The following is a 144,179-nucleotide window of genomic DNA, read 5'->3' as shown; positions in this document are numbered from 1 at the left end:
GGGCCCCGCGTCAGGCTCTGTGCTGACAGCTCAGAGCCTGGAGCTTGTTTCAGATTTTGTGTCTCCCTCTCTCTCTGACCTTCCCCCATTCATGCTCTGTCTCTCTCTGTCTCAAAAAATGAATAAATGTTAAAAAATAATAATAATAAAAAAATAAAAAAGAGATTAGTAGGATCATATTTACATTTTTAAAATAATTCTGTCTTTAATATAAAAAATAGAACAAAATAAACGTTCAGTGACAGGAGGGTATTGTGATGACCCGGGTGAGATACAGTGGTGGCTTAGGCCAGGGTAGTGGCAGTTACAATGGAGACAATGGACAGTATCCATATATACTAATGGACTAAATCAGCAAGGCTTATTCACTGATTATATGTAGGAATTGAGGGAGAGGATCAAGCCTAGGTTTCTTCCATTCTTTATCCACACTGTATTTAAGCCTCCCTCATAGAATGAACACTATGCTATAACAAAACAAACAAACAAAACAAAAGGTCAGATGAATTGTGCAGATATATTTTTTTAAAAAGTCTTTTTTGTGTATTGTTACTTTGTTGTAATGATTCAAATGACCATATTATAATTACTGCTGGATACTTAGCCCCACTGATACTCTTAAAGTATATATGATAGGGACCTAGGCTTTTGTATGTTGGAGGTGACAAGATAGAAAAAATTCACCTTTAGGAGTCCTTGCCTACTTTGTTAATCTAATCAGTAATGTTATTAATGCTGTTACCCTGCCTGGTACTTAAGGTCTTTCTATAATTTGATCATAATGTTTTGAATTCAAAGTCAGTGTGACCTATAACTTCTAAGATTTCTTTTAAATTTGCGGAGGGGGGCTGGGGTGCCTCATGGTCATGAGATCGAGACCTGTGTTGTGCTCTGTGCTGGGCACGGAGCCTGCTTAGAGTTTATTCTCTGTCTGTCTCTCTGTCACTTTCTTTCTCTCTCTTAAAAAAAAAAAAAAAAAAGGGTCGGGGGAGGGGGGAGGCTCTAGCACCCTTACAGCATGAAACACATTTCAAAGCTAACTGTAAGACTACCCTAAACCTAAAGGTTATGTAAAATAGTCTTCCTCTCATGTCCAAAATACAAACATATTCTGTTTCGTCTTATCACAGCATCATCTCATTATCAAAATATTCTGTATCCCAAGTAAGCTATGGACCCTTGTCAAGATGGGTGCAAGCTCTGGTGGCTCCACTTTCTTCATTACATATGATGTTCTTACATTCTTGTGAACTCTCGACATCTTATAATGTATAACACCTACCAGTTGGCACTAGTATCATCTCCATATGGAGCTAGGAATTCCTCTTTTAATCCATATGTGCTTTCACCAGTGACCAGCATCCCCACATTAAAATATCAAAGTTACAGGGAGGATATCTACCACACAGAGGAATGGAGAAGGATCCATGCCCTGAGGGTAAAACTGTGTTAAATCAGGAAAAGCTAGGTGCTAAACCATCTATAATCTGACATAGACACATTATATTGAGGAACAGAAGTGAGCTGAGTGCAGGCAAACCACTGGGGCAAGCTTAAGAAATAAACAGTAACAAAGAAATGTGTAACATTACAGAATTTTAAAAATCAGTTTCTAGAACAAATCAAGAGAAGCATTGGTCAAGACCCATTTATAGACATCCCTTAAACTAGGGGTTCAGCCTATCTACCCCCTTTCTTGTAAGCTTCCTCAGTTTTAAGCCTACCTTTATGTCACTTACTACCTGCTGGCCAAAGGCAGGGAGGCGTGGACATCTTGTTGAGGTTCATAATTGAGTAGTTGCAGGGAGGAAGTGGGGATTATCTTTGTACCAAATGCTAATTGAGTTGTAAAGCCAGCACAACCTGTCAGTGGTGGTGGGCCCTGCTGGACCTGTGTATTCTTATGCTGAAGTATGTATTTTTCTTGAATGGCATTTTTTTTCTTTTTTTTTTTTTAATTTTTTTTTTTAACGTTTATTTATTTTGAGACAGAGAGAGACAGAGCATGAACCGGAGAGGGTCAGAGAGAGAGGGAGACACAGAATCTGAAACAGGCTCCAGGCTCCGAGCAGTCAGCACAGAGCCCGATGCGGGGCTCGAACTCACAGACTGCGAGATCATGACCTGAGCCGAAGTCGGCCGCTTAACCGACTGAGCCACCCAGGCACCCCTTGAATGGCATTTTTTAAATGTTTCTTTTTATTTATTTTTGAGAGAGAGAGAGACAGCATAGGGAAGGGCAGAGAGAGGGAGACAGGGAATTCCAAGGAGGCCCCATGCTGTCACTGCAGAGCCCCATGCAAGAACCAACCCAGGAACCTTGAAATTATGACCTGAGCCAAAATCAAGAGCTGGATGCTCAACTGAGTGAGCCACCCAGGTGCCTCTTGAAAGGCTTTTGCAGGTCATACTGAAGGTGTTCCTCTGCCTTCAGGGAGAAATAAGATTTTTAATTTCTTTCAGATTCTGAGTGAAAAGTTTCCTGAGTTCAGACATAGTACAAATGGTAAACTTTTAATTGTGGAATTCTAATTAGATTACTATTAAATTTTTATTTATTTTTTTTCCAACGTTTATTTATTTTTGGGACAGAGAGAGACAGAGCATGAACGGGGGAGGGGCAGAGAGAGAGGGAGACACAGAATCGGAAACAGGCTCCAGGCTCGGAGCCATCAGCCCAGAGCCTGACGAGGGGCTTGAACTCCTGGACCGCGAGATCGTGACCTGGCTGAAGTCGGATGCTTAACCGACTGTGCCACCCAGGCGCCCCGCTATTAAATTTTTAAAATATCATGTTACTGGTTTAGATATATATGTATGATTATCTTCTCATTACTTCTGCAATGGATTTTATGCAATTAGTGTCTGTTTAAATCCTATCTCCTAGTCCCACTAAGAGGCCACCTAGGGTGCAGTATGCTTCCAAGCAACTTTACATGTGAGGACTTCTATAGCTCCATCATAGGGACTTCGCATTTAACTTGGAGGGCCTGATGGAATGGGAGAAACCGTATGGTGTGGCACAGTCCTACTTTTTGGCGTGGTATCATCAAAAGCAAGAATTCCCTCTGCTGCTGAAGGTCCTTCTAGCTAGACTAAGAATCACGTTGACATGAGACAGACTAACAAGAGAAAACAAAATTTAATTTTGTACATACAGGGAATCCATACAGATACGGAAATTCCAAAGACAGACAAAATGAGGTATATATGTCATCCTGAATTAAGGAGAAGGGTGTAGGGGTCTGGGACATCAAAGGGAAGGAATGTAATTTACAGGAAGATGAAAAGAGTAAATGTGTAGTAAACAAAGCTTTGCAGGGCCGCTCAAACAGTGAGCCAGAGAGGACTTTGATCTAACAGGCCTTGGGAGGTTCCTCCCTGCCTACCATGCCTAGTTCATACCATAATGTAGATATCTATGGTGATAGCTCTCTTTCCAGAGCAGTCTTCTATATCAATGATATTCAGGCAGTCAAGGAGGAAGTAAAGGGCTTTTCCTGAATCTTATGTGTTTTCATTACTTTTTTAATTCAAAGTAATCTTCATGCTATACCAGCCTGCCCTTGCTTGGCTCCTACAGTTTCATTTCAAATGTTGTTAATGAAAGACATGAAAATTGAGTGCTAGTCTCATGTGTAGTGTATTTACTGTTTTAGATGCTTAATGTGAAAAAAAAAGATCAATAACATACATAGGACTTTTCCCATAGGTTATCAAATGCATGGTTATTATAATACTGTCAGAAGAACAGATTTTTTTAGTATAAAACATATAGATAAAATGAAATTGTTTATCCTCTCTGTTGCTTCATCTTGCAAAATACAGCTACATAGATTTTTTTTGTTTTGTTTTTACCAGGTTTAGAGACTATGTCCAAGGTGGTCTTCCTTATAATATAAACCAGGGCATACACTGAATTCACTTTGGGAGATTCTGGGTTGTGGAGGTGAGCAAGGGATCTTACAGAGATACAGACAAACTACTTCTTGTCCCTTCCTATAGCTCGCTAAAATATGAGCAACCACAGGGATGTGTTATTTTGGCAATAGCTAACATTCTTCCCAGTGTCTTATCCGAAGTAGTCTTTTTAATTAAGCTACTCTTCCTTCTTTGGCAGTCAATTTATATATCTCACAGCCGTTTTCTTCCCTAATTAGGTCATATCCATTATACCAAATTTTGTGAAAATAATTCTGGGACTCAGGAGATATTTCACACTAATTATAAACAGCATTTGGCCATTTGGCCTTTTCAAAGAGCTCCTTGTTCAAATCATAATTATTGAGTGTCTACCGTGTGCCAGGTCCTCTGCTGGGTACCAGACCCAAGATGTGTTTAGAGGATTCAGAATTTTCAATAAACATGGTGAGTGACATAATAGTGATCTTCCTCGAGCATGTATCTTCATTACAAACTCCTAAAAGATGGCTCTGGCCCCATCTCCAAAGTCGTGCATGGTCACAGAAAGTTAAATAAAACATGTTTAGCTTCTGGGAAAGGCATTCACATTTCAAGATCTTTCCAGGACATGGTTAGCAGTCCTTGTTTTCTCATGCCTCGGTCCACCAACACTGAGGCTCCTAGTTGAGAGTGTACAAATGACCCTGTAATGGCAAGGGGTTTTTGAGGCTAGTAGCACACTGCATTTTCAGCCTAGAAGCTGGTGCTTTTAAAATGCCATTTTCCAGAAACAAAAGGGTTTCTTGAGTGTTGAAAATGTGTCAAAATGTGACTGATATTAAACATTGAATTGGAAAAATATTAAAGTTTTGCCAAAGGTGACAGTTGTAGGAAACTGATGTTTAATGAGTACTTACTGTGTGTTAATTGCTGCCATAAATACAATCTGTGAATGATTTCTTTTAAGATTCACTGTGACCCAAAGATGTTGGTATGCTGAAAGCAAGTTATACTGCAGTGCCATAGCCTGATTCACCCACACACCCATCTTTGTCATTATCAGAACAAAGGAACCTTTGCTTCTTGTCAGGTATTGCCACTAATGCTCCTGGTAATGACCAGGGATCTTTTCCACTGAGGTGTCTGCAGCAGTATGTCAAGGAAATGAGTCCTTTCATTCTAGAAGAAAATGTGCTGTATAAATTGCCTCTTACATTCCTATCTCTTAGGCGACAAAGTCTTAGAACTAGTCTTCGAATTCATGTGGAGGCAGAACCCAGGCCCCTTGAACACTGCAGCTAGGAGAACTAGGAGAAAGATAAAAAGCATGGATTTGGAGGTCTGACAACCAGGTTTAAATCTTACTTCTACCCCTTGCTAACTCCGTGACCTTGGACAAGTTACTTAGCCTCTCTTGGCATTACTTATCCCTGCCATGGAGTAGAAATAGTGATAGCAGTTAACTCATGAGGTTGTGATAAGAATTAAAAGCATGTAAAGCATACAAAGCACTTAGTCCAATGCCTGGTGCATGGTAAGGGCTCAATAAACTGTTTATGTGGCCTGATGTTATAAAATGTTCACTATCATTTAAGATGTGATGTTCTTGTTATTGTTCACACAAATAAGGAAAGAAGCTGCTTGGTCTTGGATAATGAAAACTGTCTTTGAGTTTTTTTTAGGTTTGATCTGAACCCCATGCTAAGGACTCTATTTCTGTGGTCATTGCTCAATTGCATTCTATATGGTTTTCAACCCTGAGAGAACGTGGACTTGAGATGTCCCAGGGCTTCATCCACACACCCCAAGGTGGAGTGTTGGGTGGGACAGAAGCCACAACTGGACCGAATCCTGACTACTATGGTGTTTGTAAAGATAGAAGAACTTGGTTCTAAAATTTGGCTTTTATCAAGGTACCCTGATGATAAACGCCAGAATCTAAAGGGCATAGCTGTCCCAGCCAGGGTCTAAATGTGCATCCTAGATGCAGGTCTTGTGTGTTGTCTATAACATATCTGAATTTCAGGAGTCGTCACTACATACAGACATGTAGGTAAGTAGATAGGTAGATAGACATGTTCATATGTATATTTATTTACAAGAACACTTTTTGGAGGCAATTTACTGATACGGTAGGCTTTTATTCAGCAGTTCATGAATTGGGGAGCATCCAATCTAGCTGACAGAAAGGAGGGTAGAAGAGCTATACAAGGTGAGAAATTTTTTTAGACAAAAGCATGAAGGAACAAGGAAGTCATACTAGGCACCTGCTGATTGGTTACAGCAGACTACTTCATGGAGCAAAGGAAGGTCTTGGAGCTAGGTTAGGTGCTAAGCAACTGATTTGTGAGAATAGGCATTTCTCTTCTAGGAAAACCAACACAGAAACTAAGCTTTGCTGATGTGGGACATGGCATTCTGGACAGTTGACTAATATATATAATAGATAAGTTATATATATATATATATATATATATATATATATATATCGATAATATATATTTATATATTAATATTAATGGTTGGGAATGCTGTAGTCAAAGGGTTTCTCCCACTAGTGTTAAAGGCTTTTCCTTGCTAGCTATGTCAGAAAGTGGGGCCTGTTGAAGGCTAGCAGCTATGGCTGGTGGCTGGCCACTCATGTCACAGATCTGGAAACATGAAACAGTGAGCTGCTCTTTCAGCTGTGATTATCTCAGGAACTAGGTGAGGGCTCTCTGTGTCCTTGGCTCAAAGCTGCTGGCAATGGCATGGGGGTGGGTGGGGGGCAAGAGAATAGAGATACATGTTGGATACTCTTGGTATATTTCTGCATCTCAGTGCTGAACACTCCATAAAAGGATCTATTCTATGGTTAACTCAAGAAGACAACAAAAGAAAAAAAGAAAAAAAAAAAAAAAAAAAACACCCAGATGGGATCAAGATTGCATGAAGAGTGGAAGAAGCTTACTCTTATTGATAGACAACCTTTCAAACATAGGAAACTCAAGAGAAAAATAATTTCCCCATGGATATGATACACTTATATTTCTACCTAGAAGTGCTTCTTTTTTGTCCTGCAAATGAAATATTCATAAAAATGATGGTTAGGACAAATACTAGTAAAACACAATGTTTTAAAAGTGCCATGTGTTCTTACTGTACAATTTGTGTCTTGTTGCAATAAGACACAAGTAACAACCTCCAAACTAAGGGGTTTAATGGGACCCCTGGGTGGCTTAGTCGGTTAAGCATCAGGCTCTAGGTTTCTCCTCAGGTCTTGATCTCAACATTGTGAGTTCAAGCCCCATATTGTGCTCTGTGCTGGGTGTGAAGCCTACTTTAAAACAAAATTTAAAAGGTAAAACAACCACTAGCTATTGTTTGTGATACCTGAATGACTTGGCCCTCTTGTTCTCTGGTTCTCCAGAAGGCTGGCCTGGACCTGTCCTTGTGGCAGAGGTACAGGAGAGTGAGCACAAGCTTGCAAGGTCATGTAAGACCTGAGCTTGAAACTGGCACATTGTCACTTGACTACACTGTAGTTGCTAAAGCAAGTCATGAGGCCAGCCCCAATCCACAGGTTGGGAAAATTCATTCTTTTAATGAAAGGAACTTCAAAGTTATGTTGTAAGTGTTATAGATACAGGGAGAGAAAGAATTAGAGCCATTTTTGCAGTCAACCTAGCATATTGGCTATTTAAATTTTCCCTGTACTGAAGGGAACTTCAGTAAAATTATAGATTTGAGGTAAATGGTAGAGAAACTGATGAAGTGATTCCACTAAAGTCTTACAAGCATGTGACCAAGTTGGAACTCAGGTTTTTGCTCTCTCAGTCAGCCAGGGTTCACTGCATTGTTCATGATACCATCTGAGCTGTGTTTTTTTCTTAGAAAATGACCACTAAGCTCACTTTTGACATATGTAAACTCACAGTGTATAGCTTCGAGATAAAGTATGCCTGAGCTAGCTTTAAGATCTCCTTACCTTTTCTTAGGCAGGAGAAATGAGATTAGGACCTCGTGGAGCTCAGCTTGGATGTATTGGAGTGTATTCTTTGCTTCCAATGAGGGAAAATAACAGAGGTGTTTGGGAAGGAAAACTGCATTTTAAAGTTAGTAATACTGGCTGCCTATCTTATAAAAACTGTATCTAGAGAGTCCAGGTTTTAAGGGGAGAGCAACAGAATGTGGGCTGTTTCTATTCTTCCTAGTCTACTTTTCTCCTTTTTGAGTGTGAACCAGCATTATCTTTTCACTCTGAAAACAGTGCAGCATTTCTCAACAGGGTTTTTCGGGTTTTGGGGGCTTTTTTGTTGTTGTTTTGTTTTTTTGGATTCATTTGTTTTGGGGTTTTGTTTGTTTGTTTTTTCCAGCTCAGAAACATTTGTGCACACACGGATGTTTTATTATTTCAAATATTTATTTTCCAGATAAAGTAATATATGATTGTGCTGTGACATAAAAGGTTTTCAGTGGAAAGTTAGTTTGCTTCGTGCTTCTGTCCCCCAGCTCCTTCTAAGTGGGAGATACTCCTCTGGAGTTGTCCCATGTAAATATAAGTGATGTAAGTATTTGTATAAATCTGTTTATTTCTCTTAATATAAATATGAACACACTACACACACACACTGTTTTTTACTTGTGTTAAAAAACAAAATTCAACAAGAGCGTTTGAAGATCCCATTGGCTTTATTAAATGATTCATGAATTGGGCAGCCTTCCATCTAGCAAGCAGAGGGGAACTCTGCTGTGCCACATATAAGAACATTTTTTTAAATTGTTTTTCATGTTTATTTTTGTGAGAGAGACAGAGACAGAGCTCAAGGAGGGGAGGGGCAGAGAGAGAGGGAGACACAGAATCCGAAGCAGGCCCCAGGCTCTAAGCTGTCAGCACAGAGCAGGATGGCAGAGCTCCAACTCAGAAACCTTGAGATCATGCCATGAGCCAAAGTCAGACACCCAGGTGTCCGACTGAACCACCCAGGTGCCCAAAAGGTAGGTTTTTAAAAACAAAGAGAGGGCATTAAAAAAAAGAAGAAAGGAATAGTATTAGCAAGGAATGCATTGCTAAGGCAAAGAGAGGACATTTAAAAAAGAAGAAAAGAATAGTATATTAGCAAGGAATGCATTGCTCCTCAGGGCAGCAAAAGGGGTCTATCAGGAAATTTCCATCAGAATTGACCAAGAAATGCCATGTTGACTGGTCAAGCTCCTGTGGTGGTACATCTGCAGTTAGGTATTAAGTCTTTGTTCACTGCCTTAATCTAAGTGATGCCATTTTGGGCCTGTGGTTTTCTTTATGACATTTGGTTTACTTAATAATTTACCTTTAGAGATTTCCTTATCTCTGTACATAGAGAGCTGCCTCAGTTTACTTACAAACACATAACTTTCCTTAAGTATCATGCTGCTTGGTAAAATACTTCCCAGGTGCCCCTTAAATTGTTTCTCTTTGCCAGTTGACCACATGTTATTCTTGCGGACTTCCTTTCCCATATTGGCGACTTTATGTGTCCCAGATGAGTCCTGCTACCTTGATCACTCTCATGAGCTAACCAGGTATCCATCCTTTTTTTTCATGTTTCACTTTCTGGGATAGCTGGAATGTTGTCCGTGACACAGGGCTGCTCTGGCTCAGCTTTACCAATCAGGTGTAAGACTGACCATCACTAGTTCTAATAATAATACACAGAATAGTCACCTTGGACAATGTCACTTCTCAGCTTCTAACTCAGTAGGATTTTTTTGTTTTTGTTTTTTGATACATCAGAAATACATTTCCTCAATGCTAAACAATTAATCTTACTCTGCTGGTGTTTTCAGTTAAAAACCAGACTATGACAGCTGTAGTGTCTCTGAGGCCCTCAGAAAAGATACTAAGATGTAAGAACCATTAAAGATTGATACCTTACCTTGTCCGTTCTTGTGTATCCCAAAGGTATGGAAGGTGCTTGGGATGGGTCATTTTGAAGGTACCCATTTCTCCTACAGTTTTCATGGTCTGGGAGTTACAGATAAAACAAGATTTCTCAGGCTGGGACTGTTACATCTCACTGAAGTCAAATTTATGACTGATAAGCATTTTATATACTATAACATTTAATTGTAAATTATGGTATAATGTTTCTGACTGTAACTTAAGGATCAGCTAGACTCTGTGAACTGGGACAAGTTATTTGACCTGTCTGTGAATCTTTATCAGTAAAATAAAAATAATGCTTTAGAGCTATAAGTGTATTTTGAAATTTAAATTAAAATACTGTGTGTAAAATTCCCACAAAGTGTCTGATACAGTAGTCAGTGGCAGCTATAACCTTAAACCAAAGCCCCATGTACCTGCTCCTACAAAAGATTTTCTCATACATTCACCCTCCAGGGCCCCTCAGCTGTTTCAAAGCTTTCCCAACCACTGGCTTTCTGTATTCCCAGGGGAATTATTTATACAGACTCTCTAGCCCATGAATCTCCATAATGCCCAGTAGTGCTCGATATAGTACCTATTAAGGGCAAGTCAATGTCTTTGGTATTCACAACTAATCAAAAGTGTTTCATTTTTTTTGAACTTTTGATTTTGTTTTTTTGAGGTAAGATGGCAGTATATAGATGAACAGGATTTGTCACCAGAGGGTTTGGTTTCTAGCTCTTTCATCTATTCTGTAACATTAGGCAAAATGAGTCTTCATTTCCTCATGTTTTACATGAGAATAAGAAGACCTCCTTCGTAAGTTTTTAACACGGTATCTTAATAAATTTGAGGAATTAGCTATGATAATATTAATAAGTACCTGACACATACCGTGTGCCTGTAAACTAATAATTTATTTCCTTAACTTCAGCCCGTGTGCTTGACACCTATTTAGTTATTTCCTTGGGATGGACATAGATTGTGTTTTATTGCAAACATTTTACTTCTCTTCTTCCATCTTGAATTGTTATATGACCTCAAAGTATGTAATAGATGCTAAGTAAATGATACTTTTAAATTCTGTTTGAAAGCCAAAAAAATACAGAGTTTAATTAAAATGATTCTGATACCAACAAAGGTTGTCCTTTTTAGGGAAAACTTAATATCCCAAGCCAGACTAAAACAAATTCTTTAAGACTCTACGCTGTGAGGGCTGTGAGTAGAGCCACTTCCTTTTCTGCCCTTGCTTTTCAGAATGTACCGATTCTGTTTTAATTAATAATTCATCAGATTATGCTCTAAGGTCCAAGAGGGCCTAGGAAGATAGGCATAATACAGTAAAATGACAGCATAATCATTGTTAGTTAATTAAAAAATGGATCCTAATCTTGAAGTGACATACAATGTACAATTACTTGGATATGAATTTCTCAACACATGTGTCCTCTTAACTTTTCTTTATTCCTTCCCCACTTTGACTTCTAGGTCAGTTCCAGGTTTTGCTGTTATTACAGTTAACACTTTTCAATAAAAATTGATCACTATTGATTAATTAATATATCTGATCACCTTCTCAGGATTAGACATTCATTAGATTTGTTATGCATGTTCTTAATGTAGCATCAGTATCCAAAGTTGAGGAAGAGTGAGAATACACCTTAAATTGATTACATACTTACTCTGTGCCAGGCATTGTGTCTGGCATTTCACATGTGACATTTTATTTAATCTTCATAGTTTATCCTGAAACTATAAAGAGAAGGGGACTCCAGGAAACAAAATTCCTGGCTTTTGCTTTGTAATACAAAGGAAATTTTAGAATGCGATGCATTTATGCCAATTCAATAACCAACAGTCAGGGATGATCAATCTTTAGGGAAGAGGAAGTGGCATATTTTTCTTGTAATCTAACCCCTTAGAACAAAAGCATCTTATGGAAGTAGGTTCTAAATACCATCCAGTGGCTCAGCCATATAAGATTTATCACTCCTTGGAGAACCAGACTTATTCTACAGAGTCAAAAGGGGCCAAGGCTAAAGATTACAGAGTTCCACTTGGCTATCCTGGAGCAAGTGTTCAGACTTCCTGTCTACAGGGACATCAGTGCTTGCTAAAAGCATCCCCTGTTTGGGAATCTTGTTCACAGAAGATGTTTAGCAAAGCATGTGGGTTTCAGAATACAATTCTACTCTTTTTTTTAAATGTTTATTCATTTTTTGATAGAGACAGAGCATGAGTGGGGGAGGAGCAGAGAGTGAGGGAGACACAGAATCTGAAACAAGCTCTAGGCTCTGAACTGACAGCACAGGACTGGACGCAGGGCTCGAACTCACAGAGTGTGAGATCATGACCTGAGCTGAAGTCGGACGCTTAACCAACTGAGCCACCCAGGCATCCCAGGTATAATCCTATTCTTGAAAGAAGGCATTGAAAACTGGAAGGTGCTTTCAATGTACTGGGGAAGCCAGCAAGGAAGGAGAAAGATAAAATGTCACAGGTAAGAACTAAGACAGAGCTTAAGCAGCTCTTCCGCTCAGGTCATGATCTCGCGGTTTGAGCACCCTGTCTTGCTCTGTGTTGACAGCTCAGAACCTGCAGCCTGCTTGGGATTCTGTTTTGTCCTCTCTCTCTGCCCCTCCCCCGCTGGCTCACACTGTGTGTGTGTGTGTGTGTGTGTGTGTGTCATAAGTAAATAAAAATTTTTAAAAAGGAGGGAGTGGGGGGCACCTGGGTGGCTGGTTAAGCGTCTGCCTTCAGCTCAGGTCATGATTTCACAGTCTGTGAGTTCAAGCCCTGTGTCTGGCTCTGTGATGGCAGATCAGAGCCTGGAGCCTCCTTTGGATTCTCTGTCTCCCTTTCTCCCTGACCCTCTCCTGCTCAAGCTCTGCTTCTCTCTCTCTCTCTCTCTCTCTCTCTCTCTCTCTCTCTCTCTCTCTCTCTCATATTAATAAACGTTAAAAAAATTTTTTTAAGATAAAATAAAGAAGTTAATAAAACTGAGATTAGAGACACCGAATAAGACAGGCTTCAAAAGCCCAAGTTTAGGTTTGCAAAGCGTGTTATTTGCCTATTTATCTACCGCCATTTTCAAAATGTATTTTTACAAAGCTCTACCCCAATGCCATGCCCATGGTTTATAGTAAGAGGCCATCCTCCCAGCTTTGTAAGAATGAAAATGTTTTATTAAGATGGGACTCATTTCCATGCCAAGATAGACCTAGAGGTTTGCCCCTAAATCACACAATCAACAGGATTTTTTTTCTAATCTGACACTTTGTAATTGTATTGAAAGTTTTGTGTTCAGTTTGGGTGCAGACTGGTTATTAGAATCTTGCTGAGATGATGTAACTTTCCATTACCAATTTGAGATGAGGTCTTTCAAAATCAGCAATTAAAGGTCATGGCCCTAAAGTTTCATCTCTTTTAATAAAGTTTCAAAGGATGATTTTCTATTTCGTTCACCTTTGATGTGCTTCAAAGCCCAAGGTGACATAGGAGCACCCCCACCTGCTTCTGGAAGGAAGGCATACCTCAACAAAATGAAATTATTGAATCAGAAGTTGAGAGTGTGATAGCACATGTCAAGCATAAAGATCAGATTTAATTAAGAAGGTTTCTATGATCAAGAAGTCCAATGTGTAATCAGAAAGCAGTACCTTAATTGATACTTGACTCCTGTCAAATTCTATTTGCATGGAAATAATAGACATTCCCTCAGCGTTTTCACTGTATATTGATTCTGTACCATTGTATACATTTGCATTAGCTACTTTTGTGTGATATGAAAAGAAAAACGTGCTTTGATTAAAAAAAAATGCCTTCATTCAAAAAGAATCTATTCTGCATTACACACTCATCCAGGCCATTCTCATGCATTACTTGATTTAATCTTTACGATACCTCTCAAAAAAAACCCAAAAAAACAGATTGCATTTCCCATTGTACAGAGGAGGAAACTGATGTTCAGCTTCACTGAGTAAGTCATCCAAGGTCACACAGCTAGTAAATAGTGAGTTGCAGAGCTGAGATTCAAAACAGCTCTCTTTATTTGTATAGCCCATTCTCCACTCAGAATGCCATAAAACTTCTGAGTGTTGTATTTGAAGTTGCCATGAATTATAATGGAACAGAACACTCTTCTTTTAAAATTCTGTTAAGTTTCTCAAGATCTACATTTGAGTGAAACATATGATACCTGTCCTTTTCTGACTGGCTTATTTCACTCAGTATAATCCCTTCCAGTTCCATCCACATTGCTGCAAATGGTGTGATTTCATTCTTTCTCATTGCCAAGTAGTATTCCATTGTATATATAAACCACATCTTCTTTATCCATTCATCAGTTGGTGGACATTTAGGCTCTTTCCATAATTTGGCTGCTGTTGAAAGTACTGCTATAAACATTGGGGTACATATGCCCCTATACATCAGCACTCCTGTATCCCTTGGGTAAATTCCTAGTAGTGCTATTTCTGGGTTGTAGGGTAGTTCTATTTTTTTTTTAATTTTTTTTGAGGAACCTCCACACTGTTTTCCAGAGTGGCTATACCAGTTTGTATTCCCACCAATAGTGCAAGAGGGTTCCCCTTTCTCCACATCCTCGCCAGTATCTGTAGTTTCCTCATTTGTTCATTTTAGCCACTCTTGAGGTGGTATTTCAGTGTGGTTTTGATTTGTATTTCCCTGATGATGAGTGATGTTGACTGCTGATAATAGGGGTACATGTACCCCAATGTTTATAGCAGCACTTTCAAAAGCAGCCAAATTATGGGAAGAGCCTAAATGTCCATCAACTGACGAATGGATAAAGAAATTGTGGTTTATATACACAATGGAATACTAGTTGGCAATGAGAAAGAATGAAATCATGCCATTTGCAGGAACATGGATGGAACTGGAAGGTATTATGTTAAGTGAAATAAGTCAGTGATAGGGAGACAGATACTATATGTTTTTACTCATATTTGGATCTTGATAAACTTAACAGAAGACCATGAGGGAAGGGGAAAAAATAGTTACAAACAGAGAGTGAGGGAAGCAACCATAAGAGACTCTTAAATACAGCAATCAAACTGAAGATGGTTGGGGAGAGGGGAAAATGAGTGATGGGAATTGAGGAGGGCACATGTTAGGATGAGCACTGGGTGTTGTATATAAGCGATGAACCATGGGAATCTACCCCCAAAACCAAGAGCATGCTTTATACACTCTATGTTAGCCAATTTGACAATAAATTACATTAAAAACAAAACAAAGCAATAGCCCCCACCCACTGCCTCATTATAGATGGTCTCTCCTTTGCTGTCCTGCGATGTGTTCAATAAACTTCTATCTGCTTTGAAAAACCAAATAAATAAAAAATAAAATAAAATTCTGAATGTTACCATTGGGCCCAAAGAAACATTGCCATTATATATCCTCATAAAAGCCACAGCCAACTCTAAAATTAAGGCATTTTGCCCCCTATTTTATTCCCTTTTTTGAGGATTTTGCAATGGTTCACCCTAATAGGTGATTTCTTCCAAATAATTTTGTGTAAAAACTAGATAAAAAGGCCAGTGTCAAAAAAAATTTTACTGTAGTTAATCTCAACCAAAGGTGATTTGCCTCACCTCCTCTCTGAGGATATTTGATGGTGACAAGTGGAAAAATGCAATTGTATCTGGTGAACAAAGGCCAGGGATGCAGCTAAATATTCTCCAATGCCTAGAACAGCCCATACAACAAAGAATTGTTTCACCCAAGATGTCAGTAGTGTTGATGTTGAAAACCCTGGTTTATAGTGTTACGCCCCATTAGTGAATCCTCCAGAAAGGAAGTTCTGGACTCAAACCAATGAAAATGCAATTTGTCTTGTGTTCCAGGTGGCCCTCCCTCCCCCCATAAATTTTTTTCCACTTGCTGTTGTCCAATCACTGATGACATTTCCATTTCAGAGGTCCAAAGATGTTCTCCTTGTGGCCTCCTCCCATCCAAGCTAAAAGTATCTGCTCTAAGTTGTTTTTCTTGATTAACACTACACTTTTGATGAAATTTAAGTACCCATACTTTAAACCTTTCTTCACTTATTCCAAGATCCATGCATTCAACAAACATTTATTGACTACTATGCACCATGCTCTGTTCTAGGTTTTAAGCAGTTACAGATAGGATCCCATTACTGCATATGCTCTTGTGAAAGGGAGATAAGCAGTAAAGAAATAGACAAGATAATTGTCATACAGTGGTGCTTGCTTTGAAGACAATCAAATAGGATGTTCTGATAGTAACTGGGGGAGGTAAAAGGAGTTGTCATTTAAGAGGTAACATTTAAACTAAGATGCAAGTGACAGGAAGAAAACCATTTAAAAGTCTGGAAGCAAAGAATTTCAGACAAGGGAAGTAGAAAAATCCAATCAGGTGTTCAAATGAATAGAAGAAAGCCATCATGCTTTGATTCTAGTGAATAAGTGAGCATAAGCGGAAAAAGGACTGGAAAAATTATACCAGACCAGATCAGGTAGGGTTCATATGCTATGGTAGAAATTCAGATAACTTTTTATTGGAATAAAATGCCATTAGAGGATTTTAACAAGGACATGAGAAAATCTGGTGTGTGCTTTGGAAGATGACTTTGGCTATTTGAAGAACGTCCTATGGGAGGCACAAGTGGAATTGGGAGTCCCAAGGATGCTTTTGGAAATGGTGGGAAATGTTGTGGGTAGCAATGGAGATGGACATAATTGGTTGTTATCAGGAGTTACTTTAAAGATAGGGCTGATAGACTTGATGATGAGCAGGGTGTAAGGGGAAGATAGATCAAAGGTGATACGTAAATTTTTTGACTTGGGCAACTGGATGGAGAATGATGCTATTCACTGTGATGTAGCACACTAACAACTGAACATATGAGAAAGAAATGTTTCATGGTCTGTTTGAAACTGTTATGTTTGTGACATTTAAGTAAAGTTGTCAACAATTTGAGATAGGTGATTCTGGAGATAGCAAGGAGATCAGAGATGGAGGTGTAAATTTGGGTGTTGGCGTCATGCAAATTGCATTTTAAACCTTCAAAGTGAAGGAGATAGTCTGAGAAGTGTATACATTTTGACATCTATCCTTGATAAAAAGAATTGCAAGTATCAACATGTATACAAGAGGTACCACATGGAGCAGAGGCCATCTGAAACATTATGCCCACTTAGTGTGCTCTAAACCAAACTGTGTGTGTGTGTGTGTGTGTGTGTGTAGAATGTAAAAGAAGGTGTGGGGGGAGAGAAAGAACAAGTTGTAAAATCATGATGTAGTATAATAAATGTAAGGTAACATGATTAGTTCTTTTAAAGTAACTTACAAGAGTATCAGAAGCCTATACTATCTATAACCTACACTATACTGAAATAAAAAGAAAAGGTTTAGAATGCCTCTGGAAAGGTTAACTTATGCTCATCAAGTACTTTCCAGAATCTTTTTGATGTAGGCAGTAGAGTCCTTGCTTTTTATCATCACCTTCTTATATTGAATACACTCTTCTAAAACCCTAGTGTTTTTAACCTGCCAAGTTGTCAAATTTTGTTCGGTAAGTCATGTTTACATCCAAATGTTAGACTCTCTTTCTAGGCTATTGAGACTGTTTCAAAACTTGATTCTGCTATAAAATGTAATAATTGTCTTTCTAGTTTTTTGTTACCTCTAAGTTTAATTAAAATGTTGGTCAGATGAAAACCAAGGACCTGAAAGGGTTCCCCATTTCACCAAAGGTCTCCATCTTGTTAGACAATACAGTTCACTTTGGGTAATAACAATTAGTCATGCACTAGATATTAAACACTTATTTTCATCTTTGCCTCCATTTTTTAAATACAAACTATCTAACTGAAATGTGTTCCCACTCTAAGAAGTCACTAGCAAAAGAGTCTAGAGATGTTACCCTCAAATCAGTTAAAGTCAGTATGATAGAAGTTGTTGATAGAGAAAATACGGGACCTCCCAGGATTGCCATTTCTTTTTTAATTGCTCACAAATGTATTTTTAATGTAGTCTATTTTAAAATAATATTTAGAAATGTCTTTAAGGTCACTAAGGTGTTTGGAAAATAAACTGTTCTAAGAAGTCTTTTAGTGCCTGTTCTGCTCTAGATGTGCCTCAAATGTTGCTGACAGCACTTGTACAATCTTATCTTCAGTTGCATCTGGGAAGGAGACACATGCTTCCTGAGAGTTATGCCACCAGAGTGGGCTTCAGTATCTTCTCACTAGTGTGTGTCCCTCTCGGACTAGCTTGATCATCCTTCTCACTGGCAGAGACAATGGACTCAAAGTAGAAGTAAAGGAGTTTGTTTTTTCTGTCGATAAATACTTCACCAGCATATTTTTAGGCAAGAGCTGTATTTATTGTGCTTTGAGTTTCAAAAAAACATGTATTTTCAGAGCCTGGGTGGCTCAGTTTGTTAAACATCTGACTCTTGGTTTCAGATCAGTTCATGATCTCACAGTTCATGGGATCAAGCCCCGCATTGGGCTCTGCACTGACAGTGCAGAGCCTGCTTGGGATTCTCTCTCTCTCTCTCTCTCTCTCTCTCTGTCTCTGTAAATAAATAAACTTTTTTTTAAAATGTATTGTTTACCACTGCTTAACAATAACATACGTGGCAGATAAATTATAAGCCCATCCTTCTCTAGACCGCAAGCCTAATCATCAAATCAGGCCTGCCCTTTTCCTTCAAAGGAGCAGTAGGCTAGATTCCTTTGACAAAGGGAAGTAGCTGTAAGGTGAACATGACTTGAGGATGCTTTCTTCCATTTTTAAATTTTTTATTTTTTTTCGGTCCTTTCTTCTTTGTTTTTGGCATCAAAGAAAAAGTAGAGATGTCTAAGGATCTCTAGGTAACATTGGAGTGACCATTGGTTATTAGTTTTTGCAACTGTTTGATTCAATTTAGTTGGCATTTCAATGAAAATATTCTTCCCCAGTGGTGATGAAATAGCACCCTCGTGATGTGATTCCTTCATAGCCTAAGAGTTTTTGCTTACTTTCTCTGTGAAAAAAATAAGCCTTTGGTTTTGACTCATTTAATTGATAAAAATATGGGTGAGTATAGAAGACCTTAAACAGTATTTTTCAGTAAATGAATTCATTCATGAATGAGTAAATATAGCTAATAAAATATGACAAATAAATGTCATACTTATATGTAAATTCATAAGTTGTCAAATTCCTATCACTTACTATAGGATAGTAAGTAAAATATGACCACATTTTAGTAAGGCTCACTTGAGTAGATGAAAATATATTTCATATGTGATTTTTGGAAATGAATTAATCATAGTCACTGAACTCCATCCTTTTGTTCTTAACTCTTACTCCCTTTTGAACATTTTGATTTATTAAATTGTGGGCTGAATACTCTCTCATTTATTCTACAAACAAGTAGTAAGTGTATAACATGTAGTAGGAATATATCTTGGTGTCCCATTGACTGTCAGTACTCTTGTGGTTTCAGAATTTTTTCTGGCCTTTTGTCAACATTGCCAAAGTGTTTCTCTCTTAGAATAGCTTACTGTGGTTCTGTATGAGGTAGAAACCTCTGAGCTGTAAAGTCAAACTTTATTCAGACATGTAAAAAATGTTAGTGAAAAGCATCCTTAAGTGCTACTGTCGCTATATACTTCAGTGTCTTGTGTTGAAGACCAAAACAAAGGATGAAAGAACAGACTTTAGAATTTCAATGAACTCCTTGGTTTAGCTCTTAAAAGCAGCCAGAGGAAAAAGATGGCTCACCTACAAAGAATCAGCAATGAGTTTTTACAGGTAACTTTTCAACAGCAATTGTGGAATCCAGAAGACAATTGTGGAATTAATCTGGAATGTGCCACAAAAGATAGCTGTCAATCTAAAATTTTAAACCCAATGGAATGCTGTTTTCAAGACCCAGGGTGAAATAAATCCAATCATAAAAAATTTTAATAACTGAAGTTTGCTAACAAAAGATCTTCACTTATGAAGAATAATTTCAGAGAGAAATAAGTGATACTGGAGAAAAATTGGAGATGAGAAAAGAAAAGTGAGCAAAGAAAATAAAAAATGTTGGTAGATTTAAGCAGTATCCTTTGAAAACAAACGTAATAGTGTGTAATTTACAGAAGTAAAAATGAGAGAGGGGGGAAAAAAGCTGTTTAAAAGCAATATAAAGTAAGCCAGGAGGAGGTCAGTATGAAAACATCTAAGATCCTTTTACTGTTTGAGAGGTGGTTAAAGATACTGATTAACTTTAGACTACATTGATTTGGCATGTTGACACTTTTAATGGTATCCCCTAACAGAATGGAATTATTGTGTATACATATCAAACCAGTAGGGGAAAATATTGAGAAAAAAATTCAGTCAATCAAATGCATTTCCAGTTAAAACCCTAATATAATTTTAAGATGTATACAGAAAAGCAAAGGATCAGGGAAAGCTAATTCATGAAGAAGAACAGGTAGTTCTAGTACCAGAAATCAAAAACTGATTAAGAAACAATTGTAATTAAGTGATGCCTGTCTGGCTCAGTTGGTGGAGAATGTGACTCTTGATCTCAGTGTTGTGAGTTTGAGCCCCACATTGGGTGTGGAGCCTACTTAATTATTTTTCTTTTAAGACATGACACAGTAGAAAGAATAGAAAAATAGACCAAAGAATAATATGACAGACAAAATACTGAAAATAAATGAGGGAAAGATGAGCCACTCAGGAGATACTCCTGAAACAATTGTTAATCCATATGAAGAAAAAAATAACTGAATATTTCCCTCTAACATATGACACAAAAAGCAGAAATAATAAAGGAAAAATTAACAAATTTGACTACTTAAAATGGCAAACTATTCATCAAAAGATATGAAAAAATGAGAAGAGCAGCCACAAAATAGAAGGTATTTCAAGCATATAAAACCAAAAAGGAATTTGTATCCATAATATATAAAGAACTTCTTCACTAAGAAAAAGACAAGCTTCTTAAAAAACATAAAGGCAGAAGAATAAACAGGCATTTCATAGAGGGGAAAACTCAACACAGCAATAAATACATGACAACATAATTAGTCTCATTTTTAACCAAGGAAATGCAAATTAATATCACAATATGCCACTGTTATATCCACTAAGTTGGAAAAAAATTTTAAGCAGAACAAGCAGTTTTGGTGAGGCTATGAAGAAAGAACTTTCATATATTTCTAGTATCTGTGTAAATTATCCAGGAGAATTGCTGATGTGCACATTTAATGAACTAGCAATTCTTTTCATATATATATATATATATATATATATATATATATATGCTAGAAACAGTCATATATGTACAACAGAATAAATGTACAGCATTGATTATAATAATAAAAACTGGACATAACACAAATATCCAACAGGAGAATGAAGAGATAAATTTTGGTTCAGTGTTAACTAAACATCAGTGAAGTAAATGAAACAGCCACTTATATCAACATGAATCTCATAAATGTAATGTTGAACAGAAAAGAAGTCAGGAGAATAATACATTTGCTTGGATTCTCCTTATATAAAATTCAAAAATATGCAAAACTAAATATTTCAGGCTCCATACATATGTATTATAACTACAAAGAAATGCCAGGGAATAGGTTCTGAATGCTGATGACCTATAAGGGGAGGGGAGGGAATGGCTACATAAGAGGATGCAATGATACATGAAATACTCTGTTTCTTAATGTAGGTTTTCTTTTAGCCCTTTTCATGCATCTTCTATAGAATACATTAAATATGATTTCATAAGTATAAAATACTCTATAATTTAAAAATTAAATTCCATAATTTAAGGGGCGCCTGGGTGGCACAGTCGGTTAAGCGTCCGACTTCAGCCAGGTCACGATCTCGCGGTCCGTGAGATTGAGCCCCGCGTCGGGCTCTGGGCTGATGGCTCAGAGCCTGGAGGCTGTTTCGGATTCTGTGTCTCCCTCTCTCTCTGCCCCTCCCCCGTTCATGCTCTGTCTCTCTGCCCCCAATAAATAAATAAATAAATAAATAAATAAATAAATAAATAAACGTTGAAATTCCATAATTTAAGAAAATAAAAAGTTAAATGACCATTCACCAGTGTTATTATTTATCCTCATATAAAATAAAACCATCAAAATAGCATGAGTGCATGACAAATCTTCTTTTATTTTTTTTATTTTTTTTTTCCAACGTTTATTTATTTTTGGGACAGAGAGAGACAGAGCATGAACGGGGGAGGGGCAGAGAGAAAGGGAGACACAGAATTGGAAACAGGCTCCAGGCTCTGAGCCATCAGCCCAGAGCCTGACGCGGGGCTCGAACTCACAGACCGCGAGATCGTGACCTGGCTGAAGTCGGACGCTTAACCGACTGCGCCACCCAGGCGCCCCACAAATCTTCTTTTAAAGTATATTAGAGTCATAGTGTTAATCTTTTTTCACCTGATAGATTCCTAAATTTTTCCAGAAAAAAAAAATCAAAACACAGTACATACAACTGTCATTAATTAGCCCATGTATCTGGCACTTCTTATCTCCAAGCCTTAGTTTCTTTATCTGTCAACTGAGGTGATTGGATCAACAGACTTGGTAGTTTTTCCTGCAGTAAGTTTCCATTGTACTAGTCTGCTATACAGTTTGAATTACAAAATGTGGTGTTCTGCAGGCAGCTATGTCTTTTATCACTTGTACCTGCAATGCCTAGGTAAAGTACCTGGAATATGCTAGATGGTCAGATAAAGATCAGTGGAATAAAGGATTCTGGCATTATATGCTAGTGAATGTTGGGCATGCTAGCATCTCATCATATCCTGGAAATCATTATAAAACAAAATGGATGGCATTATACCACCATTGCAGGGATCATGAGTAATAAAGTTTCAAAAAGATGAACCTTTCATCAGTTTTAAGATAGACACTTTTCACATTTTGTCTTCTCTGAAGTCAAGTTAGGTCTTAAAGTAGATGAGACCTTTTCAACTGTTGTCAGGCAGACAGCAGTTGGGATGCAGTTGTCATTGCCTGACTATAAACAAACTAAGCAATTATTCTGGATGGTATGATAAACAACAGAATTCCCTTGATGCTTCAGTCAACAAATCATATAAGGAAAGAATGAATCCTCCTTGTCCTCTCTGAAAAGTCTCCATTGATATATTCTCAAAATCAAGAAAATCCAACTTTAAAAATAGTAAAATGGATATCCTGATATTTCAGAAGAAAATCTTGGAGATACTGTAGATAACTCTTCCAAGAAAATCTCCATCAGGGGCACCTGGCTGGCTCAGTTGGTATAGCATATGAGTCTTGATCTTAGGGTTTTAAGTGTAAGCCCTACATTGGGTGTAGAAACTACTTTAAAATAAAATCTTTTAAGAAAGAGAGAGAAAGAAAGGGGGGCGGGGAGGGAGAAAAGAAAGAAGGATGGAAGGAAGGAAGAAAATCTCCATAAAAAAATGTTCTTGATGGCACAGAAATAAAGATTGATTTGAAAAACACAGAGCTAAAGAAATCAGAGTTGAAAAATAAGTCCGAAGGGTTGGATGCTAAATGTAAATAGACTTGAGGAAAACCTTACCCAATATATATGGCTTATACTTTTTATATATAAACAAGATATATTTTTTAAAAGTTTTTCCTATCACTGGTTTAGTTACTGATGCTATCAAGACTTAAAGGGCCAATTCCCACCCAAATTTAAATTGATTTAAAAGGGCTAAATTAATTATAGAAACTTGGAGCCAGGGAGGGGCAGCAGAGAACTAACCTAAAAAGAGGTTTGTCTTCTATATGAATGATTCATATATATGAACTTACGGCATCCCCACAATAAAACTAGGGCAGGCCAGGCCATTTATTTCTATCCTTATTCAACATACCAGGAAAGAGAAAGACAGGAGAAAGTTTGAGGTAGCCCAGCTAAGGGGTGGCCTTTGACTTGAGCTAAGAAGGCGGGTTGGGCTTGTATTCATTCTTTTCCTTCAAATGCTGGTAAAACCTGTGAGAAGTCTGGTGGGTGATCAGGAAGAGAATTCGAGATTGGATCTGTTGAGATCCAGATCAGCTAAGCCCAGGACTAGGATATGTGGTGAAGATGTCATGAATCAGGATGAATATATGAGCTAGGAAGTCAAACCAAAGACCAAGGGAGCTTAAGTAAATACCCATCCAACATGTGATCAATGATGAACAGGAGACCAATCTGAACCGAATTCAGATATGTGCCAATGATGATATCCCAGAAGCCATGTCGTTCTATGAGTGGCCTAAAAAGCACCAAATGTACTGGTAGGGTCTCATTCCCTAGCCTTGAATATATGTTTTTAAAAAGGAGAAAAAAAAAAAGAAAAGCTCCTGATACCTCAGCAATATTTGAGTGAGACAATTTGATATTGGTGAAGATAGAGATGAAATAATCAAAAGATATTTGCTGTGTTTCTACCTTACTTCCTAGCAATTAAAAAAAAAAAACCCAAAGGGGTAGTTTCTCCTTCATTTACCAAGTGGTTATAGTTTAAAAGCTCAAGTCAGGAAATGGAATATTTCAAAGCCCTAGTGGGAAGGCATATATGATTCTTCACTCCAAAGAAATTGCACTAGACCTTTTGGCCTGATAGGTGTAGTCTAGGTGAAGTATTACTTTGTGTTGTCAAGATTCATTTCTTGACAGAGCAGTCACTTCACAAAGTGAGCTCTGTGGTTGGGATTTTGAAGGCTTTTGCTTCTGCTGAAACTCAGAGGTGGGGAATGTTCTGAGGCAAACGAGTACAAACTCTACTTAATATTCTCCTGCACGGCCGCCTCTTGGGAACATCTCTGAAGAGGAAGGTCAAAAGGTGTGCCTATACCTGTGTTTTCTTAGGGAAGGTGGCTCTTAAAATGTAGAATAGAGAAGTCAAGCTTCCAGATCTGTCCACAGTGCATGCAAGATATCAACAGCAAATGTCAATAAATAAAAATGTTAAAATAACGCTCTCCCAGAAATCACAAGAGAAGGAAAATAAAAGGATTTAGCCTTCTTTATTACTCATTAAGTAAATCCTGCTTCATACTAGGTGACACAAGAGAGGGTATTTGTGAGTAAGCACTTAGGTGTAGAAGGATGAAGATAAGATTGGCCTTTCTTGTTCCAACGAGCCTATGTTTCACCTAGACAATTACACATATGCTTTCTGAGGACTTAGGCAGCATATACTAGGATACAAATACATCGGCAGCTGAATGTTTGAAACTCATAAAGTCATTTCATGAACGATCTGTCTTGGACTCTTTTTGTTTTCACTCTGGGGTAACAAATACAATTCCAGAGTACATTTTTATATCTATATTCATATCTGCATTTGTATTTATTCTCAGAATGAAGAGAATGCATTGCAGACAGGACTTAAACTTTAGAATTAATTGGATATGGATATATAATATAAATCCAGTTTTATCATTCATTTATTGATTGATTCTGTGGAAGGTACACAATATCTTTGAGGCTTGATCTCCTTATCTATCAGGGAGAGTATTATAATGTATTTAAGGGAACTAAGTAACTAATCTCTGTTTGGTCTTTAGGTTAAAGGCAGTAGGTTGCCTATCTGTTCGTCCCATGGTAGCTCCCACAGACACACCTTGAGCTTTATCTCCCCTCCTTCAGGATGGCATTTATAGTATTTCTATGTTTAGAATTATCCTTTGCTAGCTCAGTCAACATTGAGCACTTAATGTATGACAATAACTGTGTTCTAGGCACTTAATAAAAGAGACAAAACCCCTTTCCTCTGGGAACTGACAGTCTAGTGGACCTGCTAGACTCTCTTTATTTTCCTTGCTTGCACCTCCATTCCACCTCTCCTCCAGACTTCACTTCAAGAGTTTCCCCTTAGGTGAAAGTTTTTCTGTGTTTTATTTATCACACACAATCTGTGTGTCCTCTGAAGTTCTGTACCATTTTCCTGCTTTTGCTGCTAGGTGGCTTTTTATTGTTAGCTTCCCTGTAGAGTTGTTTTCTTTTGTTTGTTTGTTTTGTTTTGTTTTGTTTTTATGTGTCTTTCCTAACTGCTTGTTGCTGGATGGTGAAAGGTCTGGAAATATGCTTTCAGAAGGGAAGCACGATTCAGTGTGTTTTATTCACCATGTGTCCCCAATAACTGTAGTGGACACATAGCACGTTCTCTATAACTATTTTGCATGAGTGGATACCTTTGTATCCGCACATTACTTTGCTTTGATATAGAGAAAGAATTGGATTTGCACTCAAAATTCCTGGATTTAAAACTAAGCTCGAGGGCCACCTGGGTGGCTCAGTCAGTTAAGCGTCCAACTTTGGCTCAGGTCATGATGTCGTGGTTCATCAGTTCAAGCCCCGTGTCGCGCTCTGTGCTGACAGCTCAGAGCCTGGAGCCTGCTTCAGATTCTGTGTCTCCTTCTCTCTCTGCCCTCCCCTGCTGATGCTGTGTCTCTCCCTGCCTCTCAAACCTGAACAAATGTTTAAAAAAAAATTTTTTTTTAAAGCTCAAAACTGATTTTCCTTCTGAGACTCAGCTTCCTCTATAAGATGGTAATAATATTTTTGCTTTACTCACATAACAGAATTGTTTTTGAAGATCTAATAGTGTGATATCTCTGGAAAAGAACTTGTTTGTTCACTAGTAAATGAGTACAGGTTATTACACCTAAGCCCATAATGATTACTGTTGAATGAATGAATATATTATAGACCAAATGTGTGTATTATAGACTAAATGTATGTATTGTATAATGTATGTGCTCCCACTAAAATTCATATGTTGAAACTCTAATTCCCAACATGATGGGATTTAGAGATGGGGTCTTTGGAAGAGAATTCGGGTTAGATGAGGTTATGAGGGTGGAGCTTTCCTGATGGGGTTTATCCTTTATAAAAAAAAGACATGAGAAATAGCTCCTCCCTCCCCCATGTCACCTCATGCGGGGCACAAACAAGACACATGAGCACATAGGGAGACAGCAGCCACCAGCAAGGTAAGAGAAAAGGGCTCAGGATAAAATCTACCTTACCAGCCCCTTGAGCTTAGGCCTCTCAGTCTCCAAAACTGTGATAAATTTCTGGTGTTTAAGCCACCCAATCTGTAGTATTCTGTATGGCAGTCTGAGATAAAGCATGAATGCGTAAGAAGGAAAAGATAGGTTTTTGTGAAGTCTGGGCAATTTAGGGATTCAATCAAAAGGTAAATAAAGGCACTCCGGAGGTGACACAGGCTTCAGCCATTTCAAAGAATTAGTTGATGCTTAAAAGTGTTGTGCTATAACTTTACTGAGTGTATTTCCTGAGATCAGCTTTCTCCTACATTCAGGGCAAAATGGAAAGAATTAAACTGTGTATTAAGAGACTGAAATCTCAGCAGGTACCTTTGGGCAAGTCACTTTAACTCTCTCACTGTCTACTGTCTTATCTATAAAATGAAGATTAAAATGCCCAACATGTCTGCCTCCTGGCATGGTGGTGATGACCAAGAAAGTTTACGTGTTGATGAATGACTTATAAACTATTGTCAATAAAATGTGAGGTATTATTAGTAATAGCTTGCCATTAAAGACTCATGGTTTGTGCCACATCCTTTGTTTCTCAAAATTAACGTTCTTACCCAAGATTTACTTAGGATCTAGAAATTGCTAGCATCCTAGAATTTAATGAGGCATTAATTTCTCAGACCACACAACAATCCTGTGGGCCATGTTTGGCAGGGAAAAACTGTTCCACAGAGGCAAAGGAAATCGTCCAGGGCCACACAGCTTGCTGATAGCACAACTAGGTTTCCAACACACATCTAATAACTGCAGATAGGGAGCTCTTTGCATTAAAGCCCAAAGATCTGAGCCCTCTTGTTTTCAAATACCATAGGTTTTATTGTCAGTGAGACCTAGTTTCTCTTATTATCACATTCAATGCAGTAATGATAATATCTGAGATTTTATGAAATCTTCTACCCTTTAATATAAATTTTGGTAAACGTACAGTATTCTTATTGGTGACTTATTTTACAGGTGCAATTAACAATGGGTCCCTGGAGATCAGATTGGCAGGGTACCTGTGTTGCTGATGGATAATTTTTCACACGGATTTTTAAATGGCCCATTACTACAAAATGTTTTATGCTTTTAAATCATAAAAAAAAAAGGTGTGTGATCCTGCATCTTTGGAATTTTCAGTGCTGGCATAGAATAAGAGGACTGAGGTGCATATTCCTTATCTGTACATACTAGTTATTAAGTGAGTAAGTTATTAAAAAAACAATATAGGTAGGGAGGTCTAGATTGCATTTAAGTTTCTAGAGGAAGGATGGTGATGAGGTATAGAATTTTAAAATAGGCTTTTGAATGTAGTCTATAGAAGGCACATGGTAGAAGTTAAGAAGAAATTACTTCACTAAGCACCATTCTTTTGTAGAATAGTAACAATAGCAAGAAAGACATTGATGACCTCAGAGAAACATGAATAACACATGATGGCTCAGATTATATTGACAGCCTAACCTGACTCCCAGGAATTTAGAGCAAATTTGGTATGCAGAAGCCAGATGGGTTTCTTTAAGACCCCTTCTATTTTTTAAAGATCTTGTTAAGTCAGACTTGGAGGAAGAACAGAAGATACTTTTTTTCATGGAGTGGAATACATTTCCCTCCCTGTAAATCTTGTCATTCAATGGCAGTTCAATAAGAGGAGACTAAGCTCGGGACTTTAAGTGTAGTGTGGAAAGGGACCTGGCTCAGTCCTCAGGAGCATTCCTATTCTCCTAGCTAAGGTTTCCATCTAGGAAGCCCCAAAGGGGCTGACTGAGGTCATGATACAATTTTAGGACCACAAGGAGCAAAGAGCCCAACTGAGAAGCTTTTCCTTTAAGCATAAGATCATGACTTCTTACTGTGATAGCTAGCCATGGTGCCACAGCATAGATCTAAATAATTGTGATTAACAAACAAATAAAAGCCAGGATTGTTGGTATTCCTTTGCCCAAGTGAAATATAAGCCAACTAGTTATATTTCTCAGACTTTGTTCTCTCCTCCTGATGACAAACATATTGAGAATCTGATATGTGCTTAGCTGATCTGATAATCAAAATTATGAAGAAAATTGAGGCTGTCCTTTGGTATCCAGCCAGTAAGTTTCATTTGCTTAAAGATTAGGTAAAATAATGTCACAGGGTGCCGGTTCTGCCACAATGAATGTCAACAGAGGCTTTGAACAAATCTGGCTGCTGCATCCTGGTACAGGACACACCTCTCCAATACACTGTTCTGGGTATAGAAGAAGCCACAAAAGAACCTCTTTGGCTACTTTTATTCTGGGTAAACATACCCAAGATCTCTATCCAGAACATTACTGCACGGAAGTGTGTGTGCACATGTGTATAACTGAATCAAAGTTCTTTCCTGTACCTGTGAACAATTGAGTATGGCTCTGCTTAATTTTTGAGCTGCTGTCATAATTTTCTTATTCATCAGAATTAAAAGTTTATCATTATAATCACTATTGTAATCATCATCATCACCACTAACAATTATGAGTCCTTTACGTGAAGATAAAGGTGAGTAGTATTACTCTCATAGGTAAGGTAACTTTGGTTTAGAGACATAAAAGATGTTTACATAGGAGAATTTTGGCAAAGTCCCTGTTCAAAGTTAGGGTCTGTGGATCCAAATGGGTTTCATTTTACCATCACATCATACTGCATCCAACACATGCCGGCCCCTGGAAGACTTAAAACCTGAGGATTAATGGAAGAGTTTTGCTTCAGTTAGGAACCACCATCTTTTTTTTTTTAATTTTTTTAATGTTTATTCATTTTGAGAGACAGAACAGAGCATGAATGGGGGAGGGGCAGAGAGAGAGGGAGACAGAATCCAGAACAGGCTCCAGGCTCTGAGCTGTCAGCACAGAGCCCAATGTGGGGCTCGAACTCACTGACTGTGAGATCATGACCTGAGCTGAAGTGGGACACTCAACTGACTGAGCCACCCAGGTGCCCCCCCTTTTTAAAAATAGTAACCACCATCTTTAATCTGACCACCTTGGACTCTTAGAAGATGTATAATTTGAAAATAAGGAGATACTTTAGATCATACATGTATGTAAAGGTAATAAAAACCCTACCACATCAAATATAAATCATTGCCCTTTCTGTCACTCAGTTCTTAAACAACTTGTGTTTTTGGGTGATTGCTGCCCACCCACCATCTCATTCACAGTAACCCCTTCTTAAGCCATTCATACCCTTATTCAACAAATATTTTAGAAAGCACCTGCTGTATATCAGGCACTGCTCTAGGGGCTAAAGAAATGGCAGTGAAAGAACAAATACAAAGTCTCATCAGAATTCAGAATAAAAATGTGATGATTAAAATTGATTTTCAAACAGTGATTAGTTTATCTTACTGAGAGTCCAGAAAAAACACTAGTTTTTTTCTTTCCCAATATCACTCTGAATCAAACCACACCCACAACTGAGTCTGTGCATGTCCTGCATGTAGGGCATTATGCTAGGTTCTATGGAACTATCAGAAAAAAAGAAGTCTTGCTCTCAAGTAGCAAGAGTATGAATGCAATGTTTCCAAGAATTGGGATTTTTCTAAGACTCTTTCCAGGATTCATTCTTTATAATATATCCATTAATGCCTTAGCAAATCACTGCTTGATAAATTCATGAAGCCCTGTGTGTCTTACACGTGTTCCATGGTGTAAGTCTTTAGGGATTAGGCATTTCCACCTGCCAGTGCCGTGCCTAGCAAGATCTGATGCAAAAACTATTTCCCTAGCATGCCAATTGGCAAAGGCATGACATTAGGTTTTGTTCTGGCAAACAGATTAGCCCTCTAAGGGTTAATTAGGAAGACAGCCCCTTTCAGGGCCTAGTATTGTTTACTTCAGTCGTTTTCATGCAAACTACCATGTTTCACTTGGGTACTAATTGTGCCTGATGGACCCATTATTTTGTAATCAGAGCAGTTCCTTAGCTAGCTCTCTGGGGGTTAATTAAATGGATGAGGTAGTGCCCCGGATATTACTAGCAGACAGGACCACTTGAATTTCTCACCAACCGCCTTGGAAAAAGTCCTGTTACTATGAACAGTCGGGTTTCGCAGAACCAGTGGTGCCTTCCACAGTTGGAGTTTATTAGGTTACTGTACCAAGACAAGCCCAGCTGATCCATCACTACAGGCCTACCTGGCTTAGCCCTGTTTTGCCTCAGAGGACTTGTGCCAATGGATTCTGGAAACCCAGCCTGCATATAGGCAGCCTGTTGACTGCAGAAGATGATTCCAGCCCCAGGTTAAATATGTACACCTCATGGAAATGTCAGTGTCTTCAAGCTGAAGGCACTTAAAAGCTAGAAGAGCAGCAGTCTACCCTGAGACACTGTATTAGACACAGCAAGAGACCACAATGATTGGTAAGGTGATTAGACATTGCTCTGATGTTGTTATGCCACTGCTGTGGCCAATGGGGGCTGACCTTGTAATCTGCCAGTTCTCTTCCCCTTCTGTTTTTTTTCCCCCTACTGAATTCCTAGCTTAAGAATCTTTGTGTAAAATGATCACACATTAGTTTTTGTCTCATTCTTTTTTTTTTTTTTGCAACAAACCCACTGGGATTTAATAACTAGTAGAGAATATTGTGTACTGAGGTGTGGATGAGGAAATGGTGAATTCTAGAGCTCAAATATCTAAGCCTTTCTGTGTTTGGGACCATTGGAGAAGACAGCAGACCAGAAAAGGGATTTTCTTTTTCTTTTTCTTTTTCTTTTTCTTTTTTTTTTTTTTTTACATAAGGCTTTATGCCCAGACCCACAATAGCACTTAAAATGAAATCTTTCTGTTGCATGTAGAAATATCCGAACTATAATCATAGGTAACTTAGGAAAATGGTCTTTTCCTAAAGTTGTCTATGGAGTTAGCTCTTACACAGTCTTTATGTCAGGACTATGGTGGTTTGCTTGTAGAGAATGTAATGTGGTGGGAAGTGCACATGATAGAGTGTGAAGACCTAAATTCAGTTCTTATTTCTTCCTTGTATTTGTTGCATGATTGGAGCATTTACTTTACTTCTAGTCTCAATTTCCTTACTTTAAAATGTGGATAATTATACTGACCTACTTTCTGCCATAGGATTATTGTAAAAATCACACAAAGCAACTGCCATATATTACATGGCCCAATTAATACTATGTAAATGAAAGACTGGCAGGATTAAAAAATATGCATAGTCCAGAAAAAAAATGTTCCAAATGTATTAAGCATTAACAATCAAGTGTAATGTGTAAGCCTTAAAAACAAAACAATCTGTAATGATGGATGACATTTTATTATATTCCTCCATTTCTATACATACAAACAAAAAAGTATGAATTGTTCCTAGCTGTATTTAGCAATTTCTATATTTTTCCAGAAACTAACCTGATACTGAGGCTTTTTGCCTTGCCTCTATGATACCTTTCTATCAGAGCAAGAAAAATGTCAGAGAAAGTTATGTCCATCTGATGTGGGTAGAAATCAATTGTAGCATTAGGAGTAAAGGTAATACTGGAAATATATTAGGCATGTGAAATGTCCAGAACAGGCAAATCTGTAGAGACAGAAAGTAGATGACTGGTTGCCAGAGTGACTGCTAATGAGTACAGGACTTTTTGGGGAATTGATGAAAGTGTGGTGATGATTGCACAACCCTATGAACACCCTAAAAACCATTGAATTGTACATTTAAAATAGGTGCATTGTATTATATGTAAATTATGTCAATAAAGCTGTTATTCAAAAAAGTACATTTAGAAATTTTATATATATGTATATATAATTATATATGTATAATGCATGTATGTGTGTAAGTACATATATGTATTATGATATATATTAGGACACATGGTGCTAGAACTGGATATTGATGAACGTATGGCCCTGAAATGGAATATACTGATTCCTCAATGAAATCTTTGAATAGAAAAAGAGGAAGAGCAGAAGGTAGTTATCAATCCTGTAGCAATACAGAGTAATACTAAGGACTGCATTCCATGGGAATCTGGCAAGCTGTATCAGCTTCACATCTGAATCTGATATCTGACCTCTCTCTTCCAGTATAGGTTTTTTTTTTTTTTATCTGTGTCTGTAATGTTTAAACATCTGAACACTATCAAGCCTGTCCCTCTGGGAAGTTCCAACAAAGCATTGGTCTTAAGACTTTCTGGCAGTGATACAGAATACCTTTATGCCCTTTCATGCCCCAACTCATCCCACTTACTCCCAGTGCTTAAGAAATAAACTATATATAAAACTCATAATTACACATATCATATACTAACAATATATATTAAAATATAGTAAATATATATAACTATTATATATGTATATATAACTATTATACATGTATATATATACATATATATGTGTGTATGTGTGTGTGTGTATATATATATATATAACATACCTAGGAAAATGTAAATGTTTAATAGTAGATTACATTACATTGAATAAGGTGTATTTTTTAATGTCTTAGGAATTGCAGTGTCTTCATCTCATCAGCTAATCTCAGCCAATCTATTACATTTTAAAAAGTAGGTTTAAGTCCATATTTTAAAATTCCTTGATAAATTTGGATTTTTTTTTCCTAATTAGACTTACTGTGTTGACCTTGACCTTGTAAATTGGCTGGAAGGCTATATTAGAAATTACAGGAAGTCTATTTTGCAGTTTGCCTATAGTTCATCTGTGTTTGTATAATTTTTATTTCTGCTGTATCTTCAAACTGTGGTTTGCTGGCAGAGTGTTTTTAAAAGCCATTTATCTATTTTGTGACATGTAGTTTAAGCCCAGGAATAGAAACTTTGAACTTAAATTAAGCAACTAAAGTATGTTGAAAAACCAGGATTGAATTAGGTCATCACTTTTATACCTATGTATGGTAGCACTTCCTCTCTTGCCTTAAACTACCTTGAGTACCTTTTGCAATATAGACTGTGTATGGAAGACAATGAGTATTTTAGATAGCTGTAAAGTTTTTCTTAATTAGAAAAAAATATATGAATATAAATTCTATTTTCTTTTGGCATGGTAGTGATTGTATTGCACACCTTCACTCCCACCGTTAGTGAGAGCAACCAATGTTGGAGTCTACTGGAATGGAATAGATTTTAGTGATGAAAGCATCAAATATTTTGACCTATTAAGGCTTTTAATATCAACTAGCAGCTGGAGCTCTTCATTAGCAAACATAAACAGTTAAGAGGGATGATTTTTGAATTGGTAGAGCTGTTTATTGAGAACTGCCTAAATGTCAGGAATTATGCTTATCTCCAGAGATATAAAAATGACCAAATCATTTTTTTTGCTTTAAGATAGTTCAAAGCATAATGGGGGTCAAGATGCAGTGTGGTATGTCTTATGATATAACAGTACATAGGAACAGAGAGGGCATTAGGGAAGGTTGGCAATGATTGAGCTTTCTCTTGAAGAATAAGGAATTAACTTCAGGTAAAAGTAGGAAAAGAAGAGCCTGGGAAGAGAGAAGATTCTATTTGTTGTTCACAGAAAATATCTATTGACCACAGTCTCAATGAGCAGTTAGTAAGTGGGAGATCTGGTGTTCACACCCTCTTATTCTGGATTCTCAACCCTACTGCTTTATAAATTTCGTAAAGAAGAGAGATCTCCTTTTCACTTGGACACTTCTCTTAATATGCCTTGTTAACTGGCAAGCACTGTGTACAAGGCCCATTTTAACAATATGGACTGGAATTTCCCAAAGTGTATCTTGTAGAACACTAGTCTCTGACAATGCTTAGTGACAAATGATTCCATGGTTAAATAATATTAAGAAAGGCTGAATACTGTCTCCTTTTTGTAGATTGACAGTATCCATTAACATAGAGTTTTGAGAAGTCCTGCAAATAACAAGTAAGAAAAGTTTAACCTTGCTTAGCTTGATGATTCTGAAATGAGTTAGGTATGGAATGTATTTCCTTGGGAATATATTTCCTCTGAACAAAGACTTTGGAAAAAATTAGTGTATCCAATACCTTATCAGGATAGACAAGAACAAGTTGGTTTAATGTAGACTTTTTTGGTAATGAATTATCAATTACCCCATTTGTAAGTATAACACTTGTAACTTCAAAAGTAGAATAGCAAACATTATATCAACCTGTAGATTTTAATTGTATTTCATAGTGCTCTGCAGTCATTTTATATAGGGTTCTCTATGGAAAGTGCTTCTAAGATTAACCTAAATTAAGACAGTCTCTTAACATCTAATATAACATAGTATTTTTGTAAAAACAATGTAGCATTTTAATCTAAGGTCATATCCATTCCTGTCATTCTATAAAAAAATAATGGGCTGAGTGTAAAGATGCTAAAGATAGTATGACACTTCACTGCAAAAGAAATGCCAGCATATCAACTTTCTGTATAAATCTTTGGAGTTGCAAGTGACAAAAATACAACTCAAATAAGCTTAACCATGGGCTCTGGTTCTTCTCCATACACCAACAGAATGGCTGGTGTCAGCTTCAAGATCATTCTTAGAGCAGCAGATCCCAAAATATATTTTCCTTGATAGATCCTGCCATTGACTGATTGGCTTAGGCTGATCACTTTGCCAGGAACAGAGTTGTCCAGTTAGGTCTGGGTTATATGCAAATCACTGGAGCATCACTGGATGGGAAGGAGATTAGATGAACCACATGAACTCTGCATATTTATCAAAGGATGTGGGAAGGGTAATTTTCCCATGGAAAGAGTGCTTAGGATGAAAACATAAACTCTTCACAGTTGCCATATCCTACTCTGAAACCAATATAGGTTGTGACCACATAGATGAAGCAAGATTTACTCAAATTATGACCAAAGGCTTCAAATAGGACTAAAGAAAGCTATTTAAAATTTTAAAAGATACTGAATTTTCAGAATATATCTCTTAAAAAAAGATAAATTTTTAAAGTAACATAGCAGATGGTTAACAAAGAAGAATTCAGTTTTTTCTTCCATGAAAACCTAACTTAAAAGCAAGCCTAGTTTTTTTTTTATGCAAGTCCATGATAGTAATGAAAAATGATGAGAAAATGTATTGAAGCCCTTAATGTTCCAGTGAAGAGTCCAATTCAGTGTGGAAGCCACAAAAGTACTTCACCCTTGATTACAGTTGGGCCTTCTTCCTTTTCTAAGTTCTTATGCTTTATGCATATAGACTTGACATAAAAGTCTTGAGACCCAACAGAGATGCAATATTGAGCATGAAAGAAATGGGAAAGGCGTACGATCCATTCAGAGTCCACGTCTGGGACTTATTCCTCTGAGCAGCCCTTCTCCACCACCTATGCCTTCCTTCTCTATCAGGATGCTATCAAGCCACTTAAAAACAGAGGAGAAGACCATGTGACTACAGGGAAAAGGAAGAGAATTTGAGATCTTCTCTGTCATAAGGAATTAAACCTGCAAGAATGTAAGAAATAAAGCCAATTCATACAGGAGGATAAATCATAAGGAAAAGAAGAAAAGAGTTTTCAGCATTTTTCTTTGAAATGCATTCTGTAAGTAAAGCATACTATGATTTCTAGAAATTCTTGATTAAAATCTACCTTCCCTCTGGGAGGCTACGCATTTTATTGTTAAGGTTTATTTCAGGGAGGTGGAGGGAAGGTTTGTTTTCATCAGAAAGCAAATTAAGTTTTAGTAAAGCCTATGTGAAAGGTGTTGACATTTTAGAAAAATAGAAAGGAATCTCTCATTTATATAATATTGTAACCTTAGGCAGGTGGGAAAGACTGAAGAATGTGTGAAAGTAATGTTCAGATAGTTGAAAGGCTATATTTATAAAATAACAGTATTAAAAAACAAAGACTTAGGTGTAAGTGTAAAAACTTAACACTTAAAAAACCTTGGAAATCATAATTTATAATATAATCATCTCTATTTATGATTTGATACCCATGGATAATATCAATATGATTTTTTGGTTTTTACTTATAAATCTATTTACTATAATTTTCTATTTATTAGGAGAGTCACTGTTCACCAAAAGAAAGACAAACTCAAATCATTGCTACTCCTTCTTTACTTTAGAGGTAGGAATAAAAAGAAGCACTGATAAGAATTTTAAGTTTCCTGTTTCTAAAACTTGATAAATATTGGCTATAGAACTTCAAACTTCATCCAATAAATATAACATATATTAATTCTCTAAAATTCATAACATATTGCACGTCAGTTAAGGTATAGACAGGAAGAAGTCGGTGTATATGCATGTGGGTGTGGCAGTAACACAGGGAGACCAAGGCAGGTCTTACCAAATGTCTGTCTTCTGATCAATTACTAATGACCTTTTGACACCTTCTGGTGCCTCTAAGTAAAAATGCTAAAAACAGCCAAACCAGCAAAAATGCAAAGTCACAAGGAAAGACTAAGATGCAACCACAGTTCCTCTAGCTCAACTGAGAGGAAAAGAAGGTGAGAGAAGATCCTAGATTCTCCATGAATTTGTCTCTCATTCTTCTCTTGTGGTCAGCATTTCTCTTACCAACCTGATAAGTACATGAAAGGAAAAGGTCACCAGTGCATCTCGGAACATGGGCACCTTGAGTTCTATTACAGTCTCCTCCCTTCTCCCATCAGGGCCCCGCCCCCACATCACACTTAGGTACAGCTCTGTAACATTATCAATTCTATTCTCTGGATTGTGTTTTCTACCTGCTGGTCCACCACTTGTTTCTGCTCTTCAGGGAATGCTGGGTCAATGGCACAAGGTGGGCTAAGGTTGCCCTGTATAAAAGGTGTCTGTAATAAGTTTACATTTTTAAGTAATAGCATTGGCTGGTGGAGGGGGATAAAATTTTCACCGAAGTTACAAATAGATCAGACATCTCCCCTAGTTCTGAAAGGCAAGATATCTATGAAGGTTGTTGTCCATAGAGTACCTTTGGACAAATCTCGTAAGCATGGTACATTGGAAAAGAGTTTGCTTTTTTTGGTGTGATGAGCTTTATCTTGAATCACATAATTATGTGACCCCAGATAAGGAATTTCAAGCTTCATTTTCTTCTTTTTCTTATCTACAGTAGATATTAGCTTGCTCATTCAGTATGTATTTATTATAGCAAACACTTTGTGACATATTCTATACAAATTACTAGAGATACAGAAGTGCATATAGTGGACCCTCAACAACCTGTAACTGATAGTAAGCACTGACTATATAGTACTTGGCCTTCCTTCCCTCCCCTGACCATGACTATTGTTAATTAATAGTTGTTTGTATTTTATTGAATATCTTTCCTGGGGATAGCTATTGTAAATAATACTGCTATTATTATTACTGATAATAATAAATCAGGAGCCATAATCCCATTTGCAAGCAACTTATGGTCCATCTGGGAAGACATAATCAGCTTTGAGAATCAAAAGTAGCTGAGAATATTCCCTTCCTTTAGCATTTATATCCCTGATTTTTAAAAAATACCAGTATCCAATATAGACCTATTATATCAGAATCTTGTCTGAAGTCTGGACATGACTTTATTTTAAAATTGTCCAGGTGATCCTAACTCACAGCGAGAGTTGAGAACCTCTAGACTAGAGGTTTAGTTTGCAACCCCTGACACTGGCCATAATGCCTTGATTGTAAACACTACCTGAACCTGCAACAAACTATGGTATTCCAGAAAAGGACTCAGAACCAAATTTGAGTGCAGATTTTTATTTATGCATATATACAATAAGTGAACTAAGTATGAATTATCTAGTGTCTGCAAGCTCAAATAACTTTCACATAAAATTTCCAAATAATTGGTATTTTCCTGTGAGGACACACTTTCATGCCAAATTTATTGCATTTGAGAACTAATAGACATCCCGTCTCTCCCACTTACCTTTGATCTCCTTGGGGCTTTAATTCATCATCTGTCATTGTGAGACCCTTTATGTCTGAAAGCTTAAGAGTGAATAGCAGAGGTTCTTTCTTGCTGTGAGAGCTAGGATTGCTCAGTCCCATCCTTGAGGACCTGTGCCACAAGTTCACATGAAAAATCCATGCTATAAAATTAGGTGTCGAGTGCTGGTGATGAAGGACCTCCTGGCTGCATTGTGTCCTCCCTGGCAGATGGTGCTAGAGCCAGTCCTGGCCTGTCTGTGTGAAATGATGCACTCAATAGTAACAACCAACAGTCCCAGAACTATGCTCTTTGACTTGGTGGAAGCCCCCAAATCCCTACAGTGGATACTGCCTCCTATGCATGAGGTGTGAGCAGTGTGCTTTGTGTTGAAGCGGAAATAATGTTCAAATGATAGCCTAATAAACTAGTCATTACTTCTAATTGCTGGTATTAGTACTTTAAATTTCTATTCTTGAGGATTATTGTTGTATTCATTATTAAGCAGTTCTCAAACTTGAAGCACTTTCCTACTTTGTCAAAGATCAAGTTGCCATAGGAATATATTTGGGCTTTTTCAGAATTTATAATTTTGTTGTTCAATTCACTGCAGAGAACTGCGTGCTTCTTTAATGAATTAAAATTTAAATTTGGAACACTGGCTGGGCCCAATTCACCCACTGCTGATTCAGAGCTCCTTAGCATATCAAAGTGATGAGACCACAGTGCAAGAGACAACCCAAACTGTATAATGAGAGACAGGACACATGGAATTGGAGGCAATGCCTACAGTGCCCAGGGCAATTGTGACTTTGAATATTCTATACTCAGTTTTATTGTTAAATGCAAGAATTTCAACATTTCACTGTGCAAACTCTGCATCCCAGACTCTTAAATATTCTTAACCTATGTATCCTTTTTTTGGGGGGGTGGGAGGAGGTGGGCAGAGGATGGCATGGTTCTATGACAGGCACACCTTTATTCTCGATCATAACTCTGTTTAAAACACTACATCACCTTGCAAATTTCCTCAAGTTCCAGTGATGCTGTTTTATTGGAAAGAAGGAGGCTGCTACAGAAGAAAAATGGTACTTTGGAATTTGAAAGGGTATGATTGGAATGCAACTGTTATACTAGGCAAGGTTTGAAATCTTACTGAGACTCCCTTTGGGGTTTACTGTGAAAATTAAAGATCAAAAATGAGGTTTGAGTGAGATCATCAGGATATAATCAGATCTAAGAGGTAGAGATTTATATCTGTTTTTCCCTGCTTTATCACCAATGCCTAGAACAGTGCCTGGTATGTAATATTCATTTAATAAATACATTTTTGGATAAGTGAATATCACATATGCAAATAGCCAAAAGACCTGTTGCATATGGGTATTCAACAAATGGAAGTTGCTAGGCTTGTTTCCAGAATTAATGAGAGATATGAAAAATAATGTATACTCAGTAGACCAGATGTAAGAACGTAGAATGCTGTAGAGAGATACTTTGAAAATAGATGAACTTTTCTGCAGGAGACTGAGGATTTGTCATGTTTGTTACGAACTTGTTCCAATAATGTCTGAGTGTATCCTTTCTTATGGGCTTGGTCTTTCCATTGGAGTAAACAAAATTTATACTGGCTGAGAATGCTGGAGTTAGGATGATGTCTGTTTTTCTGATACCATGAAATGTGCCTCACCTAGCTGTCACAGCCAGAAGTCCTCCTGAAATGATGGTTGTCACACAGCATTATATATAGGTAAATAAAAGCATGGAGAATATCTTGCAGAAAGGGGTTAGCTAAAAACAGAACTGTGTTTCATCCTTTCTTCAATTTCTTCTGATAGGATAGCATACAAATGTTCAAATTTGGTGATTTTACTTGAAGGAAGAAGGTAACAAAGTGAACATACAATATGCTTCATCTAAAATCACCAAATTTGAACATTTTCCCACATGCACACAAGTGCTCTCTCAATATATATTCACAGACCTATATAATAAATACATAAACATTTTAATGGCATAAATATTTGTAAATAAATTACAAACGATGGCATATTGTTCCGACTATTTACCTATTTCAGCATGTATGTGTGAGTACCTACAATTCTCTTCTACATAACCATGAAAACATTAGTACATATAAGGCATTTGACAGTGGTAGGACAACATTATTTATGATCCATACTCAAATGTCCCCAATTATCATAGTGATATCCTTTTAACTGTTATCCCAGAGTGGGGAGTATTAGTATTAAGGGGTGCCTGGGTAGCTTAGTCACTTGAGCGTCCAACTCTTGTTTTGGGCCCAGGTCATGATCTCCTAGTTCGTGGGACTGAGTCCTGTGTCAGGTTCTACACTGACAGCACAAAGCCTGCTTGGGGTTCTCTCTCTCTTTCTCTCTCTCTCTCTCTCTGTCTCTCTCTCTCTCTCTCTCTCTCTCAAAAAAATAATTACAAAAAAAAATTTGCTAGGTGAATGCATGGATGATGATAATGCCACAAAACGCTTGATGCTGCCATGTTGCACATTGCTAATGTGCATAAGGATTTTATATACATTTATCACATTTTCAGACACAAATTTTCAGTTAAGAGATAACTAAATCCATGACAGAATGAGAATTCAAAATTATTTTTAATTTATAATGGGAACAGTTTAAAATTTTTAAATAATGTTTACTAATAATTTAAGGAATACTAAATTAGTTTAATAAAAACATAATCCTCCTCTATTAGCACCTCCGCATTTTCCATTTTACATACACATGCATTTACCTTTTTACAGTCAGAATAGCTTATACCCTAAAGATAAAAATGCAAAAGTACATGTATGTTGCTTTTTTCATTGATTATGTTGTTTTAAACATTTCTATGTATTCATAACTATTTTAATTACTGCATAATATTTCAGTGAGTTGATTTTATTGAATCTCTTCCTCTAAGACATTTATGCTTTTTTTTAGTCTTTTGGAATCATACATAGCTGTTCTGTGCATACACTTTTGTTTCTGTTGAATTATGTCGTTAGAAGAAATTCTAGAGACTAAAATGACTGGATAGGAATATATTCATCTTTTTTATTCTTCAATTTTGCTTTCCAAAAGTAGTATGTCAAATTAAATGGTCACTCTAAATAAATGAAAATAACAGATTGCCTACACTTTGACCAGCAATAAGAACAATGTTTCTAACTTTTTAGCTACTTTAATAGGCAATGAACGGTAAATTATCTCATCAAGGATGGTCTTCATCAGGGATGGTCTTCTCCCCTGTGTTTCTTTATTATTGATATTTCACTATGTATTTTTGTATTCATATCATGGCTTGTTTTGTTTATAGGTGTTTTTTTGAATTTAGTGAGTGTCTCCTCCTTTGAGGTATTTGAGCAGAGACCAAGTTTACAGGAAAAGATTGCTAAATTACAAAGGAAGTTGATCTAGATTAGCGATTTCTATTTTATTTATTTATTTATTTATTTATTTATTTATTTATTTAATTTACTTGTTTGTTTATTTGAGAGAGTGAGTGGGGGAGGGGTAAAGAGAGGGGAAGAGAGAGAGAATCTTAAATGGGGCTCAATCTCATGACTGTCTGTGAGATCATGACCTGACCCAAAATCAAGAATTGGACACTTAACTAACTGAGCCACCCAGGTGCTCCTTTTTAAAATTTATTTATTTATTTATTTATTTATTTATTTATTTATGAATGAGAGAGAGAGAGAGAGAGAGAGAGAGAGAGAGAGAGTGTAGATGAGTGATTTCAAAGTGTAGGTTGAGGACCACTAACATCAGCCGGAAACCACAGTTGTTAGGCATGCAAATGAGTGGAGCCCACCCCAGAAGTCAATCAGGTAGCAATCTATGTTTGTTTGTTTTTTTAAGTTGACTATTTATTTTTGAGAGAGAGAGAGAGAGAAAGAATCCCAAGCAGACTGCGCACTGTCAGCGTGAAGCCCAATATGGGGCTCAAATTCACAAACTGCAAGATAATGACCTGAGCTGAAATCAAAAGTCGGATGTCCAACCAACTGAGCCATACAGGCACCCGATAGATAGTCTGTTTTAACAAGACCCCCAGGTGATATGATGGATGCTCAAGTTTGAAAACTACTAACCTAGATGAACTCTAATGTCCTTTACAACTCTAAAGTTTGACTCTTAATTGTTTATCACACAAAAGTAAACTATATTTGTGAATAGATGAGTTGTGTACTGCATCTAAAGCAAGTTAATTTTTGAAATAACAGACCTCATTTTTAAGTGGTGCATCCAATAGATGGCTTCATGATGTCATCCCTAAGAAAGTGTTTCAGTTGAACCTCAAGTATCCCAATAAATGCATGAAAGTCTCCAATACATAAATATCAAGTTTTGTCCATTAGTGAAGGCATAGAGCACCCTCATTCTATACCTATTTTTTTTTAAAGCACAGATGTGTAAATGAAGGAAACATTGAGGAATGATCCTCATTTTCCTCTTTCTTTTTCCTCATCAAACTGAATTGAAGTCCTCTGAGGGTGGGTAGAATTAGATGGCAAAATTCAATTTCTTGTAGCTAGGGCACAGTAGATGTTGAATTCCCCTTGCCACTTACCCATTTGTTTCTCCCACCATGCTGTGAATTCCTTTGGCATTGGGACAATGTCTCATCTATCTTTGTATCTACCATGGTGCTTAGTGCAGTGCTTGTGAAACATCAGTGCTCAATCATTGTTTATTAAATGTAATGTGTTCCATGTGGTAAATTCCCCAGGTTTAAAAATATGTTTTCCATATCAAATGAAAGTATTATGATTAAATAAAACAGGGAAGCATAGAACCCTCGGATCCCAAAACTAAAGACAACCATTATTTACATTTTATAGTGATTATTCTTGATCTTTTTTCCATTTTCTAAAGCTTTGTTCTACATGGCTATATAATCTAACTTGGCATTAAATTTTAAATTCTTTTTTCCCTTTATCATTGTGTATTAAGGAATCAAATTACATGATACAACTACATGTGCCAAGAGAATACAGATTTTTAAATTGCTAGAGCTGATTTAATTTTCTCATCAACCTGGTAAGTAGTTGGAACACTTAAACTTGACGATTGATGTCTTAGCCTTTTCTAGCTTAAACAGCCTGTGTCTGTGAAAGAGTCAGTAAAGTTCAACCCTCTTCCTTCCACAGGATTGGGTTAAATCTAAGCATATTTCAGATTTCCTTCCCTCCCTCTGCCTCTTTACAAGATAGCATCTGGGAGGATTTTGTTTGTTTGTTTGTTTGTTTGTTTGTTGGGAGCAGGGAGGTGAGGTGGACAGGTAAATGGCTTATGTGAGATCATGGTATTGGGGAAGAGTTTTCAGGTTTTTCTTTTCTTCCAAAGCCTACTTCTGCCAGCTCACTGGCCACCTCAGAACCCTCATATCCACCTTCCTGAGCTTACTGAGACAGTGAGAATCCAGAATGGAATATGCATGAAGGATTTGGAGGGAGTCGGGGGAACTGTTTTTATGCTCATCTATTGAGCCATCTTTATTAACCAGTTTTACACCATCTCTCCTACATTACTTTGGATGTCATCTTGAGTTGAAGGTGAGGTTCTTCCAAATGGACAAAAGGTAACAGCCCTGTGCCTTCAGCTTTCTCTTCAACATTGGGAAGAGTCTCCCCACACTTGAAAACATCTGCTTCATAGGAAAAGTCAAGACACATGAGCTTCTCACCTACCTCTCCTAATTCTCCCTTCTTTCTGGACTCTCCCTTGTGTCAGCATGGGTTAAATTGTTCCCTCATCTTGCCTGGTTAGAACTACCATATTGTTGATTCTACGTTTTCTGTGTACTTAAAAAAATGAAACCAAACAAATCTCAAAACATTTTCATGAGGCTAAACTCTTTTTTCTCCCAGTGCTTATCAAAATAAGTGTACTGTTAATACCCTTTACCTTTTTACCCATCCCCCCACCCTTCTCCCCTCTGTTAATGATCTGTTTTCTATAGGTAAGAGTCTGGTTTGGTGTTTGTCATTCTTTTAAATGGCTGAATAATATTCTGTTGTGTATGCCGCATCTTCTTTATCCACTAATCTATCATTGGACACTTGGGCTGCTTCCATAATTTGGCTATTGTAAATAGTGCTGCAATAAACATACGAGTGCATATATCCTTTTGAATTAGTGCTTCCATATTTGAGTAAGTACTTAATATCGAGGTTACTAGATGGTAGGGAAGTCCTATTTTTAATTTTTAGAGGAAACTCAATACTGTCTTCTGCAGTAACTGCACCAATTTGCATTCCCACCAACAGTGCACAAGGGTTTATTTTTCTCCACATCCTCACCAATACTTGTTATTTCTTGAGTTTTGATTTTTAGCCATTCTGACAGGTGTGAGGTGATATCTCATTGGTTTTGATTTGTATTTTCCTGATAATGAGTGAAGTTGAGCATCTTTTCATGTGTCTGGTGGCCATCTGTGTCTTCTTTGGAAAAGTATCTGTTCTGTCTTCTGCCCATTTTTAAATTGGTTTATTTCTTTTTTTGGTTCTGAGTTACAGAAGTTCTTTATTTTGGGTACTCTTTATCAGATATGTCATTTGCAAATATATTTTCCCATTCTGTAGATGATCTTTTAGTTTTGTTGGTTATTTCCTTTGCTGTGAAGAAGGTTTTTTTTTTTCTTTTTTGATATAGTCCCAAGAGTTTTTTGCTTTTGTTTCTCTTGCCTCAAGAGACATATCTAGAAAAAAATCTTGCTATGGCTGATGTCAGAGAAATTACTGATTGTGCTGTCTTCTATGGTGTTTATGGTTCCTGGTCTCAAATTTAGGTTCTAACCCATTTTGAGTTTACTTTTGTGTATGATGTAAGAAAGCAGTCCAGTTTCATTCTTTGGCATGCACCTGTCCAGTTTTCCCAACACCAATTGTTGAAGAGACTGTCTTTTCCCCATTACATGTTCTTGTCTCTTTTGTTGAATATTAATTGACCATTTAACTGTGGGTTTGTTTCTGGGCTTTCTATTCTGTTCCATTGATCTATGTATCTGTTTTTATGCCAGTACCATACTGTTTTGATTACTATAGTTTTGTACTATAACTTGAAGTCTGGAATTGTGATACCTCCAAATTTATTTTTCTTTTTCAAGATTGCTTTAGCTCTTCAAGGTCTTTTGTGGTTCCATACAATTTTAGGATTGATTGTTCTCATCCTCTGCAAAATACTGTTTGTATTTTGATGGGGATTGCATTGAATATGTAAGTTGCTTTGGGTAGTATAGACGTTTTGACAATATTTGTTTTTACAATCCATGACCATGTGATGTCTTTCCACATGTTTGTGTACCTTCAATTTCTTTCATCAGTGTTTTATTGTTTTCAGAGAAGAGGTCTTTTATCCCCTTGCTTAAGCTTATTCTGAGGTATTTTATTATTTTTGATGCAATTGTAAGTGGGAGTATTTTCTTAATTCCTCTTTCTGCTGCTTCATTATTAGTGTATAGAAATGCAACAGATTTCTGTAGATTAATTTTGTATCCTGTGACTTTGCTGAACTCATTTTTCAGCTATAGTGGTTTTTGGTGGAGTCTTTCAGGTTTTCTGTATATAGTATCAGGTCATCTGCAAATAGTGAAAGTGTTATCTCTTCTTTACCAAATAGGATGCTTTTTATTTCTTGTCAGGTTGGTGTGGCTAGGACTTCCAGTACTATGTTGAATAAAAATGGTAAGAGTGGACATCCTTGCCTTGTTGCTGACCTTAAGGAAGAACTCTGGTTTTCACCATCGAGTATGATGTTAGATGTGGTTTTTTCATCTATGGCCTTTATTATGTAGAGGTATGTTTCTGCTAAACCTGTTTTGTTCAGGGTTTTTCATCATGAATGTATGTTGTACTTGGTCAAATGTTTTTTCTTGCATCTATTGAAATGATCATATAGTTTTTATACTTTCTCTTATTGATGTGATGTAGCATATTGACTGATTTGTGAATATTAAATCAACCTTGCATCCCAGGAATAAATCCCACTTGATCATGGTGAATGATTTTTTAATGTATTGTTGGATTCTGTTTATGAGTATTTTGTTGAGGATTTTTGCATCTATGCTGATCAGAGATACTGGCCTGTAGTTCCCTTTGTTAGTGCTGTCTTTATTTGGTTTTGGTATCAGGGTAATCTTGGCCTCATAGAATGAATCTGGAAGTTTTCCTTCCTCTTCTATTTCTTTGGAATAGTTTGAGAAGATTAGGTATTAACTCTTCTTTAAATGTTTGAAGAATTCACTTGGGACTTTTGTTTCTTGGAAGTTTTTTGATTACTGATTCAATTTTATTGCTGATAATCAGTTTGTTAAACCTTTCTCTTTCTCTCTGATTTAGTTTTGGTAGGTTATATGTTTTTAGGAATTTATCCATTTCTTCTAGGTTGTTCAACATGTTAGGATGTAATTTTTCATAATATTCTCTTAAAATCCTTTGTATTTTTGTAGTGTTGTCTGTTCTCCTATATTTCTGATTTTGCTTAAATCCTCTTCTTTTTTTGAGTCAGCCTAAAGTTGTGTCAGTTTTGTTGATTTTTTTTCAAAGAACGAGTTTCTGATTTCATTGATCTGTTCTTTTTTGTTTGTTTGTTTCTGTATCATTTATTTCTGCTCCAATCTTTATTATTTCCTTCCTTTTGGCACTTTTAGGTTTTGTTTATTCTTTTTCTAGCTCCTTTATGTATAAGGTTATATTGTTTATTTGAGATTGGTCTTGCTTCTTGAGATACACCTGCATTGCTATATACTTCCCTCTTAGAACTGCTTTTACTGCATCCCAAAAGTTTTGAACTGTTGTGTTTTCATTTTCATTTGTTTCCATGTATTTATTGATTTCTCCTTTGATTTCCTGCTTGACCTATTTATTGTTTAGTAGCATATTATTTAATCTCCATGTATTTGTGGTCTTTCCAGATTTTTTTCTTGTGGTTGACTTCTAGTTTCATAGTGCTGTGGTAAGAAAAGATGCATGGTATGACTTCAGTCTTTTTGAATTTGTTGAGAATTGTTTTGTAGCCTAGTAAGTGATCCATGCAGAAAGTATTCTATGTGTACTTTAAAAGAATGTATATTCTGTTGTAGGGTTGAGTATTCTGAATATATCTGTTAAATCCATCTGTTCTAATGTGTCGTTCATAGTCACTGTTTGCTTGTTGATTCTATGTTTGGATGATCTGTCCATTGATGTAAGTGGGGTATTAAAAGCACCCTACTATTTTCATATTATAATTGATTATTTTTTGTTAATTATTTATTGCTTTATGTATTTGGGTGCATAAAAATTAACATTTTTTGTTAATTATTTATTGCTTTATGTATTGGGGTGCATAAAAATTAATAATTTTCATATTATAATTGATTATTTTTTGTTAATTATTTATTGCTTTATGTATTTGGGTGCATAAAAAATAATAATTCTTATGTATTTGGGTGCATAAAAAGACTCTCGTTAGTCTTCCCTTAATGATTATATAGTGCCTTTGTTTATCTCTTGTTACAGTGTTAAAGTTTTTTTCAAATATAAGTATTGCTATCCTAGCTTTCTTTCAACAGCCATTTGACTGATAAATATTTTTCCATCCCTTCACTTTCAATCTGCAGGTGTCTTTAAATCTGAAATGGGTCTCTTCTAGGCAGAGATGGGTCTTATTATTCTTTTTATTTATTCAGTTACCCTATGTCTTTTGATTACAATATTTAGTATATTTACATTGAAAGTGATTATTCATAAGTATGTATTTATTGCCATTTTTTACTTGTTTTATTGTTGTTTTTGTAGTTTATTTCCATTGCTTTCTTCTCTTACTTTTTTCTCTCACCATAAGTTGACTTTCTCTAGTGATATGCTTGGATTCATTTCTCTTTATTTTTATATATTTGTTGCTGGGTTTTGATCTGTGATTACCATTAGGTTTGTATATAGCATCCTCTGCATATAGCAATCTGTATTAAGTTGATGGTGGCTTATGGTTAAACCCACTCTTTACTCCTCCTCTTCCTATGTTTTAGGTATATGGTACTATACTTTACATCCTTTTATTTTGTGAGTCCCTTGACTGATTTTTACTTATTTTTACTGCTTTTATGCTTCCTACTTTTCTTATTCTTACTTATGGTCTTTCCTTTCCACTCAGAGAGTCTCCTTTAACATTTCTTGTAGGGTTGGTTTAGTAGTCATGAATTCCTTTAACTTTTGTTTGTCTGAGAAACTCTTTATCTCTTCCTCTATTCTGAATGATCTAGCCTTGCTGGATAGATCTGAAGATTTTTGGCTGAAAAATCTGAAGATATTATTTTCAGCTCTTTGAATGCATCATGGCACTCCCTTCAGGCCTGCAAACTTTCTGCTGTAAAATCTGCTTATAGCTTTATGGAGTTTCCCTAGTATGTAGCTGTCTTCTTTTTTCTTGATGCTTTTAAAATTCTCTTTAACTACTATATGTTTTGGTGTGAACCTTATAATGCCAAACTATTCATGTGAAAAAAAGGGCAACTTTGAAATTTGGAAATTCCTGCTGTTACTTCACAGATGTGACTTTCAGATAGTCTCCTAGGAAACCAATGATATCTGAGGCAGTGTCCATTTCTTGTTCCCTGGGATAGTAACCTCATTGCTCAGCTACAACTTAGCATTTTTAATTGAGAGGGAAATATAGAGTGTCCATTTAAAATGTCTGAGTATTAAATATGTTAAAATTATATCAAAAACATCCCAGCATGTCATGATGTTATGCACTGATCACTGTGATAGATGCATGTATATCAATTTATTTAGTCTTTGAGTTTAATTTATTCCTTTATTCTCATTTTACAAATGATACAATGAAGTTCAAAAATAACTTCCCCTAGGTTCCCCAGAGAGGGCATTCTTTCAACTATATTTAACCAAAAGCACACACCACTGTTTATTTAACTACTTCTCCATATTTGGACATTTATGTTGGCTCAAGTTGTTTTAAAGGCAGATTTACAATCTCTAGTACAAGGAACAGGAGTTTAGAATTCAAAGGTTACTTGAAACCCTGTGATTAAAAACTTAGATTGAGGGGCGCCTGGGTGGCGCAGTCGGTTGAGCATCCGACTTCAGCCAGGTCACGATCTCGCGGTCCGGGAGTTCGAGCCCCGCGTCAGGCTCTGGGCTGATGGCTCGGAGCCTGGAGCCTATTTCCGATTCTGTATCTCCCTCTCTCTCGGCCCTTCCCCCGTTCATGCTCTGTCTCTCTCTGTCCCAAAAATAAATAAAAAACGTTGGAAAAAAATAAAAAAAAAAAACTTAGATTGAAAGATAAGTAAAAGATATATCACCTATCAATTGCAATTTGATGACCTTAGTTGAGACTTGATCCAAACACAATGTAAAAAATAGAATTTTTTAAAAAATGGAATTAATTGGGGAAAGTGAACATTGATTAAATGGATATTTGATGATAATAAGGAAGTTTTGAGTTTCTAGCTTTCACTGACTTTTAAAGAGTTTTTAGAGATATATACTGAATTATTAAAAATGTAATCAGGTCAGGATTGTTTCAGTCTAATACAAGGGTGGAGGATTGGGTGGAGATGAGGAGGGCAGATGAAAAAAAATTGGCCGTAATTTAATCATTGCTGAAGTTTGGTGATGGGTACATGGGAATTCATTATCTCATTCTTTTGTATATGCTTGAAACTTTTCATAAATATTTTTAAAAATAGAGCAACAGCTACAATAGCATTTCCTATGCTTTTTAAGCTTTGAACAAGGAAGTGTTCTTTTTTTAATATTATTAAGCAGATAGGCATTTGCATGATTTTGGTTCCCATCTCCAATTCTCTGACTCCTCACCCTCAACCACATTTCTTTTACATACTGTATATCACTCAACAGATTACTTTTGGGTGAGCTTTCTCAAATGAAAGTTCTTCCTCCATATGAGATATAAATAGTAGTCAATGCTCTTAAGTGATGTGTATATGTATGTGTTGAGGACACATGATCAACACACTTGGTAAGCAAGCTGGTTCTCTGAAATAGGACTTGCCAGAGCCTTATTATTCCACTCTTACTACAATTTTAACATGTGTCTGAGGAAGTGTTTCCCCTGCCAGGCAGCAAGGAAATTTGAAAAGTGCCAGCTTCAAATGCCCAAGAGGTACACACTGACATCTTCTACTTGTCTGGTCAGTGCAGCCAGACTGTCCCACAGAGTGTCTCATTAGCACCAGGGGTTAGATCAGGCAGGGTGCCCCTATTTTTGCATGGGTGCTTCTGGGAACTGTTTTTATTTGATTCATGAAATGTACTAAAATTATATTACATTACATTAGACCAGAATGTACTTGTTTTCTGTGGAAATGTTTACACTATTTCTGCTCCTCACCCCTCCCCCATGCTACTGCACCAGGCATCTGGCAATTCTAGATCCATAAGAGAAGGCAACATTAATTACTTTTCTCCGATATTATTAAGAATTGTCACTTATATAATTATTAATAGTTGTTAAAGGGAAGAAGGAGGAAAGCAGTCAAACGTAACATACAAGGAGGAGAAGGGGAGGGAGAGTAAAGAATGTAAGGTATTGTTCCTTGCAGAACAGGAAGGAAGCAAGCACATTATCATCTTGAGATTCTAGTGGGATTTTGAAATGGATACAAAACACTGAAAAATAGATTAAAGGTGTGAATTTTTCCATAAGGCACACAATGAAATTTAATGTGTAGAAAAAAATTCCTTTAAGCTTTATAGTTCCCTTTCATATCCTGTAAAAGCTAATACCAGCATTCAGGATGAAAAATGATGGCCTTTGGTTAAGTAACCTTCTTTGCTATAACATCTATACAAAATTCAAGGAAACCAGAGTATGTCATTAAAAATATTCACATGACAGTCAAAGACCTATCTCATCATCAAACTCCCAATGTATACCAGTGACTTTTTCATATCTTTTCCTCCCTGAACCCTCTTGTTGGCCTTGACAGTTTTATATAAGTTGACAGTTTGACTTGGAACACACTGATTTCTGCAGAGTAGAGCAAGAAGGGCCAAATGGTAGGTGATGATTATGGTGGATTAATAGGTATTAATGGGGTGAATTTTCTATTCTCAGTCTTTCAAAAACAGCTATTCCCACAACAAGAAGATGTTTCCTGATGCAGCAGGACAGAATATCAACAAGGCAAGGCAATGGTGACAAGACAGATGTTTTACAGGCAATAAATGTAGCAAAGATTTAGCAACAAAATGGTAGCTGTTGGGTTCTTGTGGGCCAATGACATCCTGGCTTTTGACCATTTCTCATTCTTGAGGGATAGGGGTAATGTCAGCTGTAGATACTTCCTGATGAAAGAGGGCATAGATAAGGATTTAAAGAATGACACTGCCGTGGACCCAGTTGCAGACATTCCATAGCACTAAGTTGAGCCTCCATCCTTCACAGAGCCATTATTTTAGAACCCTCATGTATAGTCTTAGCATCTTACTCCACGTATCATAACAAAGTAAATCAGGTCAGTTAATAATGAAGTAAATTAGGTCACTTATCTTATTTCAAGAGGTGGTCCTACAGTCAGCCTTTCAAAGTCAGGAAGTTAGAGTTTTAAATGGAAAGCAAATGTGGAAGAAAAGGAAGTATGACCTATGTAGACCCTAACTCATTTGTATCCACCATTTTCACCAGACTTGGACAGTAACTAATATTTGTACCAGTATTAAACTGGGTGCTTAATATACTTTATTTAATTAAATCTTCAGAAGCATGTAGCGAGGTAAATTTTATTCTCCCCACTTCAGATAATTTCTGTAACTTAGCCAAAATCATACAGCTATGAAAGTCAAAGTCATAGGGCTAAACTTATAAACCAGCTCTGTCTGAATCTAACACTGTTTTATTTCTACCATACCTCATTGGCTTAGTTACTGCAAAGGAGGTGGTGCTAGAATAGTTGGTGGGTTTTGAAAGAAGAAATCTTTTTACTTGGGGTTGACACCTATGTCTGCACTCCTCACTCCAAATTGAACAAGTTGTAAAAATTTCCAAATTGCAATAATCACAACTACAAACTTGTATGTTGTAAGGTAAAGTGCCATGAAGAAGGAAAAAAATACATAAATTATAATCTGTCACTACATACGCAGCCCTGAGAGAATGTGTAAGTTCTCTGGGTCCAAATCATCTCTGTCAAATATGAAGTGATTTGATTAGATCAAGTTCAAATTATCCTTTTCTTCTGTAACTCTCTTTTTTTGTTGTTGATAGACTGTAAGCCTTGGTAAATCAGAACCGAGATTTTAAAAAATCAGAAAGTTCATTTTGATTGGATTTTAAAAATCCCCTTCTTAAAATGACCTTCTGTTTTAGCCAATATTTGCCATGCTGTCTTGCATACTCTCTCTCACGCATACACCCACATATGTGCACAAAAACACGCAGCACACCTTATACCCTACACAATTGGTATTACTATTTTTACTCAAGGGAAATTCAGAGTAGATTTTATACGCAAAGCACACACATAAGAAGTGGTTTCCGGAAGTTCAGTTATTCAGCACAGTTTGAATATTAAGACAACAGCCTAAGTGTCCATTCCACTGTTCTCTACCATTCCTTATGAACTCATGGAGGGTTGTTGATCTGGACCTAAGGCTAGACTTTGGCTTCTTTGCTATGAGTCTCTTCTACCTCCAAATTCTGGGAAAACAGTTAACAAAGTGTTATATGAAGAGATAGGTGTTAGATTTAGACAAAGCAAGTCTTGGCTATCTTTTGAAAGGACATTTTTTCAGCTTCCACAGTGGTAACTTTCTGGTATTTCACTGTATTTAGACCCTGGGCTCTATGGAGGAAATGTTAGCAGCAGTCCTCTGATATGATTATACCTAGCCAGAGAATGAGACTCCGCTTGATGAAGCCTTCCTACCATAGATACTGTCAGCAAGTGACTGTCTTTCCTTCCACATTGAAAACTTCTCAAGGGCAGAACATATACTGTAAACATCCCTTTATTGTTGTAGCACCCAGCTCAGTGCCCGATATGTAGTGGGCAGTACATCAAGAAAATAGTGTGTATTTTTGTAGTAGGGAAAAAAAACATTAATTTTGGAACCAATCATCCCCAGGTTCAAAGTTGTGGTTCTACTAATTAGTCTGTGTGTTATGGGAGATGGTGGTTAAATTGTCTGAGCCTCAGGTGGTTTGTCAGTAAATTAGGATTAATAAAAAACTTCCTTGGAATGTTGTTTAAGGTTTGGAGGCAGCTTGGGCAAAGTAGCTCTTGAGTAGTAGGAGCTCAAGGGGTGATAGCCAACAGCAGCAGTCCTTAAGGTAGACAGCCCTAAGTCAATGTTGGAACAATAGAATCATTATAAAAAGTTGGGTTATAAACCAATGTGTCATAATAGAGCAACTGTCATGAATCTATCAAGAAGAAATTTCTCATTTAAAATGCAAAGAAAAGTATTTTAACAATTGAGTGATCTGTCTTATGCTTGGGAAAAAAAAAAAGACTTCAAGCACTCTTTGTTTGAATAACCACTTAAAGTTGAGAATAAAGTCACACTAGACCATTGCTAGAAAATTGCCAATTCAACAGGTTTTGAAATCTGGGTTCATTTTTGGTAGTGAAACCTTCCCAAACACCAAGCCACATTGTTCTGTTTTGCTACCATCAACAAAAAAATAATAAGGCAAAGTGTAGTGTGTAAGGAGGCAATGATAATCATTCAATATTTGATTTATACTCTGAATGGAGCAAATGTAGCAAAATGGTTTTGAAAATTTTGCTAGGACCAAAATAAAATAGCTTACCTTATCTAATGCTGATTAGCATATGGGCTCAAGCTTGGCATGTGTTTTAATAAAGTTTCCATTTTGGGGGAGTGTGGCAAATGTGTGAGGAGGAGTAAATTCAGCCCTGTGTGACCCCATGGAGGAGTGGGTCAGAGAGGGAAACTTTCCTAGACAAAATCTAACAGAAATTGACATTCTTGTGAGCCCCAACACCAAATAAGTGGGGCACTGGTATTTGTATCTATTAAGGAACAAAACTTTAACTCAGAGACTATTAGACTAAATAGTTCGTCTGGTCAAATGACATCAGGAATTTGAGATTTTTCATGAGTAAGTTAGCCCTCACTCAGAGAGTATATGTGATAAAGTCACAAATATTCTCATCCCTTTCTCTTCAGCAGTGAATAGCAGGTCAGCCCAGATATGAGGCTGTTTACACTCAGGGTCCTAAAGTCTTATACATACTCAGTGGAATCATAAGAGATCCCACTTAAATTGCATGTACACACACACACACACACACACACACACAAATACACACAAATGCTCACATGCACACCTCCTATGCTTCAAGGTGGCCTAGCTGGCATTTCTTCTTAAGCTTTCTTATATTTCTTCTCCTCTTCCCAACCATGAATTGTGCTTCCTCTATAAGAATGTATAGACAGTAATGTGCTCTCTTGCATTTTGCCTATGTGAAAGTCTGATTCTCTTTGCAGTTAAATTCTTTATGTGTGCAACTTTAAAAACTTTTTAAATTATGTAGTCAAATCTATTGATATGTACCTTTGTTAGTGTAACTTTTTTAAATTAAGGCCACAACCTTAGTTTATTGAGAAGCATTTATAGAAAAGTATATTTCTTGAACATTCAGTTAATGGAGCCCCACAGGCAGCTTGTATTTGTGTTTCAATTCTGTGAGTTGGAGGAACAACAATGATATACAGAGGCCCTCTTCCCCTTTTCTACTAAAAGAGATCTGCCTTTGCCCTAAACTTGTTTTCCTGCCCTATTTTCTCAGGATGGTCTCTCCATGCCAAGCTCCTACTTTGGCATTTTGTAGTAGAGAATCAAAAAGAATCATGGCCCAGGAGAAGGAAAGTCAGACAGTTCATTTAGAAAATATTTAGAAAAATATGCTAGGAAGCAAGCAACCTTGGTGTTATGAATACAGAAAACAAATAGGAATTTTAATATATTTAATACATTTTAATACATTGCTGTGGTTTGTGGATATATTTCATGAATGTTTGAAAAATACAGGCAAAAAATCCTGTGTTTTTTGGAACTACATTGTTGGAGTGTTTTTCTGTGACCTCTACATGGCTATGGACAACTACATGTATAATAGTTATATAAGCAATGCTTTTACAATTTATGAAGGTGAGCATGTGCACATCTACATAAATTTCTATAATACATGTTCCCAATACCTCAGATTCTTGGTTTCCCACATCCTTTTCTTTTTCTCATTAGAGGCCTCTTCTGGTCTCATAGTGGTTTCCTTTTCCCCAGCCACTTAATGAACAGTTACTTAAGTGAACCATGATAAATGTCTATCCTAGCATGATCTCAAATTAAATTCATTATAAATGTTGGGTTGCTTAGGCTAAAATACTCTTATCATCCCAGAAAATGAAATTGCAAGCGCATTTTTCAGAAGTAGCTAAGAGCCCTACACTCATAAATTCACTCATTATGAAGGTTGTGTAGCCTGGTGGTTAAGAGCTCAGCTCTGCAACTCATTCTCATGTTTCAGTGCTAGTTCAGTTACTGATGTCTGTGTAATCTTGGAAAAATTACTTGACCTTGCTATGCCTCAGAATATCCCTAATGCTAACCTCACAGCGCTGTGGTGGCATTCTAAATGAGTTATTTAATGTAAAGAACTCAAGAGTAGCTGGCAGCTAACATAACTGCCTTGCAAAAGGAGGTAGTTTAAGAAGTCAACTTGGGTGGGGCGCCTGGGTGGCGGAGTCAGTTGGGCGTCCGGCTTCAGCCAGGTCACGATTTCGCAGTCTGTGAGTTCGAGCCCCGTGTCAGGCTCTGGGCTGATGGCTCAGAGCCTGGAGCCTGTTTCCGATTCTGTGTCTCCCTCTCTCTCTGCCCCTCCCCCGTTCATGCTCTGTCTCTCTCTGTCCCAAAAATAAATAAACGTTGAAAAAAAAAAAAGAAGTCAACTTGGAGATACTGCATCAAAAGTTGGTAGAGTTGAAGGCGACGATATATAGAGATCCCTATTTGAGTTCCTGAGTTCTTAGTTTATTCATTCACTCATTCAGTGATGATTCACTGAACCCCTGTCTTGGAAGTTCTGGCATTAGGCCAGCAATCATGGCACAAAAATGAATAAGACACAGTCGCTGCCCCCAAAAGTGTTCACAGACAACAGAGAGAATAAGCATCTAACAAAAAAATTTTAATGCAATGGGGAAGTGCAATGAATAAAAAGCCTATAAGGTACAAAGCCAGTGCAAAGAAAGAAGTAAATAAAACTATCCAAGGGATTGGGAAGACTTCCTGAATGAGATAAAAGATTATCTGAGCTGTTGAAAGATGAATAGGCACCTACCAAGCAAACAAGCAGAAGAAATCAATTCCAGGCAAAGTAAATAGTGTCCAAATTTATGAAACAGTGAGTAATTTAGTCTGACTGGAGTCTATAGTTTGAGTCAAAGAATGGCAATAGATGGTGCTAGAGCAGTGGACAGGAGACATGAAAAGACCTTGTGGGTCTTGCTAAGAACCTAGACTGAAGTCAGAGAGGGCTGCTGTTGGTTGCAAAACTAGTGTTCGTGTAACCATAGGTCCAACTCAGAGTTGCCTCCATACCTGGAGCAGACATTGGTTATGACCAGTCCCTTGCTTGGTTCCACCCAGACTCCTGTTTTCCTATATTAGCACCACTTGAATGGAGTGCCGAAGTTTGGAACTTTGGAACCAAGAACTCATCCAGAATAAGCAAATTCATCCACAGATGAATGAATTACACACAAATGCATCAAGATGTGTGCAGAGGCCCTGATATATAATGAGCATGACACCTGTCTTATTTAAACACCAGTTCCTCATTTGCAGAGATAGATAGTTTGCTATTTTCCAGGCCCAAGTTTTGCTTAGAACCTTTTGTCCAGACTAAGCTAACCATCATTTCCTGTTTCTTTTTTTTTTTAACTTTTTAATGTTTATTTATTTTTGAGAGAGAGACAGACAGAGTGTGAGCTGGGGAGGGGCAGAGAGAGAGAGGGAGACACAGAATCTGAAGCAGGCTCCAGGCTCTGAGCTATCAGCACAGAGCCCAATGCGGGGCTCGAACCCACAAACTGTGAGATCATGTCCTGAACCAAAGTCAGATGCTTAACCAACTGAGCCACCCAGGCACCCCCATCATTTCCTGTTTCTAGAAATATTCTTGATTATCAACGCTTCCTCTGAATTTTTTTAACTTGCTAAAGAGCCCTTTCCCCTAATTCATCTTCAGTCTGATACATGTCTATTTGCATTTTTCCATTCATGATACTCAAGTGTCCTGCTGAGAAGAAAACTCTTTCCTCCATCTAAAGAGATACTCAGGAGGCATCTTGTTTTATTTAGGCTGTGTTAATCTTTGAGCTAACGTATTTTCCCTTTGATTGCCATCCTTTTCAACTTTCCCAAAGCAGCACTTTTTCTTTGGACATTTCTCAAATGAAAGCCATTTTTCGCCAAAAGATTATTGCCTTCATCGATTACAAACTCTGCCCTCTAGACAAAGAAATAGCCATAGTCTACTAGAGCTAGATTGCCAACTTCAATCTTTGTGGTTTTCCTGACAACCATGGTTTAGCTAACCAGGAGCCCCAGGACAGAATCTGGCTCTCCAGATAAAGCTTGCCCTACTCTGGATATCACACACCTCCACCCTGTCGTGATGGCCCCTCTTCTTTCTCATCATTTGGAGCACCCATGTGTCCTTTTGCTTTTGGTGAAAATAAATAACTAATGCGGAAATTGCTGATAAGAAGATCACCTCAGAACAGTACATAAGTTCCACATGGTCTAGAGTTTCCCTTTCAAAAATTTGCCTTTTCACCTACAAAACAAAATAAACCTGCTTAATGTGTGATGCTCTGGCTTCTACTATAGTTGCTGCCTCACCAATACAAAATCCCCTTTGTATTGGTGGGGCTCATTTAAATTTAACCCTTTTCTGACATTCTCCCGGAGGATTTCCTACGTCTCAAAGCACTTTACTAACTAAATAAAGGAACTACATTCTTCTTTGGCACCGTTCCAACCAGAATTAATTTTCAAAACTGAAGGATGGGAATTGAATGACCACATCAGATCAATACCCTGATGAGTATTAGTATTATAATGCATGTGTTATTCTGCTCTTTCAATTTCTGCCTTGTTTAAATAATAAAAGATTAAAAGCAAGAGGCTCTAAAAAAGCTAATAAGCTTTTACATTCATACAGACCTTTCTCACTAATAAGTAACAATACATTTTCAATATACATATCCCTACTGTGATGTCAGTCCTGTATGTTTGAAAGATTGACTTAACTTCAATTTTAATGCCCTAAGACAGTCTTCAAATTTCAATAAGAATGTTGCCCCTGAAATGCATGTAATTATTAAGGGAAAAATCAAGATACTTAAATGTTTCAAACTGAAGACAAATGTGTATAAGATTTATTAATTATGAGGCTCTGTGCTGGATAATAGCATATGTGGCTGATGATCACATTATGTTGAATTTAACAAATTCTACTATTCTAGTTCCTGGTTACTAATGCTGGATTCTATTTTACATGGTAGCATACAGAATCACTACTATAGTTGTCTGAAGTTAGTCCTATTAACTGTCAAGGGCCTTCACAAATGAGACTTTGCCCTTGAAATTATTTATTGAATTGTATTGAGAAAGCCATTGATATCCACAGTGAGAACACAGGTTCCAAATTCAAAGTAATGTCCCTTAAAATATGTCCTATAAGGAAATTTATGGTTTTATCCATTTTGCCTATACAAATCCCCCTGAAGCATAAATCATAAAACAGAAAAGAACACGTATCAACTGAGCAGCACTGTGCTGACAAGAACTAGGAAAATAAAAGCAACTTCAGACCATTGTAACCAAAAGACCCTGAGGGCTGAATTTTCTCGAGTGCAGGTGCTACAAGCTAATAAATAATTTTTGCTTCTTTAGGAAATATTTGAATATCAAAACAGGCACATTAGTTAATGAGATGCATCGATGTTCTGTGATTTGCAGTAGCTGTGGAATGGAAAGGAACTCCAGTGGTAGATATAGTCTGCCCAGTGCTCATAGCTAGCCCCAGACTCCTGTATATTCAAAAATCCACAACTAATACTTCTGAGCGTTTCCTAACTGACCCACCTGAAGAGGTGGTTTGCTTTGGCTTCTAAAGACTGGAGCCACACAAGTATGAGGAAACAAAGGGTCGCTCAAGACAGGACAGCAATTATTAGCTTACCTAGTGTTTTTGAACACGTAAGAGAAAAATGACAGGTCACTGGCTGTCATCCCTGAGAACTTTTTTTGGGAATAAAACCTTGTTCTCCAAGCCAGAACAGGATGAATTTTCAGTGTGCTCTGCAGCCTAGAGATACTATCATTGTTTTATAGACTGAATTGAGAATCCCTATCATTCAAGTATCACACATAAGGATACTTGAGTTCTTTGTGCATTGCTAAAATTCTAGGCTTCTGGGACACAAAGAAAAGCCAGGCGCCAGGCTGAGCTTTCCTAACTAGGAATGTGTGTGTGTGTGTGTGTGTGTGTGTGTGTGTGTGTGTGTGTGTGTGTGTGTTCTCCCAACTAACCAACTGCTTGGAATAGATATATTTTGGAAAATGAACAGAAAATGCTCCCCAGCAAAAGCGCTAAATGGAATGGGCTTCTGGGGAAACATTCTGAGTAGGACCAGGATCCCAAAGCACAATTTCCAAAGGAAAGAAAATGAATAATCAGCTTTCTTCTGCCCTTCACAGCTGCCCCTCTCCCTATTCAACAACTGGCAAAGGAGCTGTGTTGTTACAAGATGTGCACTGGGGAACAGAGCAGCAGCTGGTGTGCAGGCGGCTGAACGCCCTAGCAAGCCCTGGCCCCAGGAAGCAAACACCTCCCAGGTTTAAGGTAGAGCAAAAGGGGAGATACAGCTGGCTCACTTAGGAAGAGGCTGCTAGGCTATGGGGAGGGCTGAAGACCTCCAGAGCAAATGAAGCTTTGCGAAGGCATCTCTTAGAAGGAATACCTGCTGAAGTTCATAAAAATAAACCACCCCTTCTTCGAGAAAGTGATATTTGAAGTTGTGTTTACAAGAATAGAACTCACAAGGGCCCAGAGGAAAGGGACAGACTGGGGCGGGGATGAAATCATTATCTGCCAAATAAATGCCCTTCGAGGAGACTAAACACATGACTGGGCTGAATTCATGCCAAGCTCGGACTAACTGAACTCAGCAAAATCTTCACTCTTCCTGATAAATTTGGTAGATGATCCTGGTTATTTCTTCATGCTTATTAATATTTCACAGATGCCATGAGCTCATTATGAACAGTATTAATCATAGGCAGAATGGAAACAGTTCAAAAAAATTAAGGTAATTATTGGGATTTTGCCAACATGAAAGTAAATCCCATCCTCAAAATATACAAAAAAGAGGAGAAAAAATCATCAGCCCATGATGAAATTATCTAATTGATAATTTTGATGTATTTACTTCCCAGGAGGCTTTTCAAACCATAACATGGCAAGATGCCTGGGTGGCCCAGTTGGTTGAGCATCCGACTCTTGATTTCAGCATAGGTCAGTGATCTCACAGTTCCTGAGACGAAGCCCCGCGTGGGGTTCTGTGCTGAGAGCATGGAGCCTACTTGGGATTCTCTCTCTCCTTCTCTCTCTGCCCCTCCCCTGCTCACATATGTGCATGCAGGCACATTGTCTCTCTCTCTCTCAAAATAAATAAATAAACATTAAAAAACCCTGTAACATAGCAACTTATACCCCTTCTGCTGTACCCCTCGCTACCACCTATAAAGCTGCCTGCCTGGGGCACCTGGGTGGCGCAGTCGGTTAAGCGTCCGACTTCAGCCAGGTCATGATCTCACGGTCCGTGAGTTCGAGCCCCGCGTCAGGCTCTGGGCTGATGGCGCAGAGCCTGGAGCCTGTTTCCGATTCTGTCTCCCTCTCTCTCTGACCCTCCCCCGTTCATGCTCTGTCTCTCTCTGTCCCAAAAATAAATAAACGTTGAAAAAAAAAATTTAAAAAAAAAAAAAAAGCTGCCTGCCTGACGTTTAGTATGGCAGAGAAGTAAGCCTGTGCAGAGGGGCAAGAACCTTTGATAACTGCTACTAGGCAGTTATCCCCTCACCCCATCCCACCAGAATTGTCACAGTGTCTCCAACACTCTCCCATTCCAGAGGGCACTGAATCTTTCACCATTCCCAGCTCTTCACCTTCCCTGGCATTCTTGCAACTATTTCTTAATTGAGTGAATATTGTTCTGAAGACACACTACTAATTCAGTGAGCATTTGGTAAAAGAATTCAAGCGTCCCTATGTAGTGTAGCACACGCTGCTGTGCCCATTGGACGTGCGCAAAGGGAACCAAAGGTACCTCCATCCTCACATAGACCATTGACACCATTTAAATAACTAATGAGATGGTGGAAGCAAATTGAGAATGGTACAGACTTTGAATTATTTGTTGCATTAGTACTGGCTTCTGCTTGTGCTGTGTTTTCTAGTTTTCTGGCACACTGCTCATCTCACTTGAGAGCTGAAGGAATTTCATTTCGATAAATAACCAGAGAAAGGAGGAAGCTACAAAGGCTGATCTTCTAAAATGTTCAGGTTCAGAGCTCTTTCTCAAACAAGATAAGGCAAAGCCCGGTGGAAATCCCCATTTAACATTGTATCCCTTTGGCTGTCCACTGTTTCCTCCGTGTCACGGGCACTGCTGCCTGGATCAGTCATGACTCAGCTAAACCAAAGTATGTTGGGATGCCACAGGATCTGCCTATGTACATGTATGTTCAGCAGTGGATCATGAGTTCTCATGCCATGGTTCCAGGTTTGTCACTTAGTTCTGGTGACCTCGTTCTGTGACCTTGGGCAGGTTGCTTGACCACTCTGGGTCTCAGTGTTTTCATCTGTAAAAGGGGCTAAGAAAATCAATTCTGCCCATCTCAGCAAGCTACATTAAGCCTGCGTGGGAGTGCCTGAAGTACTCTCGAGTTGGAATATTTTCATTTAACATTGTATCCCTTTGGCTGTCCACTGTTTCCTCCGTGTCACGGGCACTGCTGCCTGGATCAGTCATGACTCAGCTAAACCAAAGTATGTTGGGATGCCACAGGATCTGCCTATGTACATGTATGTTCAGCAGTGGATCATGAGTTCTCATGCCATGGTTCCAGGTTTGTCACTTAGTTCTGGTGACCTCGTTCTGTGACCTTGGGCAGGTTGCTTGACCACTCTGGGTCTCAGTGTTTTCATCTGTAAAAGGGGCTAAGAAAATCAATTCTGCCCATCTCAGCAAGCTACATTAAGCCTGCGTGGGAGTGCCTGAAGTACTCTCGAGTTGGAATATTTTCTCTTACCTCTCTGCACCTAAATCCATGAAGAGTTGCCTGCCTGGGTGAGGCGTGAGCAGTTAGTTATGTGAATCATATTAAATTGTTGACAAGGACAGCATCTCCCTCTGTTTCCTCCCAGGGATCCTTTCTACGGTCAGCACTGCTGCAGTCCTGGAGGCTGACGGGAGTGCGGGCAGTGAGAGACAGGGCAGTGTGTGCGCTTTCATAATATAAATAGAGCAACAAACGCCTCCTCAAAGGAAGTACCAAGAGAAAACAGCCTGCACCTGGCCCTGGGTTTTTTATCATGTTGTGTTTTTTTTGTTGTTGTGGTTTTTTTTTTTTTTCCCAGAGAATTGGATTAGGCTCCGTGTGGAATTGTGAATGCCCATACACCTACTTCATAACAGGACAGCAGAGCAATCTGTTTTCAAAGGCCAAAGCTGTTTTTTCGCCCCCAGCTCTGCGGTTTTTCTCTCCTCTCTTCATCCCAGTGAGGATTTTTTTTTCTCTTCCCTTCATTTTGAGTCAGCAGCCTGCTGGTAACAAAGGTACCCAGCTGTTCTCTGAGTTCTAATCTCCAAACAACTTTTAATAGGGATTGCCTGCCTTGCACGCAGTTGGCTACCACAACAACATGCCAGATTGCAGGTATTTTAAGGAGGATCCTGAGGATTATGATGAAGTGTCATTTTGCCCAACAGTTTAAGAATAGAATCACTAATATCTCCCTGCAATGATTTGTTTTCCTTTGACAGATGAGTGTGTTCCAGACAGCTTGCTGCCCTACAGTATAGAACTGAAAAGGAGCTGGCAGGCCTCTCCCGGATGTGCCCAACCAGCCCTGGAAAAACAATAATCATGGTTAACAACATACAGAGCGGATAGCTCAACTGTCCCCATTTCATAGATGAGGAAACTGAGTTTTTGAGAGGTTAAGTAAGGTTGCATTGCAAGACCATGGCCGACCCCAAGTTCCCGCGAAAACAATTTGTCAAAATGCATCCACTTCTACTGAAGTGGATAGAGGCGTAGACTGCTCGATTTATGCAAAGCCAAACAAAATAAACACATGGTGGGTGGTTCCAGTTTTTTTAATAAGAGTCTCCAAACCCTAACAAAACCCACCACTGATATTTTGAATGTAACAGAGAAATTACATCCTCTGTATGGGCTGTCTCCAGAAAGAGTTACTACTTCTTGAATTTTAATAATCTGTTCAGAGCCAAAAAGGAGCTTGGTATGGGGAGAACTTGACCTAACATTATAAAGTCTCCATCAACTAGACTCCATCAATGATTCTAGAACCAAACCTCAGAGTTAGAAAAGTAGGGAAGTGATTTTATGGTTTAAAACCTTGTTCTCAGGAAAATTTCTTCCCTGCTGCCTACCCACCCTCCTGCTCCCTCAGACCCTCTGGCTCCCGCAAAATGCAGTGTGGGCCTGGCAAGTTCAGTTTGTCAAAGATGTACAAGTCAAATACAGGATTCAGAATTTCTACTGATGAGGACAGGAGGGTGGGCTGAAGTTTAGCCTTGTTCTGACTCAGAAGATAATGTTTGCTTAGCAAATTAATAGGGTAAACACACTTACCATGGAATATTTAAGCTACTTAAGAGAATAAATTGCTTTCAAGCATCCATTCACATGCAAATGATTGATACACTAATTATAAGTCATTCTTATCTCTTCATTAAAGCCTGCTCCCTAAGGACCTATATCAGGTACAACTTCAAGTTACCATTTCTGAATATAGAGAACAGCATATCTATCTTAGGAAAACAAACTATTTTAATTCTGATTTTCCATTGGATTAAACAGGCATCTGGCCTTCCTACCCCCAAACTGAAATGAAAGAAACATATATTGAATGCATGCTACATGCCAGGTACTATTGGGCACTGGCAATCCAGAAGCTGGTAAGATATGATTCCTGTTTAGAAAAGGCCCACAGAAGTTTAATTCTTCAGTTTGTTCTCAGGAGGTCATAAGTTTTCCACTTATAAGTGGTTAAGACCACATGGGCAGCACTGGGGTAGAAAGCATTCAAGAATGACCAATGCTATCTACTGTCCCCTGAAAAACACGACTCTGGATTAATCTGTACTGCATAGACCAAATAGGTTTGTTAGCTGCCATGTAAATGTTCGTATTAGCACATATTAAGAAATTGAAATTTTATTTCCTTGATTGATATTGCTATTCAATGTGAAGTAGAAAGACTTGGTACCTTTTAAAGAAAAAGGAAGAGCCTGATTCTCAAGGGCAGCAATGTGTCTTGTCACCATCTTTGGAGACTGAAAGGATCATGTGAGAGTTTTCCAATTCTGCATCCATCGCCTTTTAAGCATCAAACATAGTTTTGTGATATCCGTTCCGGATCCATATCTTTTTCATTGGGCTGAGTACATTTGCATGCACTGTTGAACAGCATACACTGATTTCTTTATCCTTAGGTTGTTCAGCCCAAAAGCCTGGGCATCAGTCTTAAGTCCTTTTTCTCATACTGCCTATCAGGTCTCCCTCAATAGATGCCCAGAATCTGATGGCTTCTTACCGTCCCCCTCGCATGCTGGTGCAAGGCACATCTTCTTTCAGCAGGATTGTTCCCGTAGTTTTCTAAAGCCCTCTGTTTCTGCTCTTTCCTTCTTGGAATCTTTTGTTACCCTTTAAAATTGGAAGACAAGGGGCATCTGGGTGGCTCAGTTGGTTAAGCGTCAAACTTCAACGCAGATCATGATCTTGCGCTTTGTGGGTTCAAGCCCTGTATCAGGCTCTGTGCTGATGGCTCAGAGCCTGGATCCTGCTTTGGATTCTGTGTTTCCATCTCTCTGCCCCTCCCCCACTCATGCTTGTCTCTCTGTCCCTCAAAAAGAAATAAACATTAAAAAAATGTTTCTTCATTGTAAGATGTGTCAAACCCTGTGATGGTTTTGCATGTAATGCCAGGTCTTACAGTCTATAGAGACCTCCACGAGTTGGCTCATCTTACTCACCTGTTTCCCCACCCCAGCACCCCACCCCCATTCTCCCTCTTGCTCCCACTTCCTCCTTGCTGGTGCTCAAATATGCCATGCATGCCTCCATCTTGAGCCCTTTGCATCTGCTGTTCCATTTGTCAGGAATGCTCTTCCTCCAAGTATCACCACACCTGCTGCCTCCCTTCAAGTGTTTGTTCAAATGTCATTTTGCAGTGAGGCCTTCCTTGGCCTCCTGTTTAAAATTATCGCCTCCTTACCTGGCACTCTCTTTCCTCCTTCCCAGCTTTCTTTCCATGGCGTTTAGCACTGACAGACTATAGGTGTGTCCTCATTCTTTGGATTTCACACACATCAGAATGTAAGCAAAACGAGGCTAGGGATTCGTGTCCTTCTGGTTTGCTGTTCTCGTCCCAGCCCCTAGAAGAGTGTCTAGCACATAGGTACTTACTAAAGCCCGTGTAATTAATTACCCTTTGAATTAAGGGGCATCTTGTTAACTCCTGCTAAGGCCCTCCCTGCACGCTAAGATGTACATTATCAGAGTCTCTGAGGGTGTGACGGAATCATGTGTAGTTTGCAAACGAAATATTACTATGTCCCGTTATTTCGATTTGTTTCCATTTTTAAAAGACGAAGTGAGTTTATATTTCAGAAATAGTAGCTAAATGTCTCCATGGTTTCATTTGGAATCTTTGTCTGCCTTTTACAGATTTTTATTTCTTCCATCATAAACGGACCAGTCTCTCTCATTTTCTGCTCTTACCAGTACCACCTTTTCAAACTACATTCTGGTCTGTTGTTTATAATGTATGGTAGGGCCGCAACATATTAGAATTTTGCCTCTAAGAATATTTATTAGCTTCCCTCAGACTGCAGTGATGGTGCATATTACCTCAGGGTCAGTGATACGAGGACCCTGCACAGCCACTTAGTGTCTGCTGTTAGCACTTTGCTGTTAGCAAAGCACATTGGCTGATCAGTGCTTCCTTTGTTTGACATTCCCAAACCATTTTATGTATTTGTGATTGCCAGATATTTAGCTCATGAGGCAAGCGTGTCTGGGCCTTGTGTCTCATCTTGGGTGCAATAGGAGTTTGGTAAGAATTTTTTTTTCTAACTTCCTGAAATGCCAGTGGGTCTATTAGTTTAGAGTATTGTACTTACTCGTCCATATGTAAATATCTAGTGTGTCAATTCAATAAAATTCAACATCTTTGATAAAGGGAAATTAAGATGAAAAAGTAGAAAGTGGGGCACCCAGGTGGCTCAGTCAGTTAAGCATCTGACTTCGGCTCAAGTCATGATCTCCCAGTTCATAGGTTCAAGCCCCACATCAGGTTCTGAGCTGACAGTGCAGAGACTGCTTGAGATTCTCTCTGTCCTCCTCTCTCTCTGCCCCTCCCCCCTTGTGTTTTCTGTCTCTAAATAAATAAAACTTAAAAAAAAGTGAAAGGTAAATATACACTTGGTTTTATACTTTTCTGTCTCAGAATCTCAGAAATGGCTTCACTCAAGGAAGGTGTTTTCTCAAGCCTCTGTTTGTGCTGAGCACAAGTCACTGATGCCCAAGTGCACACCTACTGCTACTTCCCCAAACTTTGACTGTACCTTCAGTTTCCGTGACAAACAGGTATGTCCTAAAATATAAGAAGGATTTTACAGGTCAGAATAGCTTCTCCTTAGAGATCAGGTTTACTCCTATCTTCTGATCTTTGGAACCTTGCATCATCCACTCTGATTTCTGGGATTCCAGATTCATCACTTGAGATCTGTGTCCTCCTTCAGTAGGAGCCTGACTACTTACCTGGGGACTATTGAATGATGGCACCTTTATAGCTTTGCTCTCTGACTGACAACCTTGATTGAACCAACAGGAAATGCTTTTGAAGTCATGTAATTGCACATTAATAATTAATAATAATAAATATAATTTGTCAGACAATGTCTAGTTGCCAGGAACTATTCTAAGTGCTTTCCACACAGTGTTGCATTTAATCTTCACAGCATGTCATGATATTTACCCTTACTCTCTAAAACAGTTAACAATTCCCATTAGCCAGTGATGAAATTTATGTGAAACCTATATCAGTATATGCATATGTATATAAGTGAAGACAAAATGTTTATTTAGACAACAGGAAAAAGGTATTTCTATTTTTAAGTAGTAAAATAACCACTCAGAGAAGTTTAAAAGAAATAAAAATCTGAAAGCAATCTAATACCTTTATACTAAGTATTAGAAAATTTTTAAATAAATTTTTACATTTATTTTTGAGAAACGGAGAGAGAGAGAGAGAGACAGGAGGGGCAGAGAGAGGAGGAGACAGAATCCAAAAAGGCTCCAGACTCTGACCTGTCAGCACAAACCCCAATAAGGGCTTAAACTCACTAACCTTGAGGTCATGACCTGAGCCAAAGTCGGATGCTTAACTGACTGAGGCACCCAGGTGCCCCTAATAAACTTTTAATATCTCAATATATGCTTTTTAAAGTTGTCTTTTATTATTGCGTATTCAGGACACTTAGTGTATCTCCCTGACAGCAACTTCCTGTCTTATTTTTGACTGTTCTTTGCATTGTCAATGTGGCTCGCATCCTAGCTGCTCCTGCTGCTGGTAATCTGAGTGCTAAACTTCCCCACCTGCCTCTCAATTTTGAAGCGGCTTAGTCATTTCTTCTGCCAAATAGATCAACAAGCCTTGCATCTTCTTTCTGTCTTCTGAACAGCTCTAGGAGTAGTGCCCTGCCTGTTTTTAATTTACACCTTAGCGATTTTCAATGTTTTGGTCACAGATGAAAAGCAGCAAAACAGTTGGGACACTTGTTAAAATTCAGATTCCTGGATCCCACCCTCAAGAAATGATGATTGGTGGGTCTGACCTTGTGTTTGTCTGATAGTCTCTAGTAATAATAATATGCAATAAAATTTGAAAGTCACTGTTTGAGATGGAAAATTGTCTTTACTTTTAAAGGAGTCTTATTTTTTGGATGTTTTAAAATCACCAAACAAAATAAGAATTAAACAGATTTCTTCATAGGGAGAAAGACACAGTGCTGGAATTTCTCTACACAGAGCCTTTTTATATACTTCTCTCATCTATGCCTGCCAGTCCTATTTATGAAAGCTTCTGTGAGCCTTCCAAGTAAGCATCTAATACATGCTTATCTGTGCAGTTTGATGGGCCTTAGGGCCTGCTACACCAAAATTAAACTGGTCCCATATGTCCCAAAGAGGTAAATTTTGGATTATTACATATATGTGTTAAGTATGTGTGTCTGTATACACACATGCATATGGATTATGTGTGAGTGTACATGTGCAGGTGTTACCTTCAATGATCATATGTGTATCAGTAGAGTCTCTTGTGGGTATTGTGTATATATAGTAGATATAGAAACCCAAATCCCACTTCTACCATTTATATTTTAAATGTCCATAATATCAGCTCATGATACAACTGTTGCTTTGGCAGGCAGAGGAGCTTGAAAAGCTGAGAAAATGGAAGATGAGAATGGATGAAGTATAGATTTTATGTGGTGGTATTGTACCTGCCTAGTTATTGAAAAGTTATGTTAAGAACCTACCCACCCTGGGGCACCTAGGTGGTTCAGTCGGTTGAGCGCCCGACTTCGGCTCAGGTCATGATTTCGCTGTCAGTGAGTATCAGGCTCTGTGCTGACAGCTCAGAGCCTGGAGCCTGCTTTGGATTCTGTGTCTCCCTCTCTCTGCCCCTCCTTCACTTGTGCCCTGTCTCTCTCTCTCTCTCTCAAAAAAAAATAAATGTAAAAAAAAAAAAGAACCTACCCACCCAAGCCTTCCAGTTTCATTCAAGTGTAAGATCTTTGGTATGTTTTCCATATAAGCCCAACTCAGCCTCAGAATCATTCTTAACACAGTGGTCAAAGGGGTCAATACCAGCCAATCAAAATATAGCATGGCTGATGAAAACAGTTTGGAGAGAAAAAAGATAAGCACTATTGTTTTTTTCTTGTATTCTTGGAGCTTTGCATACTTGTTAATGCCTAGGTTCTCAATAAGTAACTATTAAATAAGTGAATTGTTTAAAAAACTTCATTGGGAATAGTTTTATGACTTACAAGTTTGATTTCCTGTTTAGTTTGATGTTACCCATCCCTCCTAAACAGCTTTTGGGGGCTACCCTGGACATAATTGGCGTTCTTTCTTGGATATGTTGAGGCTACTATTTACAGTAGCTGAATTTTTAAATCAAGAGGACCACAACCAATTCCTGTTTCCCAAATATATAGAAAACTGCTCAAGAACAGGGATAAAATGGTAGTTCTCAATTTCTAAAGAGGCACAGTGTGTCTGTTATTGTGATACATGCTTTTCATACACCCTTCACATTTAATCCTGGCAGAAACTTTGTGAAATAGAATTTATTTTCTTCACTTAAAGGTGAGAAACAGGACACAGCAACTCAGTGACTCCATCAATAGTACTAGATTGCCTCTTAGGTGCTGTATCATATCCATGCTTAATTGCCCAGTATGTGTCTTAGGTCCCCACACATAACAGGTACTCAAAAATTTATTTTCTCATGTTATTTTGTTATGCTCAATAAACTGGCACAAATTCTTCGTACTCTAGATAATTTTAGGCATGATTTCGGGCTACTCCTCCATCTGTATAGCATGGTAAGTCAGATCATGAACTCCTACAGCCAAATTCCTGGGTTTGAATCCTTGAGCAAGACCTTGAATGTGTCACTTAATTTCTCTGCCTCGGTTTGCTTGTCTGTAAAATGAGGGAACTTGTAAGGATTAAGTAAATTGATACGTGTAAAGTGATGAGAAGAAATCTGGCATAGAATAACCCCAGTTAAGTGCCTTCTAAGATTATTACTAGCATGGGGGCCTCACTGTTGTTCAGTGACTTTTCTGTTAAGTAATGTTCTGGGGCACTTGGCTGACTCAATTGGTAGGGCATATGACTCAATCTCAGGGTCGTGAGTTCAAGCCCCATGTTGGGAGTGGAGCCTACTTAAAAATATAAGTAATGTTTTATGTTGCAACACCTATAGGTCAAGGTTATGTTAGTTAAGTCAAGGCTGGCATGGTGATTGCCCCTTTAGAGGTGGCAGGCTGTAAGGAAAGATGGATAAATAGTAAGTGCAGTAGGCTACAAGGAGTCTCATGCTGAATTAGGGCCAGGGAAGCAACACGCATAGCAGAAGGTCCAAGTTGTGAAAAGCCTTGAATGCTGATGTCACCAATAAGATTTTAGATAAGGGCAGGGCATGGTCACACAGGCCTCTGAGGCACTTAAAAGTGGCAATAAAATAAGTGAGGGATTCCAGGGGCAGACAGGGGGACCAAGAAAATGATTAGGATGTGGTTATAGTAGTTGAAGTTTGAGGTTATAATGTCCTCACCCAGAAATATAGCAGAAGGGAAAGAATAGAGAGGTACAAGGAATACCATAAAGGAAGAAGCAAAAAGGATTTATTAACTGATTAGGAAGAAACTAGAAGGGATTGCTTAGGGACTTCCAGCTGGCTAGTTGCAGAGATGGAACCTAGTGCAAATCTTCTGACTTGGGATCCCCATGGTACGAGTGCAGGTGTAGAAAGCTTTCCCAATACTGGAGGTTCTCAAAGCGTGGTTCCAGCACCATCTGAGAACTCATTGCAGATTTTGGAATCCTACTCCCATGAACCAGAACGCTTGAAGCCCAGCAGTCTGTGCCTTAACCAGCTGCTCAAAATGTTTGAGAACCACTGTTCTAATTGATTCACTCAGATTGCAACTACTTATAGAGGGCTTATTATGCCCTAAAAGGATGTATCTGTGAGTCAGAGTCTAGGTTCCCTTAAGGAGCTTACTAGTCTATTTCGTGCAATGACAGAAAAGTCAAATATTACAAATAACCAAAAAATTACAGAAGCAAAAAAGTACCTAAGCACATTTATCAGGAGGACTTAAGCTTGCCAGAAAAAATAGGACAATTTCCTGAAGAAGTGGCACTTAGGATGAATTTTGCGGTAAGAGCAAGACTTTCTCAGGTGAAGGCCTGCAGTTATGGACAAGTGAAAAGTAGCCTTCTTCGCTAGAGCACAGTAAAGAAGGGGGCAGCAGGCGTGACAAGGTTGAGGCTTAAGCAGAGCCCTGGTCATTCAGGCTCCTTGGCCTTCATCCCATTTGAAATAGAAAAGCCATTGAAGGGGTTTCTGGAGAGGAACAGCTTGATGAGATTTGCATTTTTAAAGACCACTTTGGCTCTATTTGTGTAGATTATACTTAATACCACTATAGTATACACAGGTATAAATTCAGCCATCCTTAGCAGTGCCCCTCGATAGCCACAGAAGTCTCCAGTTTGGCCCTCTGCCTTCCAAGTGGGAAGCCTTGCCCCGATGCCTCCCTTCATATCTGTGCACTTTCTGACCCTACAACTCTCCTGGCTAGTTCAAAAGCAATTAGTAAGTTTGAGTTTTAAACTGGCCTCCAACCATGAAACCACCAAGACTTTCAATTTAATTTCCCTTTCATGCCCATTCACACCTTGACTCCTTTCGAGAAAAACCAACTATTGATACTGATAATAAGCTCATTTTATGCTTTGGAAGAAAAAAAATACTCAGCTGAATTCACCATTAAATACACTCCTCTCATGATGGAGTCTCTACATTTAGTCAGGCTCCTATTAGCTGAGAAAAGAGTGTCCACTGAGGTATGAAATGTTTATTGTAGCTAGTTCCTGCAAGTGCTGCCAAAAGAGAGATAGTATTTTCAATGGCCAAAAACTGCAATGCACGGGACATGAATTATGTATGCCTGTCTCTTTAAAACAAATCAGCATAAATTATCCCATAGCACAGACTGCAGGAATTGGGGGCCCCTGAAAGAAATATTTTGTCTTGGTCTTCCTGGCATCAGAAACTTGGGGATGTGAAAAGGAGCGACTGAGTGAGATTCCAAATCACAACCTTCAATGTTTGAGGGGAAAACAGGGTTAGAATGCGCAGTGACCTGCGTTTTTCTGAGCATCATCTGTCAAGGTACCAGTAATCAACATGTGACTATTATTCTCATCAGCCCAAAGCATGAAAGTAAATTGAGTGAAAAAAATCTTCACATTATGTGAAATGATGACTACCTTGGAGCCATAATAAACAATGATCTTGCCCTAGTGCTAGGCAGCAAAACAAATGAGGGCTGCCTGCTGTTGGTGCAGTGCCAGAATCATTACCAGATTCTATAGCCACCAGCCCCTCCCTTCCAGTAAGGGCCTGATTTCCTTGTCGGGGCTGGGAAAATGCTGGTCAAATTGCCCCATTAGAAGCAGCCTTTGGCTCCACACTGGGGAAGTTGGCTGCCTTGCCCAACCCCCCTCTACTGAAGTCAAGTTCACATTCACCCCTTTGCTCCCCAGAAGGAAGAGGGTGTCCATTAAGTGGCAGTGACCGTGGAACACGGAGAGGCACTTGTTGCTTACAAATGTTAATTGTCAGCCAGGCTCCAGGCAGGCTAGAGGCAGCAAGAAACACAATAGAGGTGAAGGAATTACCGAGGAAAACTGATCTTCCCGGAGAGAGTGAGGTTGGGAGTGAGTGAAGCATCTGAAAGGACTTTCTGCTGGTGGTCCTGTTCTATCAAGTCCTCAGCAGGGCAGAGAAATTCTAATGGTAGGTCTGAATGTACTCCAAAACAGCTGGGAAGGGCTGCTGATCACTTCCTAGAATGGCTGCGGTGGACAACTTCGGGCTTGGATCTCCCTTGCCCCAGCCTGCCAAGGAAAGTCAGCAGTCAGCCCTTGGGGCACCTTTGTACGAGTTAAATGCCATCTCTTCTTGTCTCCTAGGTTGAACACCCATGAGTAGAGCACAGCCTTCACCACTTAAACAACAGACTCTGAAAACACTTATATGTTTAAAATCATATAGTTTTGTTCAAAGGTATCACCAGATATGCCTAATTATAAAAAAGAAGAGGCTATTTCTGGTTCCACTTCCAATACAGAAATTGGAAGCTTTCACTCCTGTTCTTATAACTAGAAAACGCTAAACAAAATGAAAATCAGTGATTTTTCTTGGACCCATCAGAGAATTGAGGAGGCAAGGCAAACTTCCCCCTGAAACCTACAGAGAGAGGACGTCTTAGTTCAGACTGCTATAACAAAATTCCATAGACTGAGTGGCTTACAAGATTGACATTTATTTCTCACACTTTGGGAGGCTGGAAAGTCTAAGATCAAGGGGGTGCAGATTTGATGTCTGTGAGGACCCACTTCCTGGCTTACAGATGGCTGCCTTCTTGCTCATCCTCACATGGTGGAGAGAGCACACTCTAATGTCTTCCTCTTTCTGTTGTCCTTTCTATAAGGATGCAAATATTCAGTCCATAACTGACTCTGAGGACTCATAGCTGAGATTTGCTTAGCTGGACTGAAGCTTCTGGAGACATAAGCTGGTAGGAAAACTTAAATGGTAATTACAGTAAATTGCTAGAGGCAGAGTATAAGCTAGCTGAAGAGTGAGAAATTCTTAGGGGCCACAGTCTTAGGAGGACCTCCATATTTTGTGGATTTTAACTCCAGAAATCTTACTGGGTTCTCACAGTGAAGGGGAAGAGTAACTATTGTGAACTGTGCCCACAGCATTCTCCATAGCAAATGTCAACTGAGGAAACAAAACAAAAAAAGCCTACCAGAGCTTTATCCCTCCAGGGGAAAGGACATTTCTCTGACTCGGGCACTCGCTAGCTTTCCTGTTGACCTGAAGGTTAGAGAAGCTAAAAAATACATGTGAAGGTCAGAGCCAAGAAGCGTAGTACCACTAAAAGGCTGAGATTTGTTCATAAGATTATAGAACATTTCTCCTCCTCATACCTCATCACCACTAAGTATCCTGGTATAATTGTAGTGGATTACAGCTAAAAGAACTGCAAGGCATAGACTATTTTAGGAGGCAAAAGCAAAGTTATTTGAGGAATTTGAAGCCTCTGATACCTGCAGATCCAGTAAACATTAAAAATAATCCAACTGCTAGCCAGAGAAAAATCAAACTCCTAGGTAAATGCTTATTTACCTCAGTTCCTATTACCTGATAAATCATGTCCATCTCTCAGCAAAAATTACAAGGCCTTTTAAAACTCAAAAACACACAAACAAACAAAAGAAAACAAAAACAATTTAAAGAAACAAAGTAAGCAACCGAATCAGATTCAGACATGAAACAGATTTTGGAACTAGAGAATTTAAAATAAATATCTTAAAGGCTTTAGTGGAAGATGTAGAAAACCTGCAGAAATAGGTAATGCAATCAGAGAAGTAGAAACTGAGGGGAAAAAATCAAAAGGAAATGCTATAAATAAAAATAAAATAAATCCTTTGATGGGCTCATTAGTAGACGACACAGCCAAAGAAAGAAACAATGAGCTTGAAGATATGAGGTCCATAGTAACACAATTTTTTTAATGCAACTTTTATTGTTTTTGTATTCCTAGAGAAAAAAGTTTATGGAAGGAAAGTTAGAAAGTATAGACTAGCAAAAAGAATAAATTAGCAATCTGCCATAAGTCCACTGCTTCAAGATAAACCCTGCTAAATTTTTATGTATCTGACCAATGTTTTATTTGGCATTTCTTTCACATTCATACAGTAAATATGTCTGGTTATTTCTCACTTATAATATTCCCTGATACTGTCTTTAGTTCATTTAATTGGTGTGTTTTGTACTTCTCCATCCAGAGTACCATGAAGGACCAGATCAAGGTTCTGTTTTCTTTTGTTTCCTCTCAAAGTACTTAACCCAATGCTCCCTATTCATAGTGAGTTTTTAGTGTATGTTTGCTAATCCGTTGCTAAATAATGGAAAAAAGAATTCCCCTATTTCCCATAGTTGAAAATGGCTGTTTCTCAATATAATGGCTTTTGCCTCCAATTGGAAATGTTCCGTTTGTCAGACAGAGATCATTTTTCCTTCCTATTTCCAGATAACACATCTAAGAATTAAACCCTTCATCATCAAAGTAAATTAGGGGATGAGAGGTCTTGCAACTTAATGCTGTACCTCAGATGATCTGGTGTGTTTTCATCAGTGGGAATTTGATCAGAAACCTTGGGGATAATGCGAGGCCTCTGCTCAGAGTGCTGCCTAAGCCCCTGCCATTGTATCTACTAACAAGGTTAATGTAATTTTAGGTCCTTAAAGCAAATAACCTAAGTAACCATTCATAGATATTAGCCAGAATGCAAAGGCAGAAGCAAACAGAATCTGGAAATGCAGGTAGTTGGTCACAAAATTAAGATCAAATTCCACTTCCCCAAGGACACCTTCTTTGAACTTGAGAAATGATACATTTCCTTAAAGTATCCCTGAGGTATCTTTTCAGGGGTCTTTTTAAATTTCCCTTCAAAATGGGACACAATCTCTAATTAAATATTTGTACGATTATTTGCCCTCTTCTCTTGTAAAGTCAGAGTCCGGTTTGCTCACCACTGAATCCTAAACATTTAGCAGAGTGCATGGTATGTAGTTGTATCCAAAGTATACTTGTTACTAACGAATGAATAACTAAGAGTTCAAGATTTCTTTACATCTCATCTCTCATCCAAGCATTTAAGAGAAGTTGGAATGATCATCTAAGTGGGGCTCCTCCTGAGAATAGAAAAAGGACAGAAACACCTCCAGCTTTGTGATTATTGCTCTTATATTCTATTTACTATGTTCATCAAAGCAGGATTACTCTGGTATCTCTGCCCCTTCTTGGAAATGATCTTTGATTCTAAGGCCTGTTTTCCTAATATAATGCCAAATAATTATTGTTAAAATTTGCCAGATGGTCTTAAACACTTAAAAGTTTAGAGATGGAAGAAAGAGTAGTGGTCTTCTCTTCTTAAACATCAAACCTCAAAATTCTTTCATTAGTGATTTGCTCTTTAGGGACTTGGCTATAAAAATTCTGTGTTTGAAATTTTCAATACATGATGGTGCCATTTGGTGCTTGTCCTATGCATATTCATAATCAAAACTTTTTTTTTTATATTTTTTTTGAACGTTTATTTTTTTGGGACAGAGAGAGACAGAGCATGAACGGGGGAGGGGCAGAGAGAGAGGGAGACACAGAATCAGAAACAGGCTCCAGGCTCTGAGCCATCAGCCCAGAGCCTGACGCGGGGCTTGAACTCACGGACCGCGAGATCGTGACCTGGCTGAAGTCGGACGCTTAACCGACTGTGCCACCCAGGCGCCCCCATAATCAAAACTTTTAATGTCCGTTAGAAATTGTGGACTCAATTCTGTACATAGTTCTGTGTGTACTGACACATAGAACAAATGCCTAGATTTATAATCACCGTCACAGACAGAATTAGCTCATGGGATCCTTCATAGTCAGACCCTCTACACATTGCCATGTGACACAACAATCCAATTTCTGGGAATTTATTCTAGAGAAATGAGAACTATGGCCACATAAAAACTAGCATATGAATGTTTATAATAGCGTTCATGATCATCAGGGACTTAAAACTAAAATCTTAACATAAACGAAATATTACCTTTGTTACATTCTATTTTTTTTCCCTGCCCCAGCATAAAACTATTAACTACTATATCATCTGGAAGCTGCTTATCATTTCTCATACTCCCAGCATTTGCTAATAGGATGGTTTAGAGTGCCATCAAATGGATCTAATTCAAGGCACTTGAGTGCAGTTAGATAATATTCTGATGTTCTTGTGTGCTCTAGTCTAGGTGCCTGCGCATGTATGAAGCAGCCTAATGGATCAGTGGCAGGAATTAACAAAACCCTAAGTAGCACTTCTACCAAGGGACTATTAGGCAATTATAATTAAAAACCATTAGTCATTGGAATTTTTCTCAGTTTTCCTCCTTTGGTGGGTGTTCTTTATTTTCTTCTAGCTCAGTTGGCTAATTCTAAAGAATGATTTAATTTTCCAAATGCTCAAGAATACCAGCTGTGTTCATGTGTTTCTAAGAGTGATTTAATAAAACCTTTAAATTAACTTGCTGTAATTTCTGGGTGGTAACCACATCGTTCACAGTGGTGGCAAGAAGACTGTACATGCTAGAAATGGTGATTGATATGTGGGATCACAAAATACCAAGGCATGAAGAACTTCACTGCAGAAATAACAGAGCAGAATATCAGGTCATGTGCCTCCTCACCTTAGTGATGTAACTAGTGCTTTCTAGGAATTGAAGAAATAACTGAAAAGAAAATAAGGGCAATGAATGCCGCATTCTTTAGTTAAAAATATCCTTATATCTAAAACTCAGAAGATTAGTTAAAACCCTGTCATCAACCAATTAGCAATGCTAAGAGAATTATGGCAATAAATGACCTTGCAATTGATTTACTTGATTCCAAGTACAAGTCTGTGTACAGAAAAGAAGAATCTTAAGTTTATTCTTTGTGGGAACACTTTACTTCCTATTAGCAAGCTAGAACCCTTCCATAAAGCAAGGCAAAGCCTTCAAAGTGGAAAGCCAATGTAGACATTAGGAAACTAATGATAGAGTTAACCTATCAGCCTCTGCTAAACTTGTACCCGTATTTTCCACACTCCTCTGGACAGGTGTATTTAGTATTTATAAATAGTAATAAAAGGGTCAAGTCAAGGGGCACCTGGGTGGCTCATTTGGTTGAGTGCCCTGCTCTTGATTTCAGCTCCGGTCATAATCTCATGGTTTGAAAGATCGAGTCCCTCATGGGGCTCTGTGCTGACAGAATGGAGACTGCTTGGGATTCTCTCTCCCTCTCTCTCTGCCCCTCCCCTCCTCCTACTCTCTCTCTCTCTTTCAAAAATAAATAAATAGGAGCGCTTGGGTGGCTCAGTCGGTTGAGCACCTGACTTATGCTCAGGTCATCATCTCGAGTTTCATGAGTTCAAGCCCCACATCAGGCTCTGTGCTGATAGCTCGGAGCCTGGAGCCTGCTTCGGATTCTGTGTCTCCCCCTCTCTCTGCCCCTCCCCTGCTTGTGCTCTCTCTCTCTCAAAAAAATGAATAAATGTAAAAAAAATTTAATAAACAAATAAGCTTTTATAAAAATAGGATCAAATCAGATATTTGGATGATTGATTACTGGATGGATGGATGGATTCCTAACTGACTAGACAGAAGGACTGACTGCACCAGTTTAACAAGAGAGCTTTCCCTAAGTATAGCAGATGAGCAGATTAGCTTTACTTTGGTGCTTCTTTCTCCCACCATTCCTATTATAAATTCTAATCATCAGGAATGTGGGAAGCCATTCTCCTGACTCAGGCTGAGGGCAGGAAGAAAGAAAGAACAAAACCAAAGAGCCATAAAACAAGAATAACAACAACAAACACAAAGGAAGAAGAAGATCAGAAATAGAAAGCAGAGGGGCGCCTGGGTGGCTCAGTTGATTAAGCATCTGACTTCGGCTCAGGTCATGATCCCGCAGTTTGGTGGTTTGAGCCCTGTGTCAGGCTCTGTGCTGACAGCTTACAGCCTGGAGCCTGTTTTAGATTCTGTGTCTCCCTCTCTCACGGCACTCCCCCACTCATACTCTCTCTCTCTCTCTCTCAAGAATAAACAAACATTAAAAAAATTTTTTTTAAAGAAATAGAAAGCAGAAATGGAAAAAACTGTATATCAAATGTCTTATCTGTCACCACCCTTTTAAAAACATGATTGTGAATAACACTCCAGTGCCCAGAAAGGACACCCAAGATATCCTACGCTAAGATAGAATTCAAATATTTTATAGCTTTAAAGTTTCTAAAACAATAGTTCTCAACTTGCTAACCCTGAACCGACAATGTCAACCCTGTCAACTTGTTAGAAAATCTAATTGTCAGGCAAGCCCCACTATATATCTACACAATCAGAATCAGGGTGGAGCCCAGCATACTGTGTGAACAAGCCTTAGAGGTGATTCTAATGCTTTCCAAAGAGTGAGAATCACAGAAAAGCAATAGAACCTTAAAGCAATGGTGTTTCTTTTAATAGTCAATTTGAGATCGACAGTTTTTGAATGGGAATACTGTCAATGGCAAGAAAAGGAATCTCCCTGGGGTATTACTGAGTGTTGTCCAGGTAAGTGACAGCTGTGAGCAAAAGATCATCTTGGGAAGCTGTGAACCCTAGTTAATATAAACTCTAGGTGAGTCATTGTGATGCTGTCAGGCTAGGTCCAAGCACCCAAGAGAGTCCTTGGCTGCTTTCAGGATAGAAAGCACACTCGAGCCAGTGGGAGGTGAAAGCAGAGTTTATTGAAGGTATAGAGTGAGTGCAGGTGCGAGTGTCTGGAAGACTCACGAAAGGAGGGAGTCTTGGCCTTGCTTGGGATCTGGGGGGTCTTTACAGAGGATTGTGGTCTGTTGTACATGTCCTCTCAGGCATCCAGGAACTGGTTAGAACAAAGATGAGGGTTCAAGCCAGGGGATCTTGACATGGAGATATCTAGTGCTGGTAGTCTGGAATATGCTTACGATAGCTTTGGTCATTCTCAGCTGGTCCTTCCTTAAATGTTTTCTATTCCAGGGGCGCCTGGGTGGCTCAGTCGGTTAAGCGGCTGACTTCGGCTCAGTTCATGATCTCGCGGTCCGTGAGTTCGAGCCCCACGTCAGGCTCTGTGCTGACAGTTCAGAGCCTGGAGCCTGTTTCAGATTCTGTGTCTCCCTCTCTCTGATCCTCCCCCATTCATGCTTTGTCTCTCTCTGTCTCAAAAATAAATAAACGTTAAAAAAAATTTAAAAAAATGTTTTCTATTCCAAAGAAATAATTAACTGCTCATCCCCTACCAGGAGGACATATACTATTTGCATTCTGAGGCGTGAATAAGGTGGAGGTGCAGGTCTTATCAAGAACAGAAGGAGGAAATCGGGGCGTCTGGGTGGCTCAGTCGGTTGAGCATCTGACTTCGGCTCAGGTCAGGATCTCGCCGTCCGGGAGTTCGAGCCCCCCGTCGGGTTCTGGGCTGATGGCTCAGAGCCTGGAGCCTGCTTCTGATTCTGTGTTTCCCTCTCTCTCTCCCCCTCCCCCGTTCATGCTGTGTCTCTCTCCGTCTCAAAAATAAATAAACGTTAAAAAAAAATAAAAAAGAATAGAAGGAGGAATAGGCATAAAAAGCAAATTTTTATGGAGTCTTTGAGTTTCCCTATCTCAATTGAATATAAACTGTAAAGTGGCTTAGACAGGCTATGTAAAGGGGTCGGCAAGAGACAAGTTGGCTATTGCCCTAAAGGGATTCTTTCATGAGCATGAGATCAGATTGAGTAAGTGTGCCAGATTATATGATCAGCATTACTTTCCATTCACTGTCCTTGAATGGACCTTGGTAAAGGCAGTAGAGAGGGTAAAAACTAGAAGACCCTGACTTTGACTAACAAATGCTCCATTATTTTTACCCTTGAAGGGTAAACTATGAAAAATCTATAACCCTTTTGGTCACATCTAGAAAGCAAGGTAAGCCAGCACTTTACAAATTCTCCATCCTCTCAGAAGTAGGAAGGGCAAAAAGTCAACATGAGAGTAACTCCTACCCACCTTCACACCCTCCCCATGAATGAACTCACGTACATGTGAACTCAGAATTGCCCTTCCCTTCCACTCCTACCCATACCTGTACCCAAAGACAGATAGGGAAATGTGTTTTATTTTGCACCATTATAAGAGGAATCTAATTCCCTGTAATGAAGTTCTCAACCCATATAGGAAAAAAGCAAGGTAGCATTGTTTTGACATGAAGCTGGCATAAAAGAAAATAATCTAGCTCTACTGGGCTCTAGAAGAGTTACATTTCATAATCCTGTTATCGTAAGAGTGACAGTGTGCCTATCCTAAAGAAACATGGGGTTTCCAGGTGCGACGCACATTTTCCAGGACTGTAGGACAGGTGTTGGCGCATAGGAGTTGTTCCTTGGATCCAAGTTCAAGTTCTGTCTGTCTTTTCTGGCTGTCCACCATAGGAGGGATCTTCATCAGGCTACTTCTCTTGCTGGAAATACCATCACAAATGATTAGCCTGAGGCTTCCTCATAGTTTGTGACTATGGCTAGAGTATTTAATCTTTCCTTGAAGAATGCCAATGCACAGACCTCAACAATCTCTAGGGTGATGAAGCTTCTAACCCACATATACAGGAAATCAAATTCCATCACTTCTAATGCAGAAGAATGGGACAAAGACATTTCTAACCTCACCCATCTGCCTCACTTTCTACTGTTGAATCACCAAGCATTTATGTGTGCAGCAAACTTAAGATCAGGGTCGGGGCAGGGAGGTAGAGAGGAGTTAGCATCACAGAAATGGTTACTTCTTCCTGTTCTTAAAAACCTTTTCACATATCCATTCATGTTCCCAAGTCAGGGATTCTTATTATTTTCCCTGCACCCCTGTACTCCCAAATTCCTGCTACTCTCCAATATGGAACAATTTACACAGTACTTGGTTCCTTTTCTCCAAATACTCACACCTTTAGGGACTCATCTACTCCCAAAGGACATTTAAAGGAATTTTCCTAAACAAATGTATCTCTTTCCATCAGAAGAATTCTGGTGCCATCAGTTAATTTTTTTTTTTTTAATGTCACAAAAAATCTAGCCTTTGTTTCTCACTGTTGATCTGAAAATCAATTTGACCCGGTTCTATACTTTTGACATTGTTCCTTATTCTCTTGCATCCCTACTCACTCACACCCCATATCCCCAGACCAACTGACTGATTTAATGTCCTTGATCTTCACCCAGCTCTTCCTGGAAGCATGCGGGGGTCACACCTGCTTGAGTGCTTAAAACCCCATGATGGTAGGCAGTGTGCAGTGAACACTATAATGTTAAGGTTGGAAAGCATCCCTGAACCCATTTAGATTGCTTTATTTTTTAATTTTTTTAATGTTTATTTTTTTGTTGAGAGAGACAGAGACAGAATGCGAGTGGGTTAGGGGAAGAGAGAGAGGGAAATACAGAATCTGAAGCAGCTCCAGGCTCTGAGCTGTCAGCACATAGTGTGACGCGGGGCTCCAACTCACAAGCTGTGAGATCTTGACCTGAGCTGAAGTCAGACGCTCAACTGACTGAGCCACCCAGGTGCCCCTAGATTGCTTTTTAAACAGTGTTCTATGGAACACCATGGAGCCCACAGTGTTCCTGCCTGAGGATGCTGCAGGAGCTACCTGAGAAACCTGCATGGGCAGGACCTAGAAACACCACTCCCATTTCAGCCAAGGATATTGGGCTCTTTTCTCCGTTATACACTGAGATTCCCTGTAAGAGTTTATTTAAAAAAGAAAAAAAATTTGGGCACCTAGGTGACTCAGTCAGTTAAGCGTCTGACTTCAGCTCAGGTCATGATCTTGAGGTGTGTGAGTTAGAGCTTGGGGCCTGCTTTAGATTCTGTGTCTCCCTCTCTCTCTACCCCTCCCCTGCTTGTACTCTGTCTCTTTATCTCAATCAATCAATCAATAAACAAAGTTTAAAAAAACAAAACAAAACAAAAAACCTTTATAACGTTTGAAAAATAATCACCTGGAATAATATTGGTGAGGAAACTGAGACTCAGTGTCCAGACTGCAAACTAGTTAGGACAGAATCTTGCTGAGTCATTGTTCTCACAACTCAAAGTACCTCCCTATAAATCAGTTATACTTAACTTTTCCTCTGTTAGAATGGTTTTATGGCCAAAATTTGTTGACTGTACATATTTTTAAGTGTACAATTCAATGGTTTTTAGAATATTCAGAGAGATGTACACTTATTCACAATCGATTTTAAAACATTTCTCTCACCTCCCCCCCACCACCACCAAGAAAACCTTGTACCCTTTCGCAGTGACCTTTCTATCTATTCTTTCACCACCATGCCTCAGTCCCTGAAAAATACAAATTAACTTTCTGCCACTGTGAACATTATATATGAATGGAAACATGCAATATGTGGTCATTGGTGACTAATTTCTTTCACTTGTCATAATGTTTACAAAGTTTATCCATATTGTAACACGTATCATGATTTCATCCCTTTTTATTGCCAAAAAATAATTCTTTGTACAGATACATCAAATTTTATCTTTTCATTCAGTTGATGGACATTTGGGTAGTTTCCACTTTTTTACTATTATGGATAATGATACTATGAATGTTCACATACAGGGGTATTTTGTGGATATATATTGTCATTTCTCCTGGGTATATACCCAGGAATGGAATTGCTGGGTCATATTATAAATCAATGTTACCATAGCAACTTTTTGAGAAACTGCCAAACTGTTTCCCATAGAGACAGCACTGGTTTTTATTCCCATCAACAACGAATGTACGAGTGTTCCCACGTCTACACATAATTGCCAATATGCTTGTTGTTTGTCTTTTTTTGTTATAGCTATCCTACTGGGTGAGTGACATTTCTCTGTGATTTTGATATGCCTCCCCCCCCACCCCCGCCCAGCACCTAATGATGTTGAGTATCCTTTTACATACTTAGTGTGTGTAAAATATTACATACTTGCATCTTCTTTGGAGAGGCATCTGCTTAAATCCTTTGCCCATTTTTAATTGAATTACTTATCTTTTTATTACTGAATTAAAAGCATTTTTATACAGTCTAGATTAAAGCCCCTTTATGTATGACTTACAAATAATTTCTCCCCTTCTGAGGGTTATCTGTGTACTTTCTTCATGGTATTATTTGTAGCACAAAAGTCTTTCTATTGATGAGGTCCAACTCATCTTTTTTTTTTTCACTTCTGCTTTTAGTGTTGTATCTAAGAAGGCTTTACCTAATGCCAAGTCGTAAAGGTTTACTCATCCTTTTTTTTTTCTCAGATTTTATAGTTTTCACACTTACACTGAGGCCTATGATCCATTCAGAGTATATTGGGAAGTAGGGGTCCAACTACATTCTTTTGCATATGGCTATCCAGTTACCCCAGGATTATTTATTGAAAAAATGATTGTTTCTCCTTTGAATTTTCTTGGCACCTTGTTAAAAATTGGTAACTGTAAATGTAAGGATTTACTTTGGGATTCTCAGTTCTATTCCATTGGTCTGTATGTCTATCCTTATGTTATTGCCACAGTATTTTAAGTGCTGTTACTTCAAAAATTTTTTCTTATTGAAGTATAGTTGACTTACAATGTTGTATTAGTTTTACGTATACGACGTAGGGAATTGACAATCCTTTATGAATAAGGATAAGTATGGTTGTTACACTGTTAGTAGTAAGTTTTGAAATTAAGAAGTAGAAGTCTTCTGACTTTATTTTTATTTATTTTTTTTTTATTTTTTTTTTAAATTTTTTTTTTCAACGTTAATTTAATTTTGGGACAGAGAGAGACAGAGCATGAACGGGGGAGGGGCAGAGAGAGAGGGAGACACAGAATCGGAAACTGGCTCCAGGCTCTGAGCCATCAGCCCAGAGCCTGACGCGGGGCTCGAACTCCCGGACCGCGAGATCGTGACCTGGCCGAAGTCGGTCGCTTAACCGACTGCGCCACCCAGGCGCCCCTTATTTTTATTTTTTAAGATTGTCTTGACTACTTGTGTTCTTTATTACTGTATATGAATTTTAAGATAAGCTTTTCCATTTCTCCAAAGCAGGTAATTGGGCTATTGATAAGGATTACACTGACCCTGTAAATTATTTTGGACAGTATTACCATCTTAACAATATTAAATCTTCCAATCCATGAATGTAGACTGTCTTTCCATTTATTTAGGTCTTTTAAGATTTTTTTGCAATGTTTTATATCTTTGCATTTGTTTTGTTAAATATAGTCCTGGGGCACCTGAGTGGCTCAGCAGGTTAAGCATCTGACTCTTGATTTCAGTTCAGATCATGATCTCAAGTTCTTGGGATCAAGCCCCACATCAGGCTCTGTGCTGACAGCTCAGAGCCTGCTTGGGATTCTCTCTCTCTCTCACTCCACCCCTCCTACTGCCCCTCCCCTGCTCAACACTCTCACTCTCTCTAAATAAACTTTAAAAGATAGATAGATAGATAGATAGATAGATAGATAGATAGATAGATAAAGTCCTATTTTATTCTTGATGTTACTATAAATGGAATTGAATTCAGAATTTAATTTCCAGGTTGTTCATTGCTAATACATAAAAATGCAACTTACATTTATATATTTATATTGATAGTGTATCCTGAGTCACTGATGGACTCATTTACTCTAATTGTTTATGAATGATTTCCTTTGAATTCTCTATATGCAAGATCATATGGCAAAAAAAAAAAAAGATAGTTTTACTTCTTCCTTTCCAATCTGTATGTCCTTTATTTCTTTTTCTTGCTTAATTACCCTGGGTGAAAATTCCAATACAGTGTTGCATAGAAATAGCAAGAGTAGAATTGTACTTAACTTTGATATATTCATTGTGATTTGGGAGAAGTATAGCTATGCCTTCCTAATTATATTTGCATAGGTTACAGTATATATTATACACATTATTTATCATATAACTGTATGTATAATACTGATAGATAAATGTATATTTTGTAAGAACAGATATGTTACAGCTACTGGATGGATAAATACTAGAATACTGAGAAAAATCATAAGGGAATTAAGTGAAACTTTAGTGTTTTCCATTAGTTTTCACATCAACAAAGAATGTTTGAATTTCTCCCTACTTTATTACTTGTCACAGAAAGTGATCAGAGAGTGGGGTGGAGTAATTCTCCTGACAGATGTTATGAGCTGGGAGCAATGCTAGAACACATAATAAAAGCCCCTGGTTTCACCAAAAAATGGTCATTTGGCAAACATGCATGGAGAATCTACATGTCCAAGTTCTGTGGAAGATGGCGCATGAATGTTATCATAAGTAGAGAAAGAGGTCACCTGCAGAACCTTTTGGACATAAGGCTGTTCATGAGTGGCATCATGATACAGTAGAAAGAAGACCAAACTTGGAGTCAGAAAACCTGGTGTCTAATCTTGATTTCTTTTGGTTTTGACCAAGTCACTAATTGACTAGAAATTGGTGTTAGTTGTGCACATACAATGTGATAATCCTTAGGAAATGGTACATTGCTCTGCAACTGCTAGGAATGGCTATTGCAGTTATACAGACTCTTAATAGGTATGAATCTGTTGGAAGTTAGCTATAACAGTGATAAAAAATCATTTTCTTTCTATTTTTTCCAACATTTTGTTCTGTTCATAAGGGCATCTGGTGACTGATAGAAGTTCCACCAAGGGCATTTCATTTTAACTCTCAACAGAGTAATTTAATACTCCAGAAATAAAGATAAGTGGGGTTATCCTTTTGGAAAGAAAATAATTAAAAGGATATTTTCATAGTCAGGCTTACTGCTTATTTTTGGAGTAGGAATCTGAAGGCTCTATTTGACCAAGGACAATTTCTTTGCTTTTGTCATGCATAGCTCTTTTTGCCTTTCCTGCCTACTACTTCTTCCAATGCAATTGTTTTCAATTCTCCTATAAAGCACTCTCTTAGGTTTCAGTTATTATTGTGCATATCACCATTTGCTGGGTTTTAGACTTCCTTGTGATACAGAATGTAATGCACTGGACAAATTACTCTAGGTTTTACATTTCTTAAATTAAGGAGTTGTTTTAGATGGCATGCCTCTGAGCTTTTTTCCTATCTAAAATCCTTTCTATGTGTAAAAGTCTGTTATTCTATGCTTTATAAGTGATTTTGTTTGAAGAAGGAGTTCCTGGCTTCAAAAAAGGATTTAAATACAAACTAACAGACTAGTGAAATACAAGTTTGCGTGAGTCACAAAAGGACAGATGTCTTGTCTGTTGACTTCATCATCTCCAGCACTTTGGTGCCTAACACATATTAGGTGTTCCATAAAAAATTGTTATGTGAATGAATGAGTGAATGAAATGAATAAGACTACCTCATTATATGTGGATTAGCTGCTCCCTCAGTTTGTTCAGTCATAAATATTCATCAGGCATTGCTGTTCAATGTTAGTGGAAGGCATTTCTAAGACATGGAACCATGGAAGTTGATTGTGATAAATTATTTTCGTATTCCTTTATCTACCAGTTAGCTCCTGAACTGGCTGATTCCTTGAAGTTTTCATTTCATACAGGATGCCCTTAAGAAAGAACACACAGTAGGAAGTGTTCCCTAATAGTGTTTTCATCTTTCGTTGAGAATTCATTGTAGACCTACTGGGGCAAAAGATACTGTGGTTAAAAGGGTTTGTTGGAATTAATATGCATCATCATCCAGTTCCTGATTAAAATTGCATTCCATGGACAACTTGGATTTCCTAATAAAAAAAAAAATCTTGCTGAGTCTCTGGAGTTGAGCTTGTGTTCTATTTTTTATAGTTCTGATCTAATGCAAGCCATTTTATACAGTTCCATAAATTTTTCATCTTGCTCTCAATGGCAGAATACGAGCTGTATAAATTATTTCAATCCCAAATCATTTGTAAAAGCAATCTCTTGACGATTCCTCCCTCTCATAGCCTTTCTTTATTTTGATCTCCAGTAAGGTGTGTGTGTGTGTGTGTGTGTGTGTGTGTGTGTGTGTGCTTAATCTTAGGTAAGGATTTCTTCCTTTTAATCCTCAGAAGACCCATGTTTTCTGTGGCTTTTTCCCCCCATTTAAAATTGACTTTGTGATTGTGTTTCAGTTTTGCATTCAGAGTTACTTGTTTTGATTGATAAATGTTTGCAAGAAATATAATCTCCTCTTATGCTTTTCTCTTCCTTTTTTTTCCTCCCAGAAGGAGCTTTGCATGGGTAGCAAAGCTCTCCTGATAACACTGGAAATAAATCTTAATGTCTTTGCCCTGTGATAGGCCTAGACCTTATCATTCTTCTTCTACCCCAGTGATAATTGCTTATCTGTACATACAGGCCTAGTCATATGACTCTGATGCCATGGGGGTTTACATCTCCAGGAAGATAGACAGGAAGTGCAGTCTGCTGAATCCATTCTTAATAGCTTTAATAGAAACCAGACAAAGAAGGGATACTGGGCCAGGTTGACTATCTCAAAATGATAAGACCATCTATGCATTTTGGGATGCTTTCTCATGAAGTCTTTTTTTTTTCCTCTGCTCTGAATTGGCTGCCCTGGAGAGGTGAGGATTTGCAAAATGCATTCCTGTCAAAGCTACAATCAAAATAAAAGATTATATATGAAAAAAATATATCCAAACTCACTGCCACTTTTACTTTGCTCAGCAACTGAAAAAGGAATCTTAGAAATCACCCAAACATAACACACTCAAAGTAGACAGGCCTACAGCCCAGCAAGACACTTTGGAGTAGCCACATTCTTTGAATAAAACTTGGGGGGAAAAGTAAAGATTGAACTTTCTACATACAAAATAAATATACCAGTTTGGGACATTGGACTCCAAATGTCCCAAGATATGTGGAGAATTAGATATAGTATATATGCTATGGAGAAGAAGGGAGGAGGGAAACAGAACTAGCAAAAAAAAAAAAAAAAAAGGAGGAAGGAGGAGGAAAAAAGAAGACGTGAGAAAAATTTTGGAATCTAATCTCATTTGTTCTCACATCCTCTCGGAGGATTTGGGAAGCACAGAAATAATTATGTCCACACCAGATCAAGATAAGAAGCCTGGCAACCAAATCACCTAAGATTAAAATGGCTGCTTATGTTCTAAATTTTAAAAATGTCCATGGTGGGCAGAGAACATTCCAGAAAAGCGGACAAGTTCTGACATGACTACGAAGGAGGACCACTGAATTGGTATGATCTCAGCTAATCATACCATTTTTAAGGTAAAATCCCAGTTGAAAGTCACATGCTGTTGGAAAAAAAGTGGTTAAATCTTTCCTTTTTCCAACTTAGGGAAACCACAGTAACCTGCCACTTTCAAAAACACTGCCTATTTATGTGCATGATGGAAAATTCCTCTTTTTGCATAACAAAGGCAGCCTAGCTGCAGGTGTCTAAATAAATGCCTTTCAGGGGTGCCTGGGTGGCTCAGTCAGTTAAACTTCCGCCTTTGGCACAGGTCACCATCTCACAGTTCCTGGGTTCAAGCCCTGCATTGAGCTCTGCTGACAGCTCAGAGGCCTGGAGCCTGCCTTAGTTTCTGTGTCTCCCTCTGACTCTGCCCTTCCCCTGCTTGTGCTTTGTCTCTGTCTCTGTGTCTCTCTCTCAAAAATAAATAAACATTAAAAATAATTTTTTTCATAAATGTCTTTCATATCGGCCACTATTGAGTATTACTGGGTTTCTTAGTGATTTTATAAATTATGTCAGATGAAAATACAAACCTCTTTCTGGCCTATGAAAGTTTTGCTGTGGGGAAACAACCAAACTTTAAGAAATGTGATTGTCACATTATGGTCTAAACTTTAATTTTTAACCCACTATGATTATGAGGCAGGAAGTTTTCCTCATCCTGTGTAACTTCCAATTGATTACCAAGAGTTTGGGTAACTTCACATCATCACTTGGAGCTGGGTTTTCTTAGAACCTCACAGGAGTCATTAACATGCCTTTGCACCTCATTCTTTGTCTTTATACTAACTAGACTGTGAGCCTGTTGTGACAATGATTCCATTTCTATTTCTTCTGAATTCAACAGGAATTAGGAATAGATACGATCCACTTGTCCGTTCCTTTTTCTTCCTGATTTTCCTCTTCTCTGCTAGATACTGTCTGTGCTTTAATTAATTCTTTTCCAAATGGCCCTGCCATTTTCCCTGTGCATAGTACTTCCAGGAGAGTTGCATTAAGATAAGAAAAGCATTCGAATGGAGTCAAAGAGTCCTAATGTTTAGTCGGGTGTCTGCAGCTAAGTAGCAATGAATGTGACACTAGGGAATTCCTTTGAAACCTGTCTGGGCCCCAGTTTTCTTATCTGTGATTTCAGAGGGGTAAACTAGTTGAGCTCTAAAGTTCTTATGCCCTGCTATTCTATCATTTGTAATCATTTCTAAGGTATCTTCTGATTTAGAAATTCTGTAAGTCTATGGCTCTGTTAGTTCAGTTAGCTGTTCACGACTGCTCTCTGGAGCCCTAGGGGTTGTGTGGAGGTGCCTTGGAGCCTACTGCGGTGTGTGTGGGGTGGGGGAAGCAAGCAGACTGCTTCAATCAGAACAGCTCACTTTGATCTATTTTAGATATTGGTCTTCCTGAATATGATTTCGTTTGAAGAAAGGATTCTACGGTCTCTTAAAGGAGTTTTGAACATCTCTGTACTAGATTAAGAATCTTCTTTTGAAATTGTGTAAAAATAAGTTGATGGTGATTATGGATCCTAAACAGATAATGTCCAAATTAAAGATTGAAAGGCTATGTACTCATCAGCTAATCTAAAACAGTTTACAACACTAATTTGCAATTGTCTTGAAAGTGATATCAGGTTTAAGCACTGCTCAACTAAAAATTAAGTTAAAGTGTCATAAGAAGGAGTCTAGGCAGGTGGAAATATGTTTTATATTAATTTTAGGTACTGCACAATGCAGTGGCTCCCAACTGAGAGTCTGGCTAATGTTTCTACTAGGCTATAGTGAAGCATAATTGTAAGAATAGACAGGAGTTATATTCTTTTATGTGTGCTTTCTTGGCAAAATTTTAAAAAACTTGTCAACTTTATGGTACTTTCTCCACTTATTAAAATTCTTTAAGTCTCTAAAATGCAAAAATGTCAGAACTAGCCCTTATAAAATTTAGCACAGTGTTAGGCATTCAGGTGGCACTCAATAAATGCTTGTCTGATTGAATAGGGTGTCAAGAATGCAGTGATTGTGTTCTAGTCAATAGAGTTAGATACCTGATAAACATGGAATGTTTATCTAAATGTCCTTTGTCTAAAGAGAGGATTTTCTACAATACCTTTATTAAAGAATTTGGCCAAATCCTATTGGGTCAAATTTTTTAACTTTATAATGAATGAGCCAGAAGGAAAATATCTGATCTTCCTTCTCATTTTCTTCTTCTTTGTCCTATCCCTTCTGTTAGGCCTGTTCGTACTATTGTTTGCTTCCATGCTTTATTGTGTCTGTCTTCTGAAGGCTGCCCAGTAAAGCCAACCATCCTTTTTAATGTTGTTTCAGTTAAAAACATATTGCAAGTTGGAAAAATTTGCTTAGACGTTGATTTTTTTGGAATTTTGCCATTCTGTGATTTGAATGCTGCTCCTACTTCTCACATTTTAATATGATCCCCTCTGTAGCACTTCTTTAGTAAACATGTGGTATTTAGGCTCTCTTTCACTTACGTCTGATCTCTTCATTGAGCTTATCCTTGTAAGTATCTAAAATCAATATCACATCATTGTTGCATATCTGAGAAAGATGTTTTAGAAAACAATTCAATCCCCTCAAAAGCTCATTTCAAGTACCATAACAACAATTATTTGACATCATGTATAGAGGATCTAATACTGAATGAGAGGAGAGTTTTGTCATTTAAAATCTATTCTGCCCTCTAACTTTTTACGTACAATTTCCATTGTATGTTAAATAACATGTACTTGAGAATTCCCAAGTCCTCAGAGTCAGCATCTGCCTCTCTCTCTCTCCTAATGTTCCTTTGGGCAGTCTGTCTTTTAATGGACTTAGAGATACCATTATCACATACACTGACTTCTCTAACATTTCCAAGGAAGACTTCCAGCATGGCATCCCAGATGCCATGGGCAGCGGGCAGTCCGTGCCAGGGAGACATCAGAGGGAACAGGTCACCCACCATAACTATATTACCTCGAGGACAGAAGTTTAATGGGCATCCTTCATAGAAAATCTACCCCACCCTCACATGCACACCCTCATGCTCTCACAATTAGGCACCACGATTAAGTGGAAACAGGGAAATCAAATGTGAATTGCAATTGTGTGCGTGAATACTGCACGCACAGTATAATTTTCTCTTTCCACCGAAGCCTCTCAGCCAGGCATTCATCCCTTATCCTTGATGTGCTTCATGCTTTGTGACACTGGCCTTCCTACACCATCTGCTTTCTGTCTTGTTTTGTGTGTGTGTGTGTGTGTGTGTGTGTTGTTTGTTTGTTTGATTTTCAGTCACCATGTGGTCACCAAGGGAGTGAATGCCTTTGTTTCTGATTGCTCTCTAGGCCTGGGGCCATTAAGAGCTTTATCCAAAGTATGGCAGGATACTGGTTTTGGTGTTCTTCTATACAAAGAACTCCGTCATTGGCCTCTCTTTTTCTTTTCAGACCTTTATTCCTCTTCCTTCTAATTACCCAATCAGTATGTCTGAATAACCTGAGGTCCAGGGCCGAAGGTGTCTTTCCTCCTCTAGATATATTTGAGGTTTGGCTCTATGAACCTTTTCCATCTTGATTCTGCATTCCTGAGTATGCCTAAATTCTCTACTCTCTATAAGATTTTAACCAGCACAAAAAGTATGTAGGAACTCTGGGCTGACCCTGAAATCTATACCCTCTAGTAGAATCTGAGGTACTCAAGGTATATAAAAATAAATTTCTACCTAAGACAGTCTTTTGAGCTTAGCATATTTTCCACTTATATAGTGTGACAACAAATCACCTCCAAAATGTAGTGGCTTAAAATAATAATTTGTTTTTATTTTTCATGCACTGGTAATTATAGACCTCAAATGGGCAGTACTTGCTTGGGTTCTTGTACACCTTCAGTCAGATGATAGCTAAGACAGAAGTCATCAGAAGGCTCCCTCACAGATGCCTGGGCTGGAATGGCTGAAACAGCTGAGGGCTACATGAAGCTTCTTCACATGGCTAGCTTAAGTTTTTGCATAGCATGGTGGTCTAAGAACACTTAGGCTTCTGACATGGCAGCGGGCCTCCCCAGAGTGGCATTCTGTAATGCTCAGGTAGAAGCTGAAAACTTCATATGACCTAGCCTCAGAAGCCACAGCACCATTTTCTTTATATTCTATTGGTCAACGTAATCATTGGCCAGCTCTAATTCAAGTGGGAAGAAGAAAGGACCTTCCCTTTCAAGAGCAGAGTGGCCATGTATATGGGGATAAAAGATGTCAAAGCCTTTGTCATCTTGGAGACAAGCTGTCACAGTAGGTATCAAGTAAAGTGTATTATAAACAAAAAGTAACGGGGTGCCTGGGTGGCGCAGTCGGTTAAGCGTCCGACTTCAGCCAGGTCACGATCTTGCGGTCCGGGAGTTCGAGCCCCGCGTTGGGCTCTGGGCTAATGGCTCAGAGCCTGGAGCCTGTTTCCGATTCTGTGTCTCCCTCTCTCTCTGCCCCTCCCCCGTTCATGCTTTGTCTCTCTCCGTCCCAAAAAAAATAAATAAACGTTGAAAAAAAATTTTAAACAAAAAGTAACGCATTCTAATTTTTAATAGCAATTTTTTAATTCCAATTTTTAAATCACAGACTTATGTCCACTTTAGAAAAAAAGCTTGTGTAAAGTTATTTCCTGAAATCCATTCAGAATAAATACCTTGGAAGCCTACACTTTGGAAGGAGTATCAACTGCCCCACTGAACACAATTTGAGAATGAATGACTTACTTGGTAGCTGGAAAATGACAGCATTAAAAGTAGTATGCAATTTGCTTTAGAACCATTAGAACTTAGAAAACAAATGCTGGCTTTATAAGTAGCTTTCAGACAAGGCAAAAAACAGACCTATTTTACCAAAGACATCTTCATTATGGTTGAACCCAAGCTGGCTTAATTTCTGCCTAGTTCACGGTGCAAACTCATAAAAATATACTGCTTAGCACATAGTAAGTGCACAATAAAAAATAGCTTTAAGTATTCAATTAAATACTAGAGCATCATAGTCTGAGCAGAAACAGTACTTAGTGATGCATTAGAAAGACAACTTTATGTTTTAAGGTAGGAGTCTGACACTCAGCAAGGGGAAGGTTGCTGACCGAAGCCACACAGTTTTAGGAACAGATCCAGAATGGAGTTTATCTGGACTCAAATCCTCTCACTTGATACAAAAGGAACCACATGTCAAAGTGCTTAATGACCTGGGAATTTTACCTCAAAATGAATGCAATTATATTGCAGCTGGAGTTTTGCTGAATTCTGCGGAGAACAGCTTGACCCTCAATTAACGAGTGCATTCATGTCTTGAGTGTTTCACATCTGCCAGGTGGGTGTAAATGTGGATAATTAGCCCTGACCTTGGGCACACTGTGGTTCACCCAGTTAAAGATAGTGCAGAAAGTTGTCCTGGGCTTTGATTAAATTTGGTGGAAAACCAGCAGAAACCATTATGTGTCAGAAGTAACTTGATGGTTTTGTGAGGAATCTTGCTGACTATAAGTATGTGAATATTACATTCCTCTTTGGGAGATTAAAAATTCAATTTGACATATGCCTACACAAGAGGTGTTTTGAAACCCAAGTCAACTAAAGCAGAAAACAATAGATATGTATGTGTGTGCCATGATAATATAAATTGATCCTTTAAAAAAAATAGGTGTCTATTGAGTTCTCCATATGTTTATGGCCCTGTGCTACTTACTAAGGGTAAGTGGTAAAAGATCAAATTGCCTCTTTTTAAGGAATTTACAATTAAGTGTACGAGTAAAGGCTAGTACACATAAATATTTAGACACTAAGCAACAATTGATTACTAACCTATGCTTAAAGAGGCAGGAGAGGGGCGCCTGGGTGGCACAGTCGGTTAAGCGTCCGACTTCAGCCAGGTCACGATCTCACGGTCTGTGAGTTCGAGCCCCGCGTCAGGCACTGGGCTGATGGCTCAGAGCCTGGAGCCTGTTTCCGATTCTGTGTCTCCCTCTCTCTCTGCCCCTCCCCTGTTCATGCTCTGTCTCTCTCTGTCCCAAAAATAAATAAACGTTGAAAAAAAAATTTTTTTTAATAAATAAATAAAGAGGCAGGAGAGAAGAAAGGGGAAAAAAATCATCCATTTAGGGTTTGTGTTGACAAGAAAGACTACATAGAAGGAGTATGCACTCCTTTGAGATGCACTTTTAGTGATAAATAGGATATGAACAGGAAGAAGTCAAAGATAATAACGACATATTGTTTATGAAGAACCAAGGATAATCCTTAAATTATCCACAATCCAGCCTCAAAATGCTAGTTACCAAAAAAGAAAAAATCTACGTCTTAACCTGGGATACGTGTGAAATGGAAAAGAAAAAGAAAAAGTTACCAAATATGTTGTATAATATTAAAAGAACCCCAAATTCACCTATACTTCAAACATTAGCCCTTTGTCCAGAAAATTAGCGATCCCCATAAATTTAGCATATTGGTCAGTATATCTCTTGCATTATCCATGGTCAAGTGATTAATGCCTTTTATCCAGAGAATTATTGATTCTGCGGTTGGCTTCCTATCTAATGACAACATATTCCAGTTAATAAAAGGAAAATATAGTTCCCATCATTGCCACATGTGGTCTTTTCAGTGGCATTGAGACTGATCCTGACATGGCCTTCATGTTCCCATTACAGGAAGTCTGTCAGGTTTTTGTGCCTTGTCTTAATTAGGCAAGATCTATTTTAGAAAGTGATGCTTCACACGAGGTTCCATTAGCTTAGTTAATGCTTCCTCATTAAATTTTTTATTTATTGCAAAAATTAAAGAGAAAGTAAAACAGAAAAATAAACCAGAAATCTGCCATATTACCCTATCAACTTCCACTGTCTTTTCATGCCTATCCATATATGGGTCCGTAGTATCAATCCAATGAATTATTTATTCATTTTCACTTTACATTATATCATTAGGCTATTTTATATTGTCACACAAACCTCTATAATTACTAGTTTTCTGTCTGCTTTGATCACTCCTTCCTCTCTTCTCTCATAGCATGCTGTTCTCACCTCTCTTATACTATTTACCCTGTTGTAGAACTGCAGTTTTTAGGGTTATTTTGTTTTGCTTTGCTCTGCTTTTCTTCTTTTCCTTATCTACCCACCATTCCACCAAGAGATCATTTTCCTTTGCCTCTGCTCTAGCAATTTGCACAGGGTATGGTGCAAAGAATAAATGTTGAATAAATTAATGAAGGTTGTATATCTTACTCTGAGCCAAAATATCATAATTTAGGTAGCTATTATTTCTGTGGCTGAGATGTGAATGGTTTACTATTTTTTCACCTATATTTAGCCCTTCCTGAGATTAGGATTCAAATGTTAGAATATATAAGGATCTTAGAAGGTATATAAAGTGAGTGTTGTAAGTAATAGGTTACAGTAAAGGACAGAAGGGGTGTTTGCAATCAAACTAATGGTGAGTTATTTGGGGATACAGCCAACTGTATTATCAGTATCATGTTTTCCAGTAACTCAACAGAAACAGAAAAGTAATACAAATCAATCTGAATACCCAGGATGGGGATTTCCCATCACCAGGTTATGGGTTTGACTAGAGATAGCAGTGAAAGTGCATGTATGCTTTTGATAACAACTGGAATCTTGTGATTGAGAGGCAGGTGAAGGAAGACTGGACACAAAGACAATTTTTTAAATGGAAGATATCTGAGATGACTAGTGGCAAGCATTGAAATACACATTTTAGTATGACTGCGTGTTACCCACAAAATAATGCAAATACCTAATAGACTTTCTTGGACAAAAAGAACATAATATGTGTTCCTCAGTGTTTGTCTTCAAAAATGCTCTATAGGAGTCTGGTGAGGTGGGAGAAACAACCAGTGGCAATGTCTGCCAGATGTGAAGTTATATCATCCCTATGTGTGCATAACCACTTAGGAACACTTATGTTCCTAAGTGTATGACATTGCCCTTCATATTGTCTCGTCCTCCCTTTCTGTCTAGATCCTTTCCTGGGCAGCCGATTCCAATGTTCTAAAAATAAAGCTATTCTCACACTGGCATCTGCCCAAACCTGAAAGAAGTACACTATTGTGGTTGCCAGTGAAAAACAATGCAAGTAGAGCCTTGAACTATCTTGTTTTGATTTATCATATGAGCACAGATCTTGAGGGCTTATGGGACAACCTTAGAGGTCATATAGTCCATATGCTTTCTCTGAGGTAAAAAGATCAAACCACAAATGAATCCTCCTGGAGAGAAAAACTACACCCTCTGTAAGCCCTTCAGAGAAAGCTATAGACAAGCTCAATAGGACACCTTAATGTGGAGAAGCACTTCTGTGTGTGTGTGTGTGTGTGTGTGTGTGTGTGTGTGTGTGTGTGTTTGCATTTGCATTGAACCATAGTCCTTATGCAGTGGTGTGAGTACCTGCACATAAATGCTTTGAGGAAGAAAAGCAGAGCTTAGAATAATTAGGGTTTGCATTATTTTTCCTTGATTTTTGATGCTTTGTTCTTCTGTGTTAAGTATGAGGTTTCCTGGGGTGGCCCTGACCCGTCTGTATTCAGTGAGAACTAAGCTGAGAGAGGCTACTTAGCCATGAAGAGTGGCTCTTTACAACAGTGCCCCCGAACTCTTGGGCTTCTTCAGCAAATCAAAATTAGTTCTCTGTTTTTAGGCATAGTGAGGAAATAGATGCCAGATAGCAGAGTGAGTGTGTGAGGCTTGTTTCCATGACACTCTGAACATCTCATTCCTACAGGGAGCAAGGAGCTTGATGCCTGTTGTCAGAGATCATGTGGTAGAGCAGAGTGGTTAAGCACACAGACTCCGTGTCAGACAGACCTGAGTTCTAATTCTGACTCTTCCACTTACCAGCTTTGTAACATTGGTCAACTTAGTCAACCACTGAATACTTTAATCTCCTCATCTTTGAAATGGGGATGTTATTTCTTCTCACAAGACTGTGATAAAGACTCATTGTGATAATATACATAAAGTGCTTAGCATAGAGGGTAGTTATTGCTAGTAATTTTTCTTTTATAAATGTTCTTCTTAGAAAAAAATGTAATGTTTATTTATTCTTGAGAGAGAAAGAGACTGTGTGAGCAGGGGAGAGGCAGAGCAAGAGAGGGAGAGACAGAATCTGAAGCAGGCTCCAGGCTCTGAGCTATCAGCACAGAGTCCAACGTGGGGCTCAAATTCACAAACCATGAGATCATGACCTGCCTGAAGTCGGACGCTTAACTGATTCAGCCACCCAGGTGCTCATCTTCTTTCCTTCTATTGATCTTTTCTAACATTAGTAGCAATATAGGAGGAACAGGTTTAGGGGAGAACATTAGACTTAAAGTCATAAAACCTAAGTTCAAATCCCAGCTCCACTGCTTTTTTGTATGAACTTGGTCAAGTGATGTTACCTTTTCATGTCTCTATTTCTTCATCTGGCCTAAATGAGAAAAATAACTGTCTCACTGGGGTTAGAACTAAGTGAGACAGTGTGTATGCAAGTGTGCAGATAGTGTTTGACCCATGGTTGTTTGTCCTTTTGTTCTGGTCATAGGTCTTTGGCTATATAATGAACATAATGATGATACAGTTGCTGCATAAACAATGATGATGCTGGCCTTTCTCAATGATCTCATGTCTGCCCAAAGCATGTTGTCACCCAGTGCCTACCAGAACCTTCCATTAATGGTGTTTCTGTATACATACGCATGCCCACCTCAATCTGTCATTCATTCAGCATGTATTTATTGGAAACACTCTGCATACTTTAAAAATGAGGCAGTGGATAGGACAAAGACCCCGTCTGAATGGAACTTCTATTCTGTCGGGAAACTACATGATCAAGGTAAATAAACATACAATACAGTTTCAGAGAAGGAGAATGGCTTTGGACACTAATAAATCAGGGTGAGAGCAAAGGATAATAAGAGGACCTTGGATGGGGGCCTGAACTAAGTGAAGGAGCAAGCCATGCAAAAGGCTTTCTGGGAAGGCTTTCCAGGTGGGAGGAAGAGAGATGGCATACATCTCAAGGTGGGAAAGATCTGGCAAAGTTCAAAGGTATTAATAAAGCTAGCATAGTTGCAGAAGAACGATTAAGGGATGAAGACAAACCTGAATGTAAAAAATATAGGGGCTCCTGGGTGGCTCATTCCATTGGGCGGCTGACTTCGGCTTAGGTCATGATCTCACGGTTCGTGAGTTCAAGCCACGCATCGGGCTCTGTGCTGACAGCTCAGAGCCTGAAGCCTGCTTCAGATTCTGTGCCTCCCTCTCTCTCTGCTGCTCCCCCACTCTCTCTCTCTCTTTCTCTTTCTCTCTCAAAAATATGCAAGAGTCTCTGATGTGTACTTTGGAAACAGTGAGGTTGAAGAGTGACCTGATTGCCTTGGATACTGCATGGAAATGAGAAGGGCAGGTAGGTGAGAGGCAGGGTATGAAGAGGCTGTTGCAGTCTTTGAGGCAAAGGATAATTATGGTTTGAATGAGGGTAGCAGGATGGAAGAAGTGCAAAATAATATCTCAAGTTTTATTATTTTTTAAGATAGCACAGTCAATCCATTTGCTGATGAATTGAATCAGTGTGGGGCAGAGAGGAGGGAAGTGTGAGAAAGAGAGTAATCAGGATAGCTCTTCTTGGTTTTTGCCCAGAGTAACTGGATGCTGGGTGGTGCCATGGATAGAGATGAGAAGAGTCAGAGAAGATGGGGTTTTGGCAGAGGTCAGTTGAATTTGGGTCTTTTTCTTTTGGATAAGAGTCATAAATGAAGTTGGACACCTCATTCCAATATAAATTGAACTTAGTAGCTCCACATGAATTTATGATATTTTTCTAAGACTATAGTCTGAGCAATAGATAATAGCATTCATGTATAAAGCCAAGAGGTTACTTACACATGTAATCTTATTTCTCCCAGGGCCAAATGATTTTTTTTTTTGGCATTCAGAGTAAATGGTTGTAAAATAAACATTTTGTTTATTTATTGTAAAAGTGATCTAGAGTTATTATCTCAGCTGTTTGGAGCATGGGACCTTCAAAGCTAAAGTTCAAATTCTAGTCTGTACTTAAACCAATTAATTTTTAAAGTGAGAAACTGTTCTGTGACTATAGACATATTTTGCCACCTTGAAAATGTTTATCATTCAAATTCAAAACTAGTAACTACTTACCAAGAAAATCTAGAGTGACAGAAATTTGGCTTATTTTATGTCATATCATTTATCCTCATAAATACCCTTTCAGGTGGGCTTTTGAACTCAACTGAGTAGGAGACTGAGATGTAGAAAGGATAATAGGTATACAAGCTCACAAAACAAGTTAATCCTAAGTGAGATGGTATGAAAAAATGGCAATTATTACATCCCACCCTCACCCTATAGACGATCTCCCCATGAGTAGTTCTTCCTGAGTCTGAGTTGAGAAAATGATCTGCAGGGAAATTTCTTCATGTCCTTTATCATCTTGGGTGGTGATAGAGCATCCCAAAAAAGGTACCATAGATTTTCTACCTTTGTGCATATCTCACTCTCTTTAGCTTCTTTCCCTGTAGTCTTCAACATCATCCTGTCACATACTTACCTTTAAAATGTTGATTTTAGAGGCACCTGGGTGGCTCAGTCAGTTAAGCGTCCGACTTCGGCTCAGGTCATGATCTCACAGTTTGTGGGTTCAAGCCCCGCATCAGGCTCTGTGCTGACAGCTCAGAGCCTGGAGCCTGTTTTGGTTCTGTGTCTCCCTCTCTCTCTGCCCCTCCTCTGTTCATGCTCTGTCTCTGTCTCAAGGATAAGTAAGTGTTAAAAAAGTGTTGATTTTAGAATGTATGATTTTGCATCATTTAGAGAATAGCTTTGGAGCCTTTGGGGAGAAAGTGCTCAAGGAAGAACCTCTCCTTGCTCCAGTCATGGTCTACTTTCACCTCACTTCCCCTCAGAGTCAGACCTGTATTTCTCTTCTTTCATTTGCATTCTTGTGCTAAACCAGAGAGAGGCCCTCAGCCTTTCTGGCCCATCGTAGGCCCTCAGTAAGTATTGTTGAATGAATGAATGCTACTAAGAAGCCCCGACTCCTAACATTCTGGTTAAATTGTGCCCTCACACCCAACACATAGCCTGGGAGTATTAAACTCATTCCATAATGGCCATGAATGGCTCCCTTCCTCATGCCTGCTCTTACATCTACTCCTGCTTCCATGGTCACCGGTACTTCTTCAAAAGTACTCTGCCCCTTTGCCTCAGTCAATCATTTCTTAGTGGTTAGTGATTTTATCCCTCTTTTTACTTTTCTGTTTTTTGGAGGATGTACTGAAGATTGTGGGGGGAGGGGCAGAGGTGGGACATCACACCAGGCAGTGGGCTGTCTTCTGCTCTTTCCTTCTGTCTTCTCATGCTCTTTCCCTTCTCTCTCTCCCTCTCCCAAATCATGTCCACCCGAAGGCTTATAATAATAATTCTGCCTACACCAAGCCCCTCAGTACCTCAACATCTACCACCCAGCAAAATACTTTCCCCCAAAATGCAATTCCCTTTCTCAGAGGAATTTCTGAAAATAACATTGTCTCTCCTCTGTTATAAACATGGTGTGAAAGCTTCCCAGTGGGAAGAAGTTTCTCAAGCTAGAGAGGGAATTGAAAATCCTCAGTTCCAGTCAGTCAATGACAAAAGAACATGTTTAGTTTGATTTTTACTATCAACCTCTCACCACTGCAATTTTTACCTCACTGCTATCTGTTTGCACCTGATATGTTATCTACCTTTCTTCTGCTCTGTTAACTGAAATACTTGGGAAAGTGGTAGGAAACTGCAAGATGATTTTGCATATAAAGACTATTTTCTCTAAACCACTGGAAGAATAGTAAAATAATAAAAGTTGTAAGAGCAATAACAATAATAATAAAGACTAATTGGGGACCATTATTTTTACCAACTGCTACATGCTTTACATTGTGCCCAAGTATTTTCTTTTTTTTTTTTCACTTCATACCAGTAATACTCCTGATAATACCTGAAAGGCATTATCATCTTTCCAGATGAGGAAACAAAGACTGAGGGAGTTGGTACCATTACAAAAAATGCAAAGACGTACAACTAAGTGTTAAGGTCAGGGTTCAAGCCAAGGACTTTGAGAATCTGATAGCACTATCTTGTTTGTATCTAAGAACAAGAGGGAAAAACAGGGGTATCGTGACATTTTTTGTTGGATGCATACTGTGAACCATATGCCTGATTCCTTGCCCTGCAGCTGCTTAATTATTTTTTTCTAAGAGGAAAATAGGATCACGTTTATTTTCTCATTGCCCCAGCTTTGTTGAGGTATAATTGGTATACCAAAAAACTGCGTCTAATTAACATATACAATTTTGTGAGTTTGGACACATGTCTACCCTCTTGTTACCGTCATCACAACTCAGGTACTAAATATTTCCATCACCTCCAGAAGTTTTCTTCTGTCCTTTTGTTCTTTGTTTTGTGTTAAGAACACTTACTTGGAGACCTCTCTTCACAAATGTTTACACAATAATTTACTGTTAACTATAGGTACTATCTTGTACGGCAGATTGCTGGGAACTTACTCATCCTGTAAACTTTGAAATACTATTTTGACTAACTAAAATTATCACATATTCACATCAAAGCACATTCAGAACCAAAAAGTGGGAGAAAAATAAATCCATGTTGTATACACATGATGCACATAGCTGATGTGTTGTGACACCCATCTTGAGGAGTGAGAAGCTACAGTTAGACACGCCCTCTCTTCCAATTCAGAAAGAATGTCCTAACAGTTCTGTTGTCTCATTTCCATGTATTTATATCACACCTAAACTGTCAAACTAAAATAATTCAGTCAAGACACACATGTGCCGAATTTCTCTTTTTAAACAGAAATTCTTACTTCAGTTAAACTTCTCCCCCCAAACACCATTGTTTACAGCTTTTATTTTATAATTAAATACACTATTCTCTTCTCCTTAACATCTACTGTGATAATTATAACTTGAGCAAGTCATTTAGGCTAAGTCTTTCCCCAGTTGTAAAATGGGAATTCTACTAAAACCACAACATGGGGTGTTGCAGTGATTTTAAAAAGTAAAAGAGGATGAATATAAACTAATAGATCTCAGTAAATGCCAATCTCCTCCCCTCCTCTGTTTCTAGAATGTAACATTTTAAAGGGTAAGAGCTAGCCATGATCTCTGCTTCAGAGTTCGAAGCACATAAAGTAGATTAAATATTACGCTGATTTTGTCAGTGTCCTCGAATTCCATCTCCTCAGCCCAGAAAAGACCAAAGCTCTTTCTGTATTTTCCCCAGACCTCAATCTAGAGAGACCAAAGCTAAGGCCTATTGACTGCTAGTTTCAGCCACCAGGTGGCATAATAATGAAAGAATAGACTGTAAGGTATCTTCCTTCTAACTCGGAGCTTTGAAGAAGCGTTGAAGTAGGTATTTGTACTTAACAAGACAAATGTTCAGAAGATCCGATTCCATTTGCTGATACCATTTCCCCTGGAGATTTCAGCCAGTTGTGCTTCAGCTTATTGCTCACCTATTAAAGCCTGGTTGGTTCTCACATCCAAGATGCATTGGGAAGGTCCACATGTAGCCTTCCACTAATACGATTAAGCCAGCAGTTGCTGTAAGGTTCATAAACCTGTGACCCTCATAGATCAATTTCAGAGCAGTATTGTACTTAAATGAACATGGTTCCAGCAACCAAGAATAATTTTTAAAAAACTCAAACTAGCATGATTCTATATTATAAAGGGGACAGGAAATCCCCCAGCAATAAATTTTAAAATCTCTTTGTAGATTCTTCCCAATCCACTGCCCCACACAACTACAGCTCCCCTTCCCAGACCTGTGAAAACTCCCACAGCCCTTGGTTTTGTTTTCTCCTATTTCCCTCTCTCCTGTCCCCTTTTCTATCAGTTTACCCCTGCAGAGCCCAGGAACTGGCCCAAACTACACCCATCTGGGGCAGAGGAGGGACGGAGAAGGGGAGGTTCTGATGCAGACCTTGCCAGAAATCTCTAGTGCGTAAGAAGAGAAAAAAAAAAATCTGAGAACACTCTACAATTAATCACTTACAGTTCTTTATAAATTGGATTAAAGCCCTTTGTCAGATACATATTTGCAAAAATATATCCAGTCTGTGGCTTATCTTAACTATTTATGTTTTTTCAAAGAGCAGTCATTTCTAGTCTTGGGGAAAAAAAAAGAGGACATTGGCAATGAAAAGCAAACCCTAGCAGAATGTGAACACAAATTACCTATATCTCAGCATATTGTAGCCAAATTTAAGTAAATGCAGCGGGCTCTGGTACAAATTGCAGAAGGGATAATGAAATCCAGGCGTGGAAAGCACAGAATTGGAGTCTGAAGGGTTCATTCCAGTGTTTGTGGTGACTCCAGTTAGCCTATGAACTTTCAAAGGGGACTTTACCTCTCTGAATCTTCATTTGCTCCCTTTTATTGATATGGAAACCAAGGCTTTTCTTAGATGAATGACTGACCTAAGGCCACATAGCTACCAGCAAAGCAGGAGAGCCCCAGGGAATGCAAGAACCAGGTCCTTCTATGCTTCTTTAGCTCCCCTACCTACCTTACAGGGCTTGGCACAGTAGGAAACATTCCATGACTTGGGGATAGACGCCAGACTTGAACTCAGTTTTGTAAACCCTGAGTTAACCTGGGACCTATCCCACTTTGTACATCACCTCCTCATGGTGCCTCTTTTCTGCTGAGGTTGCACCTGCGTCGGACGATTGAGGAGCACTTCTGGTCCTTGCACTTAGGGTGCAGAATACCAGTCTTCACCTGTTTCATGGTTTTGATGATGACAGTGTCTCTATTAATAAATATTGAGTTAGCACTTGGACTTACAGAGCCTCCGAGTTGCACATATTTTCCATAAGTAGGCGGCAAAAAAAAAAAAACTGTTCCCACTGCTCTGAAATTATTTCCTCATTTTTCTGAGACATAAAATCACATATTCATACACTTATTGCTAGCATCATGATTTATGAAGACATTTCAAGAATTGCTTGGATTTAATTAGAAATTATTATTTTCAAGTGTTATGTTTTTTTAAGTGTCCCATCCATTGTGGGATGGAGTCGGTAACAGAGGAGAACAAAGTAGGGAAGACACAATGTAGATTGTGTGCTGCATCCATAACTGATTCATGCCATGGGTATGGCACTTTACAGTTTACATAATGCCCTTGTGTTCTGATTAACTCCTCTCATCTGTCACACGGGGTTGATATTATTAACCACAGCGTATAGATAGGAAACTGAAGATGAGCATCATTTAAGTGACTCCTCCAAGATCACAGAGCTGGGTTTGAGATTCACATCTATGGTCTCTGCTTTCAGAACAAATCTTGAGCCAGGATAGTAGCATAGTTAAGAATGCATCCTCTACACCTGGACTGCTTAGTATTAACATCCCCATTTTGCCCTTTATCAGCCTGGCAAGCAAAATGAGGCAAGTCACCTAACCTTTTCATGCCTCCGTTTCCCATTCTCAAAGCAGGAAGAAAATGGAACCTACCATAATTGAGTTAATGCTTGTAATGTTCCTATGACAGAACTGACCGGCAGGCAGCACTGAATTGAGTGTGTGTGTGCATCTGGGCCTGTGGGTGTACATGTGCACGCGTGTGTGTGTCCATTTGCATGCCAGTGTGTGTTTTCACTGGTTTGAACTGTTGCTCACGTTTCTGGAAATCTCTCACACATTAGTTCCTTAAGTACGTTTCATTTCCTTTATACCAAAGAGCTGATTCCTAACAGTAGCCTAATTATGAATTATGTGTAGTATATTCATGAGGAGATTGTGAATATGCATCAGACCACGCATTTGGGAACAGGGTCCCAATGTGCAGAAGAGAAGCAGAGAAAAAACTCTGACCTCTAGTGTGATCTTCATTAAGACGCTTCTCAGAGTGAATTGCCACAGTAACCCCGCAGCCCACAGCACATAACACAAGCTATAATTTAAAATTTCATGCAGGAAGGAAAAGTTAGAGTTCTCACAAAGAGTCTGTAGATCAAACACAAGATGAGAACTAAGTGTCTTCCCAGTGTATCAAGCATGGAAACAGGCGGTGTGGCTTTTGAGTTCCTTCCTAGTCAATTTTATTGATTAAACTTCACGCTATCTAACGTGCTGCATGTGGCTTGGATGTCTAAAACCGGCTTTTGAACAAAGTGAGGAGACTCAATCCAAACAGTCAGGGAGTAAAAATACTGTGCAGAATTCTGTTGTATTTGCTTTATAGCCTCTAAAAACCAAGGGACCAAACTGAATTGCAGAAGGTGGTGGGGTCGCGTGTGCTAAATTCTATCACTTGACCTGGAGGCACCATGCTGACTGGTTGGTCCTCCACTAATCTAGATGGACATGAAGCTCTGCTCTCTAAACGAGGCAGGAGCCGCAGCCCCAAGGCCTTCCCCTCCCGGGTGGGTTGGGTCAACTCCTAGGCTCACTGTCTGGGCACATTTCCTGCCAGCGTCATCATTCAACCTTCCCCATCTTCTACACTCAAATAAGGGCCGGCTACAAAATTACCCTCCTCCTGCCTCCAGGAGATGGTGTGGGATTACAGAAAAAACATGAACTTCAGGGTCAGAGAAAACCTGGACTGTCTGAGTCCTTGTTTTCCTTTTTATTTCTTGTGTGATAAAGGGCAGGACACTTAACTTTGCTCTGCCTCAATTTCCTTATCTGTAAATGGAGATAATATTGCCTTACAACTTTGTTAGGAGGATTAAGTGAGATATAAACGGGAAAGTGTGTAGCACATACCAGGTACTTACATGTTAGTTCAGAGAGAGAGGGAGGGGGCAGAGGGAGAGAAACAGAAGGCAGTAGTATTAACTGGCTTTTAAAGGGAACTTCTGGAAATATACAGATGGGTGTCTGACTTGTTAATAAAATTTTAATTTGACTGAGATCAATGAAAAGCTCCATGTGTTGACTACAAATACATACTCATCAGCAATTTCAAGGCAAATCTATCAGGGTTATTTCCTTTCATTAAAGAGCAATATAAATATTGATCAACTCTCCTAATTGACCTGTGGTTTGCTTTCATACATTAAACTTCTGTTCTGCACTGAGGGCACAAATCTCCCAATTACCTTTAGTTCATAATTCATTATGTCACATTAGAAGCTAAACAGAAACACAGAGTCCTCATCAAGAAAATAGCACTTCAGGATCCTTTTGCCTTCTGCATTCCCCGCCCCCCCACCCCCCATCCCCACCCCCACCTGCCTAAGCCTCTTCCCAGATGACATGGGCCAGGGCTAAGGGAATATCTTCAGCCACCCCAAGTAGGCCAACTTCTTATATGTGAAATTAAAGCAACTGTATGGCAAGGCCAAGAAGCAACCCCATCACACAGGATGAGAGATGAGAAACACACCGACTAATGAAAAACAAACATTAGGCTTGAGGACACAAGGAGGGCTGGAAAAATGCCAAGGCAAACATCTGCTGTTTCACAAAGATGGCTAAAGGCACGCTAATCATCTTGTCGATGGCGGTCAAAACATTGAAGATACTTTCTTGAAAGGCAATGGCAATATGTTCTGTCTCCTGAACTCAGGGAAACGAAATAATGTGCAACGCTGGGTGGTCAGAATGCTGAACAGTGTGCCTCCAGTGGCTATGTCCTGCACCATCTTGCTAGAAAAGCAGTTCACTTTGAGGGCCTCAGATTTAACCTGCAACATGGATTATTCATAAATTTTCTTGTGAGTTCATTTCCAGGGGAATGAGTGAGCGGTGGCATAAAAAGGTACTTGGCATGTTGCAGGTTTGAGGACATTACAGCTAGAGCCAGGCCTTTGTCTTCCTCTGTGTCAAAGGAAGAGATAATAAAGGAACACATTATTTTCTTCCTCCTGACTAGACAGGGATCCTTCCTTTGCACCTTGGCATTTTGGTATCAAGACAAAATTCATGTTACCCACTGAAGGAGAAGCAAAAGCACTCAGAATATCTGTTGATGGAGAAAGGAACTACATACCCCAGGCTCCGGCCCCTTCGTATGTCAACACAGGATGGGAGGTGGAATCAGGCAGCCTTAATTAGTGAAGTGGCGATTACGACACAGCAGAGATGTGATCCCTCCTTTGAGGAGCCACATTTTCATGACCATAAAACAACACTGATTTTCATCCATTCTCAGGTATATGAAGGGTTTGGGTTCTTAAATCTAGAAGGGGTTGCTTTTAGGATTTTTTTTCCTTTGTAAGCCTTTGTCCTTCAATATGTGATAACAGAAGTTTTTAATGTTATATAACCAGGAGATGTTTCATTTTATTATTGCCATTAATATCAAAGGATCACAGCAGAATACTCTTCCAAATATTTGTGGTGAGGTGCAGACATGAGCTAGAGGGGAAGTAAAGGCAAGATTCTGCTTTATGTGAATATTATATATTTTATTGTACCTCTACTCTATTTTCTCTTGTCATTTAGGTAGATTACTAACAGAAGGGGACTATAAAACAATATAAAACAAAATTCACAAGGCAATTTAGAAATTACTTAGTTGATATTATCATTTTAAAATGCATATTTACACATAAAGTCTGTAATAGTGAAGACCAACCGATTTTATTTCTTCAAATCATAAATAAAAGACACACTAAGTGACTACCCCCAAGATCACCAAGTAAAACAGAGACCAGGGTATACCCAGCCATAAGTCTTCCCCCTCACTGCTTTTCTTTCCATAATGTGAAACTTACAAGAAACCAAAATAGGACATATGGATGAGTGACCAAGGGACAGTAAGATGAAGCAAAGATGGCAAATCCTGGCACTGCTGATCAATCTGATTCTCCTTCTTGCTGATTTCACACACTCAGCCTCTGAAGCCATCTCAACCCAGTGCTGCATCTAGCCACTCCCACAGATTAGTGAAGTGAATTCACAATGTGAAGTGAATTTCCTCTCTCTGGTTCAGCAGTTGAGTGCATGGAGTTTAGAACAGGATTGACCAACACTCAAGTTCCAGTTCTACCACTTACATGAGCTTGAGCAAATGACTTAATTTCTCTCAGCTTTGTGTTTTTCTCTTAGGGGAGTTCGATGATGTAGAAAGTGCTAAGCACAGTATGTGGCATACAGTAAGCTCTCAATGATATTGATTACAAATCTAAAAGAACTACTTCTCTGTATTTTCCATCTTTCAACTTTGCATCACTAGATTTAGTAAAAGGTGTGCAGGAGAGTTCTACAGAGCTACCTGGTGGTGCCTTAGGCTTTGCTGCTAGATGTTATATTAAAGAAAATTATATATCAGTCACGGAGACACTTCATTAAATAAAATCTAGCTGCTAGGACCTGCTAAGTCCACTTTCAGCCACATGTTCAGTGTCCCTCTAAAGGTATCTGTTACACTGAACTGCAGTTCAGCTAAAGATGGCTCATTTAGAGTCTAAAGAAGCCTGAAAAGTTTTTAGAATGCAGGATGGAATAATTACTAAAGCTAAATCTGGAGATGAAGCATTCTTACATCCCATCCCAGGAGCAAAGGGTGCAAGGCACAAAGAACACACACAGGGTAGCCAGGTCTGATGGGTACTTTTATTAGCTGTTCTTTCCAGTGACACTATCCAGGAAGAGCAAGCTAAAAGCAGTCAAGCACATACTCCACTGAAACAAAAATGATGTTTTCATAGAAGCCTACTGGGGCTTGTTTGCACAGCCTGAATCTGGGGCAAACAGCTTGCTGCATCTCTTAATGCCTAGTCTCAGCACTTAGTTAATTTGGGATCTATTTCTTGCCTATTAAAAATAAAAACAGTTGCATTCACTCTTCAGCATGAATTGTTTTCTGGAAAGCATTGTGGCAACGTGAGATTGTTAGGCAGTTGTATTAGACAGTGACATATTCAGGCTCCCCTGTGATGGGGGGGGGTCACATTTCAGATAATCACTTTAAATATTTCACTAACACAGTAGTAAATATTTAAAAAGCGTATAGTGATAATGCTGTTTATCATACTTATTCCTTTATTTCCAAGCTTGTCTTCTGAGGATATGCAGTCAAAAGCTCTCCCTAGAATATCATCATTTGTAATGGATGCTCCTATATAGTTTATTTTTGTTTATACTAGCAGCCGGGGAGTCAAGGCAACCGGGGGAAGTACAAAAGCAAAAAAAAATAATTATCATTGAGGAGATAAGGGGAAGCCACCGAAAAAACACTGCTCGGCACCCGTGGAGCTTTCTACCTACTAAAGTAATGAATTAGTCATCCAGAAGGGCATGAATGTTCCCAGCAGCAGAAGCTTGCCCTGTTGTCCAGGAAGGTTTAATTGTCAGAATCTTACCAGTAGGAGTGACAGTGAAGTGCCTCCTTCTGCCATGGTGTGATGCTACCATCTTTTCTCCCTTTGGGTCCAACGCTTTTTGAAAATGTAGACAAAGTCCAAATTTTATCCTAATGCCTAGCGACTCTTCCATGAATATTGCATAATTATTGAAAGATAGTATCTTATGAATTTGAAGGTATTTGCTTACAGGTTTTTTTTTTTTTTTTTTTGCATTTACATAGAAAGTCACTTGGAACAGGCATCTTTGTTAGTGCCTTAGTGGGATCTTCTCATGGGATTTCTCAGAGATTTATGTGTTTGGAACCAAACTTAGATCAAAAAAAGTATACAGAAGGTTCTGTAAAGTATCATGGGAGTGATGGATCTCATAGTATATTACTGTCACACAAATAATTCTTTCCCAGCTAGCCTGCCTGCTGCCCTAGTGCGTACTCACCTGGGAACTCTATAAAGGGTACAGAATTTAAATTTGTACCTTCCTACAACCTAGCGAATTTCCTTCCTACCACTTCATCCCTTAAAAAAATGAAAGTAAAGTTTTAAATAGTCTCCTTTTAGAAAGAAGGGTCCATGTATTGCAGTCGGTGAAAGTAGAGATGATAGAGCCAAACCTATTACTAGTCTGTGAAATCAGGCACATTTCCAAAGGGCTCTGAGAATCTGTGTCTTCTGTGTCTAGAGGTGACTCAGTTCCTCCCTCACAGAGGTGATGAGTAAATGTGATGATACACGGAAAGAACCCAGCACAACATCTGGCATATACATTATAGTTATTCTTTTATTATCATGGAGTTTTCTTAATCCAGGCCATTTGGTCTCAAAAACTATTCTCTGGAAAAGCAAACTTGGGACCTACCTCAGCTGAAAAGAGTAGTTTAATTTGCATCATGAGGCAACAGCTCGACTGCAAGGAAGAAAGGACTCTCCTTCGAAACTGGAGAATTTAATGGCTCGTGAGAATGAGTTCACTTTCCGTCCCAGAAAACTGACTTCCAGGCAGAGATGTCGAGGAGTGTGTCCTGACTGAGAGGCCCAGCAGCTTCCATGTAGTACTCAGATGTCGGCTTCTCTGCTGTAGCAAAGGGCAGAGAGGCGAAAGGCCTGTGTGCCGGGAAGTAAAAGCACCTTGCCTGTATTTTATTTCATTGCTCAAGCCATCACTTCATTTACTTCCATCTTATGTTTGGGCAGGTTCACATGTGGCAAATTTTACAGCTTGTGGGAAGCTAATTAATAATAATTCAGATAAAGCAAATGCTTTTCTTTTGGCAAGGGCACTGTAGATCAATTTAAGTCAAATATGTCCAGTGCTGTTGGAATAATAAACTCTTTCATAGTATTAGAGATACTATAAAATCCACAGACTGTGTACAACCTGAATGGGATTAAAGACAGGTAATTAATCTTCTCTGCATTTTCTTATCAGGGAAAATAGATTTTTAGACGGAAGTTTTGTACAACTTTTAAATTATTTAGAAACTCGTGTCCCATTTTTCCTATGAGATTTCTGTCCCAACTAGATTCTAAATGTTATTAAAATGTCAAAAATGTGCCATCAATCAATGCCAGAATAAATTACCTTTTACATTAATTTTGTACTTTAGAAATTGTGTCAGATCTAGATCTATTCTCATTTGACCCAGTGATGTTCACAGAGCAGTTGTTAATGCCCCCATTTGATAGATAAGGAAACTCCGGGACAGAAAAGGTAAGGGTCTTACCCAGTTATGCAGTTAGTGGCAGGGCTAGATTAGAACCCATGTTTCCTATCTCATAGTCCCAATAATATCCCATCACACATAAAGCCTTTCTAAGTGATACAAGCCATAATAATGGTTTCCATCAATCCACATACGGAGAAGTCTCCTTTTGTCCTTTGGTCTAGTGAAGAGAGCAATTCATGAAACATCAAGCAACCAGCACAGCACATTTACACCATGGAAATTAGCAAAGGGTAGGTTTCTGCCTGTCTATTACCATGATAACCAAGGCAACTAAACTACATGAAGATTCTGAAAATCTACCACAAGGATTCTGATTGGGCAGGTTCTATTCTGGGTTCTAATTTAGTATGTTGTGGGTAAAACCCAAACATCTCACTATATATTAAATTATATATAAATGTTATATATATATATTATATTATATATGTAATTATTAAATTCTATATTAAATTATTTATAATATATTAAAGTATATATAAATTAGATTGTTTTAAATTATATTAAGTTAAATTAATATTACATTATATATATAATTTAAATTATATATTAAATTATATATTTTATATCATTTAAATTATATATATAATGTAATATATACATTTATATTTATTATATATATTTATAATGCTATGTCTTATTAACTTCAATATTTAATATTTAAATTGTATATCATTTATAATTCAAAAGAGACAAGAATAGACAAAAATTTTTCTTTCCTTCCTCTGCCTCTCATCTACCCAATTTCTTTCCCTGGAACCAATATCATCTTGGTATTCTTCTAGAGCTATTTTATTAACATACCGTGCAAAGACATAGTTAAAAAAACAAATTATGAGAAAATATTTAATAATTTTTAATGCTTATTTTGAGAGAGAGACAGAGTGTGAGTAAGGGAAGGGGCAGAGAGAAAGGGAGACACAGAATCCAAAGCAGGCTCCAGGCTCTGAGCTGTCAGCACAGAGTCCGTCACGGGGCTCCAACACACAGACCATGAGATCATGACCTGAGCCGAAGTTTGAGGCTTACCCAACTGAGCCACCCAGGTGCCCCAATATTTTCACATAATTTGGCTCATTTTAAGCAAGTTCCACCAATGATTCCGGTGCAGGTAGTCTTCAGCTGATCAGTCAACTCCTCTGGAAAGAATACTGATGCTTCTAGAATACAGAAACCCCTTGTGGGAAGCTCAAACAGTCCTCTTCACACTTGAGTGTGTATCAGAATGACCTGCTGGGCTTGGACACAGATGGCTGGCTCCTCTGCTTGGAGAATCAACCATCCAAAGCAGTATTTATGAGGTTCTACACTCATAACTTAAGTTCCTTTCAAAATAAAACCTGAAATGGCCATAAAAACAGCAGTATTTGTGGTCCTTACTAGGTTGCAGGGACTGTTTCAACCACTTAAATATACTAACTTGTTTAAGCTTGCAATAGTTACATGAGGGAGATACTATTATCCCAGTTTACTGAGGGGAAATTGAGGCAGACAGGTTTAGTAACTTCCCCAACTTCATTAATTCAGGTGGTTAGTGAGAGAACCAATCAAACCCCAGAACCACCAGTCTGTGCTGTCTTCCAGTCCTCAAGACAAAGCCTCACAGACACTTGCTTACAAATCCTCAGCACCAAATTTGGTTGAGAGCCTCTCACTTACCACATAGCTCCCAGATGTAAAATGTAGTAACACAAAAGATAAATATGTGCTTTTTTTTTGACAGAAGGAATTTTCATTTTAACACATGCAAATAAAATTCCTTTTGTTAGTTTCTGCTGTAATGAATTTGAGAAATTCACAAATTACTTGCAGCTGTATAGGAAGTTCTGTAAAATGAGGCATACCAGTATTTTGTACCCAATAACAATTCTAAAAAATCTATATTTAAGTAATCTCTACACCAAATGTGGAGTCTGAACTCAGGACCCCAAGATCAAGAGTTGCATGGTCTACCAACTGAGCCAACCAAATGCTCCTACTACACCCAGTAACAACTTTTTATAAAGTGTAGTGGATCACATAGGGTTGATATACAAAATTGTATACAACATACAAAATGTTGCCCTGGTTAATATATATATGGAGCTATTTAATTCAAAGCAGTTGGGTGTATTTACTATGCGTGATGGATCCAACACCAGCTTTGCAAAAGGCAATTGTTATTTTTGACATAACTATATAGATGTGCTGATAACACACTGTCAACAGGAAGTTTTTTCTTTGGAGAATAGGTTGTTAAACACTTACCAGCATACCACTGGTCGTATATTCCTAACCAAATACACACATTACACACATTTTTCCTGAATAGTGACTTCTAAGAAGGAAGATATTTTAAGTGGTACGTTACTAATATGGGCACATTAAATAGAATGTTAATCACGGTATTGACTTCTTAACTTTAATCACTGAATTCTTGCCACTAACCAAAAATGTAGATTAGACACACAGAATTTATCTCCTATCCCTTTGCTATTAAGTATCTAAATAATTATTTCTGTAGTCAATGTCCCTAAAGCTAAAACACATGATTAGGGAAAGGTGCCCCCAGGTTCTTGTTCTTAGAGTCCTAGAATGGCGATCAGAAGCTGAGATGTGTAATAACTCCTCTGGTAACGGAATGAAGAATGTGGAGTGTATCTGGAGTAGGCTTGATAAGTTAATATCGTACTTTGCTTCTAAGTTTCTTGTCTTTGAGTGTTGTATCGTTTCTTAAAATCAAGTCACATTTTGGAATTTTCTAGCTTTAAATAGGCTTGGAATTTCCCCACATAATTAGGGCAAATATGTAAATAATCTCAACCTGTTGACCCTTTCTTTCCCTAAAATGATAAGAAATTTTCTCTTTACTTACATTAGTAGTGGCTGCAGTTTCAATCTCTGAGTAAATTAAATGCATTCAATAGTATTTTAATTACCTACTCCTTGTAATTTTTTATTTTAATTCCAGTATAATTAACAGAGTAGGATATTAATTTTAAGTGTACAATATAATGATTAAATAATTCCATATATTACTCAAGGCTCATCAAGATAAATGTACTCTTAATTCCCATCACCTATTTCACCCATTCCCCCATGCATCTCCCCTCTGGTAACCATCTGTTTGTTCTGTATAGTTAAAGTCCAGTTTTTTTATTTCTCTGACTGGCTTAGTTCACTTAGTGCTATTAGATCTATCCATGTTCTTACAAATGGCAAGATTTCACTCTTTCTATGGCTGAATAATATTCCATTATACATATATGTATATGTATATTATACACATATACATATATACATATATATGTACACATACATATATACATATGTACACACATGTATATATACACATACACATATATACATATGTCACATCTTCTTTCTCCTTCATCTGTTGATGTACACTCGAGCTGCTTCCATATTTTGGCTCTTGTAAATAATGCTGCAATAAACATAGGGATGCATATATCTTTTGAACTAGTGTTTCTGTATTCTTTGAGCAAATACCCAGGAGTTCAATTACTGGATCGTATGGTAGTTCTATTTTTATTTTTTTAAGGAAATTCCATACTGTCTGCCAAAGTAGCTACACCAGTTTGCATTCCCATCCATAGTGCAAGAGGGTTCCTTTTTCTCCACATCCTCCCCAACACTTGTCATTTCTTGTGTTGTTGATTTTAGCCATTCTGACAGGTGTGAGTTGGTATCTCATTGTGGTTTTCATTTGCATTTCCCTGATGATGAGTGAAGTTGAGCAACTTTTCATTATCTTTTGGCCAACTATATGTCATCTTTGGAGAAATGTTTGTTCATGACTTTTGCCCATTTTTAATTGGATTATTTGTTTTATTGGGGTTTTGAGTTGTATAAGTTCTTTATATATTTTATATACTAACCTTTTGTTACTAACCTACTCCCTGTTAACCCCAAACTGATGGTCAAGAATTCAATTTGGTAATTAGAAAAGTGTTGTTAGATGGAACTTTTACTGATATCATAATCCCTGAATGAAAGCGTGCAATACCATGTGGCAATGAACACATTTATGGTGACCAGCATTGTACGGATGGTGTTGAAGGTTTTTCAAGGGATTTCACAATTTGTAGAATTTCATTCTACAAAACTACACTGACCCCCTACCCCCAGCACTCTAAAGCCACTGAAAAGCTTTCTCTGAAGACCTGTTTAACTCCTAATAGAAGAGTGCAGAGAAACAAAAGATCTTCCATGGCAGCTGTTTTCCTCAGTCTTGACAGAAAGGGAAAGGGACCCAGATGGGGGCATCGTTGAGGATTGTAGCTCTGGGCAGCTGCTCTCCTGAATCCCACCATGGCTGCCTAGGACCTTCATTCATTCTCTCAGGACCAGAAAATACAAAGCCAGCTCTCTCCCTTGGGAACACCAAAAATCTCCACTTGCATGAAAAATACAGTAAAGCCTTTCATTCTTTACATTGGCCTCACTGGTTTAAAAAAAAAAAAAAGATACAAGAGTGGTGGTGGTGGTGAGTCCAGTTCAAATCACAGCATTTGCTTCCTGTATAACTCAGCGTTGCCCCAGGCCAGGTAGTCTGGAATAGTGACTTGTTTGTGACAGACAGAAGTTGTTGGAGGAGTTTTAGGGGGATTTTTGAGTGGATAGAAAAAGGAGGATTTGGGGTCAGGAGGGGAAACGTTCCCTTGTTAAACCTGCAGAAAGTCTTTCTTTTGTCCCAGGTTTCCCAAACGTTGCTGTTCTCTTCAGGCAATTTAATCTAATTAACATCTATTTTTCACATCTTTACACAGTAATCACTGTTCAATTACTGGAACCCAGCTGCTGATGCTAAAAAGTACTGAAAAATCAAATTCCTATAATAAATCCTTAAATGCCCTCATCATCACCTAAATGAAGACAAAGCAATTTGATTCTTCAACTGCCCCCTCTTTTACCCATGTACCTTCATTCCCTTTTTATGAATCCTTTTGTGACTTTGGTTCTGTCCAAACCCATTACTGAAGGCCACAAGGCAAGAGTCAAAAAAAATAAATAAATATGAACAGGGGTGCATAGGTGGCTCAGTTGGTTAAGGGAATGACTCTTGATTTCAGGTCATGGTCTCACAGTTTGTGAGTTCAAGCCCTGAGTAGGGCTCTGTGCTGACAGTGTTGAGCCTTCTTGGGATTCTCTCTGCCTCTCCCCCACACTCTCTCTCAAAAATAAATAAACTTAAAAAGAAAGACAAACCTGAACACGAACACAGAAGTTTCCATGTAAGGATTGTAAGGGATTTAAATATTTACATATTCTTTGCTTTTAAGGAATCAAACTAATTTTGAAGAGCATTTTATCTAAAGTTAATATTCATGTGTGTATTTGCTCCAGAGAATTTTACCCTCCAGAGGAAAAATGTTGTCATCCGTTTGCATGTTCTTTAAGTGTTAGCTTTATAAGAGATGTGGTCATTGAAATCTTTCCCCAAAGGCATTACAAACTTGACTTATTAGATTGGTTAATAATTTTTATTTTATTAAAATTTTAATGTCTATTTTTTAAGAGAGAGAAAGAGAGGATGGAAGAGGGGCAGAGAAAGAGTGAGACACAGAATGTGAAGCAAGCTCCAGGCTCTGAGCTGTCTGCACAGAGCCTGATGCTTGGGCTTGATGCTTGGGCCCAAACCTACAAACTGTGAGATCATGACTTGAGCCAAAGTGAGACATTTAACTAAGCCACTCAGGTGCCCCCCAAATTTGGCCTTTTAAAAATTAATCACTGGGGCACTTGGGTGGCTCAGTTGGTCAAGCGTTTGACTTTGGCTCAGGTCATGATCTTGGGGTTTGTGAGTTTGAGTCCTGCGTTGGGCTCTGACAGCTCAGAGCCTGGAGTCTGCTTCAGATAGTGTCACCCTTTCTCTCTTCCACTCACTCTCTCACTCTAAAAGATAAGTATTTTTAAAAAGGTCAAATAGAATTTTTCATGTACATTATGTATATTTTACAACATGTTGGCTACCTTAAATCTTTGAGTAAGAGGAGAAGGAGGGGGAGGTAGAAGGGGAGAAGGAATAAAGTAGAACAAGAAAAAAAAGGAAAATGGAAAGAGGGATTAGAAAAGAAAGATAGTGACTTTTTATGTTATTGATGTGAAAAAATGCAGTTACGCAGTGTAGTTATAAAACTTACAGTGAGACTTTGCTATTTTAAGTTAATAACAAAGGGAGAACCAAGATTTGCTGAGGGCTTCCTACATGCCAACCATGTTATGTGCTTCAACTCATTTAAAAACCTCAACAAATAGTTGAAAAATATGTATTATCTTTGACCTTAGGAAACAGGCTCCCTGGGTTTAAGTGCCATGATTAACAGAATTAATCAGCAGTTGCAAGATCAGGCATTGGAACCTTTCTGTGCTGTTTCCATGATGTGTTTCTGTTTCCATGGCATGCCTTTATGTCTATGATTTCTTGATCATTGGTTGTGAATTCCAAGTCTTTGAGCATGAACTCAGCCCCTAATTATGAAATGGTTGATATGAAAATAGCACAGCCCATTATCCAGAATTTCTCACATTGGACTTCAAAACAACAATGGAGAGACAAAGGCAACATATTTCCTCAAGGGATAACAGAATTCATAAGCATCTCTCTTCTCACAGCAAAAACAACACAAAAATCAGTGATGTTTAGTTGGGGTTAAAATACAAACTCCTTACTATTATAGTCTTTTGGCTGTAAAGATAGCATAGCCCTCAAAAGACAGGAGAATTTTCTTGATTCTAACCCCATACCTCTTACTTGATCTTAGAGAGTTTTTTCCTAAAACTATATTAATCCATTAAGATGAAACAAATATATTTTTCTTCAGATTTACATTGAAAGTACTCAGTTTTGAGATCAGCCTCCAGGATAAAAAATGTTACAGGAGAACCCAGAATCCAAGGGAAACACCGACATATGGCTATGAGGAAGGAAATCTATATGCTTCCAGGATAGTGGCCATGTATCCTTCTTTGCCTTGGGCAGTGTTTTCACCTCTTACCCAGCACTATTATGAATACTGCCCCCACCCCTTCACAGAAGTGTCACAGTTTGGGTGGTGTACTCTGTGGCCATTCTATCTATGGAAAACCTAGATCACCAAAGCAAACACAAATGTGTTTCCCATCTTGGGTTTTGCCATGCTGAGAACGTGCAATATTAACACACCATTATGAGACCTTAGTAAAGCTAAAACCAGTAAGTTACATAATGAATGTTACTTATTTAATCTATAAAATATGTTGAGAAGTAGCAGTTCTTTGTCCCTCTGCTATGGTGGATTCTGTGTCTTTGCAGAGATAAATGGAGGAGTTAAGCTAGACTATGTAGTCAGTGACAGACTTGAGTTTGAATCCTAGCCCTACCACTTACTGCATGAATGGCCTTGATGTAGTTGCTCAGACTTCCCTAAGCCCCAGTTGCATATTCCATTAAGGACAGGGAAATAATAGGGAGGGTACCTGTTGGGATGAGCACTGGGTGTTGTATGGAAACCAGTTTGACAATAAATTTCATAAAAAAAAAAAATAGAAAAGAAATAATACCACCTGTCACCCAGAGTTGTTGTTGTTGTTGTTGTTTAATTTACATCCAAATTAGTTAGCATAAGTTGAGTTTTTTTAATTATTTTTTTAATGTTTGTTTATTTTTGAGAGAGCAAGAGACAGAGTGTGAGTGGGGGAGGGGCAGAGAGAGAGGGAGACACAGAATCTGAAGCAGGCTCTAGGCTCTGAGTCGTCAACACAGAGCCCAATGTGAGGCTTGAACCCTCGAACCACTAGATCATGACCTGAGCAGAAGTCAGATGCTTAACTGACTGAGCCACCCAGGCATCCCCAGAGTTGTTTTTAACAGAGTAACTGGGCTTTAGAGCCAGAAAGACCTCAGCTGAAATCCCACTTCTACCCCTTCTTTGCTATATAACCTTGTACAAGAAAATTGACCTAGAACTCAGTTTCGGCATCTCTATAAGATGGTAAGAACAGTTGCTCTCTCAGTGGAGGTTGTCTTGAGGACTGAAGAATATAGTGCATATTCAAGTAAGCATGTCATAAATTTATTATCATTATTTTGAAATATAAAATGGGACAGTCCTTAATAAGGCCTATAAATAAATTGTACCAGAAATTTAGTTAGTATTGCCTTTTTTTTTTCTGGCCACACATTATTAGGTACTAATAGGCCTAGTTTAAATCAGTTTTCTTATCAAAATACCAAATTAAGGTTTCACTTGCTTTTAAATACTCAAGTTTTCACACAAACATAACATAAATTATACCCTTGAAGTGGCTGAACTAAAACCTCAAATGACATTGTTTTCCATAGAACAAAGTTGGAATTGCTACAATCCATTACCTTATGCAAGCTATTTTAAATGCTGAGCTCTTTCATACTCTGATTTTGACTGTAATCTTTAGTCATGAAAATTTGGGTTTGCTGAGTCATTTATTAGTTTTCTTTCAAGACAATTTATCCAGATGAGGTTAATTAGCAGGTAATATGATTCCCTAGGACTCTAGGAAATGTTTACCAAAATACAAATCAACTGGCAAATACATACAAGCTTCCCTAATACATGTGACTATACACACACACACTTTATACAGTGTATACACACACACACTTTATACAGTATTACCATGTATAGTGTATTTGTATGTAGTGTGCGACTATAATCTCCAAAGAGATAAATAGGTATCAACTCACATGCACACATGTGTATATGTATACATATAAAGTTCTCATCCCTTTGTATATATTTGCAACTGAAAGAAATAAACCAAGAAATCAATTAAGATGTGATTTCTCAGTTCCCTCATTAGAAGTAACTCAAATGAAAGAAGAATATTCACTAATACTCTATCTGTACCAATTGGTGCCAAGCAGTAAGATGGAAAGCCATGCCCAGCACTGCACTGGGAGAGAGAGTGGGAGCATGGAAGGTAGAGAGTGTCCACAGAGGGCTGAGTGAGAGTCCCCATTCCAGCATCTGTCCCATGTTTGACTCCTACTGCTCTTACAGAATCCCAACATATGAAATGTCGGGAGCAAAAAGCCTGTTCCATAAGTCTTTAATATATTTCCCCCAAAGTGTGCAATGCATTCCAATGCAATACTCTGAATTTAGATTGTACAAAACGTTTAGTAACCATGAATTAATAAGCATAAAGTTAGTGCCTTTTAACTTTACCATGCTCCTACTACAGTGAGGAGACTCAGTTTGAACACCTCTCTGAAGGAGAACAGGTCTCTGGTTCAGAGCTTTGGAAAATAAGAAATTTTAGCTAGAAAATAGCCTTTTGCTTCCATTGTATGTTTTTTTTTAATTCTTTTCCATTTATTAATTTCCATTCTGATTCTCTATTTCAATTATACAGTAAGGGGCGCCTGAGTGGCTCAGATGGTTAAACGTCTGACTCTTGGTTTCAGCTCAGATCATGATCTCATAGTTCGTGGGTTTGAGCCCCACAGCAGGCTCTGTGTTGGCATCAGGAAACCTGCTTGGGATTCTCTGTCTGCCCCTTCCTCGCTCACTCACACACTCTCTCTCTCTCTCTCTCATAATTTTTAAAGAAAATTTTGTGTTGTTTATCCTATTTACTGTATAGAGTCAACAAAAGTTAAGACAGTGATAACAAGAATGACATTTGGAAACTGCTACTGTTATTATCACCTATCAGCAGAGGCTTACCACCTGCTTTGCTCAAGGTACTGCGCTGAGCAAAAGAGTACTGTCTTCCACCTTTCTTCCTTCATGAGACAAATAGGCAATAAAAAGTACATGTATACATGGAAAGATCTACTCTACATGTCGGGCTGAGGCTTGTGGATAGTTCCCTTTCTAGCATCCATGACTTTGAGTCCTTCCTTTGTCACTTACTCTCCACCTGCAGTTTGAGCCTACCATGGTTAAGAAGTGCTATTCCAAGAAGGCAAATAGGTGCGACTTCAAGAACCCAGATTCTACTAGAGCAGATGAGACACGAGCATACCTAATATATGCAGGGGAATACTAAGATACTGACAAGCACTATGATAGTCACAGTGAAAACAGAAACCGTCACCAAAATGGGACTTAAATTCTTCCCTAACTTTGGAAGGCGACCCTTTAAGTAACTAATAAAAAACATAGCAGGTCATGTCAATATATCAGTTATCCACTAGCACAGAGGTTTGCTGTGATTGAATTTCAAAAGGTTTTCATCATGTTTTTATGTTGTGTTTTTTTTTCAAAATTAGTGTAATATAATGGACATTGAAAACATTTGTTGAACAAGAAACAAATAGAATTGATTGTGCTATGAGCAATGGATATTCTGACACTTAACACTTTGGTGTACTTCTTTACAATCTTTCAGTACCTAAGGGTATTTTTCCCTTCACTATATTCACAATAGAGATACAAATTCATATCCCACTTTGTTCAGTTTCCATTTTTTATGTAAAAATCTTTCAAGTTGTTAAGTATCTCCTATAACAATAGTTTTAATGCCTGCATAATAGTCAACTTGAGAAGATGAATCACAGAAAATGAAATTACTTCTCCATGACTGGTCATGGTTTTATGCAATATTTGAATTTATTAAATAATGTAGTAACATGTGTCTTTGATGTTTAAAGTTATAATTTGATTCCAATTTGGGAGAATATTAATATCATTAATTTGTTTACTGGACAGAATTTCCTTACTAGACTACCAAATGTTTGAAAACAAGAATTCCATTTACTCATCTCTATGTCCCCAGCTCTGCCTTGCATGTAGAAGGTACCTAATGTATGTATATGGAGTTGAATTAAATATACTTTTTTCTTTGATAGTTTCCCCGCTCTTTCGCAGAGGGAATTTAAGAAATCACTTGGCAGTCATCAGTTGTTAAATGAAGGGAACCTCTACAAGTATCTACTTAGACATTAAAATCTGTTATGAATGTCTTGGGATATAAAAACTACATACTCTTGCATAGTCTGTTTACTGTATAGCTTTTTTGTTAAAAAAAAAAAGCTGCATTTCACCTTCATTTTCTCATCTAGAAAGTAGCTGGAAAAATGTTAGAAATCCTGTCACCTAGGAATCTAATAATGACTTAGTATGAATTAAGAATAGAAAAATGGGAATTTTAGATGCGATTCTGTATCTGACAAAGATGGGTACATCACTAAACGCCACAGTTGAACTTTAGTGTAGCAAGATATGACTGTTTCTCTAATGTGTAAAAAAGTCAGCTGAATGCAAAATTACATCAATGATATTTTAGATAGATGATAAGGTAATTTTCCAGATGTCTAAATCTTTTCTGGAATAATTTGTAAATAAGCTAATAATAGAAGCTTTAATATATCCTTGCATACTAGATTGATAATTAAGATCAATTAATATTTTTTTGGGAAGAGAATGGCTAGCTGCTTACCAAACCGATTTGCCAGCCTCCCATGCAGTTAGATGTGCCCATGAGACTGAGTTCTGGCTAAGAAATGTGAGCAGTAATTACAAGTGCTATTGTCAGGTCTGGCTCTCTTACCCATAATCCTCCTTCTTTCTCCATATGGAATGTAAAGGACTTCAAAGATCTCAATGAGTGTGGAGACAAAAAATACACAGGCACAAGTCCCTCGGTGTTTTAATGGAGCAGAACTAATAAACTACTGGTTTAAGCCCCTGGGATTTCAGGATTTATCTGTTACAAAAGCCTGCAGAAATTTATATTTGTTCATTTCCAGAATGTTCCAGATGGGATTTAAGACAGCTATCTTGTCTGAACAGCTTTAAATAGGAAAGTAGCTAAAATGTCTAGGTGCTTTCAGCACCAACTAATTAAAACTAGGTAATCTCCAGCAAGATTCCCCTTCATTCATGAAGACTCATACTTCAAAAAGGGTCTAGTTTTTCACAAGACAATAGATAAAAATCAAGAATTTAAAAGGGGAACTACTTAACAGAATTCTACTCCATTTGATTTTATTTTCCCAAGTAAAATTTAATAATCTTATGAAATAGAAATACTGGTCCTCTGTGGTCACTTCATAGAAAAGTGGACATTTCTTCATAGAAATGTGGACATTTCATAGAGAGTGGCCTGAGTGGATCTTGAGGACTGAGCAGTTAGTACAGAAAGGCAGGCAACATTTTATTTTTTTAACTCTACCTTCAGAGGGATTTAAATGACTAACCGGCAGGAATTTTTACCCTAGATTGTGGTTTCCTGAATTTTCTCATTTGTGATATGAGATACCTAACCAAATCTTAACATCTACCTCAAAAGGTTAACCCAGTGCTTCCAGAAAACTATCCCTACAGGATGGATAGGCTTTTAGTACTCCCTTCAAGTAAGAAATTTTATATGTCTAAGAGCCATCATCTGTAATATTTCCCTTTCTCCAGATAAATAACAATAATAATTCTCAAATAAATTCTCCAAATAAAGAACAGTAATAGCCAACATGTATGGAACTCTGACATCATATGCATATGACATTCTATTCTCACAATAACAGTAGGGTAGTTACTATAATTCCCATTTTAAGGTAAGAAAACTGAGAATAAGAGATAGTTCAGACTTAAACACTTTATTTTGTGTATCTATCCTCTTAGCCATTACCTTATAATGCCATACAGATTTGAAGCACTGCATATCACATTTGTGAGGCCCTCAGCATCTTAGCCAACTACCCTTTAATAATATTAATTTCAAAGAGAGATCTCAAAGCTAGACAAAAAGCACTTTCATCTTTAAAAGGTTTAAGTAGAATGTGCATATTCTGTATGTCCAAGTATTTCTATGTAGGCCAAAAAAACTCAGAACTGTGGGAGAAGAGCAAATAATTTGCATTTCAAAGAGATGAAAATAATCACAAGAACAGAGGGCTCTCCAATTTGAGGAAAGATTAAACGGAAACTATTAATTAATGACTTAAAACAAGCTCTGCTAATTGTTTACTAGTCACTTGAATACAAAATGAACTTGTGTTTTGAAATAGATACAGTCCAGTGGAAAGTGGAATCGGAACCATGAAAAAAGACACCAAAGCATAGCCCAGAGGGAAAAATGAGGAAATTTTAAAAGGAAGCATTACTTTCTTCGTTGCTTAAATAGTTGCTATCTGAGATGAGTTGTATTTAGTCATACTATATGAGAAAGGATTAAAGGAGCACAGGATAAAAGTTAAGAGCTCTGCCTATGAAGCTGAACAATTTTCATAGAAATGGTGGTGCCATTACTGATTAAGGCTATATGACCTTTGGCAAATGACTCAACCAACAAGCAGGGTAGAAACATAAGTGCTTCCAGAAGATGTGTGGAATCCTTCCTAGTCTTCCACTGTAGTTAAGGGCACATCATGACTTCTGACTTCTTCCTGAGAAATCTAGAGAATACATATTAGGCTAGACAGCCTCTTTTGTGGCAGAGTGGACAAAGTTGCCGCTGTATTGGGATTATTCTGCATTGACAGAGTTTTTCTGGGCAACTGAGTTTTCCCCCATGCAAAATGAGAGCAATAAGCATGAGAGCACCAATACATGTCTCAGGTCCTTTCAAGAATGCCACTGGGACGTTAATGGGGCCTCAGCAAAAATTAGCTGGTGATTATTCCTAGGGACAGTGGCAGCAGTACTCCACAAGCCAGAATAGAGATTCACTCTTCCAGATCAAGGGAAATATAGCTGAGATAGCCTGTGATCATGTGAGTCCCAAAGAGCCCCAGAATTTGCCCCATAAGAGGAACCAGTTTTCAAATATCCCAGTCTCAGAGGACACTAAGTTATTTATAAAAGCTCCAGGTAAATAAGAAGTTTCCTGATCTCTCTTGAATCAATTACAAAGGGACAATAGAAAAAAAAAATCTTAATATGCTGTCTGACTACATCTGTGAGTCCTGCTTGTTCAATTTACTAGTTGTATGACCATTTTATATTAATTTCATTGCATTAAATCATATTAACAGCTATTTTTTATACAGATAGATATTTGCAATTATCATTTGGTTTCAAGCCTATATAGATAATGTGAGTTATCTAACCAACTACAGATCAAAATGCTATCTTCAGCTATTTACACAATTGGCAATCTGCATGTAATTAAGGGAGGTATCTGTAGTAGTGGGTAACTGTACACCTACCTACATGAGCCACTGAGTGATTTAATCATTACATTTGTGACTTGTGTTTAAAAAATATTATTTTGTAATATAAAAAACCATGGATGCTGTCCAAATCTGGCTTTCATATTGGCTGTTTTCACTTTCTCCTTGAATGCTTTTCAGGTTGAGCCTCGATATTGAAAGTTTCTATTTCCACCCTACAAAAATTGAGTCAAGAGAAAAAGGTAAAAATACAATGCTTGGGAGGGTAATTGGAGATCATGTAGAAGGATAAATTCTATTCTGTAGAAAGTTCAAATCCAGTGTACACTGGGGGTCCTTCAAAGAACATAGGAAACCCTCGTGAATTTCAAGACTTACACTAAAATTGATTTCTTAGTTTTCAAATGTCTTAAACAACTTCCACAGCTCTTCAGGATCTGATTTTAGCACAGACCGGAATTTCTGAATTTACAGTTCTAGACACCTTGACACTATCCCCTCAGGTGTATTTTGGACACCTTTTTCATTAAATCCTTTCTTTTTCTTCCCCACCTCCCTCAGCACCCACCTCTCTCTATTGCAAAATAGCTTTATTGGGGGAAAAAATCCTACCATTAGCTAGTGTGAACATTTAAAAGAGATTTCTCTGCTCTCCATTTATTGTTTTTGTTCCCTTGTTCATCTGCCAGAGAACTAATCATAGGATTCCCAGCATAAACAATTTATCATTACCTTATCATCTATTAATGCAGCTATTTGTTTTCTAAACTTACTTTTTAAACAACATCCAGCAACTATCACTTCTTTCCTTTACTGCTTGTTTTCTTAGATGTAGGCTGCTTAAAGCTTTCCATTTTTCCTTCTCACTGTATCACCCATTTGAGGACCTTTTTCTCTAATATTCTCGCAGTCTATACTCAGAGGAAATGCATGATTTGGCATTTTTTTTTATTTGGCATGATATCTCAACAAACCAAACCATCATCCCATAAAAAAATGATAATGACCACTGCTATCTATGTGCTAGGCACCTTACATGGACCATCTGTGATCCTTACACTTATTCTCCTTTATTACCACAAATTCACAGAGAAGTTGGGAATCAGAGACATCATCCTCCTACTTATGTTCAACAGCTAACAAAGGTCGAACTCAGAGTGTGATCTAGGTATTTCTGGATCCACATTTTTGCTATTTCTGTTCCTTCTTTAAGCCTACTTCCTGATGTTTTAGTTTTTGTTTCTTACATTAATAGCACAAGCTCTAAAATAAATACCCAGCACACAAAAAGTCTAAGTATGAAAATATCCAACTTTACCTACTAGGTTTAGAAAGGTATAATCAGTGTACCTGAGAGTCCCTTTGATCAGAATTAATAGAAAGGCCCTAGTCAGCTCCCTACAGATTTTAGTTCCTGCTTTATTCTTAATGAAATGAAGTTCATCTTGTCAAACCTTGGTCACAGTCAGACATGACAAGAAAGCTTTGATTGTAAGGCTTCTGCTGACAGTGAAAGCTAAGTGGAGTCAGCAGTTGGCCCTTCTGGACTAAAAGTGAACAATATTTGTGATGAGAATAATAAAACACAGCCTTCCTACACAGTTTCCAAACTACATCAAAGAATGATGAGGAGATATGGCCCCAAAGTATCCACTTCTGCCTCACTGAAAGACTATGGTAGAACAGGAAAGGTACTCCACATCTGATGGGAGCTTGTCTGCTGCCTGCTTGCTAAGTACTTATCCACCCTTCTACTGGAACCAAAATAACCAATTTTTAAGGAAAAAATTCCAGATACTATCCATCTTATTCAAGCTCCTTTCTGATTAAATTGCAGCTATGACTGAAATTAGATACTGCCATTCCGTATGTTAGACACACTCAGCCAGATTAAGGGACCCAAACAATAAAATAAACTTTCCCTACAGCATTACTGGAACAAATCTGAAATAGAATGCCAGTTATCTCCTTATCTAACTGGTGATATGCAGATTGGACAAACTCTGCCAAAGAAGATTAAACTCTCTAGTAGAATTTATAAAAAGAAAAAAAGAAAAGAAAACCTCACTTTTTACCTTCAATTCAAAATAAACTGAGAAATACAGAGTGTGTAATCAAACTTTTATCTAGAACATAAAGAGTCCTGCAGTTGTAATAGAAAATACACTTTCCCTTTTCTACCAAAGAAATACTTTAAAAGCATTTGAAAAACATTTTCAAGGAGTAAAAACAGTAAACTGCCCAGAGAACCCACACATCTTGGCCCACTGATGGACACATTTGAGGAAACCAGGAATTCCTCATCCAGTAACTCTCCTTAAGCTTTCCATCTCAATGGATGACATTAAGTCCTATCCAGTTGACAAAAGGCTAGAAATCATCTTGGCATCTTCTTCTCCTATATCTCTCATAGCCCATCCATAACTAAATCATTTCTAAACACATATTGAGTCTGTCCATTTACCCAAACCTATTCCTATGGCCCTAATCGAGACCACTTTTATTCTGGCTTGAATGAATTTAACAGCTTCCAGAGTTTCAACTTTTTCCCTCCTGCCTATCTATTTTTCATGCTGCAGTCAGATTAATCGTCCCCAAATATAAATCTGATCATATCACTCTTTTGCATAAAACACTTTAATGGCTTTCTGTTGCCCTCAGGATAAAGTGCACAGAGCTTATCACAGTTTACAAGCCCATTCTAAATCATTCCTCTAATTACCTCTTCAGCCTCTTTTCTATTTCTCTCCTGTATTTGCTCCATCTATTGTGGACTACTTTAATTCTCCAATCACAGTGTTTCCACTGTGTCCATGCCATTGTTCTGTTTTCTGTGCCTAGAAATTACTGTATCTCTCTCCATGAAGGATGATGTTGGAGGGGAGGGGATGGAAATGGAAATACACTGTTGCAAGGTTACCATGTATTTTGCCTAAAGCACTTTGATAACTCTAAATAGATTGTGATAAATTAAAGATGTGTACTGTAATCCCTAGAGCATTAAATAAAATGTACATAAATATAGAGAAAGTCAAAAGAATTAAAATGTTATACTAAAATTAGATTAACATGAGAAAGGAACAAAAAATTCAAATAGTGACCAGTAGACAACAAATAGCAAAATGGCACCCCAGAATGCAATCAGAATGTAAGTGGAGAAAGCAATCTAACAGAAGGCAGAGATTGCAGAGATCATGAAATTGATTCAAAAGTGACAACTAGCCACATGGTGGCTATAAAAGAAACTACAAAGACACAAATATGTTTAGAGTTGAAGGATGTAAAAAGATATACCATAAAAACATTAAGCTCAAGAAAGCTAGAGTGGCTATATTAATCATTCAAAATGAGTTGACAATGAGTCAATACTCATTGTATTATACAAAAGACAATACTCAAAAGACAATGAGTATTATCAGAGACAAAGATGGACTCTTTCTAATCATAAAAGATCTGTAAAACAATCTCAGTAAATTTCAAAAGATTGGAAGGTGCAGAGTAGTTCTCTGACCACAACAGAATTACATAAATAAAATAAAGATTCTAGAAAAGATCTACCTAAATACTTGGAATAAGCTAACTCAATCCTAAATCATCCATGGCTCAAAAAAGAACAAAGTAAATTAGAAAAATATTTTCAATGAATAATTACACACACACACACACACACACACACACACTAAAATTTCTGAAATGCAGTTAAAGCAATGCATGGATTTATAGTTTTAAAAGCTTGTATTAGAAATGAGAAAGGTTCAAATTCAATGATCTAGGGTTCCACCCTACGAAGAAAATAAAAAGAGCAAAGTGAACCCAGATGAACCTGTACCAAACATCCATCGATGTACATTAGTTAAATTATTTCCTTATGATAGATCTTCAGAAAAAAAAAAAATTGTTCATCAGATCCACCCTCTACTTGAAGCATGGATATTTATTGGCATAGATTGTGATGATGAATTCACGGATGTGTACTTATCTCCCAACTCATCAACTTGTATGTCTTAAATATACCCAGTTTTTTTGTATGTCAATCTCACCTCAATAAAGTGGTTTTTAAAGATTACAAGTTAGGGGGCACCTGGGTCACTCAGTTAGTTAAGCATCCGACTTTAGATTTCAGCTAAGATCATGATCTCATGGTTCCTGAGATGGAGACCCTCATGGGGCTACATGCTGATAACTCAAAGCCTGCTTGGGATTCTCTCTCTCCCTCTCTTCTGCCCCTCCCCCACTTGCAGGTGAGCATGTGAGCACAAACTGTCATGCTCTCTAAATAAATAAATGAAAAAAAAACTTTAAAAAAATCACAAGTTAGGAAAAAAAATGGTTCAAAGGGGTGAACATATGGAACTGAGATATATTTAAGTATCAAGTAACCTTCATCATTGTTCTCCCTGAACTTATTGAAGGTTGTCTCAGCTTATATTTCTTCTATCAGTTTCTTCTACTCTTAATTCTGGATAAAAGTAATTACTAAACTTTGTTAATATGAAAGGTAAAAATGATATGCCCCTGTTGCTTAATTTACATTTCTTCTCTTATACCCGTGAAGTTGGTCACTTTTTCATATATTGGTTAGCTGTTTTAAGTTTGTATTACATTCATTGCCTTATTTTCCATTGATATTTACCTCTTTTCCTTGATGATTAATAAGAGCTGTTTATTTAATACTATCTTTAATCCCTTATCTATTATGACTCTATTCTCCAATTTGACAATTGCCTTTGGGTGTTGAATAGATATGCTGTTTATTCGTTTGTTATGCTATTGTTTTTTTAAATACATACAATCAAATCATTTTCTTTCACAGTTTCTAGCTTTATTCCTAGAAAATTCCTTTCAGCTCTATTATAAAATTATTGAATTTCCTCCTAACACATTATTTGTTCATGCATTTTAGTTCTCAATTCATCTAGAATTTATTTTATTGGAACAAGTAAAGTCGTGTAACTTTTCCCACTAAATAGCCAAACATTTATATTTTTCTCACTAAATTAACATGCCACCTTTTACCTATACTAACTTTTCAGATATACTTATATATAATTCCTTATTTTCTGTTTCATTGACTCCATTTTTGTGTATCATGCTGTTTTATTATTGTAGTTTTACAACTTATATTTAAATATCTTGTAGAGTAAGTCTATTGCCATTATTATTGTTTAATATTTCTAATTACTCACTTTATCTTCTTTGAAATGCACTTAAGAATATTCAAATCCAAAAATATTATCTCTGTGACATATGTATATATTGAGAACCAATGTCTTTATAATATTGAATCTATCAAAATACATAGTATATGTCTCTTTTTTCTCAAGACTGAATATTTGTCGCATTCTATGTATTTCTCATTAAAATTTATTCTGAGGTACTTAACTTTCTCAGGGGTGCCATGACTACTCATTTGCAACTATGTTTTCTAAATGTTTTCATTTTGTAACATGTTAATTTACTTATTCTCCTATTCTAATTATTTTTGGGTGATTTGCTTTGATTTTCAAGGTAGACATTAATTTACCAACAATTATAGTTTTACCATTATCTTTTCCAATAACAATAATTCCTGTGTTCCTATATAATTGATGTCGCTAGCACTTTCTCAATCTTTGCCTTATTTCTAAATTTGGGAGGCATTCCTCTAGTGATCCACCATTAAGTTTGATCCTAGTTATTTTTTCACAGATACATTTATGTGGATGTAGACATAGCTTTACATGTATAACATATATGTAAACACTGTGATTGGAGAATGTACTTTTAATTGCTCTTGTACAATCTAGGAGTGAATATTAAAATTGATCAATAACTTTTTATCTACAAATATTGGTTTTCACTACTGAGACTTATAACAAAAAAGGTGTTTGTGGATGAAGTATATGCCTCAGGATCTCATGTCGAGAAGCAAAGCCCAACAACACATCTCTTGCTCTTCACATGAACAGCGAGTTCAGTGTCTGTTAACTATCTCCAGTTAATGCATACTCATTTCCAACATCATTTGATGCCTATTTAATTGCAGTTTAACATGTTCACTGGGTTGGAATTTAATATGAAAGTTCATTTATTTTTTTTTTCTTAGAGGTACGACTCTTTACACTCTTCACTATGTAACCCCCAATTTTTTTTTTGTTCTTTATTTGAGAGAGAGAGAGAGAATACATACTGGGGAGGGGCAGAAAGAGAGAAACCCAAGCATGCTCCATGCTGTCAGTTCAGAGCCCAAGGTCAGGCTCAAACTCACAATCGTGAGGTAAAGACCTGAATGGAAATCAAGAGTCAGATGCTTAAATAACTGAGCCACCCAGGTGTCCGTGTAACCCAAAATCTTAAAGAAAGCATTTTCATCATCATAGTAGCCATTATGGTGCCTTGTTTCTGCCTCTCCCCTATAATTAAAATACCAAGAATATGAAGATATGTTTAAGATCTTTCTGCTTACCTCAAAAAAGAAAACCCCTTCATAAATTAAGACTGACTGAATTCTGAAGGATGTATACCTTCTAACTGAAAGTTTTTAATAGAAAGTTTATATATGAAGCAAATAAAGCCCCAACCTCTTATAGTGGAGGTACCTTTGTTTGTACTTTGAACCTCAGAGCCTGACATTGAATGAAGCTTCTATTAGCTTCATTCTGAACAGAGGATGATATCCCAACATTAGAGACACAAACAAGGATTCAAACTGAATAGGTTTCCTCTTAACCATTGACCTCTGTTGTCGTTGTCTGAGTTCAAAATAGAGCCTTTTGTGAAATGTATGCTGTTGGGCCTCAAAGTCTCTGCCAGTGTCTCTCTTTCATTGTCAAATACTGACATTGTCATAAGTATAGGATGCTATTAATATTATCACCCTCATTTTACAGCCAAGAAAACCAAACTACAGGGAGCAAAACAACTTACCTCATGTAGCAATAAGGACAGCTCTCAGCTTTCAACCCACATGGGTGTGATTCCATATCCAGGGTCCATTCCATTGTACTTGCTGTTTCATCTACCTATCCATGTCCAAACTCAACTTTTCGTGCTCCTTTCTCTTGCAGGCCCGTGACCGAGGTGTAGACTAAGAAGTGGAGTCATGCTTCACACCGCCATATCATGTTGGCAGCCATTCCTGGGTCTGGCTGTGGTGTTACTCTTCATGGGATCCACCATCGGCTGCCCTGCTCGCTGTGAGTGCTCCGCCCAGAACAAGTCTGTTAGCTGCCACAGAAGGCGGCTGATCGCCATCCCAGAGGGCATTCCCATCGAGACCAAAATCTTGGACCTCAGCAAGAACAGGCTGAAAAGTGTCAACCCTGAGGAATTCATATCATATCCTCTGCTGGAGGAGATAGACTTGAGTGACAATATCATCGCCAATGTGGAGCCAGGAGCATTTAACAATCTCTTTAACCTTCGTTCCCTCCGCCTAAAAGGCAATCGCCTAAAGCTGGTCCCTTTGGGAGTATTCACGGGGCTATCCAACCTCACCAAGCTGGACATTAGTGAGAATAAGATTGTCATTTTACTGGACTACATGTTCCAAGACCTTCATAACCTGAAGTTTCTAGAAGTGGGGGACAATGATTTGGTTTACATATCACACAGGGCCTTCAGTGGGCTGCTGAGCTTGGAGCAGCTCACCCTGGAGAAATGTAACCTAACAGCAGTACCAACAGAAGCCCTCTCCCACCTCCGCAGCCTCATCAGCCTGCATCTGAAGCATCTCAATATCAACAATATGCCTGTGTATGCCTTTAAAAGATTATTCCACCTGAAACATCTAGAGATTGACTATTGGCCTTTACTGGATATGATGCCTGCCAATAGCCTCTATGGTCTTAACCTCACATCCCTCTCCATCACCAATACCAACCTGTCCACTGTTCCCTTCCTTGCCTTTAAACACCTGGTATATCTGACCCATCTTAACCTCTCCTACAATCCCATCAGCACTATTGAAGCAGGCATGTTCTCTGACCTGATCCGCCTTCAGGAGCTCCATATCGTGGGGGCCCAGCTCCGCACCATTGAGCCTCACTCCTTCCAAGGGCTCCGCTTCCTTCGTGTGCTCAACGTGTCTCAGAACCTACTGGAAACTTTGGAAGAGAATGTCTTCTCCTCCCCTAGGGCTTTGGAGGTCCTGAGCATCAATAACAACCCGCTGGCCTGTGACTGCCGTCTCCTCTGGATCCTGCAGCGGCATCCCACTCTGCAATTTGGCGGCCAGCAGCCCATGTGTGCTGGTCCAGACACCATCCGTGAGAGATCCTTCAAGGATTTCCATAGCACTGCCCTTTCTTTTTACTTTACCTGCAAAAAACCCAAAATCCGTGAAAAGAAGTTGCAGCATCTGCTAGTGGATGAAGGGCAGACGGTCCAGCTAGAATGTAATGCTGATGGAGACCCTCAGCCTGTGATTTCCTGGGTGACCCCTCGAAGGCGTTTTATCACCACCAAGTCCAATGGAAGAGCCACCGTGTTGGGCGATGGCACCTTGGAAATCCGCTTTGCCCAGGATCAAGACAGTGGGATGTATGTTTGCATCGCTAGCAACGCCGCTGGGAACGACACCTTCACAGCCTCTTTAACGGTGAAAGGATTCACTTCAGATCGCTTCCTTTATGCCAACAGGACCCCTATGTACATGACTGACTCCAATGACACCATTTCCAATGGCACCAATGTCAATACCTTTTCCCTGGACCTTAAAACAATACTGGTATCTACAGCCATGGGCTGTTTCACATTCCTGGGAGTGGTTTTATTTTGTTTTCTCCTCCTTTTTGTGTGGAGCCGAGGGAAAGGCAAGCACAAAAACAGCATTGACCTTGAATATGTACCCCGAAAAAACAATGGTGCTGTTGTGGAAGGGGAGGTGGCTGGACCCAGGAGGTTCAACATGAAAATGATTTGAGGGTCTACCGTTCACACTATTGTTTCTGTGTCATTGTGGGTAACCAGTGAGACAGCTGGCACAGTGAATTACTAGGTTAAAAGGCAGCCAAGTACAGCTGCCCCTGTGTCAAAGCAGGGTCCATGGAAGCAGGAGGACTTCTTATGGAGACTCTCCACCTACAGGCAGGCAGACATGTGTCAGAGCCCTTCACAGTGGGATACTAATTGTTTGCATTGCAAATATTGGCATTCTGGGGATCTCAGTAATGAACCTGAACCTTTGGCTCATGCTCATGGACAATTACTCAACATTTTCTACCACTGCAAAAACAAAAGAAAAAAAAATATAAAGGAACAACCTACAATGTAGGATTTACATATTAAAAAGACACATTTGTCTAAAACATACTCTACAGAAAAATTTGTATCTCTGATTATCATTTGTTAAAGCCTTGCATCATACCATATTGTTGATTCAGCACCACAAAGAAATCAATATATTCTTTACTCTTTTTTTTGAAACATATATGCTGTATATGTTTTAAAGCAATATGAATGAGAGGTTGTGCTTTTAGTTACTCACCATTATAGATCCAAGTGTGATTTCACCTTCCTTTACATAGAGATGACCCTGAGACTAGATCCCTGGAGTTATGGGCGGAGATATGTGGAATGAGGAGTTTGTCTGATGTAGGATGCCAAGAAGTAGGACCCAAGGAAAAACTGCTCAACTCTGTTAACTTCTGTTACTATAAATAAAGGCATGTGCCTAGTTTTGATACAGAATGGAATATTTTTTATACTTGTGATATCACACTGGACCAGTTTACTGTAACAAAGCCCTTGGTTTCTCCAGAAGGTTGTGTGCCACTAGTTGTACCTGTAAAATGCAAAATGCAAGGTAGGTGTTAATAATGAAGATGATCCATTTAAACACAACTTGATTTTACTTTCATCAGTTGAGACTAATGGGTTAATAGGAAATCGAAGCACATATAGTCGTTGTATATACTCATACGGTGATAATTTACCTTGTAGCTGAGATCAAGAATTCGATGTTCAAAAGCTCTCTGGATGAAAAGGAGTTTTTCTCAGATGCCAACACAAACCAGGGTGATCCAGGCATACCATGATGTTAATGCAACTGAGGATCTGTTACAATGATAGCTGTCTGAAGGCTGGATTGCTGCCAGGAACTATCTAGCTACCATTCTGATGTTTTCTATTCAACTATTTACTGTACATACAGTATTATCTTGAATGGGTAACTTCAGGGTTTTTTCCCTGCTTCCTTTATTTTGAAAATTATCTTGTGTACACAAGAAGTATTGATCTTGTTTATAGAGAGGTGAGGAAAAAAAGGTGAATTAAACAGCACTTAGTTTTTTCTCAGTGAGGAAAAACTAAGATCACTAGCCCTACAAATATGTTAAATGGTGCAGATACTTTTACCCCTCTAACCCAAGAATCTCTGTCCAATTCAGTTTGTATTAATGATTGTTACTTAAAACATACTTTTAAAAAAAATGGCATCCTGCCACTACCACCAATGATCTGGTTCAAATGAGCCATAATTCCATTTGGCTAAATGTTCAGTGAATGGTTTTCAAGGCATATATTCATATGACCTGAGAAAGCACTGAATATAGAGTGTATTCATGAAATATGATCTATTTAATCAGCAAAAGATAGGAAATGTCTATACTTTCTACATTTTGAGAGGGACCTGAAAATGAGCCCCCTTTTGGACAGTGAATAGGAGCTGTCTGAGGTTTGGTTCTTGACATATCTGATTGGGGGTATGACTTTCAAAAAGCTGGCTTTTTTTTTTTTAGCATTTGAAATTTTGAGGAGCTTCAATAAAATTAAATTGACCCCAATAAAAAAGTGACAGGTCTAGAAATTGTTTTGCCAGTTGGATAGTAGCACAGTAAAACCCCTTCTCCCTTAATAAAGGGTAGAAATGAGATAGAAAGATTGAAGAATTGCCTGTTTAAGTCATTTTTCATTTGACTTTCCTAGTGATTATCATCAATCTTTTAGAAATTCATTTTCCACTCATGGCAATTACTTTATATTATATATCCAATAATACAGATCAAGATTTTTCTGCAATTTCTATTTCTTGTGTGCAGGTGGAATGCAATCTTTCAAACTGAAAAGAGAACAAACTGGAGGGCTAGTCTTTCAAAACTTAATAGAAAATACTTCATCTTATTGTCCAACAAAAAGAGAAAACACTGAGCAATTAACAAAAGGGCTTTTCGATTCTGCTATTTTCTGTTAAAAGTTAAACACAGCTTAGTCAAATGAAATTGGATTAAAGTTAACCCATCCATGAAAAGATTAAAAGATTTTGTGATTATTCCATTGGAAGAAGAAAGACTGCACTTTTTCAGGGGTTTCCATACCCTGATCTGTGGAATAATACGTATTTAAGATATTAACAAGCACTGTTCCAAAAGAAATTTGATAGACTACTAAGTGGGGAAAATGCTGCATTCTTTAACCACCTCTTGAAGTTCAAAATCTACATGAACCTAATAAATCCTCTGAAAGTCCTGTAAAAAAGAATTCTGTTTAATATTGTCTCCTTAGGGTTTCTCTAATTTACTTGAGCATGAAGCACTTCCTTTTATGATGTAATGGTTAACATCTTGAAAAACTAGAGTTCCAGCAAACTCAGTTTGGTCAACAGTGGACTAAAGTAGTCCTATTCTGAAGTATTCCTAAACCCACTGTTTCCAATAAGAGTAAAATTTACTACTTGAATTGGGCTCCAATAGATTACAAAAAAAAATACCACCTACATTAAGTGATATGATCATAAAAATGTATTAGCCAGATATTTCTAGGAGAATCTGCTGCTTTCTGCCAGAAATATCACCTAATGGATTTACAATTAACTTGAGGCTACTTAATTGTCTACAGTCTTCACTAGTGGAGCAGATCTTGGATTCTTTTTTACATCTGTAAAGCTCTGACCAGGGGTTCCATTAACTTGCTCTGGGGCTTAGTATGGAGTTACACACAAGGAATTTTCCCTTATAGCTTTAAATTACATCTTTGTTAAAGCAAAGTAGGCCATGGTAGAGAGTAACAGCTCAGAGAGCACATGGGCCAAATTCTCTTCTTAGTAGTCATCTCTGACTCCTCTTCTTCCCAGAGGATTTGTCTTAAAGTATCTCAAGAAGAAATACAGTTCTTTGGCTCTGCATTTAGTTCTGAATTGAACTGCTGGGTTGATTCAGCATTTCAGTTTTGTGTGTGTGTGAGTGTGTGTATCACATACATAATATATATGAAGCATTTTCAGAGAAATATTTGTTTTCTCTAGCCATTAAATCTCTAGAAGAACAAATTCTCTGGCTAGAGTTCTGATAGTCTGAGAGAATTGATCTATGTCCCCAGGTGTCTGAAATGCATATCATTAGAGTAAGGTAACCCAACCAATCTGGCTTAGTGTGTTCCTGGTGAGGGATTTCTATTTGTCCAAATTTTCGTAGTACTCACTTTTTTAAACCTCATTTCATTTTCATTGCATTTGTAATTATGAACTCTTCCAATAGTCTCAAAATTTAAAAATGTAAACCATAATTGCCAGACTTATACTTCCTAGTTCCTGAGGACATTTGTCAGATTTCTAGTTTTGCTCAAGCTTTCTCAGAAATTTTGCTTATCACCAACAACTCCCCCATAGTACAAAAGCATTCAGGATGTGCTCTACAGTGTTGAAGGCAGATTCTTTTTTCATTGTTCTGTCAACTATTTTGTTCTCCTCAGTTCTCAGAGAAACCCAGAAGTTGTATAATCTTCTATGAGTATCTTTTTTAGGTTTTTATTTTTTAAGTTATCTCTGCACCCAGAATAGGGTTCAAACCTACAACCCCAAGATCAAGAGTCATGCGCTCTACTGACTGAGCCAACCAGACACCCCTTCGATGACTATTTTTTAAAGGGATTATATAAATCTCACCTGCATTGAAGCCTGACTTTTGTCACTTTCCATGACTCAAGTAGGAACAAACATATTTATATTTTAGTATGAAAGAGAGGATGTGATCTTGGAGAAGAAAAATTAAGTACAGCTCCATGTAAATGAACTCACCCTTCCAGGTTTTCCCTTCATCTCTGCGTCAAGACATTTGTTTTAACTCCATGGGCTATGCTCAGAAACTGTTCAGCAACATGTAATATGTCTTCAGGCTTTTTAGAAAAGAAAAAATAGATCATTTTCAGTGTAGAAACCTAAGACCTGACAAAAGGACATTACCAAATTTAATGAAAGGTTAGAGGGAGATACTTGAATCCATTTTAATTCTATTTCCTTTATTGCTAAAATTCATAGTTACTATCTTCCAAGAAAGAATCCTAAATTCTTTAAACTTAGGTTATCTTTCATCCCTGTTTCCTATGTCCTGGTCACCTTTATATAGCTCACATGATCTATTCCAAAGGGATTTTATGACATGTGAATCTAGTAACCAAACCTTTGGGCTGAAAGCTATTCATTCTACTGGGTACTTAGGTAAAGATACATCATTCTTTATTACTAGCATTAGGGCCTAGCAACATTCCCCATGGGACAAGTACATCATGTATGTGCCTGGTTATTTCCACAGACCTTCCACCACTGCCTTTGGGAGCTCCATTCTTTCTGTAAAGTCCTTGATATTTTCTGATTGAGGAGTTTAAGAGCAACTCTGCCTCTTTTTGTGGGAAGCCTTGATAATGAAATTTTATCTGAATTGTTGATTTCAGAATGACATGTGTTGGTTAGGCACAGTAGGTGCTTCCTGGTACTTTGGCAAACACTTGACAAATCTCTAGGTCATTGTTCCCTTAGCTCCTTATCCCCAAGAGAGCCATCTTATTCTCACTGTAGTGAAAATATGGCTATAGGGAAAGGACAACTTCACAAATGAAGTCTACATGCTCAAAATGATAGCTGATTTACTATGATATTTAGCTAAGTCACATAACAAAAACTCGGTCTAGGGGCCATAAGTCTAAATTTGCAAGGTTTAGCCAAGTAAACCATGGTTTAAATCAACAATGACAAGTTTCCAATTGTGAAATTGGTTGGTCTGTTTTGGGAGCTGTAAATGTGGCTATATTTCGCAAAAAAAAAAAAAAAAAAAAAAAAAACAAAGAAAGAAAAAATTGCTTGTCTTGTGTGAGCTTTGCCTAAGAAAAATAAGAAAAAATGTTCGCAGCCAAAAAAAAAGAAAAAATATATGTAATATATATACGTAAGTATATATTATATATATGTGTGTGTGTGTGTATATATATATATATATATATATATATATGTATATATATATATATATATATATGAGTAAGAGGTTTATAAAAGGTTTATTTTTCTAAAACAGGCCTGGAGCTGATGTTATTCCTTCCAAATACGGGAATCTGGTCAAAAGACACTGGCCTGTTCCTCAGACAGCTCTTCTCAGTTTGTCAAGGTCTTTAACACTACTTTTCCCTCCCCTACCCCCATCTCCCTGGAAAGAAGATCCTGAATGAGAAGGAGGAAGAGAGCAGGGACTAGGAAGTCCCCTGAGAGCCCACAGAGAGGAAAGCTTTGGTGCCTCCCCCCATTCCTGCCTCCTTTCCTGAGACCACAACTGAAATTACCCCTCATTCTCCAGCTCTGCCCTCCTCTGCATCGTCATCTATCTCCCTGCTGCTGTCACACTTCATCAATGAATGCTCTCTCCAGGGAAATGTCTTCTTTCATTGGTACTCAGAAATTTTAGGGTAATTGTTAAACTGGAAATTGCCTTAAAAAAAAGAAAAGAGAAGAGAAGCTCCAACCTATCTCACATAACACTTTAAAAGTTAAGACTTACCATTCACATAATCACAAGCTGACAGCAATCTGCAGGTTGAGTGATTCTGATTTTTTTTCTCTCTTCTAGAAGCAGGTGGGTTGATATAATGCCAGCCCTAAATAGAAGCTTTATTTATAGCCTTAGCAGAATGAGAAAAGAGCTGGCATAATCAAGAGTGTACTGCATATTTTAAGGAAGGCTTTACCTTTAATATGCAAAGTAGCCATTAGAAGACAACAAAAATGCAAATTTACATACTATTAAATTGGTTAACTGTATTAATTCCAGTAGAGTTCAAAAGATAACTTTCTATACTGAAAATGGGTCAAATATTTTACATCTACTCTATATGACCAAAGAGAAAAAAGTCCAGAAATTTGGTTGCCATGTTAACATTCTTCATTTTGGTGCACACCTCCTATTCTAAATTAATATCTTTAATCTCCACTACAATATAATCAGTACAATCTATTATACCACATAATTAACAAATATGAGATTTGTTATATTTAGGAGATTCAGACTTGAAAAAAACAAAAAACCATGTGTGTTTAGCAACACACTGATTCATATACATACCTATGTGATAGCAAGAGACAGGAATTGAGTCACAAACTTTGTTAAGAGGCTATTTCGAAGAAAACATACTCTTCCTCCCTAGTTCTAAAATCAGATATATTACACACATGGGTAGCTTGAAATGCAAGTCAATTGTCTTATGTTTTTTCCATATAGTTTGTAATGCCCCAAATCATAATTTAAGAGCTATTGTTTATATATGCATATATAAATATGTAGGAGAGGGTGGTTTGATTTTATAAGTGTTTAAAATGTAACTGTTTTGAAGACTGATATGGAGTAGGAGGGGAAAAGACAAAAAGAGAAAAGATTATGTGTCTGTGTTTTACTTTGATTTTTTTTCCTAAAAAACTGATTCTGGGAACATCCCATGATTGGAAGCTACAACCCTCTTTTTTTTTTTTTTAATGCCTCATGGTTTTTGTTCTCAAATAATCAGTGCTAATGACTAAAGTATCTCAATTTAGGTCTGTGGTGTCTTATTGACTATGATTGATTTATTGTTGCAGGCATGTTTTTCAACATGTAAAAACAAGTTCACTTATTTTTACTTATTCACTTATTAATACGTAAAATAAAAAAACATGTTTTCTTCACAGATGCAAAGGGCTTAAGCATCTGACATCTCAGTTAAATCCAATGGGGGTATTATTAAGAAATGAGAGTAAGAAAAGCCAACTGGAGTCATACATCAGAAAATACTTCCTTATTGATAGAGGTAAGGTCTGTGAGCCTTACCAGGAACCTGAGGTTGCTTAAGTATTTTTAGCACTGTTACTAGATCTAATAATCTAATAATCTTCAGTTAGGGAAAATGCAGATCCAGTGGAATCTGATTCTAATGCCACAGTAGGTGAAGACTTCTCAGAGCAGAAATCAGAGACCAAGCTGTTAAGTTCTTTCTACACAAAATTACCAAGGGGCCAAGGTTTGATCTGTTGGATATCCAAATCTAGGTAATATTAACACACTATATTCTAGTTTAGTGAAGATAAATCCTATATCACTTGAAAAATTACCCCAAAGCCATTTGACTTGTTTACATGAGCAAGTAATGGGCATGACTTTAGTCATGAAGGTTTCAGCCAGGCATACATATAACATCGAGTTATTTTGAGTTACTTTTCACTCAGCCAACTATCAATGATTCAAGACATAATGAATGAATTTAAGAAGAAAAATATCTTGTCTTCAGGCAAATTGGTAACAAAGGAAGGAGGTTGCCCAGTGTTAAAGAGTGAAAGAGTTAAGAACATAAAAACCAACATGCAATCTTTCTACTGAACTTTGGTGCTTAAGGGAATGGGCTTCTCTCTCCTTACCTTTGGTACTTAAGGGAATGGGCTTCAGGGGAGTTGTGTTCAGGTAGCTGTCATCTATATCATCTCCCCTCTGCCTGTAGTTTGTCAGGTGCCTTCCAGGGAAGAAATAAGTGGAGGATGTGGCACCATGCTGCCAGGAATGGTACCTGGAAGCCATATTGATATATGACAAGAAAGCCTGGGATTCACCTCTACACAGCAACAAATACTAGAATTCTGAGACTGCTGGCCTCTTTAATTGCAAAATGAAGAGCTTGCCACCAGAGAGGGATTTCCTTCTCCCTGAAGATTTTCTAATAATGCCAGAGCTGCTTGGGTAAGAGTCACATCTCTGACGTGACTTTCATTTTATACTACTAAACTCACATGACTAAAACAGATTATCCATGAGTGGAATTTTGAATTGTTGAGTATACACCTAAACCAACAAATATATCACAAGTTAGGTTGCCCAGTAAACACACTGATCAGGGAGAAAATGGTTCCAGTACTTCAGGACTTAGTCTTTAACAATGGGGAGAAGGTAACATAACTAAGTCAAATTTTTAAATGGAAGCTAAAACATACTTCTAACTCAGCCTGTCTCTTGGTTCTACTTATAGAGACCCTCTGGCCATGTGCTGCTTTGTAAACTTAGAAGTTAATCAGGTTTTTGTTTTGTTTTCCCCTAATTTTCCTCAGTTATGAGCATACTGCTCCAG

General features: G+C 38.1%; 1 protein-coding gene across 1 annotated transcript; it reads left to right on the top strand.

Moving 5' to 3' along the window:
- Nucleotides 1-30,860: 30,860 nt before the first annotated feature.
- Nucleotides 30,861-140,860, top strand: LINGO2 (leucine rich repeat and Ig domain containing 2). Its single transcript, XM_043565162.1, has 2 exons — nucleotides 30,861-31,197; nucleotides 133,904-140,860. The coding sequence occupies exon 2, from the start codon at nucleotides 133,939-133,941 to the stop codon at nucleotides 135,757-135,759; it is 1,821 nt and encodes a 606-aa protein (XP_043421097.1). The 5' UTR covers nucleotides 30,861-31,197; nucleotides 133,904-133,938; the 3' UTR covers nucleotides 135,760-140,860.
- Nucleotides 140,861-144,179: the final 3,319 nt, after the last annotated feature.

The sequence above is a fragment of the Prionailurus bengalensis genome, chromosome D4 (assembly GCF_016509475.1).
Source record: "Prionailurus bengalensis isolate Pbe53 chromosome D4, Fcat_Pben_1.1_paternal_pri, whole genome shotgun sequence".
Taxonomy (NCBI): Eukaryota; Metazoa; Chordata; class Mammalia; order Carnivora; family Felidae; genus Prionailurus; species Prionailurus bengalensis.
This window is presented reverse-complemented; position numbering and strand designations above follow the sequence as displayed.

Coding starts and splice junctions, on each gene's coding strand:
- LINGO2 (XM_043565162.1), top strand. CDS start 133,939: ATGCTTCACACCGCCATATCATGTTGGCAGCCATTCCTGGGTCTGGCT.